Raw genomic sequence first — 144,179 nt, 5'->3', positions numbered from 1 at the left:
ATCATCTGATTCTGATAAGTATTTATGGAGATATGAATTTATTTTGATTATGGAATTATTATCAAGTCGACCAGCAACTTGAGTAGGCTCAGAAGCCCAATAGACATGCCTATTCATCATCTACGTTTCAGTATAAATATAAGAGGACTTGAATTCATTTGTACACACTCTTTATGTGATCTCCTCTCCATGTCTTGGGTTTTTGGTGAAGGAGAGACACAAAAGAGTAAGTCGGGCTAAGTGTATGATGCCCTAGCCGCAATACAAACTTGCCCTAGCCACAGGTCATAAATATTCTTGTACACAGATCATGGAGACCTTATACATTGTACATATATGCTACTCATAGTGAATGATATATGTTGTTCATAGTGGATACGATGTGGATGTTATACGTTGGTTTCACGCAGTCATAACAAATATGTTTATGCATTCATGGGAGATATTCACACAGTCAATGTTCACGCTGTCATCGGAGATATTCACGTAGTCAATGGTCACATTGTACATGTTGACACTAATACGCAGATCAATGAGTCTCATATATGCTATACATGATGACACTAATACACAGTTATGGAAACTCTTATGTACAGATCATGAAGATACATATCCGTAGCAAATGGTGGAGACCTTATACGCTATATACGCTGGTATGAGGGATGCTAATATGAAGTCATGAAGACTCATGACCTTGAAGACAGATACGATGTCAATGATGTCATCCTAACACAGTTGTAGAGATGCTTATACGCTGGTATATAGAAAAACTTATACGTTGGTATGAGGGACACTAATACGCAGTCATGGGAGATATATTCACACAATCATTGTCATGAGAAACATGTTCACACAGTTAGAAGAGACATGTTCATCCTCTAGTCATGGATTGACATATAGCCACTACCATAATAATAGTGATCACATATATCATCTGTGGCTCAATATTATGACCTGTTCAGGTACAATGACTTGATGGGAAGTAATGTTGATAGCATTTAATGGTATAATCTAGAATGGAATTGTGTCAACATATTCATTGACATGGAATGGCATAGCATGGCATAAAAGGCACACTATGTATAATGGCATAGGGCAGCATGATGTATGGACAGCATGATGTAGATCATGAGCAGCATGATGTATGGGCAGCATAGTGAGTAGATCATGAGCAGCATGATGTATGGGCAGCATAGTGAGTAGATCATGGGCAGCATGATGTATGGGCAGCATAGTGATGAAAGCATGAGCAGCATGATGATGCATGATGCAGCATGATGGTACTACACGGTAAGGTGCAGCAAATGGATGAGATGCAGCACTATGATAGGTGAAGAAGTCAGCTTAGAGAATCAGTTGAAGCAATATGTCTTCAACTGAGCTCTGCAGATATCAAAAGTCAAAGTGTTGAATTTTATTGTAAATGTACTATCTATCCCACTTTTTTGGTTGAACTTTGAAGAACATAAAAGAAGAATTGATCAAGGGTTTCCCCACATTGTGGGGTTTGTCCCTGGTTAGTGCCACATCTTGTGTCCTCTTGTATTGGCTTGTCTTTCGCAATTTATATTTAAGTTCTATCTGCAGTTCACTTTAATGTTGATCTGATTGCTAATCTAGAAAAGATATTGGAAAATTAAAATAAGTTGCTCTAGCATAGAACATACCTAAAATTAACAAGCTTTGATCTTCTATATATTTTGAGATTGGATTCGCCAGGGTAATATCACAACCTTCAGAAAACTCTGGTTTCCTGTTACCCTTAGGAATCAAAATGAAGAGACTCAAAGAAAATTCAGGAAAAGGATATTTTCAGCTCCCGACAGACGCACCAAAATGTTATCACTAGGCTAGAGAGGCTAGGTTGTGTCAACCTCCAACCAAGTGTAACTATTTCAAACCAACTTTTGACTGGAAGTTCGCCCTTCCAGTTTGAGAGGGCTCTCTCAATATATTTAAAAAATAGACTATGATAAGCTCAAAAATTCAGATGGCTAACTCTATTTTTTCATGTGATTTTGCAAGTGAAGGAAAATGTGATGATTGCCACCATTGGCATGGAGTCAAATTACAAAAATGGAAAACACGAGAGTTTAATGGAAGCTAAGGCATCTCTGGCTTTAAAATTAATATCAAATGAACATTCACAGTCATACATAGTATGTGAATGAAATTGGAGCACTTAACAAGAATTCCAAGTAATCAAAATACTATGAATATTGATAATAAAACAAAAAAACATAGTAAGAGCACATGAAGCCATACATGAATCTCATATACAAAAACAAAGCTGCTGCATTATTTATATTAATTGGATCAAAGGGTTACATAGGGTCAACTTCTCACATTATCGATCAACGTTCTTTAGAGTCAAGGAACTACAAATATATAGAGTAAGACCATGATCACGCCATTAATTACAAAAATATGCCACTTGGGCTAGATTCAATCAAACAGTTATGAGACCTTATCCTACTTGACACCTATTGAGAAAACCTAGGGATTTTTGTTTTACACAATTTGAATACAAGTAGGACTCTTCCACCATAAATGAACTCAACCGAATTCTTTTTGATGGAGCTTATTGAACCAAACTAATTTTCTGAATGTGCTAGAGTTGATGTGTCTCATGCCACGTAGATGTGTTGTCCAAGTTGACTTTGCTGAGTTGGACCTCCACCAAGTCGAATTTCAAAATTTATGGCTAGGAAAATTTATGTAAAATAGGTCTAAATGACAAGTGTGTTCTCTCCAAACCATAATATTTGTGTAAAAAATTAGAGAGGTTTTTATAGATGAGCCTGTGATGAAAAAAAACCTCTTTCATATTTCCAAATTTCCTTTTCATTTGGTCATATAGTGAACCCGAAGTTGACTACTAAAACAGTCATTTCCATAATTTTCGTAGCAAGTTTTGGTAAAAAAACTCAAAAACCACCCCTATGTTGTCATTTTGATGCCTTTGTTGATTTTGAGGTGTTTAGTAATATTTTCTTATTAAAATCATGCTATCAAAACTCTCTCAACTGAAATATTTGTTGGATTTTCTTTCCATGGAAAGCTACACAGTTTCGTAGCAACTTTCAAAAAACACTCTTATGCTACCTCTTTTCTCTCTCTGCTAGTCTTGAGGTCTTCTTTTATGTTTACAAGCTAAACATAGGCATTTAAAACTATCTTTGCTGAGATTTATACCAGCCTTAACCTCCATGGAAAGCTACAACAGTTTCATAGCAAATTCTCAGCTTCATTATGGGAAGTTGCTACGAAAGTTCCTAAATTCTGAGTTCTTATAATTTTCATGATTCTTAAATCCTTCTTATGAATCCTAATATCTTTTTGGCTACATATATGGATTATTTGAATGGTTTAGGTATATTGAAGACAAAAATTGAGAATTTTACCATATCATGGAGTAGCATCCTCCCGAACTATAGGTGTGAAAAAAGGAAGGTCAACTTCTGAGTGTAATAACTTTTGCATACGGACTCTAATTGACGATATTATTGTTGGGTTGGAAATACATCTGTGTGTAGAATAGCATGAAAAGATGTTACACCTAGGCGGTAAATTTTTACCCCCAAAAAATGTCATTTGATGCCTCAAAATGCTCCCAGAAGGTTTCAGACCCCGTTTCGCCAAACTGGGTCACGCCAGTAAAAACGGTCGAGTGAGATGATTCCTCCACTTTTTCCACTCCAAATGCATCAAGATGGATGACGAAAAATATAATGATCCAATTCGTATCAGTCAGGCACAACCACTACTTTGTGATTATCAGTCAGCAGCCCCCTGAGTTTTTTAGCTGGCTATCATTAGAGCTTCTCTTCTCCCTAAATTCTCTCAACCCTCAAGGATAAGAGAAACTCGAGGGTAGCACTATCCTTTACCTCTCCTCTTGAGAATATTATGGTTAAAAATGTGTTTTCAACCACACTCTCCTGATTTTTACCACTCAGGAGCCTCATAGCCTCCCTATATTTTCATATGTTCCCTTCCTATGCCTTTGTGTATGAGTCATGGATGATTTTCCACATACCTTTCGGCTTATTCTTCTATCTTCTGCAAGAGCCTCTCAGCCTCCCTTCTTCTTTTCTTTCCACATGAGCCTTTTAGCCTCCTCTTTTTCTTTGTGTGCATCCATTCCCCCCTTAGTGCATGAGAGTGTTTGCATAGTCAGAATACCCCCTCCCTTCATTCTCCATTCTAACTGAATGAAGGAGTCATCTTCCTACATGATCTATATGGTCTAACTTCCTTAGGTAGTGTGGCCCATATTCTTCATTAATTTTTTTATCCCTTTCTTGCTTGTATTCATCCCCAAAAGATACATGGTCCTATACTTCATTTTTCTAGTTGAATTTAATAACACAGTTAGCTCCATTAATAGAACTCAATCGTCCCATGACTGGTATCTAAAACAATTACATCCTCAAGCAAAGGAATCTCTATCCCTCTCTTAAGCATTTTTAATTTTTATAATTACATAATTACAAGGGAATTATTTACAATTCTTACAAGGAGAATTAACCCACAGGGGTGTCACAATCCCCACCCCCTTAGAGGAACAATGTCCTTGATATTCTCATTCCAAAACACGAAGAAAATATGCTTAACCCAAGCATAAAATATTTGGAGCTTTATATTTACATCTTGATTACAATTAAAACTCACTTATACAATTGCTTTTCCAGCAACTATATATATATATATATATATATATATATATATATATATATATATATATAGATATATATATATATATATATATATATATATATATATATATATATATATTAACTCAGTCCTATTTGAACTGCTCTTTGCAGCTTTCTTGGTGCCTTTATTATGCACTCTGACATTTTCAAGCTATTATAATCCTATTTTCAATCATCTTTGCTCATCCCGACTAGGAAATTCCCATGCTTTCTTGTAACATGGCATACAATATCTCATGGGATTCATCATGAAAATTTCAAAATATATATATATATATATATATATATATATATATATATATATAGATATACCTCTTGCCTTGTCCCTTGACTGGTTTCTCATCAATTTACACACACATTTTTAACAAATCACATTTATCTGGTGTTCTCAATAGCTCCCTGTTGTTACACCTCATGACTACAAATCAATACAAAGGTTCATGCAGAGCACAGAAAGTCTCAATTCATCCTTGGAGAGAGATACATAATTAATAGTGAGGAGTTTTTATCAGTTACATTAATCCTGTAGGAATAAGAGTGCATTATCCAGCAAATTTTCAGTGGTACTACCACCTATGTTCTTAGCCCAACCCTATGGAACTACCATCAGGTGTTATCAACCCACAAGTCTTGGGTGCCTCGACCTCCCAGAAGTTGTCAACCAGCATAGTTTCAAGTGGCTTTATCAGCTTGTAAGGCACATCCATTACTCAGTGATTATCAGCCAACAAACCTTTTGGGTTTCTCATCTAAGCTATCATCTAATCTTACTCTGTGATTATCAGCCAGCAAGCCTCATGGGTTTCTCAGTTGTGCTATCATTAGAGCTCCTTTAAGATTATTAGCCAATAATCCTTTTGAGTTTCTTAGTTATATTATCATTAGAGTTATGCTCTGTGATTATCAGCAAACAAGACTCATGGGATTATCAGTTATGTTATCATCATAATTTCTCTACTCCACAAAAATCTTGTTTGGCATCAGCAAAATTCTTAGTGGAATCCATGCCCAATCCTGCGATCAAGGATTTTGATTATTAGTTAATATACATTCTACCATAACCATGTTAAAAGCATGACATAACATGAGCATATAAAATCATATTCTTAAGAAATTTGAAAACATTGGACGACCACAGCTTCCCTGCCCCATCGATTTCTCTTCCAACCAGGAATCTCATTGGACATCTTATCACATCATCCCATATAGTCATTTACATTTGCATCGATTAAAATTATACAATCATTCTTCCACAAGAATGATTCCTGACAAAACCCTATCAAACGCATGGCATCTACACACACACATATATCAACATGATCATGTAATTAGGGTCAAGGTTGATAGAACCTCCTTTGAGCCATTTTCATCGTTGTTATCTCGTTTCCCATTATCCCTGTGGACCAAAATAGCCTTCTGAACAATCATATTTTTGTCCACTTGAGGACATATCATACAATAACACATGTTAGATAAAACTAGAGTTTTAGAGAACTCCTTGTATTATTGTTTTTATTGACACAACAGTTTCTCATCCTGAACATAATTTATTTTATGTGTATTTTCATATTTAGGAGTGATGCCCTAACATACACCAGTTATGGTCTTTCCCAACCCCTCACCTGAACCAAACCTTTCTCAATTCATGCTCTTTAATTATTCACAGGGCCTTGTTGATGGTGCTAGACCTGCCAACATTTAGGGGATCACCCCGATGTGAAGTACCAACTAGACCTCACACTGTTTGGTGTGGGAGTCCCATCTGGTATGATGGTCTGGTTTCCATTGTCTTAAGGATTTGCCTCAACTCTTTCTTGTCAACATAGGAGAGTGGTCTGCTTTGCCTTCGAGAAGTGAGGTTCGTGTGCCTCATGAATTCTAGTGTACTTGTGTCAATGGTTCTTTCACTGTAGGGGAGAGGGTGAGAGTGAGTCCCAAGTTGGTTGAGATGCAGTCCCAACTTGGCTAGGAACACACAACACAACAGGACGTGCACAGCTTCTGGAGGAACAGTCCACTCAGATGCGGCACTCACAACACACAAGGTAAGATAACACATACAGCACTCAACGGATGAGTCTGAATGAGTGCAACAGTTGTTACAGCAAGTTTTATGTGAAAGGTCTATCTGGTTTCTGGGAGAGTAGTCTACAAGGGCGAGACAATGTTAACAGCATATACAATGCATTTCCATTAATAGATTATGTATTACAACAAGTGAAATAGTTCAGATTATGTATTACAACATGCATCACAATTGTTAAACATTAGTCATACAACAATTACAATACATGTGTGAAAACATGTTGGCCTATTAGCAGGCTTCTAAATTAAGTGAAAGTTCCAAGACACATCGTTACACCATACATCACTAACCCCAAGTGTGGTGCGTTGGAGCCACTACTTACTCCTCAAAGAAAAGATTATAGACTCTCTTGGCTATGTGGGAGGAGTTGAGGTGAAAATTCCTTTGCATGTACAAATGAGGGGGTATTTATAGCCAAGGGTGAAATTGACCCTTGTGGTTGTTCGACTACCCTCATGACTATTTGACTTCCATGACTTTTCAACTTTAGATGACTCTTTGTACAACAAGTTGGTCTCTTGGACTTCCATGTTACATTACATTGATTGATAACATAGCCCATAGTAGATATGTGGGCGACATGACTCGACATGACAATGTTGGTACATTCGTGTTGCTGCTGGAGTGCATGTCAAGCTATAGTGTTGTTGGTTGATGGATGTCTTCATGGTGTATCATAGCTTCACCTCATCATGGAAAAGTGTGTGGAGTCTTTGATGGTCTTTGGTTCGCTTGATGATGTTTATGCACGTTTCTCCTTGCTTGCATGTTGGAAGGCTTGACAGACTCATCTGTTTGCGAAAGGTGCATGTTCGTCCGTTCGTCCATTCCTGAGCACATCTTGCATGTTTTCTCATGCATTCGTCCGCGAACATATCTTTTCATGATCATCCGTTCACGAGCACATCTCTTCGCATGCATCATTCATCCGTTCATTGGTGAACTTATCCTTCTACATGTGCTCCCTTCGTTCATCCCATTTGTCGTCTTTCCATGTTTGTTGGTGTACATGTACATCCATTCACTCATGACGAGACAACATCAAATCCAAAACCTCTTAGTCTACCATAACACATGATCATTTCAGATGCAGGTGATCGGGAGAGGCAGCAAGGTTGTGAAGCGGGATGATGGCTTCGGGTACTGCTGATGAAAATTGCACAAGAGTCACTGAGTAATGAATGTGGGAAATCCAAGTCAACAGTGACTATCTGTGAGGTCTGACTTGGCTAGAAGGAAAAATTGTGCAAATTTTGGGAGGGACAGTTTATGTTACAGGAAGGCAATGTAGCAAGGATCTGTGTAGTTTCCTGAAAAAGCAGGCAGCAGGGGCTGAAAGGCCAAATTTGCGCAATTTTCTAGAGGAACAGGTCAAGCTGCAAGGAGGGTCAGCGGGCAAAGATTGCGCGGTTTTTGAGAGGAACTGCCCAGCAGCTTGGAAGCCAAAACTGTAAAATTCCCATAGGGAACTAGTAGTTCACCATTGGGGTCACTGGCAGCCAAAACTACGCAATTCTCAAAGGGAACTGGCAGTTTGATGCTAGGAGTTGTTGGCCGAGGAAACTACACTAAGGTTGTAATTTTAGCCTACTAATCATCTCTACGCATTTTCTGAGTTGAGCGGGTTGTTGGGCAGCAGAAGGCCTGCTCATGAAAACTGCACAATTTCTTGGATGAGCAATCGGTCGACTATTCGGATGACTGACTAGGAAAACTGCACAATTTTCTGAGGGAGATAGGGATGGGCACTTGGTGTTTGTCTGCCATGTCTGTGCAATTTCTTCAGTCAGTTGAGCGAGTAAGGTCAGTAGCCTCTGTGCAATTTTTTAGGGGAGTCAATCTCGAGGTGACTGTTGGGTCCGATTGTCCGGGTGGTCAGCATGGAAGTTGATTGAATTGCTTGCGGGAAGAGAAATTTGAAAAGAATTTCTTATTGCTTTTGTGTTGTTCTGGGTGGCAATCGATCAAGTCGATGACGAGGTGATGGTCTGGTTGTCAGAGGGGAGTCTGGTAGTCAGAACTTCAGCAAACATGACTAAGTGTGTGAATGATCGAAAGATGCATAGGTGATCATGCAAACACACACTCACATGACTCGATGACGAAACAACTCGAACCATCCAGACACACATGCTCAACATAATTGACCGGCGGTATAAGTGACAAATGTGACACTTGTGATTGACAGTTCATTGATCGAGGCGACGCTTGCATGACAGTGAATGTGACTCCGTGTGTGATTTTGATAGATGCCTTCATAGCGAACACAACAAGCACATATGAAGCGAAGACTTTGAGCATAACTAGAACATGGTCGCAAGAATGACTTAGACACTAGCATGTAGAAACTTGAATGAAATGAACAAGCAAGGCAGGTGCAAGGACTCATACGATCTCATGGAGTGAACCTAAGTGTGTGCAGTGATCAAGAGAAACTCTAAAGGGAGGCTCCGAAATTGATTGCAGGCAAAAATTTTGGAGGGTGGTTGTAGCCGATACAACACTTGGTGACACACTGGTAGAAGTCCAACTTCTCTGTTCCAGTTCATTGCTAGCACAGGGCCTTCGTATTTCGAGGAGTATTGAATCGTCGTGCGGGTTACTTTAGCTTCCCCACTTATCCTATGGACATACATGTTTCATTTTTTGCCAACTCAGTCAAACACAATCAAAAGTTTAGCTTGATCTCAATGTTTCAAATTTGAGAAGGGTAGTTTAGCTTGCAAGTTGAAGATTTTCAGAGTATAAGTTTACATCTCTAGTTTTGCTCCACTACTAGTAGGCTTGGACAATACCTTAGCGGACTCATGCAGGAACACACACATTGCTCCACTACCAACGAGCCTGGTCAGTACCCCGATGGAGTTGCATGCTTCTCTTCTTTCGCCTTTGTAATTTTTTCAAGAGGACTGTGGATAGGAACTTATTTATTTTTGGGGTAGAAGAGGGATCCCGACTTATTGAGAGTAGAAGAGGTTTTTCCTTCATAGAGGCATGTAACACCTCTGACATAGGTTTGGTCATTTAGATTTTTCCCCTTCTCTGTTTCTACTATTTGGATGAGCTTGAACACACAGAGCAGAAGGTTGAGTTAGGCATGGGGCTTCCTAGTGTGGACACAAGTTCATGGTTGGGCCAAAACTTCCCTTGCAAATGGTTCCTATTTTCCATCAAGAATTCATCAGCCGAAGGTTACAATCGAGCACAGAGAAGACTGGACAAGTGTTGTAGTGTCACAAGTTTCTTCAAATTTCATCGACATACTCTATTCAGAAGCCAGAACATAGTAGTTGGCAGCACTTATTTCCATAAACAAAAATAGTAATATATCAAACAAAGAAAACGAACGTGACCAAAAATAGTAAGCATAATCAAACAAAGTAAAAACAAAGATAATAAGAAAAGCAAACAAGATGAAAACAACAAACAAATAGCAGACTATGTACATGGAACGGGTGCGGCCCAGCCTATTGAAGGTAATGCTTGAGATATTAGCCATTGACAAGAAGATTTTCAATCCTCCCATCAAGTGATTACAAGTGATATGTGTGTGGGCCAAGCTTCTCGTATATCAGTGCAAGTCCACTGGGCTCCGCTACTAGAACCTGGTGGCATTCCAAAAGATCTTCAAGTGAAGACAACACCATTGTTTCAGCTACTGTGTGCAACATAGGCACGGATGATGGCACAAGGTAGTTGTTTTTATTCCGGGAACATTTGAAGTGTCTGAAATCAATGCATAAGCAGATTTTCCCAGATTTCTCACATGCAGAATTTAAATTAGAAAACCAAGTATGATAATGAACTTTGTAAGTAATCCAACCATCCAAAATTTTAGTCATTTTTTTGTATAAGGAGTGAAAAAAACATGTGTGTGTTCCCTAGTCTTTGCTGCAATAGCTTATCTTCTCCTTTACCTGGAATCCTGTGTTCGATTGCTCGCATGTAGTGTGTACGCAGGTCATCATCTCCCCGTGCAGACCCATTCCAGTGTTGTTTGGTCAAGCAGTCAAAGTTTTTTCATTGTTGCGGTGTGTAGATTGTACAAAGATTAGCTATCTTCGAATCATGATAGGTTCCCAAGTTGTCATGTTTGTTCGTAACGGTGTTCCTTTGCATGTTCAACACGAGTGCTTCATACTCAGCAGTGTTATTTGTGCACACGAACTTCAAGCAGCTTGAAATCATGCACTGTCTTTTGTTTTGGACAACTAAGCTACACTAGGTCCTTGAGTCGTTACATGTCTCTGATTCTTCAAAATCCATGGCCCGCAGCTTATATATATACGGACCATTTTTCTTGCTAGTAATTATGCTACCACTGTTGTTGCTACTATCAGTAGAATAAAATGTACAAGTTTCATTACCATCAGTTGGACAAGGAAGGGGTCCCAACTACGTGTCTGATGAGGTTGGAGTTGGTCGTGCAGGATAACGCTCCAATGTTGTTTCCAAGAGGCAATTGTCAAACATGAGTTTTGTGAACACCAACGGTTCATTCTCGCCATTAAGGGGAGTGACATTGTGTTTCATATACCTCTCAGATAACACCCAAATTTGGTTGAATTTTCCCTTGTACGGAAGCCACATGTGAGACCAGTTAGTAGAAAAATATCCATTTAGCTTGTTGGACCAATCTCTATTGAGTAGCAGACCATATGCTTCTGGTATGTACACAACAACTATGTTGATGCATTGGTGGAATCGAATGTCACGTGATAGTCAAATGATTACATCTCATAGTTCACCAATGGTTGGTACCGATGTTTGATCAAGTTGGATGATTTGCAATGATGTCCCACTCCATTGTGCATTGATCTTCTTAGCGATGAGAGCGTCATGACATTGGTTGCCGCACCCAAATCAACCAAACAATTTTGAACATTGCAATTGAAAACTTCAAATGAAAGTAGGAATGGAGAGCGACCTGAGTTTGCTTCTTCCATCCGGAGTGTATTGAGCACCGTGGAAAGTGATCTGGGAGGTGTGCTTGCTCCCTTGCTGGTAGAGGCTGCGTTGTCTGTTGCGGTCTGTCCCAATGCACGCAACAGGATATCTCGCTGACTCTGGATCTTGGCCAACACGAAAAAAATTGATGTTCACCCAAGTTTTCTTATGTCATCAACAATGTTGTAATCTAGAGGTGGTAGACTCACCAAGGTGTCTGGAGTAAAACGAGTTTTTGTGTTGTCCGGCGAAGTGTTTTGCAGCTTGCTGCTCATGGATATGCTTTTGTCCATTGTTGTCTTCCTAGACTTGCTTTGTGTTTTCTGCTTTGGGGTGGTCAGTGTATCGGTCTTCCTTATCAGTAGTATGATCTTTTCTTGCATCTCCCCAAGTGTGGGGGGAGCCCCTTTAGTCCTACTATTGTAATGGTCAGTTTGCTTCTCGGTGTTCATATTTGATATCATTTGTGAGAAATAATATGCGTTCACCACATGCCCAAATCTTGATGTCTCATCAGGTGCAACCTCTTCGTCATTATCGGTGTCTTCTAGTTGCTCATGCATATTGCTTCCCGCATCAAGTGTACGACTGTATAAATAATTCGTAACTCGCTTCCAGCCCGAACAAGAGTTCTAGGGAGGATGTTCTTTGTGGAAAGAACAGAATTTCAGATCTGCAAACTATTTGAGCTGGAACATAGGCTTCTACGCAGTTTTTGAAATGAACTGGATGGTGCTTGATGAGTTGTTTTCTTGCCTCTTCCTAGGCGGGTGACTGCTTGCAAATGTGTTTATTTTATGTTGTTTGAGTTTGTACATTTCAGTGGTCAAGCTCTTGACAAGACGAGTGAGGGTCTCAATATCGATTGCTTCCTTGTCTCTACCCTTGCTCACCGTTGCTTGGGACTTCCTGCTCACATCCTTGGAGTCCTTCGTTGATTCATCATCCTTGATTACTCCAATTGCATGCAAGTCTTTCTCAAATGTGATAACCTCTTCGCAACTTTCCAAGAGTGTTGGTTTCATAGCTCCCTTGACGAACTGCAAATGCTATTTGGCAGTGCGTACGTGTAATAGTCGACAATGATGGAGTCATGAGGTTTAGTGGTTGCTGCAAACTTGTTCAAAATACGTGTAAACCTCTGATTGAAGTCTTTCACTTTCTCTTTTCCCTCCATCTTGAGGCTTCCCAATTCTTTGAGTAGCATGGCTGGGGTCTTGTCATCAGCAAACTTATCAAGGAACATATATTTGAAAGCACCCCAATTATGTATCAAGTTGGGTGGAACGTTGTGATACCATGCGCCTGTGTGGTTATCCAAGGTACATGGGAATAGTATACATGCTACATCATCATAAAGTACCTCAAGGGTCTACAGCTGTAGGTAGAAGTTGTCTAAGTGGTCTTCTGCATTCACCATGCTATCAAGGTTGAACTTGATGTTCATTCTCTCCGCTCGCTTTGGCATCTTGTGTAGAACAGCCGGGAGAGCCAACGGTCCCTTAGTCATCCATTCAAGATTTGGGTCAGCCATCTCTTCTTCTTCATCATCCTCTTCCACTCTCTCAGAGTCTGATCGTTCTAGCTTGAAGTCTGTTGGTTCATCTCTGCCTCCACCTCCTTCGCTCCCTTCCCCTCTACCTCCTATACCGAATTTCGATCACAAGAGTGTCTTGTTCGCCTTACCAAAAGATTGGAGGTTCCTCTCTGTCTTCAATAGATTCTTCTAGACCTTAAAGTCTGGCATGGACTTCTTCTTCCACAGACGATACAACAACTCTTGTGGGAGTGGCTTTTGGCTTCCTAGATGCGCGTAGAAGATGATGTCTATCTAGGATCAGTCTGACTGCTTTCGTGAACTAGAAAGTGGTGTGATCGACAAAGAGAAGTTAATGATGTGGAATCTCGTGTTCAATATTGGGAGGTGAGGAGTAACCAACTGCAGAGTCACGTGTAGGTTAGAGGGAGTGGGAATTACTGCCTTGACTAGATGGTTGATGAATGAGTGTGAGGGGAATTTCAGCCATATACAACTGGCTACCCTCCTTCTAGTGCCATAAATTTTGATGGTGTTGGACCCTCCAACATTTAGGGGATCACCCTGGTATGAAGTCCCAGCTAGACCTCACATCGTTTGGTGTCGGAGTCCCATCTGATATGATGGCCCAATTGCCATTGTCTTAAGGATTTAACTCAACTCTTGCTTGTTAGCACAGGAGAGTGGTATGATTTGCCTTCGAGAAGTGAGGTTCTTGTGCCTGGTGAATGCTAGTATACTTGTGTCAATGGTTCTTTCATTGTAAGGGGAGAGGGTGAGAGTGATTCCTAAGTTGGTTGAGATGCAATCCCAACTCAGCTAGGAACACACAACACAACAAGACGTGCACAGCTTCCGGAGGATAAGTCCACACAGATGCGGCACTCACAACATACAATGTAAGATAACATGTACAACACTCAACGGATGAGTATGAATGAGTGCAATGGTTGTTACAGCAAGTTTTATGCGAAAGGTTTGTTTGGTGTCCAAGAGAGTATTCTACACAGGCGAGATAGGATTAACAGCATATACAACACATTTTCATTAATAGATTATGTATTACAACAAGTGAAATAATTCAGATGTATAACACGAGTTAAAGCAACATGCATCACAAGTGTTAAAGATTAGTCTTACAACAATTACAATACATGTGTGAAAACGTGTTGGCCTGTTAGCAGGCTTCTGAATTAAGTGAAAGTTCCAAGACACATTGTTACACCATACATCACTAACCCCGAGTGCAGGGCGTTGGAGCCACTACTTACTCCTCAAAGAAAATATTACAGACTCTCTTGGCTATGTGGGAGGAGCTGAGGTGAAAATTCCTTTGCATGTACAAATGAGGGGGTATTTATAGCCAAGGGTGAAACTGACCCTTGTGGTTGTTCGACTACCCTCATGACTATTTGACTTCCATGACTTTTCAACTTTAGATGACTCTTTGTACAACATGTTGGTCTCTTGGACTTCCATGTTACATTACATTGATTGATAACATAGCCCATAGTAGATATGTGGGCGACATGACTCGACATGACAATGTTAGTACATTCGTGTTGCTGCTAGAGTGCATGTCAAGCTATAGTGTTGTTGGGTGATGGATGTCTTCATAGTGTATCATAACGTCACCTCAACATGGAAAAGTATGAGGAGTCTTCGATGGTCTTTGGTTCACTTGATGATGCTTATGCACATTTCTACTTGCTTGCATATTGGAAGGCTTGACAGGCTCATCTGTTCGCGAAAGGTGCATGTTCCTCCGTTCGTGAGCACATCTTGCAAGTTTGCTCGTCCGTCCATCCACGAACATATCTTCGCATGATCATCCGCTCGTGAGCACATCTCTTCACATGCATCATTCATTCATCCGTTGTGAACCTGTCCTTCTACATGTGCTCCCTTCGTTCATCCCATTCGTTGTCTTGCCATGTTTGTTGGTGTACCTATACCTGCAGTAACTCATGATGAGATGACATCAAATTCAAAACCTCTAGTCTACCATGACACATGATCATTTCGGATGCAGGTGACTAGGAAAGGAAGCAAGGTTGTGAAGCGGGATTATGGCTCCGGGAACTGCTAATGAAAACTGTGCAAGAGTCACTGAGTGATGAAGATGGGAAATCCAAGTCGACAGCGACTTTTTGCGAGGTATAGCTCAGCTAGAAGGAAAAATTTGCAAAATTTACAAAATTTAGGAGGGACGGTCCGGGCTGCAGGAAGGCTCTGCGCAGTTTATGAAACGAGTGGGCAGCAGGGGTTGGAAGGCCAAATTTGCGCAATTTTCTAGAGGAACAGGTCGAGCTGCAAGGAGGGTCAGAAAACAAAGATTGTGTAGTTTTTTAGAGGAACTGCCCGGGAACCTGGCAGCCAAAACTGTGCAATTCCAAGATGGAACTGGCAGTTGGCTATTAGGGTCACCACTAGCCAAAACTACGCAATTCCCAAAGGGAACTGGAAGTTCGCTGCTAGGGTCACTGGCAGCCAAAAATGTGCAATTCCCAAAGGAAACTGGCAATTGGCTGCTAGGAGTTGTTGGTAGAGGAAACTACATTGTGGCTTTGAGTTCGGCCTACTAATCATCTCTGCGCATTTTCTAAGTTGAGCGAGCTGTTGGGCACCAGAAGGCCTGCTCATGAAAACTGCACAATTTCTTGGATAAGCAGTCGGTCGGCTGTCAAGATGAATGACTAGGAAAACAGTGTAATTTTATGAGGGAGACAGGGACAGGCACTTGGTGTCTGCCCAGCCTGTCTGCGCAATTTCCTCAGTCAGTTGAGCAGGTAAGGTTAGTGGCCTCTGTGAAATTTGTGAGGGTAGTCAATCCCGAGGTGTCTACCGAGTCCAACTCTCCGGGTGGTCAGCATGGAAGTTGATTGAATTACTTGCGGGTAGCGCAACTTGAAAAGAATTGATTTGTGCTTCTGTGTTGTTCTAGGTGGCAACCGTTCGAGTCGATGGCAGGGTGATGGTCCGGCTATCACAAGGGATTTTGGTCATCAGAACTTCAGCAAACATGACTAAGTGTGTGAACGACCAAAAGATGCATAGGTGATCATGCAAAACCCACTCATATGATTCAACGACGAAATGACTTGAACCATCTAGACACACATGCTCAACGTGACTGACCAGCAGTACAAGTGATAAGCGTGACACTCATGATTGACCATTCATTCATCAAGACAATGCTTGCGTGACAGTGAATGTGACTCCGTGTGTGATTGCAACAGATGCTTTCATAGCAAACACAACAAGCACATACGAAACAAATACTTTGAGCATAACCATAACATGGTCGCAAGCATGACTTAGACACCAGCATGCAGAAACTAGAATGAAATGAACAAGAAAGGTGGATGCAAGGACTCACATGAGCTCACGGAGTGAACCCAAGTGTGTGCAGTCATCAAGAGAAACTCTCAAGGGAGGCTTCGAAATTGAGTGCAAGCCAAAATTTTGGAGGGTGGTTGTAGCCGCTACAACAAGCCTCTTTCAAGTCGTTCTTCTATTGGTCGTGCTCAGCTCTCTTACTAGAGCTCTGTGACCTTCCTTCCATGCCCACTAATGTTCCAAAGGCTCCCAAAGCATGAATAAAAAAAGGCAAAACCCAATGGAAATAAAAAAGGGTAATTGCAAAAATAAAGGAACTCGTGATAATTGTCATAAAGTCACACAACAAAAATAGAATGGCCATGCGCAATCCAATAGTAAAAAGGGATATTAAAACATAAGTCAATAGAGGGAACAAATATAAAATATTTAACATAACGACTCAATTCCCATGAGTTTGGTGTCCCTCAATTCTTCATGATTAAGGTTCAACCCGAGCCCTTTCCATGATTTCATCCAGTCTCTTCTACTACAACCAGACTCCACAACAATTAACTCAACCATTGCACAATTTATTTATAATTAATTATATTACTTCAACAACAACAAAATGGACATATAATGATTATCTAATCATCCATATTAAGCCTTGATGCCAAGTGGCCAGCGTTCCTATTTTCCACATTTGCGTAGGTCCTAGGCACGTTTTTAGCTATGTCCTCCACTAGTGTGCTTCTTGCACAATATGCAATCACGATTGATTTCTCTATATCTCGAGGCAGTCTCTATGCAAATGGTTATCCCTAGATTTCTAGCATACTATGGGCTTCTTCTAGGACCCATCCTCTTATTTATCCTAAGCACGTTGGCCTTCATAAGTTGTGTTTATCTTCTGTTGGATTTCACCTCTACTAGTGGTTGAACATCTTGCCTTCTCCCTAGGATATTCTCCAGAACATCCCTACCTTTTTCCTCTAATTTTAAAACTTCCTTTTGTCTTCAAATTGGCCTTAAGCTATGGCCTGCATTTAAATTTCTCATAGCAGTGTTTCAACTTTTTGATTACCTCTTCAAGGGTCCATGGCTTGTCAAATTTGATTCAATCTTTAAATGCTAATTCCAACCCACTAATGTATCGTTGTTATATTTTCCTTTTTATCCATGATGTAGGGAACATATCTTAACAGCTCTAGGAATTTAGTGGTATACTCTTCATCTAACATTGATCCCACCTTGAGCTCATAAAATTCCTTAGCCTTGTTGTCAAAGTATCTCTCAAATAGATACTTGTCCCTGAAATATCCCTCAAATTCCTTCCAAAACATCTCTTCTTCTTGTATGCCTTTCACATTTTTTAGAGCTTCCCACAAGATATCAGCCTTGACCTTTAGGTTGAAAGTAGCTATCTTTGCTTTCATGTTCTCTGAATAATCATGAACTCTAAAGAACTTCCTTATTCCCAGTAGCCACACTTCTACATCCTCTAATTTTTTCATCTCACTATAAAAGGTAGGAGGCTTAGCTTTCTTAAATTTATCTGGTACATATTGTTTTTCCCTCCTTCAATCATGATGATGATGATGATGATAATTCCTTTTGGTAATGCCTTCAAGTTGTTGTTCATGGGTGTTGGTGCTCTTCTATGGAGTGTCCAGTGAAGTACCTCCTTTCACCATATCTTCACTTTCCCAATTGTGCCTCTTCCTGGACCTCCTACTATCTTCCTTATTTGTTCTTTCTCCTTTCTCTAAGGGACTCTTCATGTCCCTAAGACTAGCTCCCAGCTCATGTTGTCTTTTCCTTTGTAATGTAGGTTTTAAACCTGTACAGAAATTACCTGCATACGAATTCTAAAACACAGAAAATATAAAATGCGAGAGCATAACACATAAAACACATATACACAGAGATTTCCCCTGGATCCCAAAACCGGGACTACCAACTCGATTTTTCATTATGTTCCTTTCAATGTTATAATACATATTTATACATGTTGAAGCATCCAATACCATAGACCGAAAACCATCGCGTCCAATACCATGGACAGAAAACCATCGCGTCCAAAAAACATGTGCGAAAATCATGCACAAAACCATAGGTGGGTCTGCCCAACCTAACATAGGGTCCAAAACCAAAGTTTTCTGGGGCGCTACCCTGAACCCCATAAAGTGAGGTTACAGATACACCTCAAACCCCCTGTGACACCCCCCCCCCACACACACACAATCGGCGCAACGAAGGGGGGCTCTGTCCCCCCTCTAATCCCATGGTTAACTACTTGGGCTAGTTGTGGAAAGAATATAACACAATCCAACATTCTCCAACTCATTGTTTTCTTTCCACAGGGGCCACAAGAGAGCTTAGTCATTTTTCCAGTCGTGAAACACCCATTGTCTCTCTACACCAAGAGAACTTCTCAGAGCTCACAAATTTTGTCAATGCATCTGTAGTATTCTTCAAAGTGTCCACCTTTACCAGCAACACCTTTTTGTCTTCTATCATATCCCTCACAAAGTGATACTAAACATCAATATTCTTTGTCTTTGAATGATATGCGGGGTTCTTTGCCAAGAAAATTGCATTTTGGCTATCACAGTCTATCCTTATAGCTCCCTGTACTAACCCCATACTTGAACACAATCTCTACAACCAATTTGCCTCCTTGCTTGCATGAATGGCTACCATGTATTCTGCCTCTGTAGTTGATAGTACCACTACAGATTGTTTCTTATTCATCCAACTGACTGCACCTCCAAATAGGTTAAACACATACCCACTTGTAGATCTTCTTTGATCCAAATATCTAGCCCAGTCTGCATCAACAAAGCCACGAATATCCAAAATTCTTTCCAATCCTGATCTTCCTTGGTAGCACAAACCATAATCACTAGTGCCACGCAAATACCTGAAAACCCTCTTCACTGTTGTCCAGTGTTCCTTCCCTAGTTTTGACATAAACTTGCTCAATACTCCCACTGCATGTGCAATGTTTGGTCTAGTACAGACCATTGCATACATCAAGATACCGACTGCACTTGCATATGGAACATGGGACATGTCCTCTTCCTCTTCTTTTGTCTTGGGACACTGTTCAGCAGATAACCTCACACCTACAGGAATAGGAACCTTCATCGGTTTACTATCCTGCATATTAAACCTCTACAATATTGTCTGGACATAATTCCTTTGGTTTAACCAAAGTTTCCTCTTTCCCTGATCTCTTTTGATTTACATGCCCAAAATATAGTTTGCAGCACCAAGATCTTTCATGTCGAATTTGGAGGAAAATTGGGTCTTCAAATCCTGGATAATTTATTTTCCATTTCCAACCAGCAACATATCATCCACATACAAGACTAGATAAATAACACAGTCACCAATTAATTTAAAATACACACAGCGATCTACTTTGCTTCTGGTGAAGCCAAGTTCCTGTATAAATGTATCAAATTTCTCATACCACATCCTTGGTGACTGTTTTAACCCATACAGAGACTTCTTTAACTTGCATACCAGTTCTTTCTTACCCTTCACCGCAAAGCCTTCAGGTTGCTTCATGTATATTTCCTCTTCCAGATCCCCATGAAGAAATGTTGTCTTCACATCCATCTGTTCTACCTCAAAATCAAAAGCAGTAGCAACGGATAAAAGTAATCTAATCAAAGTTACCTTGGCAACATGAGAAAAAATATCACCAAAATCAATTCCCGACACTTGGGAATAACCTTTTGCTACCAACCGAGCTTTGTATTTCTCCACCTTTCCTTCTGCATTTGTCTTCTTCTTGAACACCCATTTGCTGCCAATGGATTTCCTTCCAGCCTACAACTCCACCAGATCCCAAGCCTCATTTCTGTGCAAAGATGGCATTTCATCAACCATGGCCTCTTTCCAGAGTTTGCCATCCTCTGAATATACTGATTCATTCACAGTTCTGGGATCATCGTCAGTAATAGATAAAGAAAAATTTGAACAGAAAGCAGATGGAATATACCTTTCTGGCTGCCTTCTTTCTCAAACTGATCTTCTCAGACCCAGAGTTTGTGGCTCTTCATCTTTTGATTCCTCCTCTACTGTAGAGTTTGATTCTTCCTCCTTAAGCTCAAACTCTATCTTCTCAGGTTCCTTTGGTTGGACTTCATTTTTAATAACATCTTTTACCTCTCTGAACACCACATATTGGTTGTACACAACCTTCCGTGTGACTAGGTTCCAAAGCTTATAAGCCTTTAAACCATCCTCATACCCAATAAAGATGCACTTTTTAGATTTACTATCCAACTTGGTTCATTTCTCCTTTGGAAAATGTACATATGCATCACATCCAAATACCCTCAGATGTGAAAGAGAGGGTTTCTTACCAATCCATACCTCTTGTGGAGTCTTATCCTCCAACGCTAATGAAGGTGATCTATTCACCAGGTAACATGCAGTATCCACCACCTCTGCCTAGAATTCTTGTCCTAACCCGGCACCACTAAGCATGCTTCTTTCCATTTCCATCATCGTCTTATTCATTCTTTCTGCAAGTCCATTTTGCTAAGGTGTATATGGAGTAGTCTTATGTCGTGCTATACCACACTTCTTACGAAATTCTTCAAATTCCTTGCTGCAAAACTCTCCACCATTATTTGTCCTCAACACCTTTATCTTCTTCTCTGTCTGATTTTCCACGAGAGCCTCCATCCTTTAAACCTGTCAAAGGCTTCAAATTTCTTCTTAAGGAAATATATCCATGTATTCCTTGAGAAGTAATCTATAAATTATACATAGTACACAGACTTACCCAGTGATGGAACCTTCATAGGTCCAAACACATCACTATGCACAAGTTCTAATATATGTTTCGCAAACTCACCTGATTCTGCTTCCCATATACACAATTTTCACAGAAATCAAAAACTAGAGAACTATTACTCATACCTTCTACCATACCTTTACCATGAAGTATTCGAAGGCCCTTCTCTCCAATATTTCCAAGCCTTTGATGCCACAACATGGTCTTCTCTCCAGAGACCACTAGATTTTCTGCTCCACTTTCAGGAACCACACTGTTGCACCCATCAATAACAGTGCTACCTTGCATCTTGTACAGAGTTCCAATTCAAACTCCCCGCATCAATACCAGTGCTCCCTGAACCATTTTGCAGGTATCCTTCTCGAACACTATTTTTACACCTGCATCATCTAGCTTTCTTACAGAAATCAAATTTCTAGCCAATGCAGGAATATGCAGCACACCTGGAAGTGTTCTAACCCTTCCACCTTGCAACTTCAACTTTAATTTTCCGCGACCAAGGATTCTAGCCTTCCTATCATTCCCTAAGAAGACATCACCACCATCGTATTTCTCATACTCACAGAACCACTCTCTATGGGAAGTGAAGTGAAAGGATGCACCTGAGTCAATCAACCATGCCTCATGATCTACATGTGTACTTGAAGAAGCCAAGTACACATCCCTACCTTCATCTGAGGTGGTTTTCGCCTTTGGAGAAGGAGCATCATCAGATCCCTTTCCTTTATCAGGAGCTTTAGCTTTACAGTCCCTTTTGTAGTGCCCTTCCTTTCCGCATTTCCAGTACACCACCTTTACAGGTTTTCCTGGAGATTTAGATGTCCCTCTAGATTTAGATCTCCCACTTGATGACTTATTTTTGTTTCTGTTCTAGGACCGTCCTCGTACAGACAAGGAATCACTATTCTGGCTCTCCATATTTTCCTGTCTCCTCTGCTCCATCAACAAGGATGAGACTATTTCTTCAAACTGCAAGGCAGTTTCATTGCTACCTATTGTGATAACCAGACTATCCCACGAATTTGGTAGAGAACACAGCAAACTGATGCACTTATCTTCATCTGAAATTTTAATATCAACAGATGCTAACTGACTTACCATAGTATTAAATGTGTTCAGATGCTCTGTCACCCAGTCTCCATCTTTCATCCTCAGGTTATATAGCTTTTTCCGCAGGAACAGTTTATTCACTAGAGACTTAGATTGGCACAAAGTCCCTAACTTGTCCCACAAAGCCTTCGTCGTAGCTTCCCTTAATACATTCAGCAATACTGAATTTGAGACACACAATCGTATTGTGCTCTTTTCCTTCGGATCCAACTTCTTCCATTCTTCATCGCACACTCCCGTTGGTTTAGTACCCGGATCTACCATGATCCACTGATCTTTATCCACCAACAAATCCTCAATCTTGAGTTTCCACAACTCAAAACTCTGACCATTAAATTTCTCAATCTTTATCTTTCCACTGCTTGCCATCTTCTTTCACCACCTGAATCAATCTCGCAGATCTCCCACTGAATAGGGTCTACCATAGGCCCAAGCATAACCCCTTAGCAACAAAGGCGTCCCCTTAAAGCCAAAACTGCTCCGATACCAAATGTAGGTTTTAACTCCGTACAGAAATTACCTGCATACGAATTCTAAAACACAGAAAATAAACAATGCGATATCATAACACATACACACAAAGATTTCCCCTGGATCCCAAAATCGGGACTACCAGCTTGATTTTTCATTATGTTCCTTTCAATGTTATAATACATATTTATACATGCATAAGCATCCAATACCATGGACCGAAAACCATCACGTCCAATACCATGGACCGAAAACTATTGTGTCCAAAAAACATATGCGAGAATCATGCACAAAACCATAGGTGGGTCCGCCCAACCTAACATAGGGTCCAAAACCAAAATTTTCTGGGGCGCTACCCTAGACCCCATAAAGTGAGGTTACGGGTACACCTCAAACCCCCTGTGACCCCCCCCCCCCCCACTACACAATCAGCACAACAAAGGGGGGCTCTGCCCCCCCTCTAATCCCCCGATTAACTACGTGGGCTAGTCATGGAAAGAATATAACACAACCCAACATGTAAGTCAGAAAGACTTTGCAATAATATTGCATTCACTTCTGCTTTCCTCTCTTGTGCTTTGACATGTATTTCATTTTCCTAAAACTCTTCTCATTGTCAGCCTTACATCTCACTCTTTCAACCCTTAGAATCCTCAAGGTAGCCATCCAGTCAAGGTAGTCTGCCCTTCCTCGTTGATCAATTGACCTTTCCTCTTCATTTATTATTTCTTCTTCATATCCATGTTGTGATTGGTTTGAGCTATATTGAACCATTCATGTCTTGATCTCTTCAGCCCTTAGTGTCTTTTATTTGTTTTCACACACACACATCACTATTACATTTCAACAAATCTCAAATCATAATAAGCATGATCACCTTGGCTTTTTATTGGAAGTCTGATAGTAAAAGACTAGTTGAGCAGTACATTGTAAGTTAGCACATCATTAACAATAAAATCATATCAATCATTAGTACCATGCTACATAATTAAATCACAAGGTAAGCATATCAACCATACATTCAATCAATCCATCACAGACCAACTTTTAGCACCTAAACAATTTTTTTATCCATTTTCAAAAATTCAATATGAAGCCCCTTTGATTTGTCAACTCTGTAACAGATCACCAAATTATTTCCAAGGGCTTGGAAGGAACCTTGTCATTATTTTAGCTATGGTATAGCCCATCCAGTATAAGTGTTGAACCTGGAATCTCTAATACCACTTTATAACATGCCCCTTACTAATCCCATCACCAAATAGGGTTAGCTGGAGATAGTTACTTCAATGACTTGACTCCCATAGTCACATTATGGAAATGGGATCTAAATTTTTCGCTTGCTTTTACCCTTTAAAAACTCAAAACGAGCAATACCATTGCATTAGTCTCATCAAGATGACTTCGCGGGTATAAAATCTGGTCCCAATCCAATTCTCGAATCACAAGATATGGTTGATTGAATTCATGGACAATTAAATAGCACCACGCACATGAAGCCCATGTGGTCCCCACATAGTGCCCTCATGGTTGTCCACGTCATAAATCACTAGTTAGTTTTAGACTCGCTCATACCTTCTCATCAGACTATAATGCTCAATGGAGGACTTAACATTTCACATACACATATATAAATCCCTTTAATGTGTGTGAGTGTAGGCAACCCTTGCCACCTAACTCAGGGACTGTAATCTCGGCATTCCTCCATAACCTTTGTCCACAACCATTGGGATGGCGATGACCAAGTCAACGTGGTAGATAGTGGACGTAGACGATAGGGTGCTTTGTTACGATTTCAACAAACATTGGCGTAACGTGCATTATCATTGTCGCAACTCATTAAGAGACAAAGGTGGGAACTTTCTTGTTTCCTGAAGTATGTCCCTTGGAAGTTGTGAAGGGGGTGTAGTAAAGATAGGCAGCAGGGTGACTCAGTGTCGGGGAATGTGGCAGGTGGGCCAAGTTGAGTATGCAAAAAATTAGACACCAAGTGGAAATCGAGTCCACGCATACTTATGTAATCCCATAAGGGAATCCTCAGAAGAAATAAGGAGTGTGTCTTAAGGAGAAACCAAGGGTGACAAGGCTCCAGGCTCACATGGAAGTGAAACTCAAAATCCCAATAGAAAACCATTGAGAGCATCCATACAACTACTGAGTTGTCTCGATGCTTGATGGAATAGCTAGGACGAGGTGATGTGCCTTGTAGAACCATAGTCATGAGCCTTGGTAGCTTACAAGTGGAGTTACGGTATTGTGGTGTTGAAATTAAATGCCAATATTATGTGCCACAATCAAAAGGCACCAATGAAGGAAAAAATTGATTGTGGGGAGAAGGTGAAGGAATAACACGTGACCCATCTAGATAATAGGTATAAAGGACTTCCTTCACTGCGCTCTTATATGAGTTCATTTCCCATCCCACAGTCATGATTGGATGTCGTATGAAAGGGATTTAATGGATTTAATGCCACAATTGGGTGAAGGAAGCACATACATACAATCCAGGTTTATATATATATATATATATATATATATATATAGATATATATATCACCCCTTCCAATTCGAGAACCAATAGTTGTTGAAGCAACTGATCTTGTTGGCTTAAACTGATTCTTAATGGCTTGAACAAGGCTAACTTTGACCCACTTCATTTTATTGATTCATAACCCTTTAGGTTGACCTAGAACCATCTCACTAAGTATCTCCTCTAATTCCAAGGCCATAGAATCATTCTTCTACATTTGTTGATCATATATATCATTAGAATATGCATTAGATACTCTCCCATAGTATAGCGCGCTTTCTGGTTGCAGCCGACACTCTTGTCATAACTTGTATTTTGATTGTCACAATGTTGCATTCTAGATGCCGCACATAGAAATAAGTGTCGCTTTGATGTAATTTCAAGGTATGCATATGTATTTTGAGTCTATGTATCCTTCTGGTGTGTGTTGGTGTTTTCCAACTCTAAGATCACTATTTCGGGATATATATGTGTGTGTGTGTGTGTGTGTGGGTGTGTGTGCATGTGTATGTGTGTGTGTGTAATCTCATATACACGTAAACATTATCCTTCTTGAGCTTGAAATCATAGAATAAACCTTAGAAGCCAATCATGTAGACAATACAATAATTAGGATAGGGAATTTACCATTTCAAATCACTGAGATATATTAGATTAATTACAAACCCATAGCAACTCAGAGGTCTGTGGGCATCTTAAGTTGATAATAATGGCAGAAATCAAACCCGTCTCCACTCATATATCTACAGGTCTCTTGAGTTGATATTAACATGTAATAAACTTATGAAAGGAAAAAGGAGACCATACAATGCACAAGACTCCTAATATGCCACAAGCAGATAGGAAATCACATTCTCAACTCGATCTACAAGCATACACCACACTATTGAGCATTAGACTAACAACATTACAAGCTTATAGCCAACATAGAGAACACATTTAGACAATTAATTACAAAATTGTAAGGTCACCTAACTAAGGTTGGGGCTGCAACTCTCCACCCAACCATAGACAAGCTACAGCCACTATCATTTGTAGTTGTCACCCCTGAGCCAAAGTCCAAAGCTTGAGGTGGAGTGCTTTGAAAATATTTTTAACCAATCAAAACAGTTGAAACGGGATGTCACAAGGTCGCACTACCTTTATTTACCAGTTATTAAAATATTTCACATCAGGAAAGGAACACATTATTTCATGTAGAGGCACTTGTAGATCAACATCTTAACTTCTCCAAGGATTTAGACATAGAGAGTCTCAATTCAAAAATCAAGAGAGATATATAGTTAATAACATGGAGGGTTTATCATCTATGTTACCTTTGAAGGAATAAGAGTGCACTTTCCAACAATTTAGTGGAATCTTCCACCTAGGTTCCCAGCTAAATCCCATGGAACTACCATCATGTGTGTTGGAAACCAGGACAATACTGAGAGGGGGGGTGAATCAGTATTGTAGAAATTTTACCAATTTAAGATTTATTTTCACTTTGTGTAAGAACAATAAGACAGTAAAGATAACTTTCAACAATAAGTATGACAAGAAACAATTTCAACAATCAAGGGAACACATAAATAACAAAAAACTTCTTCAAAAATGTTTCTCCATTTTATTCATAAGGCAAGCTACAACTTGCAAAAACAATGTTGTGGCTACAACCAGCAGGAAGCTACAACTCCCTAATTTCTCCAGCTACAATTGAATGAAGCTACAACCCAAACTATTCTCCATCACCCATTGAAAGGAGCAACAACTCCTAATCAGCAAGCTACAACTTGTGTTAGACACTCATTGTTCTATCTTTCATCCATTTTCACACTAGGATCAATGAATGTCCTCTCTACTTAAAAAAAAATAAATTGCCTCAATCACGAAAACCTTCAGCAATCTATGATCACTAAGAAACACCAGCAACAATCCAACTCAATCACACCATATCTAATCTCTCACACACTTCCAAAAATTGTTTTCTCAAGCCTACTTATATAGAATTTTTTCTTCATATTTTTGCCTTCTTTGCTTTTCTTGTATCGTTGCATGTAATATTATTTTTTACCTTGTCCCTATTTATTTCAATCCTATGACTTTTTTCACCAAGTTATCAACCTTCAACAACCCTTTTCTACAGATTGAACTAAGTTTATCTCCATATTTTAGCAAATCTTCCTTTTTAACAGGTTTTAGCAGGGCTTTGTTATTTTTAATTACAGTTAACTTTGGCTTAACTGCCAAATCAGCTACCAAACTTATAATTCCACCACTTTTGGCCTTTAGTACCTTTTCTCGACTCCTTTACTTGTTTTTCCTTCCATAAGACTAGGTCTCTGCAACCATTGGCTTGACGTTTAGGCAGTAAGCCCTTTTGAGCCCTTTGCGGGCCAAATCTCTTTTGTTAATGGCTTTGTGTCGTTGGTCCCGCCTCTACACGAGGTGACCAAGCACTTGGCACTTATTCACTCCAAGAGCCTTCGTGGATCTTTATAACCTTCGCACCCCTGGTCCTTACCTATTGCATAGGTCCTGGTGCGGGTGCTTAGCCCATAACCCCAAACATCTCAGAACTTTGTTTGTATTCCCCTTTATTCACTTATCGGGGTCATACCTTCAGGTCGACATGGCATGTGGGGACTTGTAACAACCCTGGTGAAAAATCCATGTGATAAAAGTTAATAAAGGCAAAATAATAACCACAGTTGATGGGACACTTATTCCAAGTTGAATGTTGGGAAAGACATCCTAGTGTGGGTGTTCATTTGGTTTATAATGGAAAAGACAATGACTAAGGTTTTGGAAACGAAAAATGGCATTTTTGGCACGTTTATTTATGAAAATAATGGAAATTAGGCAAAAAGGAAGGTGAAAGGTCACAAGTTGCATGTGAGGAGGAAAATGAAGGAAAATAATGGGAAATGAAGAAAATAGAGGCCTAATTGATAAAAGGCTTTTTAGGGTCAATTGGTACATTTTTTTGTCAGTTTAGTTTTGGAGCTCTCTCATTATTCTCTCCCTCTCTCTCATACTCTTGGACACTTAGAGTTTTTTGGAGCACTTTGGCATTGGATCAAGAAAAGCAAAGAAGGCAAGAGGAAGGAAGGAGCAAGCAAGGAAGAGCAGGAGAAAGAAGCTACAGTAGTATTCTTTGTAGGTATCAATTTGCATGTGTGTTTTCCTTGTTATATTTGGCATGCATGGTATTGCATGTGGTTATTTTGTTGTTATGGCATGGGTTTTTTCAGGCGTGATAGCATTTTTAGCCTAGCCTTGCCATTTCTAGATAGCCATGGTGTGATGGGGTTCTTATGTTTTGGTTGAGCTGGATTTCCAAATGGATTCGAAGTTGAGTGAGGTGGATCTCCGAATGATAGAACACATGGCCTAGTACATTAGAGAACTTTTGAGGTCTAAAATGGGCCTCCTAAGAAAAAGGTACAAGCAAAATAAAGTTTATAAAAACCAATAGCATTCAAAATGATGATGTCAACCATGGGGGATGATTCACATTTTTTGGGGTAAAAATGTAAAAATATTAAAAAATAATAAAATAATAAAACTACTTTCAACTTGTATTTTTAACTTATCTCCCTAAGGTTTTACTCAAATTTTGATCGGGAGTACTCATTGGATGCAAAATTTAATTCCTCATCCAAGGAGTACCCATGTTGCATACTTTCGAAGGACCTTGCTACATGAAAAAATGAGAAAAAACATGAAAAACATGATTGCAATCACATTTTTTCATATATTTCGCATTTTTCATGTAGCAGGGTCCATCAAAAGTATGCAACATGGGTACTCCTTGGATGAGGAATCAAATTTTTCATCTAACGAGTGTTCCCGCTCAAAATTTGAGTAGACCCATAGGGAGATAAGTTTAAAATACGAGTTGAAAAATATTTTTTTTTCTTTTTTCCCTCTAAAATTTGATGATGTAATCTAATCTTATTTTATTAATTCCACTATTATTTTATAATTTCCTTAGGAGGCCCATTTTATACCTCAAAATTCCCCTAATGAACCCCTAAACTAGGTTGTGGGTTGTGGTAAAGCCAAATTTTGTGTTGCCTCGGTGGGTCTATGAATCCTTGCTAGTGAATGGTGGTATATACAGTAAATCCAAGAGGTGGTTGCCCTTGATTAGGCCTAGGAATCCTTGTCGATGAATGGCGGGATATATGTAAAGCCTAGAGGGTGGTGTCTCGGTTTAGAGCCTAGTGATCCCTAGATCGGACTGTGGATTGCAGTAAAGCCTAAGAGACTAGGAGATAGGAAAATTCCTCATGGTGTAGGTGGAGAAATCTGGTGGCATCCATGCTTGTTTTGGCCTAGTGATCTGGTGGATATCATGGTAAATCTTGTTATCACATGTTTATTGTTTTGGCCTAGTGATCTAGTGGAGATCATGTTAAAGCCTATTATCACATATTTATTGTGTTTTCCTAGTGATCCGGGATGGATTATGGTAAAGCCTAGTTTCTACTGACAAGGGTGAGGTGGTTTAGACTCAGCATGCCTTGGTTGGTTCTTTTGGTTTGAGTCCCACATTCATGCTTGGAATATTACACGAAGGTGAATTACTTAAGAGATATTTGTCTCATCCATTATATGGTCGGGTGGAACGTGGTAGTCCCATCCCGGGTTGGATTTTGCATTAATTAATAAGAGGTTCTTTCCTTGATATCTTATGTATAAATGTACTGGTTTATATGTGGATTTTATGGTTGATGTATCCTTGAAATTTCTATTGTTATTATGCTAGTTATAAGCATGTACTATGACAATGATGTTGTATGGATCTCCTCATTTTTTGATTTGTAAATGAATGAATAATGTATCTATGACCTAATAGATGATAATGAAGCTAATGATATAAGGGAACAATGCTTCTTAGAGATTCTCAGATAAGTTTGAGACCCCTATGCTTAAATTTGTTGTTTACACTTGTAGATTACATATTTGTAATATGTTTGACGAAATTTCGGTCATGGCTAGTAGGGTTCTAGTCAAGGGCTTGTTCAGTAATCACATTTTTATCATCATTCCCTTGTTATCTTTCTATTATGAAGGTATCATTTAATTTTGGGCACTGACATAGGCTTTGGACCTGAAAACATGGCTCAAATCCTAGGGACGCTGGCACAGCATTGAGAAAAATAGTCCCTAGACACTGGCATGCCATGCTATGGGAGTGTCCAAATCCCTCTGGACGTTGGCATGCCCATATGATGGGAGAGTCAGAGGTTTAATTAGTCTAAAAAATCAGTGGGACCTAGGGGTTGGTTGTCGAAAAGGTTGGAATGGTTCCTGGGATTCCTCATGCTGATGTGGAATGTCTTTATGTTGTGTTTCCATCGATTCCACTTCCTTAAGGTCACATACGAGGTTGAATCCCATTATAGTAGCCTCTCATCACATGTTTACCCTCGTTGGTCGGTTACTTAGGTAGATGTGGGAGGAGGGTGTTACAGGGTGGTATCAAAGCATGGCTCACCCCTTGGACTAGATGAGCGACATGTATTGGTGATGCATTCATGTCAGTTTAATGTGTCTTAATCATCCTTGTGGTCTATATGCTTCTTGCATATGCATGGTGTTAGTTATGATTGTAGTGGTGTTTCCATGTGGAAGAGGACGTTGTTATTGTTGTGAAGTGTGTCGTCATGAGTGAATGATTGGTTACATGTCATTTATGCTTGTGTATTGCCAAGTGTACATTATTATAGTTGTGGTTGTCATGCATGAGGTCATGGTATGTATAGCTAATATGGTCATGCATTGATGACTAGACTCTAGCTAGACTAATGGTTACATGGTTATATGCTTATGTGTTATATGTCTATATGTTGTTATGATTATGTTATACATGTACTATGTTGATTGGTTGATCTTGCAGATGATATATCCTCCCTGAATTTTTCTAAGGTATGTTGGTTTATTGTGATTTGGTTTAGTTGACATAGCATACCTTGCAAGAAAGAGATCAAAATGACTAGCAAGATGGTAAACTACAAAGACTTTCCCTATGAGTCAGATGAGCAGCGTGGTGTTGGGAACTCTTCTGATTTAGTAGACACATTGAGAAGCTTGAAGGAAGAAATAAAGAGTTGCAAGGCGGACAATGAAAAAAATCATGCAAGCACAAAAGAAACAAGCAGAGGTTAATGCAATACTTCTTCAAAGTTTGTCAGAATTGCAGCAACAGTGGCCACTTCGGATCAGCCATGGACAGGAGGGCAGAACTAATGGGGCATATGGCAGTAGGTATCATGGTGGTCACAGGTTATATAGAGATTAAATAGTGAGAGATGGCAGGTTGTTGGATACTCTGGATAGGAGAGGTGATGGATACAGGTATTATTCTAGTTATGGTTCTGATAGGAATTATGACTGTCATTAGTATCATCCTTATAGAAGGAATGATAGGGGATACTTACCATATGAGTTTAAGAAACCAGAAGATAGGGGATACTTACCATATGAGTTTAAGAAAATCCACCTACTTTTGACGGAGACTTGAAGAAACCAGAAGATGTAGAGGCTTAGATACTTGGGATGAACAAGTTATTTGAGTTGCATGAGTACACAGGCTAGAATTGCTATCTTCAACCTGAAAGGTAAAGCAAACATTTGGTGGGAAGATGTGAAGTGGGTCAGAGACACGAGGACAAATGAATTGAGTTGGCATGAGTTCAAGAGGATTTTCAGGAAGAAGTACATGCTAGAAAGGTAATATGACAATAAGGCCAAAGAATTCTATGAGCTAAAGATGGGATCAATGACAGATGAAGAGTGCACGACCAATTTTCTGGAGCTATTGAGGTATGTATCGTATCATAAAGATGAGAAGGCTAAATTTCAGCGATTTGTCAGTGGTTTTCCATTAGAATTTAGGGATCAGATTGAATACAATGAGTCTTGATCACTTGTAGAAGTTATTGGGAAATTGAAGCATCGTTATGAACAGTCAAAGCATAAGAATGAATCTCAGCAAGGATGGAAAGGGAAGGATATGGATAAAGGTAAGGTAAATGGCATACGAAAAGAACAAGGCCTCAAAATGCAGAAGAGAAAGAGAATCTGGCACCACAAAAGAAGTTTAATGCAGCTAGACAGGTACATGGATCACAACAGTAGCATAGAGGTGATGGTATTGGACAGTTGGAGTGTTGGACATGTAGTAAGGAACACCTTAAGGGAGATTGTCGTAGAAAAGGGTGTGTGCTATTTGCAGTGCATATTTATAGTGAAAAAGGTAAGGAAGATAAGGATGCATATGTTTTGAGTAGGTACTCAGTTCTACAACAATTTTAGGATGTATTTCCTAAGGACATTTTATAGTTTCCACCTCACAGGGAGGTAGAACTTTCTATTGAGTTAGTGCCAAGGGCAGCTCTAGCATCAAAATCACCCTACAGGATGAGCACACCTGAGTTGGTAGAGTTGAAGTTGCAGTTGAAGAAAAGGTTGGACAGGGATACATTAGACCAAGCGTATCACCTTGGGGTGTTCCGGTATTGTTTGTGAAGAAGAAGGATGGTACTCTCATATTATGCATTGACTATAGGCAGTTGAACAAAGTGACCATCAAGAATAGGTATTAGTTGTCGAGGATTGATGACTTGTTTGATCATTTGAAGGGAGCATCAGTGTTCTCGAAAATTGATTTGATACCTCAATACCACCATGCATGCATCAAAGAGGAGGACATTCACAAGACAACTTTCTGGACCAGGTATGGGAATATGATTTTGTTGTAGTTCCATTTGGTTTAACTAATTCTCCCGCTACATTTATGTGCTTTATGAATACTGTGTTGCATCCTTATTTGGACAAGTTTGTTATCGTGTTCATTGATGACATATTGGTATATTCTAAAATGAGGGAGAGCATGCCGAGCATTTAGCAGCAGCGTTGAGGTTGTTGAGAGAGCATCAGCTGTATCCTAAGATCAGGAAGTGCAATTTTTTCAAACTGAGGTACATTACTTGGGACATTTTCTTTCCAAGGATGGCATAGCAATGGATCTAGAAAAGATAAGAGCCATCATGGAGTGGGTAGCTCCCAGGAATGTAGATAAAGTGATATCTTTCATGGGGTTAGTAGGTTATTATAGGAGGTTCATCAGGAACTTCTCGCGGATTGCTTATCCTATCACATCATTGCATATGAAAGGTAAGAAGTTTCAATGGATAGAGGAGTGTGAGGCCAGTTTTGAGCAGCTCAAGCAGTTGTTAACACATGCACCAGTTTTTAAGATTGCAGATCCAAACAAAGAGTTTGTAGTATGTACAAATGCTTGCAAGAGAGGATTTGGTGGAGTCCTTATGCAATATGGACAGGTGGTATGTTATGAGTCACGGAAACTGAATGAGCATGAGCAGAACTACCTGACACATGATCTTGAGTTCGTAGCGATCATACATGCGTTGAAGATGTGGAGGCACTATCTTTTGGACAAGAGGTTTGTATTCATGAGTGATCATAGTGGTTTGCAGTATCTATTTGACCAATTGAATCTGAATAGTAGGCAAGCTCGGTGGTTGGCCACGATCAGTGAGTTCGATTTTGAGATCATGTATATCAAAGGTAAAGAGAACAGGGTGGCACATTGGGGGAATTTTGAGGTTTAAAATGGGCCTAGTAAGAAAAATGTACAACCAAAATAAACTTTATTAGAACCAACAAGATTCAAGATGATGATGTCAACCATGGTAGATGATTTGCCATTTTTGGAGTAAAAAAGTAAAAAATAATAAAACTTTCTTTTCAACTCGTATTTTCAACTTATCTCTCTAAGTTTTTACTCAAATTTTGAGTGGGAGTGCTCGTTGGATGCAAAATGTAATTCCTCATCAAAAGAGTACTTATGTTGCATACTTTCGATGGACCCTGCTACACGAAAAATGAAAAATACATGAAAAAACATGATTTCAATCATGTTTTTCATGCATTTCTCATTTTCCATGTAGTAGGGCCCATCGAAACTATGCAACATGGGTAATCCTTGGATGAGGAATCAAATTATGCATCCAACAAGTGTTGTCATTCAAAATTTGAGTAAACCCATAGAGAGATAAGTTGAAAATATGAGCTGAAGAAAAAAAGTTTTTCTCCCCTCTAAACTTTGATGATGTAATCTAATTGTATTTTATTATTTCCACTATTATTTTATAATTTCCTTAGGAGGCCCATTTTATACCTCAAAATTCCCCTAATGGATGCTCTTAGCAGGCGATACAGGTAAATCATATAGCAACTATGAGTTCCTATGGGACAGATCTATAGGATAGGATCTTGCAGGCAGGTCGGCAGGATGTCAGATATATGGAGATTATGCACAGGTTGCAGCAAAGTACAGGTACATGTACAGGTAGTGGTACAGGTATAGGTACATGTGCATAGGATATGGACTATTGTCTCATGGTAGATGGATTGGTTCGATTTAGGGACAAGATATATGTGCCAGACAATAGAGAGCTCAAGATGGTGATCTTGAGGGAGTTTCATGTGAAACCATATTCAAGTCACCCACGCTATCAAAAGAAATTGAAAGCAGTAAAAAAAATCATTATTTCCCGAATCTGAAGAGGGATGTAGCAGAGTTTGTGGCTAGGTGTTTTGATTGTCAACGGGTCAAGGCAGAGTGTAAGAATCCAAGTGGACTGCTACAGCCGATTGCAATTATAGAGTGGAAATGGGAGGTCATTTCCATGGAATTTATCACAGGATTGTTGAAGACAGTGAGGTAGCATGATTCCATCATGGTTGTTGTGGACAGGTTTGACAAAGGTTGCGCACTTCATTCCAGTGAAGTCTACATTATCAACTAGCGATGTAGCACAGATATTCATCAGAGACGTGGTTATATTGCATGGAGTTCCAAAGAAGATTGTGTTAGACAGGGATGCAAAGTTCACTTCCATGTTTTGGAAGGAGTTGTTTGTAGCTTTGGGCACAAGGTTGGCCTTCAATACAGCTTATCATCCGCAAACAGATGGATAGACTAAGAGGGTCAACCGGATATTGGAGGACATGTTGAGGATGTATGTGATGCATCAATAGTGGAAGTGGGAAGAGTATCTTCCATTAGTAGAGTTCGCTTACAACAATGGGTATTAGGAATCTTTGAAGATGAGTATGTTTGAGGCACTGTATGGGCACAGTTGCAATACTCCCATCAGTTGGAGTGATATGGTTAACAGGGTGTGGATTGGACTGGACATGTTAGCGGAAATGGAACAGGAAATGTAATTAACCAAGAATAATTTGAAAGAAACATAGGATAGGCAGAAGAGCTATGCATATCAGAATAGTTTGTTCAAGGAGTTCCATGTGGGGGAAAAAGTGTACTTACGCATCAAACTGAAGAAGAGCTCCTTAGGGATTGGATCATGTGCCAAGTTGGCACCGCGGTTTTGTGGACCTTTTAGGATCTTCGAGAGGATTGAGCGAGTAGCCTATCGACTTGCACTACCTCCGACATTGAAATTCCATGATGTTTTCCATGTGTCATTGCTTAAGAAGTATGTTAAAGATGTTGATCATGTGATTGACCGATCTGTATTGCAGGTGGATCTTGATGTTGAATTCCAACTAGAAACTCAGTGTATATTGCAGAAAAAGGTGCTCATGCTCTGGAATCGAGCAATCGAGCAGTTTAAAGTGCAATGGAAGCAGTTGGGGCACGATGAAGCTACATGGGAGATGGCGGATTAGATGCGGGCTATGTATCCTTCATCATTTTCCAATTGAGGAAAGGCAGTTTTGGTATAATGTTGGTATATGTTTTGGTACATATTTTGGTGATGTTTAGATATATGTACATGTGTATATGGATGTGATTCCACCATGAGATATGTTATAAAGCTCTAATAAGTGATATGGGTGTCATATCATTATAGTTGTTATGTTGGTATGTTGTCATGTTGGTTTACTTTTCAGCAGGATGGTCATTGTAAATATTACATCGAGCTATGTTATAAAGCTCCATGGGCAGTATGTTTTATTTTCAGTAGTTTTTCTAAGATATAGGTTTGATTGAACACCGAGGACGGTGTCCCCCAAGGGGGAGGGTTTTATAACAACCCAGGTGAAAATTCCATGTAATAAAAGTTAATAAAGGAAAAATAATAACCACGGTTGATGGGACACTTATTCCAAGCTGAATTTTGGGCAAGACATCCTAGTGTGGATGTTCATTTGGTTTATTATGGCTAAGTAAATTGGCAAAGGAAATGGCGAAGGCTTTGGAAAGGCAAAATGGCATTTTTGGCAAATGTATCTATGAAAATAATGGAAATTAGGAGAAAAGGGAGGTGAAAGGTCACAGGTTGCATGTGAGGAGGAAAATGAAGGAAAATAATGGAAAATGAAGAAAATATAGGTCTAATTGATAAAAAGTCTTCTGAGGATCAGTTCGTACATTTTTTTGTCAATTTAGTTTTGGATCTCTCTCATTATTATCTCTCTCTCTCTCTCATACTCTTAGAAACTTAGAGTTTTCTTGGAGCACTTTGGCATTGGATCAAGAAAGGCAAAGAAGGCAAGAGGAAGGAAGGAGCAAGAAAGAAAGAGCAGGATCAAGTAGCTACATCAGTAATCTTTGTAGGTATCAATTTGCATGTGTGTTTTCCTTGCTATATTGGCATGCATGGTATTGCATGTGGTTCTTTTTTGTTATGGCATAGGTTTTCCCAGGTGTGACAATGTTTTCAGCCTAGCCTTGTCATTTCCGGATAGCCATGGTGTGATAGGTTTCTCATGTTTTGGTTGAGCTGGATATCAGATGGATTAGAAGCTTAGTGAGGTGGATCTCCAAATGTTAGAACACATGGCCTAGTAACCCCTGAACCGAAATGTGGGTTGCAATAAATTCGTATTTTTTTTTGCCTCAGTGGGACCAGAAATTCTTTCCGGTGAATGGCGGGATATACAGTAAAGCCAAGAGGTGGTTTCCCTTTATTAGGGCTAGGAATCCTTGCCAGTGAATGGCGGGATGTACGGTAAATGCTAGAGGGTGGTGTCTTGGTTTAGGGCCTATTGATCCCTGGATTGAACTGTGGATTGTGACAAAGCCTGAGAGACTAGGAGACAAGAAAATTTCTCATGGTGTAGGTGGAGAAATTCGGTGGCGTCCATGCTTGTTTTGGCCTAGTGATCTGGTGTAGATCATGGTAAAGCATGTTATCACATGTTTATTATTTTGGCTTAGTGATCTAGCAAAGATCATGGTAAAGTCTTTTATCACATGTTATTGTGTTGGCCTAGTGACCTGGGATGGATTGTGGTAAAGCCTGGTTTCTATTGATGAGGGTGAGGTGGTTTAGCCTCGAGGTGCCCTAGTTGGTTCTTTCGGTTTGAGTCCCACATTCATGCTCGGAATATCACGGGGGTGAATGGATGAAGAGATATTTGGCTCAGCCATTCTATGGTCGGTTGAAACGTGGTAGTCCCATCCCGGGTTGGATTTTGCATTCATTAATAAGAGGTTCTTTACTTTATATCTTATGTATAAATGTATTGGTTTATGTGTAGATTTTATGGCTGATGTATCCTTGATATTTATGTTGTTATTATGTTGGTTATAAGCATGTACTATGATAGTGATGATGTATGCCTCTCCTAATGTTTTGATTTTTAAATGAATGAACAATGTATCTATGACCTAATAGATGATAATGCAACTAATAATATAAGGGAAAAATTCTTCTTAGCAATTCTCAGATAAGTATGAGACCCTTATGCTTAAATCTGTCGTTTACACTTGTAGATTACATATTTGTGATATGTTTGATGAAATGACTATCATGGCTAGTAGGGGTCCAGTCAAGGGCTTGTTCAAGTAATTGCAATTGTATCATCATTCGCTTTTTATCTTTCTATTATGAAGTGTCATTTAATTATGGGCACTGACCTCGACTCTGGGTGTGAAAAAGTGGTTCAAATCTCAAGGATGCTGACACAACACTGAACAAAATAGTCCTTGGACTTTGGCATGCCATACTGTGGGAGCGTCCAGAGCCCTCTAGACGTTGGCATGCCCATATCATGGGAGTGTCCTGGGGTTAATTGGTCTAAAATGTAGGGGTACCCAAGGGCTGGTTACCAGAAAGGTTGGAATGGTTCCTGGGAGTCCTCGTGTTGATGTGGAAGTTTTTTATGTTGTGTTTCCATTGATTACACTTCCTTGAGGTCACATAGGAGGTTGAATCCCATCATAGTAGCCTCTCATCACATGTTTACCCTGGTTGGTCGATTACTTGGGTAAATGTGAGAGGAGGTGTTACAGGACCGCCTGACACCCTTTATAATTGGTCGTCGCTCTGCCTCCATGTCATAGTGTTTGTTGTCTAGCACTTCCACTAAGATCTGGTAACATTCCCACTAGGGTAAGTCCTACGGGATGAGCTATCCTATGGAGTCCTCCTTTTAATTGGTTTTTGTTGTCGTGTTGTCATTTCCAATGTGTTTCATCTCCCATTACTCAGTTCTACCTCTTATGAACCTCTTTAAGTCTTTTGGGCTATAACCACTGAGATGATGTCACAATGATGTCACCTGCACCACATGTCAACATGTGATGAGTGACACGTGTCACCCAAATACGAGCCATTAAGGCTCCCGAAAATTCCAATAATGGCTACCACGTGTCATGCTCTTATTCATCGTGTTGAAGTCATATTTTGTTGTCGTCTAAGCCAATCACATGTTCCCACCTATCCTGTTGTTAGAGAGGAGAGAGAAATGTCCTCTGAGGCTTGTTTTGCAACATTTTTGTTCATTAAATTGTTTTTTTGGCTCACTGGTATTTTCCTTTGTATTTCCTAGATTTCCTTCGGGTCGATGCCTTACTGCACTATCACTTTTTTAAACCTTCGAGCTCGCCCTCCGCGAGCTATGTTGGCGGAGTGGACCTCTGCCTGTTTCGTATTGGACGTTGCTCACCGTTGTCATGTCTCGACTCTTTCCTCCCAATGCATCCCTTTGTGTGCCAAATGGATTACATCGAGGTAATGCCACAAAGATATCACAGTCGGGTGGTATCCACCCGCTCAATCACATCCTGACACTTTACATCTGCGCCATATATGGATCCTCTGGGGTGCTCCCGCCAGGGTACCATCGTCGAGATGGCATCATCTCGTTGCCAATGAAAACGCTTTTTGCTACGAATGTGTCTGCCACGTCTGCCCGATGCTCTCGCTTAAAGGCTCCGTTAGTCTTGGCGTTGTATTTTGGCAATGTTCCAAACTTTTCTACGTGCCAAGGGCTCACCCAACTACCTCTTAACTCTACTAGGTTGGACTTGGGATCACCAACTTTGATTGGCTCTATCTCATGATCCAGGAATCCATTTTCAAACTTCTGCATAACGTTGGAAAGCTCTTTCAGAGCCTTATCCATTTAGGTGGGTTCCATATGATCTTGAGATGATATGTTTCTTCAGAAATAGCTCTAAATCCACTGCACTAATTTTGATTATTTCCCTTCTTGTGTGCCTAGAACCTGCTCCCTAAGGTATTTCTTTGACACTTCTTGACATCAATGACAAATTATTTCCAATAAGGTGTTATCAACCCAATATCCCTGTGTGCCTCCACCTTTCAAAGGTTATCAACTAGCAAAGTCTCTTAATGGATTTATTAACCCTATAGGGAACAACCACTACTATGTGATTATCAGTCAGCAAGCCCCTTGAGTTTTTCAGCTTGCTATTATTAGATCTTCTCTTCTCCCTGAATTATCTCAGTCCTTGTATCTTCTATGCCCTCTCAATTCTTTAGTTTTACCACTCAGGAGCCTCATGTTCTCCTTATGTTTTCCTATGTTCCCTTCCTCTAACTTTTTGTATGAGTCATGGATGCTTTTCTGCAAACCTTTCGTTTTATTCTAGTCTTTTCCATAGGAGCCTCTCAGGCTTCCTTCTTATTGTTCTTCCACAAGAGCCTCTCGGCCTCCTCATTTTCTCTGTGTGCATCTACTCCATCCTCTATGCATGAGAGTGTTTGCATAGTCAGAATGCCCCCTCTCGTCGTTCCTCGTTCTAACTAAATGAAGGAATATTCTTCATGTGTGGTCTATACGGTCTAACTGCCTTGGGAAGCGTGGCCTATCTTCTTCATTAAATTTTTTGTCCCTTTCTTGTTTGTTGTCATTCCCAAAAGACACATGGACCTATTTTTCTAGTTGAATTTAATAACATAATCAACTCCATTAACACCACTCAGTCACCCATGACTGATATTTAAAACAACTGACTCCTTAAGAAATCTCCCTCCTCAAGCAATGGAATATGTGTACCTCTCAAGGATTTTTAAATTTATTTCACATAGAGGCACTGGTATATCTCACATAAAAACGTGTATGGGATAGATCTCATGTGAAAACGTAAACGTAACATAATCATGTATAGGGGTAGATCTAACGTAAAAACGTAAATGTAAATGTAAACATAAACTAAAACTAATGTTTATGGGGTAGATCTCACGAAAAAACGTAAATGTAAACATAAACATTTAACATGTAACGTTTAAGATTTAACATTTTTAATCTAATGTTGGTCATATTTAAAAATCAATATAAATTTTATTATGTATAAACACAATACAAATTTAAAATATGAAGAGGTTTAGGAACTCTCAAAAAAATGTATGGTAAATAAATAAAAATATGAATAAACTAGAGATATGATAAATAAATATAAATATAAATAAACTAGAGGTATGGTAAATAAATATAAATATAAATAAACTAGATGTATGGTAAATAAATAAAACCTCTTTTTATATTTACTCCATAAACCTCTTTATATTTACAAAAACTCAAAAAAGAGGTTTTATTTAGGTGAAGCCTATGGGCCAAATACCATGGGACAAATTATTATTAATACCATGGGCCAAATACCATATTTATAAAAGAAGTATGGTAAATAAATAAATATAAAAGAAGTATAAAGAGGTATGGTAAATAAATAAATATAAAAGAGGTATAAAGAGGTATGGTAAATAAATAAAAATATATCAAATAGGATTAGAAATCAACATCTAATTATATACCAAGCCTATGGGCCAAATACCATGGACCAAATTATTATTAATACCATGCAAAAAAATATTATTAACCCTAATATTAATATTAAAAGATTAATATTATTATTATTATTAAATCTAATATTCATATTAATATATTATAATATTAATATTATTAAATTTAATAACTTTGGATTAATAAAATATTAAATTTGTTATATTATAATATATATTAATATATCATGATATATATATTAACTCTAGATATATATGGGAGGGAAGATCAAAGACATAGTGTGATAAAGGCGGAGAGATAGGGAGGGTGACAAGGAAGAGATGGAGATAAACTAAAGGAAAGGGGAGAGGACAAATGAAGAGAGAGAGGGAGAGGAGTCAGAGACCTAGAGAAGGGTAAGAGAGAGAGAGGAAGAGGAGTCAAAGAGGTAGAGAAGGGTAAGAGAGGGAGACGGAAACATAAATATGGAGGTGGGATAGAGAGAAGGACGGAGGAAGCGAGGAGAGGAGGGAGATAGTGAGACGATTGGAGGGAAAAGAGAGAGAGAGAGAGAGAGAGGAGAGAGGGAGGAATAGAGAGATGGAGTTGGAGGAGGAGAGAGGGAGGGAAGAAGAAAGACATAGAGAGTGATAAGTGGAGAGAGAGAGGGAGTGACAAGGGAGAGATGGAGAGAGAGTGTGTATGTTTAGGGGTAAGATAAAGAGACAAAGAAGGATAGATGGATAAAAGGTGGGGGGGGAAGAAGGAGAGAGAAGGAGAAAGGGAGGGATATCGTAACACGGTTGTAGAGAGAGAGAGAGAGAGAGAGAGAGATGGGGTAAGAGAGGGGATTGGAGGGAAAAGAGAGAGTGGGGGGGGAGATAGAGGGAAGCAAGAGAGGAAGGGAGGACAAGAGAGAGGAAGAGAGTGATGGCAGAAGAGAGAGGAATTGAGGGGAGAGAGAGAGGGAGAGAGAGAGAGAGAGAGAGAGAGAGAGTGAGTGATGGGGGAAGAGAGAGGGAGGTAGGAGAGAAAGGGAGAGAGGACTTGAGAGGACTTAAGAGAGAGGAGGAGAGAGGGAGGGATATAGGGATGGAGTTGGAGGGGGAGAGAGGGAGGGAAGAAGAAAGACACAAAGAGTGAGAAGCGGAGAAAGAGAGGGAGTGACAAGGGAGAGATGGAGAGAGAGAGTGTATGTTTGGGGGTGATATAATGAGACAAAGAATGAGATATGGAGAGAAGGGGGGGAGAAGGAGAGAGAGAGGAATATAGTAACAGAGTAGGAGAGTGAATAGAGAGAGAGAGAGAGAGAGAGGAAGGAATAGATGAAGGATGTGAGAGAGTGGAGAGAGGTAGGGAAAGAGAGATTGATATGGAGTGGGGGAGATAGGGAGGTAAGAAGAAAGACATAGAGAGATAGAGGGAGTGATGATGGAGAGAGAGGGAGAGAGGACATCGAGAGGGAAGAGAGATAGAAGTGGGGGAGAGGGAGAGAAGGGGAAGAGAGAGAGAGAGAGGAGGAGGAGGAGGAGGAGGAGGAGGGAGTGATAGATAGATAGATTGGAGAAAGAGTGTGTATGTTTTGGAGGTGATATAGAGACACAGAGGAGATAGAGATATAGATGGAATGTGAAGAGAGGAAAGAAGAGAGATATGGAGATAAGGAGGGCAGGACAAAGACATTGATAGATATGGAGTGAGAAAGCGTGTGACTTTTGGGGGTGAGAAAGAGAGACAAAGAATGGGAGATGAAGGGAGATATATATATAAATGGAGGGGGGGAGGGAAGAAGATTTCTTTCACTAGATGCATTGATTTCATGTAGATGGTGATTTATAATCCTATTTGATTGCTTGCACTAGATGCATTGATTTTAGTGTAGATGTTAATTTCTAATGATATTTGATTACTTGCACTAGATGAATTGATTTCAAAGTAGTTGATTTCTAATCCTATTTGATTGCTCGCACTAAATGCATTGATTTCGGTGTAGATGGTGATTTCTAATCCTATTTGATTGTTTGCACTAGATGCATTAATTTCAATGTAGATGTTGATTTTTAATTATATTTTATTGCTTTCACTAGATGTAGATGATTTCTAATCCTATTTGATTTCTTGCACTAAATGTATTGATTTCAGTGTAGATGGTGATTTCTAATCCTATTTGATTGCTTTCACTAGATGCATTGATTTTAGTGTAGATGTTGGTTTCTAATCCTATTTTCTTACTTGCACTAGATGCATTGATTTGAGTGTAGATGTTGATTTCTAATCCTATTTGATTACTTGCATTAGATGCATTGATTTCAGTGTAGATTGTAGAAAATATGTATGTAGGTTAACCCGATAATGCAATATAAATCAAAGCATAATACTATAACCTACTTCTACTATCAATTTGCGGAAGCTTAAATATCGCACTGAACAATATAACTAGAAGAAGAAGAATCAATGTACAATACACATGAATATACTTTGGGGAAAGCCTCGGCGAAAAACCCCACTATCTGTATTATCATACAAGGTGGAAATACATAGGAATTATACAAAGCCTTATCTCTCACAACTAGCCAGCTCTCAATACAATCCTCACAAATGCTCACAGGCAATCTTGGCTTCTCTCCAGCCTTCCTCTCTACCCTCCAAGCTCCTATTTCCTTGTGTTGTTCCTTGTGGATGATTCTCCTTCAACCAAGTGGAACACTCTGATCTCTCACACTGTCAGAACTGCGCAATCCTCACCGAATGATGCCTTGACTGCATGCATGAGTTTTCTTTATAAGAAAACAAATGCAAATGATAGTACACTGTCCTTGTATTTAATCTCAACTGGGTCTTTCTCAGAATAGACATGCCTGAGTTTCTGATGAGGGAATCTTCAGTTAACTGGAGTACACTAGTTGAGTGCATGCATGTATCAACTGACTGTTAACTCTCTATTAGTTCCTCAAACAGTTTGGAACTAATTTAACTAGACTTAACTCAGTAACTTAAGTTAACTAATTACAACTCAAATATAACTCAATCTTATCTCCTTAATTTAAGGGATAACTCTTGCATGACTTCAGAAAGACTTCTAACTTGAACTTCTCTAACTAATTAATTCAAAATTAATTAATTAATTATTTCCAAATAGCTGTTAAGGCTAAATTCGATTTTAATTCACAATTTAATTCAAGGACAAATTAAATTGGAATATTCTTGTTGCCACATTTCAATATAGATGTTGTTTTCTAATCTTATTTGATTGTTTGCATTATATGCATTGATTTCAGTGTAGATGTTGATTTATGATTTGATGTAATTGGATGTATGATGGTACATTAATTTTAAAGTGATTGGATTAATAGAGTCCATTGATTTCAGTGCAAACAAAAAATTTATTGACAATGTACATTGATTTTTGTGTTACAGTAATTCAGTCTATTAATATTGGAGAGCAAGAGAGACGAGGTATGATGTTTACTACAACAAATCGAGATAAAGATTTAAATGGTTTATGATTTCGACTGTCCTTTTCATATAATCGATATGAAAAGATGACAAAAATAACAAGGGCAACAATAAGAATAGTACAAGAAAATAGTTTGCGATTGGTCACAATGAAGACTATTTGTAATTGACTATATTCTTATTATTCACATTTTCTATCATTAAACACTATTATATTGTCACTTTGCATTCAAAATATTTATTTCATCATTAAAGTTATTAACAATATTTATCATCTCAACAAACTGAGATAACTAAGCAAATTTAAAATTAAAATGACTAGATAAATCTCAAACATATTTAGCATATTTAAAATGATTATAATAATATTAGATGTATTTACATATTACTGACAAAATTAATTATATGTTCAATAGATTTTCCTTGACCGCACACAACTGAAACCAGCCTAGATCCATCGTAACTCTGGATCTATCAAGCGCTGAGAGGGATCAAATATCTCGAGGTGCAAACCTTTCCTCGAGTTTTGCACTCAAAAAAAGAGGTTTGCACCTCGAGATATTTGATCCCTCTCAGCGCTTGATAGATCTGGAGTTAAGATGGATCTAGGCTGGTAATTACATAATTACAAGGGAATTATTTACAATGCTTACAAGGGGAATTAACCCAAGGGGGTTTCACAATACCTTCATGTACCTTATGAATGGCATTTTCCATAATTATTTGGATAAGTTTGTTATTGTATTTTTGGATGGCATCCTGGTGTATCTGAAATCTAAGAAAGAGCATGAACAACTAATAAGAATGGTGTTCAAGTACTTAGAGAACATCAGGGGTATTCCAAATTGAGTAAGTGTTCACCTACACTGAAGATAAATTATCCAAATGAAGATTCCATTGTGTGCACCGATGCATGTAAGGAGGTGATTAGAGGAGTTCTTATGCAAAATTTGCATGTAAGGAAGTATGCTACTCATGATTTAGAGTTAGTAGTCATTAGACATGCTTTCAAAATGTGGAGGCATTACCTCGTGGGGAAAATATTTGAATTGAGAATTAACCACAATGGTTCAAAGCACTTGTTTGAACAACCAAATTTAAATACTAGACAAATCAGATAGCTATAATTTTTTACTCATTATGACTTTGAAATTAAACACATAAAAGGTAAGGAAAATAAAGTGGCTAATGCACTCAACAGAAGGGTTACAACCATAAGTGTATGCAAATCTAATTTAAAAATCAAATTTCTAATTCAGATCAACAATACATGGAAATAAAAGGAAATCTACATCTACATAATTTATAACCAAAGTGCATATTTATGAATTGAAAAAAGATGGAATCCTCTTGTATAAAGTTACGATTTAGGTGCCAATTTCCCGGCTAAAGAATAAAATGTTGAATGAGTTGCACAAGGTACCTTGTGTTGGATACCCAAAGTACCAAAAGGCAATTTTAGGAGTCAAGAAACAATATTTTTGGCCAAGTATGAAAAAGGAGGTTGTCGGTTATATGGCCAAGTGTTTAGAATGTCATAAAATTAAATTTGAACATAGGCATCCAATTAAATTTACATCCGATACCCATTCTTAAGTGGAAATGGGAATTGTTTCTATTGATTTTATTACAAATTTTTCCATGACTGTGAGGAAACATGAATCCATAATGGCAGTGGTTAATAAACTCATTATGGATGCCCACTTTATTCCAATAAAGTCAACACATAAGGCAACAAATGTTGTTAAAATTTATATGAAGGAAATTGTCAGGCTACATAGCGTGATCAAGACAATTATTTCAGACAGGGATCCCAAGCTTACATCAAACTCTAGACAGGTTTATTTAAAGGATTTGGAACTAATTTAAACTTTAACACAACATACCATCCAGAATCAAAAGGTCAAATAGAAAAAGTCAATTAGGTGATTTGGTACTTATTATTTAGGATGGTGAGTCAAAGATTACTTTTCAAGTTGGTATGCTCATGTGAATTTATATTTATATGTTTTGGGGCCAATGTGCACATGTGAATATGTTTTTATATGTTTTGGGGTCAATGTGCCTGTGTGCATATGTTTTTATATGTTTTGATGCTAGAGAGTCTAGTTTTGTAAATATGAAGTCTCATACACATTAGTAAAATACATTACTGCTACAGACTGGGTCAGAAGAAAAGAGTATGGGGGGCTAAGACTCCATATATGTTAAAAAGGGGGCTTTGTATGACTTAATAACTATTAAAAAGAAAAGGTGTCATGTAAAGGAAAATGAACTACATGCACATAAAAGGATTTTGGTTTATGGAACACACATTCTACAGGATCTGATTAGGAAAAAAAGGAATAGACACCTTGATGAGAAACAAGTGTTGACCTTATGACAAGTGGGACTAGTTTCCTAGTGTGAGGTCGTGGAGGGTACTTGGAGGCCCCTTAAGGCAACAAGAACTCCTAGAAGCCACAAGGCTCTGAGATATCCTTGGTTGGCCGAATTGGACACCCTAAAGGTACTGACACATCCCAAGGGATTGAAATTGCAGAGAAGGGGGTGCACTACTTGGGTGTGGGGTTGATGGGATGTGAGCTTCTTGGTTGGAAGTTGTTGGATTTTGGTGCCTTGGCCGTGTTCATAATTGGTACTAGACACGTACCTAGTTTTGGGTCAATCGGTTCCCTTTGGAGTCGAATCCCTAGCTCGAGGGTGACTTGTTATTGAGAGAATAGCAAGGTCTATGATTGGGAGGAATGTTCTACATCTAGTTGGCATCTTTAATCAGATAAGAATTAATTTATATGTTTATCTAAATTATGTTGTAATTAATTAGGTAACTTTTTCTATTGCATATGCATAGCAAAATAATGATATAGTTATGTACCTATATTTTTGTGCATTAGTGCATTGCATTGTAACACCCAATTAGCTATGCATGTCAATTTTACAAGGAACAAAATAAAAAGAAAACTTTGAGACAAATGAGTTAGAGGGATGGCTTGCGTACAATAAAATGACCAAACAAGTGGTTGTGGGGCTGTTGCATTACCTTAACAATTCATAATAGGTAGCAAAGGTGTGAGTCTTTTGGTAATATATATATATATATATATATATATATATATATATATATATATATATATATATGTTTTTTATTGGACAAGAAAATATTATGATATAAAGAAATATATATGCATCCAAATTCCTTAATTTGCTTTAAATTATTTGTTAATAACAAAATAGAATTGGAATTCCAAGTCTGAACTAGACTAGAAATTAAAATCTTATCAGTTGAAGGACATCTAGATATTATTTCTTAAGATTATATATTCCAAGGAACAAAGAAAAAGAAAAAAAGATGTCAAAACTGAACAACATGATGCTCATTTGAAAAAAAGTGTTAAAGAACGAATAAAAATGCGGTTAATATATTAGCATGTGGAGCTCAAATTTTTATATCTAAAATTTGACCTTTTACATCTATTAATAAATTGATGAATTAACTTATCATGCCATATTGATACATGTGTTTGTACCATTACTACTCTCAAGATTATAAATATTGGTTTTTTTGCTGCAAAGGAAAAGAAAGATACCAACCCTTGAAATCAGTGGCAATGTGAAGAGAAAAAGCATACCCCACCAAAAGATGTGAAAAAAAAATTATTATCTAAAAAAAATTAATATTTGTTTTCAAAAAGTAAACCATTAAATAATTAATTAAATAATTAAAAAATAAAATAAAATATTATCTTTTGAATAACTTATGTATACATCTCACAAGTAAGGAAGCTATTAATATTCAGAGAGAAATATCACTATCAATGTCCATAGAATGTTTGACTTTCATACACATCCATTATTGTTGATAAAAGAAGTGTTAGAAAAGTACAAATATATGGTACATTTTCAGTGGTATGTTTCGAGGATCCATGATAAGTATGAGAAGGTAAAAGTCACTGAAATGGTATATACATCTTGCATTGAGAGGTGTGGAATAAGGATGAGTGACAAATGCAAATAATGCAAATAACAATTTAAAAACATGTATTTTTTTTATTATTATTGTATATAAAACTCTGTCAAACTTGGCCAACTTATAATCAATGAATTTATAGGTAATTTGAAAACATGTATTTTTTTTATTATAAAACTCCGTCAAACTTGGCCAACTTATAATCAATAAATTTATAGGTAATTGTTGACATGATAATAGTTTCAATCACTAAACCACAGTCCAACTAAGTAAAAGCTTATATTTTATTAAACTTGTTAAAAAAATGATTTTCACCTCAACCTACAACATAACATAAATAATAAGCTCAACCTACCATATAAATCCCCAACCAAAAGAATGGTTTTGCTGATGTTAAAAGTGCTCAAGCAACATACATGAAATACTCCACAAGGATACTTCAATGTTAAAATATTTAAAGAGCGATACTTCACTGCTTTAGTTTCTTTATACACAATAAATGAGTTTCATATGTTTCTTTGCAATGACAAGTTAACAAAGCATATTTCTTGGCGTAAAACAAAATATCTAAGAAAATATCATGTTACACAGAAGGAAACATGCATTCAGATTTCTTAGATATTGATCAACATAGTAAAGTTCTAAATAACCAAAGGCTATATTTGAAATATCAAAGTAGAATGTGAATTCAAACCCTGAACCAAATCAAAGATTAAATTTCTTAAAATCGCGTTCTTTGGAACCAAAAGAAAGATGTCCAGACTGAATGACACAGGGCTAATGTGAAAAAAGCAAGCATGCTAGAGATCAGATAAATGTATGGTTGACCTGTGAATGTGGAGTCAAATTTTCTTATATCTCAAAATTGAGCTTTTATATTTCTTCATAAATGACAAATGAGTAGAGATAACTTATCATACATATTGATAGCTTAGCTACTTCTGTACCATTACCATTCTCAAGATTATAAATATCGTAGATTTTCTCTCCTAGCAAATAAAAGGAAGAGCCAAACACTTAAAATCGGTAGCAATGTGAAGAGAGAAAGCTTGACCTGGCCAAAAAGATTCGTTTTCAAAAGGAAAATAGCTATGATTTATTTTTAGAACCATTTAGAGTTAAAGAGTTGTGGTTGCATCGTACCAACAGGGAAGTCATGAATATTCAGAAGGGAATGTGATCACTGTCAATGCCCTTAGAGTGTTCGACTTCCATACAGGTGTATTAATTGCTATTAATAAAAGTAACGTTAGAAAATTATAAATCGATGGCCTGCTTTTCAGTGGTAAGTTTGGAGAATCATGAGTCAATTTCTATGTCCATAGAATGATTGACTTTCATACGTGCATATTAATTATTGTTAATAAAATAAGTGTAAGAAAATTACAAATCAGTGACCTACTTTTCAGTGGTATGTTTGGAAAATTCGTAGGTGTACCAGGAAACATTATCAGAATCTGTTTCAATATCGTCCCCTGGATGAAATCACAGTCCGGCACTAATGCTCCCATCAAAGATTTACACACTCGTCTTTGTTCTCCTCCCATACAATTCCGGGCTGGCTATTTTGATGGCGCGGCTCAGAATGGCTCTTGTGGATGTGGTGCCTGGTTTAGATTATGCAACAAAGCTCAATACAAACTCTCATGGAATGATGGACCAGGTACCAATTCCAGAGCAGAAACACTGGCACTATGGGGCCTGTTATGGTTCCTTATGGAATGATGGACCAGGTACCAATTCCAGAGCAGAAACACTGGCACTATGGGGCCTGTTATGGTTCGCTATAAGGAAACAGGTGAATAGCTTACATATTTATGGTGACTAAAAATCCCTCGTTGAGGACATAATGGGGCACACTAACTATGCTTCCCTACTCTTATGCGGCTGGATTGAGCGAATTAAATTGCTTATGCTCTCGCTCCCGAGTATCACTCATCAGCATATTTATCGTGAAACAAATATGGTGGCAGATGCCCACTATAAAGAAGGATTAAATAGTGTTGTTCGAGTTATGAAATACAGGTACATAGAAGATAATATTACTAGAGAAGAGGGGATGATTTCCCTTCCATGATTCTGGATGTTACAGTTTCTTTTTTCTGTTTCTCCATGGAGGTGGTAGGATTACTGTTAATGTATTTGCCCAGTGTTGATCATATGGATTTTATGGATTTTAGAGTCTTTTATGGAAAGCATTTTGATAAATACTTGCTACATGAAAATGGCTATGTATAAAAACATAAATATATGATTGTATGTACTAGACTTTTTATATCTAATATAAATCCAGTGGTTTTTTCCTCTGAAAAACAATGTTCGGAAAATTCGCGATGATTGATTTTCAAAGCACCAAGAAGATACATGTCCCACTTTGGACCCCTGGTATGGAGATATACTTGTGTAATCTTCAATCTTAAAGTTTGGCTCTCACCTATCTCGTGATGGATGTTGATGTATTATCAATGTCACATTGCATCGTTGAGGAGCCAGCATTTTTTCTAAAAGGAACATAGGAAAGCCATCCATAGTAACACCAACATGTGCAAAGCACATGCAAATACCCTGATGGTCATAACAGATCAGACCCTAAAGTAATCAAAATCTGCAGCCTATCCCCGGTACAGATCCCCTGTCTCAGGCCCAGTAACGCCCTTCCAATCACTGGAGATCATGGGCATCTCACTCAACTACCTATCACAGGTTTGGATCTGCTTCACTCACTAAAGCTCAGGCATCACACTCACTGGAACCCTCTGACAATTTGGATTACCCTAACCAAAAGTTATAAATCAAATTGTGCATGTTGTTGTTAGAAGGTGTACCTAAACCAATAATCATTCGCTTTAATACCAAATGTTATGAACTTCATACTTAAAATATCATGATAAACCCAAGATACATGTTGAGAAACCGAGTGAAGTAGGATTAGGCTTGACATCTCTATCTTGATAATTGCTTGTGAATGTTTATGTTTATATATATATATATATATATATATATATATCTGTCAAGGCGGTCCAATAGGTGGCTCTTGGAGGCCCAAGCCGACTTGTTCCCAAGGAGGGCTGATTTGACAATTTTGGTGGACTTTGACTCAATAAAATTCAAAATTCTTTTTCTTACAAATGTCCAAATGGGGCATGACTCAATAATTTCTTTTTGACTCTATGAGCATGAAGAACATGCTTTGACCAAAAATAAATATAATAATGAATATAATAAATATATTAATGATAGATTTGCATTACATTTGAAGACTGACACCTGAAATAGTACGTCAGGGTACTGCTTCAGCTAGGTAAGCTTTGCACCCCATATAATTCAAAGATTTGGTATATTCAAGAATCTCATACTTACAGAATTACCGGACATTTTGTCATTGGCAAAACAGTGGAAAATTTACAGAGGTATGTTTATCTGCCAAAGATGCAAGATCAGGTTTCTAAGTTCATACACAGCTCAAATGTGTACATCTTAAATTGAGAATGAGTTGTGGAATAAAGATGAGTGACAAAGGCAACAACTACATAAAAATATGTATTTTGTTTCAATAATGCTGCATATAAAACCCTGTCAAACTCAACTAACTTATAATCTAATGCTCCCTGCCCCCGGCATTCAACCCATGGACATTAACATGGTCCAAGGTTCTCAACCACCAAGTATAAGCATGTATTTTTCTTATGGGACAAATTCAGCGAAAAGAATTTTCACCTCAACTTGTATATCTATATCCCCAACCAAAAGAATAAGCTCTGCTCATCCAAAATGATGTTAAAGTGCTCCAATAACAGACATGAAATACTCCACGACAATTCTTAGATGTCAAGAGTGGTGCCATATTGCTTAAATTTTCTTCAACACAGAATGAGTTTCTTACCCCAATGTTTCTATGCATTATCAAGTTAATGCAAATTTCTTGCCTGCAGATGAAATATATAGTACTTGTGACGCTTTGGATGTAGAAAAAGGCAAATAGATAAGTCATGTCAACCAAAAATGAAATGCATAGAATATTAAATAAAAAGAAAGTGAAGAGCCTTGCCAGCACATAGTCATCATATACAAAGATTTTGGAACGAAAAAATCAGAGCAAGATACTCAGGTTAGAAATTCTCTACTTCCAAATCACAGAATGTTACACAAAATGAAAATGCCTTACATGTGGCATGATGCTTTCAATTTCAGCCACAAACCATTAAATGTAGACATTGTTATAAAATTATACAAGCTACATGTGTAAAACTCTCAAGATTCTCCATTGTTGCTACAAAGAGTCACCAGATCCATGAGAACACCATAGAGTGCTTCTAATGGTAAAGATCCCAAGAATTTTTTGTTTTCTTCTCCGATGCCACCATGATTATGTTTTACCAGTCCATCATCTGCCTTGGTATCATTGAAGATCAACCACCAATTCACACAATACTCCCTTGGATCAATACTGGCAACTAAAGCAAGGCTGTCACTATCATCCAATTGGAATGATAGACTTAGATAATCTCTCTTAACTTTCATGCCCACTGCCAACGCTTCTTCATGAAGCCAATATATAAGTTGACTTGCTACCTGAAAAACCTCAACAGATTACAAAGTTACAGAAAACAAAACAAGTTTGTGAGTAATTTCTGTTGGTACTTTTGAATAATAGTGATTATAAGCTAGGGACAGCTGAAGTGCAATGCATAAAATTAATCTCAGAAGCCAATATATGACAATCTAGAACATTATTTTAAAAGGTTTAAATTTTAAATAGAACAGAATTACTCATTTGTAGACTAACGATACTAATGTTGGGCTCACAATCAATAAGTGTCGTTGTATAAAAACTAAAAGCTTACAAAATACAAGCATACCAGTGCACATATAAAGCATGGAAGGTGAGTTGTTTTTATGCCAAATAGCAGTCTCAAGAAGGCTGCCGTAAAGAAGAGATCAAGCAGAAGAGAGTGCATACACTAAACTGCATTATTTACAACAGACATTACTGAGGTAACAGTGAACACTTATCACAATGTTTAGTCAACATGTTTTAATTTGCCTACTCTTCAAAGATGACATTGGAAAACTATTCAATGGGCTAAGACTCTCTCAATGGGATAGAAAATCTGGGATGGATTTGGATTCATCAGGATAAACATTAAATCTCTGGGCATAACCTTTGCATTCCAAGCCTCTACAATTGAGCTATGGCAACAAGTTGATAAAATGGTACAGAAGATCATCAGGTGTATCAACAAGCGGATGACCTGATGGCCCATTCCATAAATGTGTTAAGACTTTGACTACACGGTGGACTCTTTTGGCTGCTACTTATTGTCAATTGGCAAAAGGTCATGTGCTGCTTCTTATGGACAAAACCTGGAGAGAAAAAAAGATTTCCACAGAGTAGCTTAGGAGAATTGTTGTACCAAAAGAGACAAGGGAGGCTGGTTATCATTGATATCCACACCCAGCATCTGGCTCTCTATTCTATATGGATCACCAAAGAAATGGAAGGTAAGGTGGCATGGCACTGGAAGGTCCTATCATACAAATGTATCCAGTCAGAAGCACTATGGCTTCAGCTTCCAGGACATCTTCCTCCCACCAGCACCTTCTTGGTGGCTCGAAGCGTTTGGAAACTCTGGGAGCTCATTAAACTGCACTTGAGATGGTTAGATGATCAATTCAGGGGAGGAATCTCCTTCAATGATCACTCAATGTGGTGGAAGCAGTCTTCACAGAAAATGGAAGCCATTAATGGATATCCCCTGGTTTTCAGTAGCTCCCCTCTTTGAAAGAGGAAATAGGTCAGTGAAGGATATTTACTCCTAATGATGGAGATATTGGATCCTGTGGAATAAGATAAAGACCAATTTTGACTTGTGCAGTGCTGACAAAATGTTGTGGAGACTCAAGTGCATGTACGTGTACATGTGAACATGACTCTGTGTGCGTGTGTACATGTCCATGTGTGTGAGTGCGTGTGCATGCATATGTGTTTGAAGTGTCGAGTAACGAAGAGCCAGAAGAAGGAAGACTAAGTGTCGGGGAACAAAGTGCAGAAAGGAGGAAGGACTTGACTTGTGCTTGGAGGACATTCTAGTCAAGGGTCTAGGCTTTGGCATTGATCAATAAGACGCTTCAATAAGAGAAACTTACTAAAGGATTTTCCTCTCAAGAGAAGAGAGGTTTTGACCCTGGAAAAGAGCCAACATCTTGTGTTCTTGTTCTTATGGTTTTGATACCAGTTTGATGAAGTACACACACATGCATTAATAGGAAGAAGAATAAGATTAAGCTAACAAGAAAAAGTAAAAAGACTTTAAAAATTGTTATCAAGTCAAGAAAATCACACTACACCTAATTTCCCTTGATTCTTCAACACATCTTACTTAACATTGAGGATTCTTAATGATGTACCAGTGGACCCAACATGCCCCTAGGCTGGCCTTGACACAACTTAATGGGCATGCCTTGATCCAGAGTGCAGATGAGGATAATTATTCCCAAAGGATGATTGAGGTCTTGTTGTAACTGATGGAGCCCCAACTTTGGGGGAGTGTACATTGTACACCACGTTGTCTACATGGCACCCATAGAGATGACGCAAGGCACCTAGAGTTGGCTTTTCGGCACATGGAGATGCCTTGAGGCTTGATTTGAGGACCCTTCCTCAAATTGAGGTTGATCATGATGCTTGGAGACTCATCTAGCCCTTCCATTGCACCTTTGGAGCATTTTGAGCCCTAAAAGGGCATGACATCATGCTTATTGAGGGCTTACAGCTCACACATGTGGGCATTTATTGGCATATTTTATTTGTTGAGCTAGTGGGTTGGATTGTAACCCATTTTACTTTGTGTGTCTACTCAAAATTAAACTTGTTTTAGGGACTTTTAGTGGATTATTAGAGGTGATAGACCTCCTATAAAAAGAGGATCACCTCTTTTCATTTATCATCATCACACTTGTGGATTTGGCCTCTTGAAGAGCTCGACTTAGCCTATTGTACTTCGTTGCTTGAGGAGATGTGATCTTATGTGGATTTTTGCTATTGGAGACTAGTTTTGTGTTGGAGACATCTTTTTGGGATTGAAAGAAGGCATGTTCTTGGATAATTTGTGAGTGTTTACTGCATATCTTTTATGGTTTTACATGTAATGAAATATTGCTAGGGTTTCTATTTGTTCCTTGTCTAAATGCATTTTTTTATTGGAAATTCTTGGTAAATTATTGCATGTTTAATCTATTGTCCTTGAACTCCCTAGAAAACCTCCTTGTGAGCATTTTTCTAATTAATTTCTCTCGTGAGAAAAAGATAGCTAAGCTTAAAAAGTCAAAACTAGGGCTTTTCCCCCTTTCTCCATGCAAAAATTTGATATCTCTATGGCTTAAGTTCCTAAGACTCTATCACCCAAGTAGGGAAAAGGCACTAAGACTCTATCACCCAAGTAGGGCAAAGGCACTAGGGCCCTTTGATGGTCAAACTCTTGAAAAAAATTATCTTTTTCCTTTCCTCTACTTTTTTAGCCCTTTAACGCAAGCCGCTAGGGCTACAACAAGGGTTGAATTCAACTAAGGCTTGAGCTACTAAAATGTTGCAGATAATTTGGCATCTTTTCACCTTGTTTGACCTGACCAACTCAAAATTTAACATCTTCCTTGGTGAAAATTGCTCCATTGGGGCCGATGTCATCAACCCTAAGTAATTTAGGGTTTCATAAAACCATAGTTCTACAAAAAGGATTCAACTTAAGGCTTCTTGAAGGTTTACCACTCCATATTGTTGATTATACCCTTAAAGTAAACCCTTTATTATACTTCTATGCCTAGATGCTCTCTTTTTTAATCCTTTCCTGAAACCCGAGGTCTCAAGTATTCTTTTCAAGGCCTATTTGATGGTATGTTGTTCCTTAGCATAAACAAGTGTGCCCAAATCCAAGTAAGGAGTACCTTGACTAAGCCTTTCTCTTACATCATTTTGAACCTATTGACATAGAATACCTTTTAGGTGATATATACTAGGAAGCCTCCCATGTGGTGAAATTCCACTAAATAGCAGGGGCTGGAGTGCTAAGGTGACAATAGCAACCACCTCATTGTTATATAATATATATTAGTCTAGTTTTTACCTTGTGAGGCATCTCACAAGGCCTGAGGCAACATTTATGGTACCATTATAGGGGAGGATTTGAGTCAACCTCCTCATTATCTAAAGAACAAGTTTCACTAAATTTTGAAGAGAATAATATTCAAATGACAACATCGATTCTCTTTTGGTGCACCTAAATCCTATCCTCATATCTCCCCTAATAGTTCATCTAATGATACCATAGCTCCAAGAAAGAAAATAACTACTTGTAAGACAACTACTGAGGCCACCACATCTCCGTTAGTTCAAAAGACTCTTGTGGTGAGAAGTTTACTCATGGATGCATCTATCTATAGCACCATGAACAAACCCTAGCTCATTGTTGCATTCAAACCATTGAATGTGAGAAAGTTCCTTGATGATCCCAATCCATTGCCTAAAAAATTTGAGGAATGGCTACCCAAATTCGATGCTACTAATGCAATCACTGCTGAAAAACATATGCATAAATTCTATCGGGTTGTAAGTGTTAGGTTAGTTCAAGATGAGAATGTGATTACGATGTTATTGCCTTAACCTTAGAAGGAAATGCTAGGGATTGGTACCTTAGTTTGCCCCAAGGCATTCCTATAGACTAGGATACCTTTCACCAAGCTTTTACAAAAGATGGGCCATGGTCAAGATAAGCAATATGCTTCTTGACAAGTTCCAAGAGGCCAAGAAAACTATTAATTTTAGGTGAGCATGTTCTTTGCTTAGAACAGTTACTTCAGAGTTCAACATTAGCCCATTGACTAGTCCATTTATTTCCATTAGCAATCACATGAATCTTAATCACCTTGATAGTAACTGAAGAAAGAACATAAATAAAACATGCAGAAGACAAGTCAAGACAAGAGAACACATGAAATTGGCTCAAGCCAAGGAAAAACCCCAAGATGGGGAAAACCCTTGATCAAATCTTCTTATTATCAATTATCAAATGATCAGCAGAGAGAGAGAGATAGAGTACAATGATTCGAAGTTAAAACTGACTTGCCAATTTGAAGATCTAACATCACAGCCCTTTGACGAATAGAGGGTCTATTCAAAATTGCAATCCTGGCATTAGTTGGTGACATACTACTGAAGTGGGTTGGTCTAGTTAGGGCTGCTTTTAGATCACAGTAGATGCTTCTAACTGCACCAAAGCTCATTCTCTTAGCTGCGGCTTTGCTTGATATGGAAGGTGTTGCCCTTCGCTGGCCCTTAGGGTTGGTCTGAACCTAGATTAGGCATTTCGGCCTCCTGTTTTAGGCTATTGCAGCCCTACCTGAGACAACAGATCATAAGTGCGGCTTTACTAGGAGAGAGTTTCTTCCTTGAGTTGACCACAACATAGCCCAAAAATAGTTACTCAGACTCGGCCTCAATTTTTGCTCTTGAATTTGATTTTGCAATGACAAATGACCCATACAAACTGTCCAAAATTTCCTTTAAGATCTGCGATTGTCTCTTAGAAGAATCTCGGCCCTGTTGCAGAAGAAAAATCCATAACAAAACAACCCTTGGCCCCCTATAACTCGACTACCTCATACATACATGGAAGCCCCTTTGATGTCTGTAATGAGGAAGGAGGACACCTCTCTATATACAAATTTGTGTGGGTAAAGAGACATGATGATTGGGCTTTATGGAGTTGAGGCCGACTTGCTCAATTTGCATATGAGTAGATATAAATTCAAAAACACATTTCTACTTATCCAATTTTGATGATCTTTAGGTCAATTTTGGTCCTCTCGAAAAGAGGAATTCAATGAAATAATCATCTCCATCAAATGAGCTGTCCAAAGTGGAATTTGGCCCTAGTTTCCACTTTTAACATGTTGATTTCGGGTAGCATCGGATGTGCTCTAACCATGAAAATTGGTGGAGAGACTAAAGCACATGAGATCTCCAAGACCCATAAATCGTTTTGGAAAATTCCATCCAGATGAAGAGTTATTAAAATACTTAATATTCTTAATGAGTTCCTAAGTCTAAACCTAGGAAAATAAAAAATATTAATGGGTATTAATAAAGATAAGGATGAGAAGGTTCTAAGAGACAAAGATCAAGTCAATTTTAATCTTAGCCGTTGATTAGGGACTTAATCTCGGTCATTGATTCATCAACAAGAAAAGTATAAGAGAAGGCTTAGGGTCAGTTGGAGATACACTAAGGGAGACCGGTTAGTTCGATTTCTGGAGCAGGGCTTGCTGAGAAATTCGAATTAGAAGACTGGATTGCAGCAAGAGGTAGCGGGTAAATAACAGAGAGGCAGAGACAATGCCGAAGGATGATCACAGAGTTCAGGAAGGCAGCCGCAAAGCCAAAGGGAGCCACACAAAGGCAATTGGATTGCGCAGTCACTCTGAGAAATTCGAACTAGAAGACTGGATTGCAGCAAGAGGTAGCGGGTACGTAACAGAGAGGCAAAGACAATGCTAGAGGACGATCCAAGAGTTCAGGAAGGCAGACGCAGAGCCAAAGGGAGCCACGCAGAGGCAACTAGACTACGCAGTCACTGGAGGGCCTGCGTAGGTGATGCAGAGAGCTCAAGTGCTGACGCAGAGATGTTGAGGCTGACGCAAAGGGTAGTTGGACAGACGTTGAGCCTGGGAGAGGCGCCAGAGGACTTATCTCTATTGGGTGAGCCAATTTGGCACCCTAGTTGTACTCGAGAAAAGCTTATTAATAAAATTCCTCCTCTGCTGCACCAGTTTTCCCGCATTGGGTTTTTCCAGGGACAATTGTCCAAAATTATCTGTGTTAATGTGTTTGATACTTATGCATGTATTTGTTTCTATATTCTGGTGTCATTTCTGCGGTAGAATTTATTTTAATATTTACTGAAGGGATTTTGTAAATAAATTATTGGAAAATAAGTAGGTAAAATAAATCAGTTGCTATAGTAATAGAATTTTCACATGGTATCAGAGCGAGGAATCAGAGACAGGAAGGGAAAATCAATTATGGGTCGAGATCATGATGCAAAGGCATCTACATCAGGAGACTCGTGCAAATTTTCAGAAAATTGCACAAGAGATAATAATTTCGAGTTCTCTATGTTGGCTTCCAGATTGGAAGAAGAAGTTGCTTGTGTGACAAGCTCTGCATCATCAGAGATATAGTATATAGACAGTGGAGCCTCCTGGCATATGACAGGAATCTGGGAATGTTTCTCAAGTTATCAGGAGGAAAGGATGAATTTTCAGATCACCATGGAGAATAAGGCAAAGTGCACTCCAGTAGGGAAGGGTACCATAGTTTTTCAAACAGAAACAGCAGAGCGATTCCCTGCTACCAATGTGATCCATGTGTCAAGACTAGGGATGAACTTACTTTCCGTATCGCAACTTCAACACAAGGTCTATGATGTTTTCTTCATAAAGGAGAAAGTATACGTCAAACACCCCAGTTGGAAAAAGAAAGTGCAGATTGGAATTAGAAGTAACAGGTTGTACAAGTTACAGCTAGAATCACCAATGGCATTGATAGGTAGTAATGGAGACAAGGATTCGAATGAACTATGGCACAGAAGAATGGGACATTTGCACCATGGGGCTCTGAGAATTCTCAGGAAAATTGTGATAGGAGTTCTAGATCTTAGTACAGAACAAGATGGTGTATGCAGAGGATGTGCTCTGGGCAAGTATGCCCCAAAGCAGCATTTCCTAGAAGTAAAAACAGGGCCAAGAGTGTGCTAGGATTGATACACTCAGAAATCTATGGACCAATGTCCACTAAAGCTCTTAGTGGTGCCAAATACTTCGTCACCTTCATTGATGACCACTCCAAGAAAACTTGGATTTATTTTTTGAAAACCAAGGATGAGGTTTTCTGTCCATTCAAAGAGTTCAAGGCTCTGGTGGAGAATCTGATAGGGAAGAAAATAAAAGTTTTGCGCTCAGACAATGGTGGAGAATATGTCGATAAGGACTTCATTGATTGTTGCGATAGGGAGGGCATCAGAAGAGAGTGGACAGCTCCTTACAATCCGGAGCAGAATGGAGTAGCAAAAAGGAAGAACAGGACTATTGTGGAAGCAGTTAGGGCCATGATGTATGATCAAGTTATGCCAAAACATTTGTGGGCAGAAGCATGCAACATGACATTCTATGTCCAAAATAGAACTCCTCATAGGGCATTGGGCAAGATTACTCCAGAGAAAGTCTTCACCAGGAAAACACCTGAAGTCAATCATTTCAAGATATTTGGGAGTTTAGCATATTGTCGTATACCCGAGGAGAAAAGGAAGAAGTTAGATCACTGCAGAGAAAGGATATCTAGTGGGATATAGCGAGAACGCTAAGGCATATAAAATCTATCTTCCAGGGAGCACGAAGGTAGTAGTTCGACGAGATGTGAAGTTCATGGAAGATAGGGCCTTCAGAAAAACTCGAGAAATGCCTTCCAAAGAGCAGTCAAAAGATGAGCCATTGGTCAAACCACTTCAACCAGTGGAAGCCAAGAATTTCCTCAAAACAGGAAGAATCACAGGAAGAGGAGAAGCTAACAAATGCACCTTCTACCATAGGAAGAACGAGCCGAGAACTTCGACAGATTTTGCGGGATGCAAAAGATTTCATCGGTGCACCGAGAAACAATAAAAGGGAGCGAAAACAACCAGATAGATATCAGGCATTAGTAGCTCGGGATGGGGAGCCTGCCAGTTTTCAGAAGGTCACTCAACATCAAGTTTGGATGGATGCGATGGTAGAGGAATACAACTCTATAATGGTGAACGATGTATGGGAAGTAGTGCCTAGGCCTCAAGACAGATCAGTGGTAGGTTCGAGATGGATCTACAAGATTAAATACGTTGCAGACGATAGTGTGGAAAAATACAAAGCCAGGTTTGTGGCTAAGGGGTATGCTCAAAAGGAAGGAATTGACTACGAAGAGACCTTCACCCCAGTAGCCAAGTATACATCTATTAGAACCATGATATCTCTTGCAACACAGATGGGATGGGAGATTCATCAGATGGATGTCAAAATGGCATTCTTGAACGAGGTAATAGAAGAAGAAGTATACATTGAACAGCCAAAAGGCTTTGAGACACATGAGAAGAAGTCTCATGTATACAGATTGAGGAAAGCCTTGTATGGGCTCAAACAGACACCTAGAGCAACTGACTGCAGTCTTTAATTCATTCATGAAATAAAGGTGGATCTCAGGGGATACAACATAATACTGTCAATCCAACAATTTTCAGTAGTGGACTTTAGAACATAGATAATAGAGTCACAGAGCTATCTCAACAAGCAACGAAATGAGGTTCATTCACAGATCGACTCAGAGTCTTTAGGAGATTATTAAGAGCACCAGGGATCCCACAAGATAAATGTATACAAACCAGCAACTTTTGAGTCCAGGAAATAGTGCGACATGGTTAAGGGTCTTCCATCTTGACTTTTGAAGTCAACGTCCTCTTATATTGATAAACATGAGGGTCAACATCTGTTAATGTTCAGTTTAGGTATGTTCTATGCTTAGAGCAATTTATTTCAATTTTCACAGTTAGCTCAATATCTTTTCCAGATTAGCAATCACATCAGCATAATAGTAAATTGCAGATAGAAAATAAACATAAATCGCAGAAGACAAGCCAAGACAAGAGGACAAACCCCAATGTGGGAAAACCCTTGATCAATTCTTCTTATATGTTCTTCAATAGTTCAGCAAAGAGAGAGAGAGATAGCACATATACAACAGAAGTCAACACTTTGACTTATCTAAATAAGAGCATATATCATCTCTAAGAAGATGATACATGAGGTAGCTGAACTCAATTGAAGACATGTTGCTTCAACTGATTCTCCAAGGTGACTCCATCACCATCTTGCACCTCATCATCATGTTGCACCCATCATCACTATGTTGCATCTCATCATGCTTCATTAATCATGATTGTACCTATCACTGTACTACTACATTATGTTGAGCTCTTCATTGCACTATGTTGCACCCATATGCATGCTGCAATACCTCATCATCCTGCTGTTGCAATACCTCATCATCCTGATGTTGCAATACCTCGTCATCTTGATGCTATATGCATTCTCACTGTTGTTATATGCCCATCATTACCATGCTATCCTATTGTTGCTCTAATGTCCAACAACATTGATCTACACCATGATGCACCATCATATGATGCACTGTACATCATGCTATGCATTGCTGCTCATATGTGCACTAAGCATCCTGCTATGTTGCTCCAAGTCTGTATAGGATTAGGAATAACTGTTTGACCGAACACACTATACAATCGTTAATCCAATATTGTTGTCCTATTGTTCCTGATTAGGGCATGTGCACGTTGCAACAATCCTTATCAACCCATACAAACAACCTCCAAATAATTGCGGCCTAGTCAAGGTAAAGTGTTGCCTCCATATGTTGTTGTTCTGGGCATATGGCAACCTCTCAAGCCTACACGCAGCCCTGTTTTGGAGTGGCTAGGCCTGCAGCCTACCACGGATCTCTGTGGCACCCTAACAACCCTCCAAAACAATCATACCTTGCCTCTTTCTGCCCTCACAAACATGCGTGCTCCCTTCTTCAAACTCGGCTTGGTTGTAGCATAGAACAACCCTCCACGCAGTCACCAAGAGACTCCAACAGCCCTAAGACACCCGCGATGTCCCTACCTTCTTTGCTGGTTAGGGCATCCTTTAGACAACGAGTTAGGGAGCCTCTTTACTGCAGTTAGGGTATCTCTTTTCCAGTGTCTAAGGACTATCTCAAACAGTGTATAGATTAGGGCATCTAGGGTATGATAAGACTGTGTTTAGGGACGGTTGTTAGGCCTCCTTCACCATGCTAGATCTCCCTTTGAACTGCGGCCAAACCTTCACAAGACCTACGGCTAGGGCATCCTTCTTTTACTACGAATAGGGTCTCCTTCTAGACCTGCGTTTAGGGCTTCCTCCTCTTAGACTTCTCTTCCACTAAAACCCAAAACAAGTGGATAGAAATCAAGAGTGAAGTGTGTGCACAAATGACTATCAAGTCACCTCCTTTTATACTAAAACGTTGAGAACACATGGGGGTTATTTGGTTGCTGGCCGACCTTGACGAATTGTCCCATAACACAAATAAATTCATATCTCCATGAATACTTATCAGAATCAGATGATCTTTACATCAATCCTACACCTCTTGATGAGAGGGATCCAAGAAAAATATCAATTGCCACAAATAAGATGACCCACGTGGATTTTGGCCCTAGTTGTCAATTTTAACACTCCCTCTCAACTAGGGAGAACTCCATCTACTGATCCATTTGTCAGACTATACAATCTCTGCCATCAGTGCCTTGCACGACTCTGCTCTGCTGAACCATGAAGAAGAAGAATTGATCGAGAATGTCTCATACGATTCTCTACTGACCCAAAGTCAGTCCCATATGAAGAGAGAGCGTCATACCACTCTTACTGATCCCAGATCAATTCCAAAAGAGAGTGAGTTATGTCACTCTTACTAACCCAAAGTCAGTTTCATTGATCCCAAATCAATATCACAATAGAGTGGCTCAAACCACTCATACTGATCCCAAATCAGTTCCATGAGAGAGTGAGCTATATCACTCTTACTGACCCGAAGTTAGTTCCAATTGATCCCAGATCAATGCCAGTCATCCTAGCATAGGGAGTACGGTAGATACACAATGTGTCCATTGGGCTACTATGGTCCCTAACCCCATTTCCCTACTCATTGGCCAAATGAGAGATACTTCCCATGAGTCTTAGACTGCATGGGTAGGATGCGTCAACAGGGGAACCACTCATCCTGCCCACAAGTCACCATGGGGTATCACAGGGGAAAGCTAAACCATTCACCCTAGGGCCTATACACAGCGCACCACTAGGGGATGGTGAGTAGCCCTGTGGTCTTTTGTTGCTCCAAGAAGTACCCCAAGGCCCCCACAGCTCCCAGAGCTTAATGCATGTGTTAGTGTCAGTCTTGTTAGCCTGTCACATGGATCAAATGTGCTTTTACTATGCTTGTCAAGACTATCAAAATCAAATTTTTTATGTCACTAGGTTTACAACAAAATTTGATCACTGTTTGGTCGGTCTAGAAATGAGGTCAATCTTTTGGAAATTCACTCATGCTGGTCAACTATCACATTTTTATGGAGGTGTCATAATAAAAACATGTCAGTCATCAACATCATTCCATTTAGTTTCAGGTCATCCATTAGGTCGCTAGGGTTTCCAAGGTCCATCATTTTCATGAATAAATCCAGTAGTGAATAGAGCATGACAAGAGGCTCTTGTGTATTGATTTGTTATTTATCACACATTTATCATGTTCTCATGGTCAAAAAGTTCCAGAAGAAGAAGTTCCAGCACTCAGGAAAGTGAAAAGGCAGCTCAAGTTTCAATTGTAAAGGTAACTTTGTTTTCAAAAGTGAAAAATCAGTTTTCAAAGGTTTGTGGGTCCCATTTCTTTTTTAAAAAAAAGATATAATTTTGCCTATATAAACTCAAAAGCGCCCTAACTTGGTTCATTTACCTCCCTATTCACTCTTGAGAATCGAGCTCTCCCATCCAAGAGAGAGAAAAAGTCTATTTCTTAGGCAAATTTGAAAAAAAAACTTGAGACGTTGCGCACAGGACAGAGTGTCTAGAAAATTTTCTGCAATTGGAAGGAGAATTTCAGAATTCTCACATTGATGATGCATCCAATTTGAATGATCCGGGTATCCACTCAACTGAAATTGAGGTATTACAACTCAAGGACAATAACATTCCAAGAGGCTTGGTGCCTTTGGAAGAGTTATTTGATCGTGACGATGTCGCCAAGAAGCCCACCATGGTGCCTACTAAAAAAGAAGTTGAAGATGTAAACATTGGCACAGATGATAATCTGAAAATGGTCAAGTTATCAAAGTCCTTATCTCCTTAAACAAAAAGTAAGTACATGTCTTTAATGAAAAAATTTGTTGATATATTTGCTTGGGACTATTCAGATCTGAAGGTTTATGACAAAAGTATCATTCATTAATCCCGATCAAAAGCCATTTCGCCATAAATTAAGGAGGATCAATCCCAAGTTGCTGCCATCAATTGAGAAAGAGGTCAATAGGCTTTATAAGTCTAGAATCATAGTCCCTATTCGATTTTCTAAATGGATGTCTAATCTAGTGCCTGTAAGAAAGAAGACCAGGGAAATTCGTTTATGTATTTATTTCAAAAATCTGAACAAGGTGTCCTTGAAAGACAATTATCCCCTGCCCAAGATGGATCACATACTTCAAAGGGTATTTGGGTCCTCTAGGATGTCATTGCTAGATGGATACTCTGGATACAACCAAATTTTGGTACACAAGAATGATCAGCTCAAGACAACCTTCACAATGCCATGGGGTACATTCATGTATGCCAAGATGCCTTTTGGGTTGAAGAATGCAGGAGCTACTTTGCAGCGAGCTATGGACATAGCTTTTGCAAATGAAAAAGATGTATTTCTGGTTATCTATTTAGATGATCTTACAGTGTTTTCAAAGTCTGATGAAGACCATTTACATCATTTAAGAATTGTTTTTCAAAAATGCAAAAATTTTGGCATCTCACTCAACCCAAAGAAGAGCTTGTTCACCATGGAAGAAGGTAAGCTACTGGGACATATCATCTCTAAAGATGGCATCCGCATTGATCCTGCAAGAGTGGAGGTCATTCAAAAATTAGACTTCCCAAGGAACAAGAAAGAGATTCAATCTTTCAATGGGAAAATCAATTTTCTGAGAAGATTCATTCCTAATCTAGCTGAGCACTTGAAAGAAATGACAAACATGTTGAAGAAGGACATTGAGGTAAAGTGGTCTTTAGAGGCTAAGAAATCATTTCATGCAATGAAGTTTGCATTATCTACTACTATTTTGATTAGCCCACATTACACTTCAGATTTCATCATCTTTTCTTTTGCCTCTGAGCATATGTTAGCAGTTGTCCTAATGCAGAAGAAAGATCAGAAGAATGAATAGCCTATATCTTTTTTTAGACGCACTATAATAGATGCAGCATTGAGATACAATATCATTGAGAAGCAGGCTTTGGCTTTAGTGAAAGCCCTCAAGGATTTCCGAGTTTATATTCTGCATTCTCATACCATTGCTTATGTTCCTACTGCAGCAGTGAAGGAAATTCTTGTGCAGACGGATCCTAAAGGCATGAGAGGAAAGTGGATTGCAGCGATGCTGGAGTATGACTTGTAGATCAAACCTACAAAGCTCATCAAGGGACAAAGTCTAGCAAAACTCATGGCTTAATCAAATCTACATGCACTAGACATCAATTTGATTGTTGCACTCTCTGAAGAACAACAAGAAGACGATCCTTTCCTACAGGTGTCAGATATGTTTATGTCCTCACCTTGGTATTCCGACATTGTCTATGTCTTGCAGCACTTGAATCCTCCACCGGAAGTTCCCAAAGGGAAAGCTAGATCTTTAAAATTGAAGGCTTCAAAATATTGTATTCTAGATGGTGTTTTATATTGGAAAGATCCTGGTGGTGTGCTGCTGAATTGTTTGGTGGAAAATGAAGCCAAGGATGTCATGAAAGATTTCCATAAAGGAGACTGTGGCGGTCATCACTTTTGGAAAACTGCAGCGAATAAGATGTTAAAAGTTGGCTTCTATTGGCCCACCCTCTTTTCTGATGTATACAAAACAGTCATGAGCTGACATGAATGTCAGATTTTTCAAGGAAAGAGAAAGCTTTTGCCATTACCATTACAGCCTATTTCAATTTCAGCTCCTTTTCAGTAGTGGGGTCTTGATTTCATTGGCGAAATCCATCCTTCATCTTCAACACAACATAAATGGATATTGACAGCCACCGACTACTTCACAAAGTGGATTGAAGCAATCCCAACCAGGCAAGCTATTGATTCTGTCATCATTCAATTCATTGAATCTAATATTTTGTCTAGATTTGGCTGCCCACAGAAAATAATTACTAACAATGCTATTGTTTTCAAGTCAAAAAGAATGGTGGACTTATGTGCCAAATACCATATTGTGCTAGGACATTCTACTACTTATCATCCGCAAGGGAATGGTCTTGCTCAATCTTCCAATAAATCCTTGCTTAACATCATCAAGAAGGTTCTAGAGGTGAACAAGAAGAACTGGAATAAAAAGCTCATCAATGTCTTGTGGGCAGGCAGGGTCAGCACTAAAAAATCAATAGGTATGTCCCCCTTTTAGCTAGTGTATGGAATTGATACAGTGTTTCCTTCATCTCTTGTTGTCTCGGTCATGAAAATTCTGCAGGAATTGGATAGTGAGACTAATGACATGCAAAGAAGGATAAATCAGAGGATTCATTTACAACAAACAAGGGAAGAGGTTCTTCAAAACACATCCAAACTCCAGGAGAAGATTAAAAAGATTTATGATCGCAAGACCAAGGAAGACAATGTCAATCTAGGGGATGTGGTTCTTCGATGGGATGCTAGAAATGAAGAAAAGGGAAAACATGGCAAGTTTGAAAACTTATGGAAGGGACCTTACAAAATTTCTGCTTTCAGAGGGAAGAATGCTTTCTTATTGGAAGAAATGGATGGAGGAGATTATTCAGGAGGAGCGACCAATGGTATGCCTAAAAAGAGTCATGAAAATTCATCATCATTGTATATACCGGTGTGTATTTTATTTCCAGTAATTTAGGTGGTTGCCATAAGAGTTTGAAGCCCTAAGTGAAGGCCCTAAGTCTTCTTGGGTCAGCTACTGTTTTGGTTTTTATTTCACTTTTCAACCTTTGTCATGTCAGAAGGTTAGTCAATTTTAAGTCAAAAGTCTGTTTTTATGCATGTTGACTCCATTGCCCAATGGATAAGGCTACTTGGTCTACGGTGTTCTTGACACCTCCAAGGAGCATGTTGACTCCATTGCCCAATGGATAAGGCTACTTGGTCTACGGTGTTCTTGACACCTCCAAGGAGCTACCATCCCCAGTTGGAGCCAATGTTAGTGTCAGTCTTGTTAGCCTGTCACCTGGATCAAATGTGCTTTTACTATGCTTGTCAAGACTATCAAAATCAATTTTTTTATGTCACTAGGTTTACACAGCAAAATTTGGTCACTGTTTGGTCGGTCTAGAAATGAGGTCAGTCTTTTGGAAATTCACTCATGTTGATCAACTATCACATTTTTATGGAGGTGTCATAATTAAAACATGTCAATCATCAACATCATTCCATTTAGTTTCAGGTCATCCATTAGGTCGCTAGGGTTTCCAAGGTCCATCATTTTCATGAATAAATCCAGCAATGAATAGAGCATGACAAGAGGCTCTTGTGTATTGATTTGTGATTTATCACACATTCATCATGTTCTCATGGTCAAAAAGTTCCAGAAGAAGAAGTTCCAACACTCAGGAAAGTGAAAAGGCAGCTCAGGTTTCAGTTGTAAAGGTAACTCTATTTTCAAAAGTGAAAAATCAGTTTTCAAAGGTTTGTGGGTCCCATTTCTTTTAAAAAAAAAAGAAATAATTTTGCCTATATAAACTCAAAAGCCCCCAAACTTGGTTCATTTACCTCCTATTCACTCTTGAGAATCGAGCTCTCCCATCCAAAAGAGAGAAAAAGTCGGTTTCTTAGGAAAATTTGAAAAAAACCTTGAGGCGCTGCGCACACAAAGTCGGTGCTTCGCACAGAAAAACTACACTGCGCACGGGACAGAGTGTCCACAAAACGCCCAAATCTCTCCCAAATTCCATTTTTTGGCTTGCAAACTTAATTTCATTGATTTCTAAGCCAAGCAACTAGTAAGTACACCATCATTCTCCCTCATTTGCTTTTCAAAATCATCTCATGCCAATGATTATTCAAATTAGGGTTTGTAGTGAAATTTTTCATGGGAAATGATAGAGTGATAATGGCCATTTTTATTTTTTGGTTTCTGAACATGTCAAATGTTGCCCTACACCTGTATACATGTTTAATAAACCATTTAACGCATTCAATCAACCTCAAAGCAAAGTTTTACCTCTCCAAAAGTAAAACCCTAGCTCATTCTTAGAGGTTTTTGGGCATTTTTCATTACAAACTCTGTTTTTCCTCCTTGCAAGCAGATCACTCTTCCATTGTTTCTTCACTCATTTTCATTAGCTTCCAAAGTTCATATCGACCTCTTTCAAACCTCATTTATCATTTTGTCAAAATCCACCTTCACATCACTTCATTTTCATTCATACCTCACCTTTTTAATTGCCTGCTGTTAGGGTTTTTTTGTCATCATGGAGGCAAAATCTTCACCAGAGAGGAAAAGACATCATAAGGGAGGGAAAATCCTCAGATATGAGCCATCAAATTGTAATGAAATCAACTCCTATCCTTTCATCAAACAGTGCTTCGAAGATGTACATTGCTTGGAGTTTTGCAAAAGGGTGAGTGAGGTGGGTTTTCAGGAACAGTTAACAGATTGGGTGGCAACTCAGTTGAAGGGTGAAAGTGTTGTTATTTTTGGTGTTGAGTTCATTTTTCAGTGGCCTCCATATCACTTGCAACAGGGCTACCGAACAATGGTGAATATTGGTTCAAGGGAATGAACCTAGATCTTGAATATTACAAGCCCTTCTTAAAAACACCATACAGGGAAAAACATGATCACACTATGCCTTTCAGATACTTATTGGAGAAATATGCCCCTTTGATGAAGATTATCATGAAGTTCTTTACATGTGAAGGGAGATTCTCCAGGTTGTATGCTTATCATTTTCGCCTCCTAATGCACTTCACCTCTCAAAAGCCACTCAAGATGTGTAACTACCTATTCAAGAGCATTTCCAAAATGTTAGAGAAAATACAAATGAAGAACAAGAAGCACTACCCAAGCCTGTTTCATCATAGTCTAATTAAGACTATAGTCCTTCACCAGCTTGCAGAGAAAGGTATGACTTGGGAAACCTTTTTGGAAACCGCCCTGAAATGGCATGAAGCCAATATAGCAGCTCAAACCTCTAGCACACCAAAACAGTAAATGGAAGTGGGGTCCTCTAGCAAATCAGTTGAGAAAACTCAAGTACCTAAGCCTGAGGTGACTAAAGTGTACAAGAGAGGACAGAGGCTTGTGTTTTCTTCTCATGGTGAGAAAGGGGCCAAGCCTTCTTCATTAACAAAGCAGGAACCAGCAGCAAAAGATAAAGACACAGTTGAGCATGAGTTTGAGCTAGTTGATTCAGAGGCAGAGGATCAGACTTCAAGCATGCAACAGACAATCAGAGATAAAGACTATCAAATCAAGGAGCTTACAGTCAATATGGAAAGAGCTAAATATGTCATTTCATTCCTTGAACAAGAGAATAGTCAGCTCAAAGCAAAAGAATTGATCATGGAAAAAGAACAAGCCAAGTTATTGCAGCAGGTTGGCAAAGGCAAAGAAATCATAGAATCAAGCGAGCCTGAAGGATCAAAAGGGAAAGGAAAGAGGAAAAGGCCAAGAACAAAGGGCCTGAAGAAGGCATTGCAAGAAGAGGAAAAACACATCCTATTGAATGAAGACATAGACCTAGAAGACAGAATTGCTCTTGAGATCAATCAAGACAAGGAATATTGGCTCAACAGAATGAATCAACACTTGGAGAAGCTACTTGAGAAGGCAAACAGAGATAATCAGTTGCTGAGACATACGGCGCACCACTACCAGGCTCAAAACATGATTGCCAATGTCAAGGTAAAACAGCGTGAAAACAAGCTCAAGGAAGCGAAAAAAGACCAAAAGGATGAGGGAAACTTGGAGATGCTTGTTGAAGCATCTATGAAGGTTTAAAAAACATATTTTTATAGCTTCCAGCCAATTTTGAGCAAATTCTGAGCACTTTTTGTTTTTTGAGAATTTTTGAGCTAAATTCAGAAAATCAGCAACTCCAGAAACGCGCTTTTTCCTCAAGCATCTATTTCAGGAAAGGTCTACATTTTTGGAAAGCTCTTGCCATCCTCTAAAAAACCATTTGCTCAGATTTTGCAGAGGTGGCTCAGTTTTGCAGAAAAGTGCAAAAAAGTGGCAAAAAACTAGCATTTTGGACCCTTTTTGACAAGCGTTGCGCACTTGGAGTGACCTTCCCATGGTCCAAATTCAAAAATTCAAATTGTTCTGGAAACTGGACTTGAAGGGCTAGTTGACTGTTCTCTCAATTTTGCATTTTGACCCCTGGAAGGCACCTCAAAATCAACGCTGCACTTGTGTTTTAATTTGTAAATTTCACTGTGTAAAATTTCTAGTTTCTAGTTTGACTCAGTCAAAATCAAGATTCTCTATGCAATGGCACTAGTTTCGAGGCTAGGTGATGTGGGCATGAATAAATGTACATCATAGGTTGTTTTTTATGTTTATTATCCCTCATAAAGGAAGCAAACTCCTAAACAAACTCTCCATGAAGTGTTTGAATTTCACCTTCTCACTCTCACCTGTTGGTTGAAAGAATCTTGGAGTCAGTTCCTCCACCAAGGAATTCGACTCCTGAAGGTGGGCAAGTGGTCTAAGAGAGTCTATATGTATCATTTCTCTTCAGGAGAAGAAGGTTGAACTTTTTGTGAAGTAGGCTTGCATGTAATCATCTTGTCAACTAATACAGAGACAGGTTGCAGTGATTTTCAAGGAACTCTAGCCCAGTGAGTTCATGGTGCTTGTTCTTCATTCTATTTGTTTTCTAATGATTTAAACATCTTTATCTACATGATCTCTTTTCTTTCTATGGATGCCTTTAGTGAAATATATAGAATTATTGTTTCTCAAGCTCTGTTATCTGGTTTTCATAGTTATGTTTATGTCTTCCTAAGCTAATGAAATCATGTTTACTTATGCTCATTAATTTCTTCTACACTTTCTCTTTTATACTACACTGACAATATTCTAAATACCCCATGGCTTCTGATATCTAGCTCCTTCTCATATTTGCTCGTGCACTCCTACAGCCTAGACCTATTTGTGGCTCCAAACCCTAAGTTCAGCAAACCCTAAAACCCAAATTTTCACAAACAAACAAACAAATACATATATCTAGCCTAAAACTCATTTTCTTTAAAGTCATATCACTGATAAGAGACTTAGAGAGATCCCTTTTGGAGTATTTTAATAAAGTTTCTAATGACTTCTTATCCTTCTTTAGTATCTTAATTTGTGTTTTTAAGTCGAGAAACTTCTTCATTTTTGTCAATAGTGATTTTGTCAATTTCATTTTGCATATTTTGTAATACTTTTTTACCTTCTTGAGAAATTACTTTTGAAATATCGGATATATCTTCTGGCGTTACTGAATTAGGTTTCAGTGTAACATCTTGGAGCGTTATTTTCTTCTTCTTGTAAGAAAATGTTAAAAACTTTTTCTTAGTATTTAGAATAAAGGAACCTAGAGTTTTCATCCATGGTGATCCCAAAACAATGTCACTATCGTTAAAAGATAGGGTTTGCACGGTGAATTGTGAGGTAAAAGCATAATCTCCAATATTTAGGTGTAAATTGCTTATATCGTATTGTTTGCCAAAAAAATTTGTTTCAACTATATTTGATTCAGGAATCACCAATTTATTAGCACATTTAGGACTAACATAATTACTTCTTTCAGTAGGACTGATAGAGATTATGATGTCTCTTCCTACGAGTGATCCTTTGATGTTAAATAGTGTGCGAACACATGTACTACGGATTTCAGGAAACCTTTCATTACTAGTCTCCATTTTTTCCTTGATGTTTTTACGTAAACAATATGTCAACTGGAGCTATTTTTATTATAAAATATCACTTATTTCTCCTATATATATTTTTCAAATATTCTCCTCTTCTTCTTTTTTTGGTTCGCTCTTTTAATAAAAAAAATATATAATAATTATTTATATATATTATAATATTATAATTATATAAAATTTATATATACTTTTTTGAGACCCACTTTTCCTTTTATATGTAACTATATAAGGCTTATATAGTATCCTTTTTTATAATTATAATAATATTTTTTTCTCGGAAAATTTGGATGAGACGTGACTCTTGGTACGTCGTACGGTCACAATCTTTAGATTTGAACGATTAAAATTATTTAGATCACACTTTTTTTCTCCAACGTTATCAAAATATCTTTTACTTTTAAAATACCATGGGCTATTACCATGGGTTGTTTTTAAAACCTCCTGTAAAAAGTAATATTTACCTTTCACGTAAGAGCTTTTGTATTCTTGTTTCTTTAACTTTTAAAATACCATGGGCTATTACCATGGGTTGTTTTTAAAACCTCCGTTAAAATGTTCTCCACGTAAAAAGTAAAACGTATTCCTTTTGTTTTTTGTTTTTCTTTTTTTTTCCTTTAACTTTTTAAAATACCATGGGTTGTTTTTAAAACCACGGGCTTCTCCACGTAAAAAGCTTTAAATATACTTGGTATGAGATTTTGTATCCGTTTTGTTTTTTGTTTTTTTTACTTTTTATTTTCTTCTTCTTTTTTAAATTTATTTACTTATATTTTTTTTGGTTAATTTTTTTTTTTAATGGCCAAAGGCCTAAAAAATGGAGAATCTCCCAATATATAGCGAAACGCTTCAATTATGACAGCAACAAGGTTGATGATAGGTTGATAGCCAAAGGCCTGGTGATCAGCCAAACGTGGCTCTGATACCAAATGAAGCGAACAAAGTTCCTTCTTAAAATTAATTACTCCAAAAGTCTTGGAATATGAAGATATCCATTTAGGATATAAATATTATATTAAATAAAATGAATAAGAATGATAATGATAATGATTTACAATGAGAACAAGAGGCTTGCTTATATATCACGCAAGCGTCTCTTTGTGAAAAGTCATGTCCTATTAGACATGCCTCTTCAACCTAATTATTAGCTTAACTTAACTATTATTTATGATTATTATCTTTTACATTATATTTATATTATTTATATATTTTATTCGTTACAACATCCTACAACTTGATACAAATTGCCAACCCTGAACCCATAAGTAAAAGCATCTTTGAAAAATTTATTTTCAAACACTTACCTTTCCATCGATGAATGTAACCCTAAAACCTTTGATTTCCATTGCCAAAATGGACACCAAGTTCTTCTTCCGATCAAGTAAATAAAAGAGATTCTTGTAAATGAATCGAGTTACCCTCATTCAATTGAGGCATAACATTCCCTACACCCTTTCCGGGATAGGTGGCATTGACTCCAAGTATAATCCCACGATTGTTTCCATCTTTACCAAATTAGAGAGCTATCCGATGAAGTGCATTGATGCACTACAATCAATCAATAAGCCAGATTCCCAAAGAGTCTGGAGGAGAGGGCTAATATAAGATAATACTTCTTTATCTTACCAAAAACAACATTTGATTCTTCATACCTGGGGTTCCTTGCTTTCTCTGAAGAGTCAGTCATTTCCTTGATGACCTGCATTACCTGTCATTCCTTTGATCATTGAAGATGTCCCCGAAATGATTGTTATCATCATCAAGTGATGTGTCCCTACCATTCTGACACTCCTTCGAACTTATTGCAATCAAGGCATCTGTCTTTCCTTCCACCCTTAGATCTGGACTTCCCATTGAAGTGATCTTAAGGTAGGTCATCAAAGCTTCCACTACGCCATTCTGATAATATTCTCTGCTTCGACTTCACCCTTGGTGAATTTGAAGAGGGATGAGGAATCCATTGAGCCTTTTTTTCCTTTCCCAACTGTCTTTGGTGATTGCTCTTTCACTCTTGCTTGGGCTTTGTCTTCACCTCAGTTTTGATACCATGTTAATTTTAGGTATGTTCTATGCTTAGAGCAATTTATTTCAATTTTCACAGTTAGCTCAATATATTTTCCAGATTAGCAATCACATCAGCATAATAGTAAATTGCAGATAGAACATAAACATAAATCGCAGAAGACAAACCAAGACAAGAGGACACAAGATGTGGTGCTGGCCAGGGACAAACCCCAATGTGGGGAAGCCCTTAATCAACTCTTCTTATATGTTCTTCAATAGTTCAGCAGAGAGAGAGAGAGTACATATACAACAGAAGTCAACACTTTGACTTATCTAAATAAAAGCATAGATCATCTCTAAGAAGACGATACATGAGGTAGCTGAACTCAGTTGAAGACATGTTGCTTCAACTGATTCTCCAAGGTGACTCCATCACCATGCTGCACTTATCATTGTGTTGCACCATGCTGCACCCATCATCACTATGTTGCATCTCATCATGCTTCATTAATCATGACTGTACCTATCACTGTATTGCTGCACTATGTTGAGCTCTTCATTGCACCATGTTGCACCCATATGCATGCTGCAATACCTCATCATTCTGCTGCTGCAATACCTCATCATCCTGTTGTTGTATGCATTCTCACTGCTGCTATATGCCCGTCATTACCATGCTGTCCTATTGCTGCTCCAATGTCCAGCAACACTTATCTACACCATGTTGCACCATCATATGTTGCACGGTAGATCATGCTATGCATTGTTACTCCTATGTGCACTATGCATCTTGCTATGTTGCTCCACGTTTGTATAGGATTAGGGATCACTCTTTGAAACTTTGACCCAACACACTACACAATCGATGCTGCAACACTGTTGTACAGTTGTTCCTGGTTAGGGCATGTGCACGCTGCAACAATCCTTATCAACCCACACAAACAGCGTCCAAATAACTGCGGCCTAGTCAAGGTAAAGTACTACCTCCATATGTTGTTGTTCTGGGCATATGGCAGCCTCTCAAGCCTACACGAAGCCCTATTTTGGAGTGGCTAGGCCTGCGGCCTACCACAGATCTCTGCGGCACCCTAACAGCCCTCCAAAACAGTCATACCTTACCTCTTTCTGCCCTCACAGACCTGTGTGCTCCCTTCTTCAAACTCGGCTTGGCTGTAGCATAGAACAACCCTCCACGCAGTCACCAAGAGGCTCCAACAGCCCTAAGACACCCACGTTGTCCCTACCTTCTTTGCTGGTTAGGGCATCCTTTAGACAACAAGTTAGGGAGCCTCCTTACTGCAGTTAGGGAATCTCTTTTCCAGCATCTAGCTGTCTCAAACAGCGTATAGATTAGGGCATCTAGGGTATGATAAGGCTGCGTTTAGGGACAGTTGTTAGGCCTCCTTCACCGTGCTAGATCTCCCTTTGAACTGCGGCCAAACCTTCACAAGACCTGTGGCTAGGGCATCCTTCTTTTACTACGAATAGGGTCTCCTTCTAGACCTGCGTTTAGGGCTTCCTCCTCTTAGACTTCTCTTCCACTAAAACCCAAAACAAGTGGAGAGAAATCAAGAGTGAAGTGTGTGCACAAATGACTATCAAGTCACCTCCTTTTATACTAAAACGTTGAGCACACATGGGGGTTATTTGGTTGCTGGCCGACCTTGACAAATTGTCCCATAACACAAATAAATTCATATCTCCATGAATACTTATCAGAATTGGATGATCTTTAGATCAATCCTACACCTCTCGATGAGAGGGATCTAAGAAAAATATTAGCTGCCACAAATAAGATGACCCACATGGAGTTTGACCCTAGTTGCCAATTTTAACAGTTAAGCAGAGATCAGCAATTAATATATACCTCAATCAACATATCTCATTCATTTGCCAACATATAAACATCGAGAAGTCTGCTCCCTGTCTCTTTACTATCTTAATCATGTAGCTTACATGCAGCCTCAAAGGTGACAGAGATTGAGTCATCATATACCCAACTGTCATAACTTGCCTTTCTCAAAAATTATTGGGCAAGAAAAGGCATCAGGGATTTTATAGCTCCCTTTGAAGCCTTGCTTTAGGTAATCTTCTAGCCTTGAATCATAAGCTTCAGGTCAGAGAGGAAGTATTGCAAAACAATTGCTACCAGCGCATCAAATTACCCAATCCATAATTTCACATTCAGGCATCCATATCTTTCTTCAAGACACCTCTGTTTTCTTGCTCATCAGGGTTGATTACAAGGAACTGCTTCAAAGTGCTATGCCAGACTTCCAAAGGTAAAAGGTGCCAACATGAGCTTCCATTGCTTCAACTGCTAGATAAGGATATAAATGGTTGCTACTAATATTTTCAGCAAGGGTTCATCAGCTGTTAGTCATCTTCACACTGTCTTCTTTGAAGAGAACTTTTTTATCAGGCTTTGACCTTTGATTAGAGCTCCAGACTTTAATCTATAGAAAGCTCAGAGTAGAGCTGAAAACTTTACAGGGAAAACACAGAAATCCAATCCAGTGGTGCTTATTGCATTATACTTCCCAAAGGAAACACCAACAAATACATCTTCTATCTTGGTTACAACACTTCAAGAAATCCAGACTAATTGGAAACGAGACTGTTGAAGATGAGACAAAGTTCAGAACAATTACTACTTTAGGATCGGTGGATGCTACTAGGATTATCATTATGCCATTGAGATCTAAGACACTGCAAAAGTCAATGACATTTCTCAACACTGATAACATAGAGCACCCTTTACACTTCCTCATTGGTTGACAGGCGCCTTGTGGTTATGCATCTGATCTTTTCAGCACTGGGTCGCGCCAATGAAGAGTATGGCTTAACTCATTAAGGCAGCATTTCTGTAGCATATATGCCTGTAACACATCTTTTCACACAACACCATCGATCTGTGAGGACTAATGACTTTGAAGAATAGCATTCGGTATGCACCAGACTTAGATCTGTCTTGAGTATGCTAAAAAAAAGTGTATGCACAACCATGATTCCTAACGGAATTTCATAAGTGCCTTGCAGATTGACCTCAAATGGGCAAGATTATTCATGCTGGACTTAAACCACCTCCAGACTACAGTCTTTGACTAGATTATAGATTTTGTTGTAGATTCATGTACAGATACATGGTAATCCTCCTTTCGCTGTGACAATCCATCCGATCTCAGGTTATACCTTTAACGCTATAACCCATATCCAAAAAGCAAGGAGATGAGCCTTAACTGTGATCCATCGTCCTAGGTCTCCTTTCTCCTTAGGAGACTCAGCTCCTTTTTCTTTTTGAAGAGAAGCTCGGAAGATCAACAAAGAGATACACATGTCAAGTTTCACCATACTACTCATGGTCATGACTTGTTCACAACTTTGATTGTCAATAATTTGCCAAAATATCATAACTGCCTTGAACTGCAAGGATGTCATTCCAAAACTTCTGCTGACTGTATGTATGAATATATGATGATGCCAATATTGATCTGACTACAAATATGATGTCATACCAATTTTGCATAAGTGCTAATATAGGTACCCTACCCTCATTTTTACTGAATATTAATTACGGTGGACTGATATTTCTTTTTGAGACTTCAACTTTCACATGAGTGAAATTTTAAAGCAGGTCTAGGACCTGTTCAAGAGTCAAGAACTTGAATTCCTTCAGGATGTCCACTTTTTACTTGGATTGCGATGCTTAGTATTCTCCTTATGCTGCTAAGACACCTGTAGTTTTTCTCTTTGCAAACTTGGCCCACAAACTCGGACTTCTAGCAAACACAAGAAATGTTTCTCAAGCAGATTTAAGTTTCTTTCAATAGATGAGGACTAGATTTTCTCTCAAGGCGTCACAACTATGTTGCATGAAACTTCTAGGAACCTGGTGGTTCGGGAGGTACCCGCACCCGCACCCGAAACTTCGAAACTCAGCCGAAACTCGACCAAAACTCGACCATCATGTAATCATCTATGAGACTTAAAAGTTAATATAGACTTGGTTTTCCTTCTAAATTGTCATCTATGGGTCTTATTCCTTTTTTTCTTGCAAGATAATGTGTTATTCCCTTATTTATATGTTTCTTTTTATATATATAAAGTTTAAACATATATGACGTTTCAGTCAGCATTTCTGCCAACATTTCCATTTTTGGGAGGTGACGTTTCTAAAGGTACCCATTTTGGAAACTTCGAAACTTTTCGGCGGTTCGTGCAACTCAGTGTCACAACTTGTGTGATAGAGACGCTACTACAAGCCTTCTCACAGATATACATAGTCCTGAGTATGTTCCCTTGAATGGGGCTTCTTTAATCAGTGAAGTAGAACTTTCACACTGTGCCTATATGCACAGAGATCCCTTTATATTTCCAAGTCGGCTTCTAGGTTATTGATATGGCTCGGATCTCTTATATACACACAGAACTTTGTAAATTCATACCACAAGGATAATGCCTTCTAGGTTCGTTCTTTGTTCTTCAAATAGACTCTTCGCTGGTTCACAAAACACATAAAGATTTCTGAAGATGATCTTGGATTCTTCGACACTTAAGACTCAGATTTCTTATGTGCAAAGATCATACTTTGGTGATAACTCCCTTTATAAGGACTATGTCTGGTCCACAACCTGTGATTCTAAACTTGGCCAGAAGAAAAGAGAATTGGACGTCCAAAATAAGCACAGAACTGTTGATACAAACTTCTGGACCAGGATTTCGGCCTAGACATAGAGATCATGCCCAGTATTTGATTTAAGGCCTCAAGGAGCTCGGTCCTGACAATGCTTCTGATTTTTTTTTTGAAGAGATGAAGCCTTGAATGGAGACTTGTCAACAAGTTTATTAGTGATTTTTTTCTTCTCTTGCTTAGGCTTGTCCTCACCTGAGCTCTAATCCCATGTTAATTTTAGGTGAGCATGTTCTTTGCTTAGAACAGTTACTTCAGAGTTCAACATTAGCCCATTTAGTAGTCCATTTATTTCCATGGTTGGCCAATAAGGGAGTTCTTGGTGTCAAACATGCAATGAATTTCACACCTTGGAGTGTCCTTATAATCAAGTGGAAGGGGAGGAAAACCTTAAGCATCTTAATATTGTTAATGTCAATGCTCCTTTCAATATCTTGCTTGGAGAGTCCTTTTTCCAACAATATGAAAAAGACACCGAAGAAGGCACTAGTGATTGAGATGAGCCAATCATGGATGTTGAGGAAGGAGGAAGATTTAAGGGATTACACTATTCTAGAAAAGTAATGACCAAAACCAAGTAAGCTCTAATACTAAAACTGCCCATCAAAAAAGTACTAGGCCATCCCCACCCCCTAAGAAAATCCCAAAACTCGCTACACAAAATCCTACTATGCCTTTGGATGTTGATTTATGGAGTGTGCTAGCTAAGATGAATGTGCAAGTGCCTGTTTTGGAGCTAGCTAAACTTGAACCCCAAAGAGGGCAAGTCAAGAAAGCATTCAACCTTGAAAAGGAGCCTAAAGACACTCTAGTGATTCTCCAAAATATGTATAATGATAGAAGAAATGGAGGGCACGCACCTTTCTTGTTGTCCCTGGTGATAAACAATCTTATTTTGCATAATTGTATGCTTCACTCTGGTGCATCAACCAATGTAATGCCATTAAGAGTCATGAATCAACTAGAAATGGAAATCACTAGGCCATATAATAATGTGTGTAGGTTTGACTCAAAGTCTATACCAGTCTATGGTCATATGAAGGATGTTAAGGTGTCCTTGGCTACTAACAAAGATATTTTGGTGTTGATGGATATTGTAGTCATAGATGTGCCAGATGCTTGGGGGATGTTTTTATCTAGGAAATTGTGTGTTTCCATCGGAGGACATCTACAAATGGATTTATCATATGCTACTATACCTACCATAGATGGAGCACCATTCATCCTTTATAGAGAGCCACACATGCCTGAGCATGTGGAAGATATGGAACCTTTTCCATTCCCTCAACCTGTTGGAAAATCCAAAGGTAACATACCTCTAAAAGACCTGCATATCAAACAAAAGCACTTAGAGCTAAAGGGCCATGAAAAACTCAAACAGGTTGAATCATCAGGAAATGTCTACCAAGTTAAGAACACACATGTAAACAAAACAAAAGGCCAACATTCCAAAAAAAGAAGAAATGGGTTCAAACACAAGGTAAATTTTTCAAGTGAGTGACCTGGTCCTTGTCGATAACAATCCTATTCCATTTGGGGTCCATGGCAAAGTAGGAGCTAGATGCTTTTACATTGCTAAGCTTGGTGATGAACTCCTACCTTCCCCAATAACAAGCAACCGCCTTACTTTGTTCAATGGAACCTTATGTATTTTAGATAAGTAGTTGTGTTGCATATTGTGTGAGCATCCTACTTGTTACATTTATCATGTTGTTGTGTTACATCCAAGATTAGATTGCATTTAGTTAGCTCTCTCTTTTCAATATGGATTTTATCTATCATATAAACACAAGGGTGACAATCAACACCCCGTACACATGCTAGCAAACAAGTTGATTTGGGTGTGCAAGTAACAAATCTGTGAGCCTAGAGATTGTTGGGGTTCTCATGAACTCTATGGTGAGCATATGGATCATCCACTCTATGGTGAGCACATGTCCCCAACTTGGAGCAAGATGTTACCCACCAAAATGGATAACCCTATAGGAGAAAACTTATTCTCCTATCTTGGATAGCCAGCCAACCAGCAGCCCTTCACATTGCTCATTAATGATGATATGCCACATTCCTCACCTATCTGCACCAGTCATGCACCTCTCACCACTTGGCATTCTTTTGAATGAAGGTGGGCTACCACCTAACAGGTACTTCAATCATTTTGCAATTGAGTGCTTTCACTTAATATTTTGGGCATTTTAACATGGATAAAGGGGTGATCTAGATGATTGACCGATCTTGATTGTAAACTTGTTCTCTCACCTTACCAAGGGGATTAGTCTTTGGCCCTAGTCCAATGATAAACCAATGTTATATTATTAATCTTGGTAAATTATTGCATGTTTAATTTATTATCCTTGAACTCCCTAGAAAACCTCCTAGTGAGCATTTTTCTAGTTAATTTTTCCCCTCATAAAAAGATAGCTAGGGTTAGAAAGTGAAAACTAGGGTTTTCCCCCTTGCTCCATGCAAAAAATTGATATCTCCATGGCTTAAGTTCCTAAGACTCCATCACCCAAGTAGTAAAAAGGCACTGGGGTCCCCTTTTATGATCAAACTCTTGAAATTTTTTATCTTTTTCCTCTCTACTTTTTCGGCCCTTCAAGGCAAGCCGCTAAGGCTTAAGCAAGGCCCAAGGGTAGAATTCAACTAGGGCTTCAGCTACTAAAACGTTGGAGCTAATTTGGCATCTTTTCACTATGCTTGACCTTACCAACTCAAAATCTAGGATCTTCCTTGGTGTAAATTATGTTAAATTCAAGGGAGGCCCCATCCTTCAACTACGATGTCAAGATGGGCCACAATGGGATTCCATCCATTTTCCCTGTATCGATTGTTCAAAACACTCTAATTCAAAAATGGCCAAATGGGCATTCAAAAACTTGTCTAATAGGGGGACCCGTCCTTCAAGGCCTTAGCTAGGCCCCAACTCCTTTACCTTTCCCAATGCTCTCTTACTACTCAACCTACCTTGTGTTGAAGCTAATATCTACCTGAATCTCAATAGTGTGCAAAGTGAAGAGGTGTTCCCCTCAAGAGGCACTTTTTGCTCATGGTACACAGCGCAGTGGTCTAATGATCCATCATCACCGTCCACATTTGCACCTAAATATGTGGATACATATGGGCCCATGTTAGGGAGCCATTGTGCCAAAGGAAAACTATGTAATGTTGTGCATTTGTGACAATACTCTCATTTTTTGTTTGTCAAAGATGATGTCAAATATCAATTCTAATCCATTGTCGTGGTCTGTGATACTCCACAACCTAGGGGAGTCTCCTAAAAGGGATTACTTTTGGATGATACTCAATGGGAGTAATTGGTGAAAAAGTTTATAAGCCTCATCCTAGGAAGATTGGTGACAAAGCTTATAAGCCTCATCCCAAGAAGATTGGGCATATTTGCAATACCAAAAGATATTCTTCGAAGTTTCATTTTCATCGAAAAGAGGACAAATACATTGAGGCCTCCCTTGAGACAATTTTATCATGTTTAAGAAATGTTGGTTATAATATATATCCTCTAGGAAATAGATAACCTTTCCTTGGCAACTGTTGGACTAAGTTTGGGTTAAGTCCTTAGTCTGTGACAACAATAGGATTACTCCATGAATACAAGAAGGAAATCATCACGATAACAACCACACCTACTGTAAATAGCATCGTTGTTATAGTTCTAAGTTTCTAACAAATTGTCGCTAATTTGCAATATTATTTATACATATCTAGATATGTAATTCGTGAGATTCTAATGCCAAAATGGCATAATATTGTTAAAAAAAATTCATAACAGCATCATGAGATGGTAAAGTAAAAAAGGACAAAGCATCCCATCAACAATTTGGCATATTGGACATGTATTAAACCCCTTTGATGATAGAGAGAAACCAACTCCTGCAATTCAAAACCCATTACCTCACAAGGGCTCTACACCCATCAATGTTTGAACGTTGAAGTTGTGTTGTTTGCATAGCAACACCTTGTCCCAATCACTAAGAGATGTTAGAATTTCCCAAACCCAACACCTGGTATTCAATTCCCAGCAATTATTAACTATCCTATCTTTAGCTTTCTCTGCTTTAACTCAACTATAAGTCATAAATTTAGCTTGCCTTACATGCGCAACATATCAACATGTGTGCAACTCACTTGCACACTCTGCATGTCGAATGTAAACTCCTAATGAGGCAAATCAAGGTCTTTCTAGTCAAGACACAAGACTAGAAGTACCTTCTGAGCTACAAGGCTCAACAATCCCTTTTAGTGAGGGAGGTAATTTTGGAAGAACCTCCTCCACCTAAATATGTCTCCAAGCCCATCTCACTATCCATAGTTGCTCCCTCTAACACTGAAGTTTGTCCTGCTACCTGATTTGAAACGTGAGCTAAGAACCTGTCACATCCAACCATGCTCCTAGGATCCTACTCCTGAGCATCCATCAATGTCATGTCATACCAGTTGAGGCTCTTAGAATTACCTGAATAATCACTCTTCCTCGCCACCTTCTCCCTCTTAGCAACTAACACTGATCCCGTATCCAAGATCCCCTTCGATATACCCACCGATTGTCCCAGCAACTTCTATGACTACCCTTGTTTGATGCCAAGCACTGCGGCTACATCCAAGGTTGCTCCCTCTGAATATAGAAGCACTTGTCCATCTCAGAACAAAACTATATATCCAGTATCCTCCAAGGATGATACTACGAGCACATGTACCATCAACCCTAGAAAAAACAGCATCCCTGTCACCTCCAAAAATCCTCTTGACTCTAGTTGGAATCTGACACATCCAACCCCCATTCATTGCATGTATGGTGCTAGCTCCACTAAACACACTGCAATCTGAGCTTGCCTATGAAATACTGCAGAACACAGACCTCATCCCCGTCATGTGAATTGACGCTCTGCTATCCATTAGCCATAACCCATTGTGCTCACACACAACAATACTACTGTCAAAAACACAGGAAACTAGAGAAAATTCCTTCTCAAATTTTTCCCTAAAGTCAACAATCTCAGTTGATGTTGATACAGCCATCTGATCCTCCTCCTTCTTCTTCTTCTTGTGTGGACACTGGCTCACATAGTGACCAGTCTTGTGACACGCAAAGCACTTCACTTTGCTCATGTCCTTCATGAAAGTAGATCCCCCACTTCCCTTTACTTTACCTTTGCCCTTTCCAGCAAGAGCAAAATTCTCCTCATCATCCTTACCATCATGTTGGCCTGCAGTTTTGGAACGTCTCCTTGTCTCCTCCTGTACAAAGTCATCCCACAATCTATCCCAACTAGGCAGATTCTCTCGTGCGACGATCCCATCAACAAAGGCATCCCACTTCGGAGGAAAGCCACTCAAGGCTGATCTGACCAACTCTTCACTATCAATAGTTTCCCCCACTGCTACCAAATCATCTCTAATCTGAGTGATCCTGGTTAGGTATGATGCAACTATGTCAGTTTCAAACATCTTGGTGTTTCTCAATTTCTCCTTCAACACCATCTTCCTATTTTGGTTTGTACTCTAGTACATCTTGGTTAAGGATGCCCACATCTCATAGGCATACTTTTTCCTTGTCACATGAGGTATAACATGGTCTCTAATGGAGTCCAAGATTATTCTCTTGGCCTTCACATTTATCTCATTAAACGCAGCCAACTGAGTAGGATTTGTGAGAATTTGGTTGGCCTTCTCCACGATATCCCACAACTCCTACTCCTCAAATAGCAGAACAATCTACTCCTTACACAAGCTAAAATTTCCTGCCTCGTCCAACCTGTCCTTGTAGCGTAGCCCAATATCCATCTTTGTTAAATTAACCAATCAATTAATTTTTTCACCTTTTACCTGCTACCCAAGCCAACTGCCGATTGCCCGGAACTGTTGCTCATTGCCCGGACACTACTGCCCGCTACCCGAAACTATTGCTCGCTACCTGAACACACTGCCCACTTCCCGAGGCTGCCCGGAGCCTTCTTACTCGCTTGTCAAAAATCTTTGGTGTTGCCCGGACACTTCGAAGTATAGAAGCGAACAAAAAAAAATCACTGGATGACTGGAAAATACTCTACGGCTAGCCCAACTCGCTATAGAACCCTTGCTAATGACTACCTGCACAATACGCGACATCAACCACCTCTACCTGCAACTGACACCCTCGATCTGCCATTGACTGCCCTGGCCCAATTTTCCTGCACAGCCTTATTGCTTGTGAAACCCGGCCCCCAGACACCTGCTTCTATGCAAAGTTGCTTGCTTTTCGCAACTCGTCAACCCTCCCCTTTGTGCTTGGTTTCGTTTTCAAGTGACGCGGACTTTCCGAACCCAATGCGCGAACCTCTACACACCTCTCTTCTGGTCTAACTGTTTCGTCTGGCCTTGACCCTGCTCCTCAGCAGTCGCACAAGCTCTTTCACAGCCTATCGACCCTCCGCCTACAAGCCCTGACTCTACCAGTGGCTAGTTTGACTAACGATTTGCCTCTTGCGCTATTGCCCATGTGCGTCCTGTGTGGTCAGCATGGCCTGGTTGCTCCGGTGGCTAAGCAGCTGCCCTTGTCTGTTGTAGTGGCTAGCTAGTCTACCGGTTGACCAATCACAGTCCCTTGACTTTTTTTACTTTTTTTTTAAATCGACCCTTTGCTTTTCAAATCCTTTACTTTCTTTTAATCGTATATTTATTGACTCAAAAAAAAAACTTTGAGAAACAAATTCTATCGGCCCTAAAAAAATTCATGTCCATATAATCCGAGCCAACCTCGCTCCGGTCATCCAATAAAACCCCTAGCCTATAATTTCGAGATCGATTTAAAGTTTCGACTTTGATACCATGTTAGAATTTCTTGAACACAACACCTGATATTCAGTTCCTAGCAATTCTTAAATGAACAAATACACAGCTAAGTTCCTAATCAAAATATTTAGCAGAAGCAAAAATTACTCGATCTAAATCACATACACATAAACAGATTTCTGTCTAATCACCAATTCTTCATTAATAAATTAATCACGAAACTTACTTGGGCTCTTGTACCAGGGATAATGGCCCAGATGAGAAAATACAATACTGATCACCAACGTCGTTGCACTTTCTTGAACCCAGCACACGCTCGCTGAGAATCCTCTCTCAATCTTGTGCTAACGTTATGTGTTTTAGCATCTCACATTAGGCTCAATTTATAACTTTCCTAGGCTAAGATTGACAACCAAAATTAGCTTGTCAAGTTAACTGAAGATAAGTGGCATTACTTTAGTAAACTATCCTATATTTAGCTTTCTCTACTTCAACCTCAAGTATAAGTCATAAATTTAGCTTGCCTTACATGCGCAACATATCAACATGCATAAAACTCACTTGCACACTCTGCATGTCGAATGCGAGCTCCTAACGAGGCAAATCAAGGTCATTCTAGTCAAGACACAAGACTAGAATCCGAGCTACAAGGATCAACAAGAGACCGCCCCGTGAATCTTTTCAGCATAAATATAAGATATCTTCGGTCAAAGTGTTCTCCTAATTTGGTGCTATGTTTATATATGTTGAAAGCAGTGATTGAATCAAAAAAATTATCTAGGAATGTGTTATTTCCTATATTCTCTTGAGTACATCTAGCACGTGACTAATGCAACCCCCTTTTTACATTGAGTGAGTGCCAACCTGGGTTAGGAATATATTGGTTGCAATTGAGGGTCTAAATTTGAACCAACAGTACGTGATCAACTTACCTGAACATGATGAAGGTACACAAGTTCAAATCACTAACCATTATTGAATAGTTTCACAAATAAACAAAGGAAGGGTAAAAAAAAGTTATCCCATGTCATGAAGGACAGAACTTCTGTTCACTAAAAAAACACTCAAGATTTGGATTGTAACACTAGCCACACAACTCTGATCTAACAACCTAACGCACAATATATGAAACTGTTACCTGCTGCAACAGCATTGAGGAAAGGTCTGACAACCCACAGTTATATTCACTTGTTGAACACACTCCAGTAGGGCTCCCCTTGAAAAGACAACCAACATTTGGTGTCCCTTCGGCTTCAATTGTAAGGGATTCATCATGTACGACTATTTTACAATGGAACTGTGATCTTATTTTTCTTCTTCCAGTGCTCCATTCCGAAACTTTAGCTTGTCTTCCATGTGTGACTGTCTGGGGAATGTCAAGATAAAGGTACCAAGCAGATATGCAAACCTGCCAGGTTGGATGAGAAAATAAATGAAGATATGGAACTCGCACCTGCAGGTACAAGTATAGCAAAATAATAAGAACAATCATAGCCCATATATTTTAAAAATCACCTCCTACAATAGTAGACATTCTATATTTGTTCCACAATAAAATTTTATGCCTTTTTCTATTCTTGCATTATTCATTTATAGAAATTATTGGCCAGGGAAAGTTCCACAAACCAGATTTTCCAACTCGGATATAACTTTGCTGCAGTAGATCCTATGGCTCACTGTCATACAGAAGTGCTTCAAGGGGCCCAGTGTAACACCTTCTCGTCCTTCAGCTAGTCCAGCCCCCATCGCAGCTTCCTTTGTTTTAATGCTTCCGTCACCTTTAAGTGAACCATGAAATCTAACATGACTAGACCCTTGATTATCTATTCCTAAAAATACATTTTGATGAAAAATCTGTTCCATGTACACTTCTAAACTGAGTGGATTTGGAAGTCTTTGCTTTGAAAAAGGAAGCTTAGAAACATATGCCGCATCTTTCTTTCTCATATTTCCATTTGGTTCCTCACCAGCTGCACCATCCATGTGCCGCTTTAAATCCCTGTTTATCATCTCAATATCTGCATCGATAGTATGATCATTATCCTTCAGATCCCCTTGGGCAGAAGATGAAGGCAAAAGGCAAACATTGAGAGCCACCTCTGGACCTAAACTCAGCTGGAGGAAATTCTCACGGATGCTAGTGACATTAACACCAGGAAATGGATGCAATGCTTCTCGAATTACCAATTCAAATACCTACAATATTAGGCAAAAATTATGACACATAAATTTTCCAATGCATGTTTTGTAAGAAAAATATGGATGCTCACTGATAGAGATGATAACTCTCATACACAACATATCAGGTGCAAAAACTTAGTATTTTTCCTTAAGAGACAAAAACCTGCTCATCAGATATTGCACGCTGGATCTCTCTAAGAACTGAATGAGCCCCCTTAGCACCTTCATCAACACCTTCACCAATGCCCTTGGCCAATCCTTTGTCAGGATCCTGCTTTGCAACCACTGCTTCCTGTTGCGACTCTTTATTAGGTAGAATAGTGGAAGATTTCTCCTTAACATTCTCCCACAACGTGTGATCTGATTGAACACAATGAAATCCAACATGAAGTGCATGAGTTGATCGCCCTGGGAGGTGCACAGCCAGCATGCCAGATTGGTCTTGATCAATATGCACAGTGGACAATGAAGACATTTGGAGTCCTAGCATGAAATCAACTGAAGAGTGATCAGACAAATCAATCGTGAAGCCAGCATTCCCCCCTGGCCCAGCAGAAATAATCCTTTGCCGTTTTACTTTCCAATTACGTTGCAGCCTACCAGATACACAAAACAGAAGGGTCAGATGTAAAGAACTTCAATGGCAATGAAATGTTAAAAATAATAAATTACCAGATAGAAATCACATATGAGCAAACATAATACATGGTGATTTCATGCCTCTGAGAGACAACAGGCATGTCAGCAATTAAATACAAACCCTAAGAGTATGTAATGACCTCATTAATGCACCATAAAATCTTGCCTCCCTAGCAACTTGCTCTTCTAAAGCCTTGGCAGTTTGTTTCAAATATTTGCCAACATGCTGCACATACAATTCACAGTACAACTTTAGGCAATGATTACTGTAATCAGTCCAAAAAGCATTCAATGCCCAAACAACTGATATTCTCATTTAGACATATTTTCAAGAATCTCAAACCAGCAAGAATGAAGCAAAGTACTCTAGTGTATTATTTAGATAGGAAAAAAGTTGTATCGGCCCAAACCTCATCTTCCGAGTGCAGTAAAAATTTGGTCATCAAGCAAGCAGTCTTAAGCAAAAATCAAAGATTTCCTAGAAAGGAAAAAAAGAAAAGAGCAATGAAATGAAAATTACCCAAAAGGACTGTAACTTGGTTGATGCAGAGATAGATAAGTCCGACAGAACTTCATTTGGTAACTGTTTGGGCCTTGTCATTCCTGCAACAGTCACTGCATCATTTGCCTCAACCTGTAATAACAAAAGACACAATGAAATAATGAAGAAAGATTCTGAAATCTGCTCAAAGTTATGAGATTTGACAACCTGTTTTTAAAAGGAAAATCATCATGCCTACACAGTCATGATGATGTATTAACATCAAGAAGATTGAAGCTAGGCTCACAGGACACTGGAACAGGTATTTATGAGACCTGTGTACAGATTTACAAATGGACATATCCATCTAAGATATCTGTAGTGATCCAGAGTACTAACAAGTTAGAGGTGATAGGAAAGCAGGTGAGGTAGAGATTACAGCAAGCAAAGCAATGTACGTTTCAATGCCATCCAAGACATGCCATCAGAATATATGTCTTCCAATAGTAAGTTTGCATTTGCTAGCTTCTTGAGTGCCCCATTACTATAATATATTACATTGTGTATCTTCACAATATCTTCCCCTTCCCTACACATCCAGCCCATTAAACATTGCTTAAATTTTAAATGAAGTTAAATTCATTGGTTAGATGTTCACTTTTTACTTAATATAAGCATTTTGTTTACGAACTCTAAAGAGAGATCCATTTGGTGTAAGTTGATAACTGCTTGAATTAGAACATACGCTGCCAAAAACATAATTGTTTGCTGGTGTTTAGCAAGTTTCAAAGTTGATCCCCAAGAAGTTCAAAGGTTGACTAAATCTATGGCAGTTGGATTCACATAGAGGAAAATTCGACGAAATTGTCTAAGTATACATGTGTGCAGAAATGATTGTTGCTTTATGAGCATGATTTGCACAGAAGTACACAATGCGGGTCCCAGATGGCAGAAAACAGCCTTGAACAGTTTCAGTGGGACGACCAAGGTTGGGTGTGGGACACACTAAAAGCCAAGCCACACAGTCCAGCATTGTAACCCCATTGTGAATTATTAATTCTGGGCATGCTAACACTTTGTCCCTATTGTTGCTCAAATTGTACAAGCAGGATGCGACAACGATCACGTCGGGGGCTGTCACTCTGATCCCTAACCTCTCCGTTCTAGTTATCTCCCAACAACGGGCTATGGGGGGTAGTCCCTATGAAATGTGAAGATGAAAGACTCGTTGGGGACCAACAAATCCAGAAGACACGACTGAATGGCCTAGCAACTTGGTTGATTTAACAAGTTTGGTGATATGATTAGATTATCTTGGAAGACCAGTGCCTTAAATGGAGTCAAATTACTTGCTTAAAATGAATTATTTACCAAGCCACCAGATGAACATTCGTTGCTCGAAGATGCTTCACTATCCTATATGAAATGCAATACCTAAAATCTAGGTGAAATGCAGGATCGTGATTAATTTTAAGTTAGATGTCTAACTAGATGAATCTTTTCACTTAGTTATTTTGAAACTAGTCTCTACAGTAGTTTGTGGAGAGAAGCCCAATGAAAGATAGCAATGGCTATATTTATTATTAACAATACCTCCCTTGGAAATCTAACCACCCGATGCCTCTAGCACTACAGAGACTGTGGCTTTGATGACTGCAAGGTCACCGTGTTAGCCACTAAAGAGGGTCTAGACTTCGCAAGCTAGGTGAGAAAAGTGGTCCTAAAAGTTTTCCAACCAAACTTATGCTTGGAGGTAAGTTAATTAATGCAAGACTAAACCTGGAATGTAAATGCAAGATGAGAGATTACTTTTAGAGAGATTGTTAAATGTCTTAACCGCTTAGAGACAAATTACAACGATATTCAATTTAAAACAATTAAGTACTTAATCAATGTGTAATGACAATCTTTTTTAAAAGAAAAGTGCTCAATGAAACAAGATAGAAGGTGCCAAGAATATCAATAGACAATTGCTAATGAAATTCAATGCTTCTCTCAACAATGCTAGAATGCCAATTAGATAATGACAATTAACAATAGAGTGTCAATGTGTCAACTAAATACACAAGAGAGAGAGAGCTTAAACATAATTAGCAATTCTTTAGATTACCTCAAGATTACTCATTTCACAATTATGATTATTAATTAGGTGCTTTATGAGTGTCTTGATTAGCAAGAATATAAACTTTAGATATAAAGCTCACTTGCAAGACACAATATTAGTATGCTTATTTCAAGAATCAAAATAGATCCACAAGAAACCCAATAGCCACTTATCCAATTATCCACTTCTTTAGCCATGACAATTAGATATATTTCAATGTCACAATGATGTTAAGAGAAATTAGCCAATAGTCACCAATTCAATTAACATTTTAGAGCACTTATGTTTGTTAATGAGGATGCAAACAATGCTATACTTGAGTGCAAGAATGCAAATGCAATGGAATGCAAGAGATTGCAGCCAAGAGATAATGATTGCAGCAGTAAGGAAAACACCTAATTTCATTAGAAAACACTTGCTTAAGATGCACAAGGATGCAAGGAACCAGTGCCAAATGAAATTAGACGACTGTCATCAACTTTTGATACCACTGTAATGTCTATATCAGACCTTATGCAGTATATATCAGACCTCTAATTATTATAACAGTCTTCCATAAGTAACAAGATATGCCAAGAAATGCAAGCCTAAACAATGCCAATGATTTACCAATGATGAAATATGCTTGCAAGATGATTTTTATGCCACTGTTATATGATTTTATCACTGTTGTAGGTGATTTTATATCACTGTAACAAACATATCAGATCTGGAAATAACCCAACAGTCCTCCAAAATTCACTTATATGCAAAAGATTTTACCATAAAATAAGAGTTTAATGCCTTCAGTGAGTTATTAATGAATTTAGGCTTAATTTAAATGTGTTTAGGCTCTGAATACACTGTTGTCATAAAATGCTTCAGAATTCAAGATGAGAATGAGTGATTAGAGAGCAAACTGTTGATTTCTAGTAGCATCAGATGTGCTCTAAGTCTCAAATTTTGTAGGGATGCTTGGGCACATATATTCCAAAGAACCCATAAATCATTTTGGTAAATTCCACCCGGAGAGTTTTATTATATTTTTAATGGGACCCTAAGTTTAAACTTAGGAAATTAAAATAATTAAAGGGTATTAATATAAATTGTGGGTGAAACTTCTAAAAGAAGGTGGAGATCAAGTCAATATGATCCTAGCCATTGATTAGAATCTAATCTGGGCCGTTGATTGATCAACGAGAAGATTATAAGAGAAGGCTTGATGGGCACTTGGAAAACACACACAGAGAGTTCAGAAGATCAAATTTCTGAAGTAGAGCAGTTGTCGGTGAGAAATTCGAAGTGAGCTTTTGCAATGAGGGATCAGAGATAGTATCCGAAGGGAAATCTTTCCCAGTCGAAGAATACTTAGTAGAGAAGGCAGAGGGAGATCCAGCAATGGCAGTGCAAAGCCAGAGGGGCTGACGCAGAGCTACGCAGGCCCACGCAGAGACAATATAGGCTGATGTAGAGGTAGCACAGAAGCCGAGAAGAAGTCCGAAAATTTGTTGGAGGGTTCGATTTTAGAAGCTAGAGCCAGGGTGTGAGACCGAGAGGCAGAAATTGAAGTTCCTAGGCGTGAGACCGGGAGGCAGCAAATCGATAAGCTAGAGGAGTGACGTTGTCCCTAGAGGGTTTGATGTTGGGCTAACGCAGACACTGCACAGAAGCAGTGCAAAGGCAACCAGAGGCAGTCAGGGGCAGTGATTTAGGGGTTGGATCAGCCATGATTTCCAATGATAGTGTGAGGTAATCTCACAGATCTCTCTGTCAGTGATATTCTCTGTACTTGAATTTCCAGGAAGGCATCCAGAAGTTGTATTCAGAAATTACTATTGCATAATATTAAAACCCTCAGAGTTGTTGCACCGATTTTCCCGCATTGGGCTTTTCCGGGGACATTTGTCCAAAAACAACTATGTCACTTGTGTTGTATCTCTTTCTTGTTCAGTCTCTTGTTTCGGGATATTATTTTAAATAATGAATGTTGTAGTTGTATTTACTTCGATATTTACCGTAGAACACAGTAAATAACTTGTATGGTTTAACAAGTAGGAGAAGTAACATCAGTTTGTTGCAGTAGGGATTCCCGGCTTAGGAATTTTCACACAAACCAAGAGACCTAATGGCCTTGTTGATGGCTAGATTGGTTTCCAGTGAAGGTGACCGCTTGTAAACACAAATTTGAACTCCAAAATCACTTGAAACACCTGCAAAACAAACTATTAGTCTGGTTTCCAATGTAAACCCTTACCATAGGCCTGCAATCGCAAGAAATTGTCAAATTTTGATGCCAAAAATTCCCAACAAGGCTTGCGGCCAAGGCTAAATGGCCTCTAAGGCCTGCACAAAATCAATTTTCTCATCCCAGCCTGCCACGACAAGAACACAACCACGGAACTCCTCAGCGGCCACAGAGGCATAATAGAGCTCCTCAGCTGAGTTGAAAACCCCAACAGCAAGAGGTGAAGAGAGATTCATGGAGTCATGCTCCACCTCCTTCAATTCCACAATCTTCTAGCAAATGCTCTCAACACTCCAGCCATACTAGTCAAAATGTTCCCAAGGATAAAATGGCTAAGAATTCAATGGTGGGACAATCTGAAAATCAAGAATCCAAGCAGACTCTACTTAATGCTCCTATCAGGGATGTACCTTCAATTGAAATTGGCATGAAAAAGGACCTTAATAATGTCAAACAAGTGAAAACTTGGCCTTCTGTTCTCATAGATGCTCAAGGTGTCCTTCGAATGGTTATGGCAAACATTATATCAACAATTAAGGAAGGTCATTTCCAAGTTACTAAAAACCCTTCTATAGAGCAAGAAAGATGGTTACAGAAGTACTACATAATTCCTAATGCACCAAAATCATTTTATGTGAATAATATTTTAGTGCTATAGCTAAAATATTAGAGGGTGAAAAAATTATTAATCCCCTCATGTGTAGATTAATTAATTTTTATGGCAAAAATAAATTAAAATCATAAGCCAAAAATTTAATTAATTAAAGTCAAAATTAAATCATTGAGAAATTATATTCTCCAAATGGAAAAATTCGTGGGTTTTAAAGAAATTAATTTTTGGAAGTCCCCCACCAAGGGAATATTGGAAATTTCAAGAAAAATTGGACCCTTGGGCCTTGGTGGTTAAGTCAAAGTCAAAATTTTGAGGAAATTAACTCAAAATAATTAATTTTGAGCTAATAAACAATGGTTTTATTGAGAAATTCGAAAATTCCTCAAAAATAAAGATTTTCGATAGTGGAAATTAAAAGATGATCAAACATTTATCAACGGTCGAGATTATTTTGACAGGGATCAAGCCAACTAACCGTTTGGAGAATTTATCTATAAATTAGAACTTATTTGCTTCTCAAATCATCCGATCTTTGGATCATGTACTGGCTCTCGAAGCTCTCTTGTAATTTTTCTAGAATAATAATAATGCAAAAGTCTTTGGGGTTTTCATTGATGGTGATGTTTCTCTCCTACTTCTTATGGTAATACTGCTCCTAATGCTCTACTAAATAATATTTTAGAAGTTGTTGATCATTAGCCTTTGTGAAATAACTTATTGCACAAGTATCTTGCATTGATTATTGCATCTAAAGTAGCATTTTAATTTAATTGAATTAGCAGATATCTCTAATTCTTGAGGATTATATTGCTATTTTATGCCTCTATTGATCTAACAGTTTGATCTTGAGTATGCAGAGATCTTTTTATATTCGAAAACTTGAACGTGAAGGGAAGTCCTCGGTTGGACTAGCTAACTCCCAAGCCATAAAATCCGGAGAGCCTTCCTGATTGGATCCCAAGACTTATCTAACGAAGACTTTCTCGCAGGGTTTCTTGGCTAGTGCCTCATTTAAACTCATTTATATCTTAAAATTCTTTATATATGGTGTTTCAATTGATAGATTTGCTAATTAGAGCTTGTTATTTGTAGATTTATAAATGTTGTAAATAGTTCGTAAATGTTTTCTAACTTTGGCATATAGATCTAACCCTTGCACATATTTTTATTTATTTTGTATATATATTTTTTGTTTTCTCCAGCAAATCTGAAGAAGAGGATAGGGGTTTGGTTTGGATCTCTTTCAAGATCAAAGCAAAGTCAACATCATTTGAAGCCAGACTTTCATCTTGCATAAACGGCTTGGGTTTTAAATTTAATTAGCCTATCTCTTCAGGCTAAAAGGAATTTTGACTTTCACTTACAATTAAATTAAATATTTTTTTAAGGGTTTCTCTAGGGTGTATGGCAGACTAAAAAAACAATTTTTTTTGCGACTGTCTTTTATTTTAAATTAGATTCAATACTCTAGGGGCTTTTTCCTAAAGCTGCAAGCCTGGGAGAAACTTGTCCTTTTTTTCTTCAGCGAAATCCCTTGAGGGCTTGACGAAATTAATTTTTTTTCCTAAGCAATTCAATTTTCACTCAAGGCTTTGAATTTCCAGATCTAACTTTCTGAAGCACGCTGTATAATTTTAGGAGTCGTTCTCATTCTAAAATTCAAATCAAGTCACAGAATTAAGAGAAGTCTCATTTTTTGGGGCATAAATCCTTGAAGGGTTCGTATAGATTAATTTCCCTTTTTTTTCCAAGAAGATTTTCAAATCAAATTTTTCAGCAGCCCTGGAAATTCGAGGGTTCAATTTCGGAAGCTCTATAACTTGAAAATTTTAATTTTTTGGAGGTTTCTATCTCTCAACAGCAAGCCCTAAAGGAGTTTCCTCATTTTGTAAAAAATCCTTCATAGCTTGAGCATCAAAATTTTCTTGAATTATCTTGAAAGAGCAAAATTTTAATAAGATTCGATAATCTGAAAATTTAATTTTGGAAGGCTCTCCTCTGTTGGCAGCAAACATTGGAGGATTTCTTCTATCAAACCCTTGTATAAATTTTCTTTCCTTGAAGCATATCTTTTCTTCTGGTGCGAGCAGCTTGAACGTCCAGCAGATAGCAAAGATTTTCTGAAGTCAATCTCTGAGGGAACCATCATCGAAGGCTTTGAAACCATAAATTGACGCTCTTGAAGGAAGTTGTCCATAGTTCGAACCATTTCCAACTCAGCCGTAAGCACAGTTTTATGAGAAAAATAGCGTTTGATTTTGGTTTCTTAACAGTGAATTTCACTTATGAAGGAGAAATCGATACCTTCGGAAGCTTCATGAATTAAATTTTAAGTTTATTTTCTTGGGTTTTGAGTAATTAAAGGGATATCGTTTTTGGCAAAGCAAATTTCATTTTGAGAACAATTTTTCTCACTTTAATTAATCATTACATATTTCCTCCGTAAGTGTTAATTTAAGGAAGGTTCTTTAAATTTTATTCACAAGTCCCTCTTCAAAAAATTTAAAACCCTTGCCTAATTTATTTTCCCCTTCAGCAATTGTTGTAGTGGCTACAACCACCCTCCAAAAATTTTCCTTATCTTTGTTTTGGAGCCTCCCTACCAACCTTTCACAGCAGCATGTCTTCCTCCATCAAGTACACAAGCTTCAGTATTTTTTTGCAAAATGACAGCCTGTCCATCAGAGCTTGTTGCATTCCCCTCACAGGTTGTTCCTCCGGACTTGGTCCAGCGACAGGCTGAGCAGCTCCCTCAAGAAACTACGCAATTCTGGAGGGCAACCAATAGTGATGGCTTGTTTAATAGTGATGAAGATGAATTTGAACAAGATATTAAACTACTCATGGCTTATGAAAATGGTGATTTTATGGATGTCTTAGAAGAAGAAGATTTTCTTGAAACAATCACTCAACTTAAAATATGTTTGGAAGAAAATAATATGGTCATAAAAACTTTGACACATCAACTCACTAAAAGGGAAAAGCACAATGAAAAATTAGAATGTGAAGTAGTGGATTTAAGAAAAGAACTTGAGAAGACAAAGTCTTGAACCTTAGATTTGCTAAAGGATCAAAAACCTAAGATGAAATCATCAAGGTTCAGCGTTCTCCTCTTATAAAGACTGGTCTTGGATACACTGGAGAAACATCCCAACCAGAAAAGTCTTCAGCCATCACCAAAAGCTATCTTGATGCAACAGAAACCAGTGAACAATGCTTCAATCCTCAGCAAAAGCCTATAGATACTCCCCAGGTAAATCATGCTCATTTTACTCCAAGGGTGAACATCAATAGAAGCACCAACCAAAAGGTGAACAATACCAAAAGATTATAATCACAAAAAATTCTTCTTTAATGGACAATGTTTTTCATGCCATAGCTTTGGTCATAAGGCTATTCAATGTGTTGCTTACAAAACTATCATGATTAGAGAAGCATGAAAACAAAGGAGCATGACAGCAATCAAGAAAATCTCTTATAATAATTTTTCTCCTCTTGAAAATGAAATTGAATGTTCATTTTGCAATAACTTTGGCCATGAAGAATCTGAATGCAGAAGCAAATTTCGGCCAACAATTCAAAAGGAGCAAACGTCATCAAATTCCAAGTTATGGAAAAGGAAGGAATTTCAGTCAGAAAGATGTGGCATAGCTCTGTTTGCAGCAGGACAAAAAAATCAGTGGTACATTGCTGGCAGATGCTCTAAACACATGACAAGTGATAAAGATAAACTCCCTTTATAAATGCTTTAGAAAAGGAAAAGAATGTCTCTTTTGGAAATGACGCACCAGCTGTCATTAAGGGTAAAGGTTCTATTTACTTAAAAGAAAAGGTTAAAGCTGGAAATGTTAAAGCATAACTTGCTGAATGTTAGTCAAATGTGTGATCAAGGAAATGAAGTTGTGTTTTGATCAAAAGAATGTGTGGTTCATGAGCTTGACACAGGAAAAACCATAATCAAAGGTACAAGAACTCAAAGCAATCTATATATACTAAAAGGAGGTCAAGAACAATATTATCTAAGCAAAATAGAAAAGAATTGGTCATGGCATAGAAGATTCTCAAATAAGAAAATCATGCAGGCTCAAGGTTGTTCGAGATCTTCCAGATATCATCATCCCAGAAAATACCTTCTGCAAACGATGTCAATTCGATAAGCAAACCAGAGTTCAATTCAATGCCAAAGAAGGATCAGTAAGTAAGCCTCTTGAACTCATTCATACTGATTTGTGTGGACCAACAAGGAACAAGTCACCTTGTGGAGAAGAATACCACATTTTATTCATTGATGATTTTTCTAGAATGTGCTGGATTGGGTTACTAAAACATAAAGATGAAGCATTTGAAAAGTTTAAGGTCTTCAAAGCCTTAGTTGAAAATGAATTAGATCTAAAAATCAAATATCTCAGATCTGATCAGGGAGGAGAATTCATATCAAATAAATTTTTTGAATTTTGTGAACATGGAATAAAGAGATAGTTCTTTGTTGCCATAACTCCTCAACAAAATGGCGTGGTGGAAAGAATGAATAGAACAGTTCAACAAATGGCTCGAGCTATGCTTGATGAGTCTGGAACTCCTGACACCTTCTGGGGTGAAGCTGCACATACTGCAGTAAATATTCTCAACAAAGCTCATGTACGTGTAAATAGTGATCAAACTCCACATGAACTTTGGTATGGTAAGCCTCCTACTGTAAAACACTTCAGAGTTTTTGGAAGCAAATGTTTCATCAAAAAGACTGATGAAAAACTTGGTAAGTTTGAACCCAAAGCAGACAAAGGAATATTTCTTGGTTATTCATCTAGAAGTAAAGGATACAAATGTTATAATAAGAGACTTCGAAAAATTGTTGAATGCATTGATGTTGTAATCGATGAAGCACGAAGAAATCCGAAATTGGTGACATCAGCAAAGGAAGATGATAATGAGGAAGAGGGTGAATGCTTTCTCGTATCAAATCGAAATGATATTGAGGAAGAAACCAATGAAGCATCAGAAGAAGATACATCTGACAGGGAAAAGGCTCCATCCAGGTATGTTCAAAAGAATCATCCAGAATCTCAAATTCTAGGAGAAAAAGAGTCTGAAGTACAGACAAGAAGAACTCTTGTAGGAGCTTCTAGTTATCTAGCATTAGTATCCTCTATAGAGCCACAAAATGTAAATGAAGCTAGCAAAGATGAATGTTGGGTTAAGGCCATGGATGAAGAACTTGACCAAATTGAAAAGAATGATAATTGGGAATTAGTTCCTAGACCGCATGATAAAAATGTTATAGTAACAAAATGGATATTAAGAATAATTTGAATGAAAATGGAGAGGTAATTAGGAATAAAGCAAGGCTTGTTTGTAAAGGGTATGCTCAACAAGAAGGTATAGACTTTGAAAAAACTTTTGCAGCTGTTGCTAGACTTGAAGCCATAAGAATGTTTCTTGCTCTTTCAAGTTTTCGAAAATTCAGAGTTTATCAAATGGATCTAAAATTTGCATTTCTTAATGGAAATTTAGAAGAAGAAGTGTATGTTGAACAACCAGAAGGATTCATTCTAGGAAATGATGCAAAACTTGTGTGCAAACTCAAAAAGGCTTTATATGGACTGAAACAAGCTCCGAGGGCATGGTATCATTGTCTTGAAAAATATCTTCAACAACAAGCTTTTACAAAAGGATCTGCAGACAGCAACTTATATACAAAAATTGAGAATGATAAACTGCTAATTATTGTTGTTTATGTTGAGGATATCATCTTTGGCAGTAATGAAGAATATATGAGTCAAAACTTTGCTTTTGTCATGCAGCAAGAATTTGAAATGTCTTTTCTTGGAGAACTAACTTATTTTCTTGGTCTACAAGTGCAACAAACAAAAGATGGCATCTTTCTTTCACAAACTAAATATCTTAAGCAAATTCTAAAGAAGTATGGAATGGAAGATTCCAAACCAGTATGTACTCCAATAGTAACAAGATGTAGTCTCAGTTCTAATGATGAATCTCCTACAATGAATCAACCAGAGTACAAATCTATAATTGGAAGTCTACTTTATATAACAGGTACCAGAACATATATCATGCATGCAGTAGGAACTGTTGGAAGATTCCAAGCCAATTCAAAGGAATCACATCTTCAAGCTGTAAAAATGTTAAGTTATGGTATGTTCTATGCTTATAACAGTTTACTTCTTTTTCTTATTATATTCCACCGATTAGCAATCTCATGTACATAAAGTAAAGTGCAGATAGAACATTAAACGATCGACAGAAAACAAGCCAAGACAAGAGACACAAGATGTGGTGGCTAGCCAGGGACAAACCCCACAATCTGTGGGGAAACCCTTTGATCAAATCTTCTTTTATCTTCAATAATTCAGCGGAGAGAAATAGTACAATAAATCTGATTCATATCAGCAGTAGCAAACCCTAGATCAATAGTATCAGCATTAGCGGCTTCATTATCAAACTAGGGCAGACCATATCTCACAAACCGACAGTCGGATTGACTTCATTCCACCACCAAAAGTTTCGGCTTCCAGAGGAGGTTCAGATGAACCTACAGCGCAGTTCAGATGAGGAGATCTTCTAGGCCACGCAAGTCAATCTTTACTTCTGCAGTTTCAGCGGTTTCCGGCTTCAAACTAGGGCAGTCGATATCTTGCAAACCGTTCGTCGGATTGACTTCATTCCACCACCAAAAGTTGCGGCTTTCAAAGGAGGTTCAGATAAACCTACAGCGCAGTTCCAAAGAGGAGATCTTCTAGGCCACGCAAGTCAATCTTTACTTCTGCAGTTGCAGCTTCAATTTCAGCAGTTTCCGGCTTCAAAATAGGTGAGAGAGAGAGACCCATTTCAGCGCAGTAGAGAAGAGACTCATATCTGCGCAGTAGAGAGAGAGATGTGATGAGATGAGTGAGTCCAAATGAGGAAAAGTCCTCTTATATTTATACACAACGTTGGTGGGTGAATAGATGCGACTGTTGGGCTTCTGAGCCTACATGAGTTGTAGGTCGGCTTGATAAAAATTCCATAATCAAAATAAATTCATATCTCCATGAATACTTATCGGAATTGGATGATCTTTATATCAATCCTACACCTCTCGATGAGAGGAATCTAATAAAAATATTATTAGCCATGAATAAGATGACCCACATGAAGTTTTGCCCTGGTTGCCAATTTTAACACTCCCTCTCAACCATGGAGAACTTCATCTGCAATCTGTCTATCGGTCGTTACTATTCATCCATCAAATGCACTGCCTTGTACAGCCTGACCCTTACCCTGCTCTGCTCTATTTTGCCTGTTCTGCTTTGTCTTGTTTTGCCCTGCACTGATCTGTACTGTTTTGTTCTATTCTGCTCTGCTCTTGCATTGTTATGTTCTATTCTGCTTTTGTCCGAATTATGAAGAAGAAGAAATGATCGAGGATGTATCATACTGACTCAAAGTCAATCTCAGAGTATGTACCACTGGTCCCAGACCAGTCTCAACCAACCCAAAGTCAGCGTCATAGTGAGTACAACTCCAATGGTCCCAGACCAATATCATCCTCCACTGACTCAAAGTCAGTCTCAGAGTATGTACCACTGATCTCAGACCAGTCTCAACCGACCCGAAGTCAGCGTCATAGTATGGTACAACTCCCACCACTGGTCCCAGACCAGTATCATTGATCCCAGATCAATGGAGGTCATCCTAGCGTAGGGAGTACGGTAGTTACAACGATGCGTCCATCGGTACTACTATGGTCCCTAACTTCATTTCCCTGCTCATTGATCAGATGAGAGGTACTTCCCATGAGTCCCAGACTGCATGGGTAGGATGCCTCGACAGGAGAACTAATCAATCCTGTCCTCACAGGAGAACACATCAATCCTGCTACAATCGCCATGGAGAACACATCAATCCAGGCCTCACAGGAAAACACATCAATCCTGCTACAATCGCCATGGAGAACACATTAATCCAGGCTGCCATGGAGAACACATCAATCCAGGCCTCACAGGAGAACTAATCATCCTGCTACATAGGAGAGCGAGTCATCCTGTTCCACAAGAGAGCAAATCATCTCGTCCCACAAGAGAGCGAATCATCTTGTTCCAGTGCGCACCACCAGGGGAAGGTGAGTCACCCTGTGGTCGTATGTTGCTCCAATAATAACCGCAAGCCCTCAGAGCTCCCAGAGCTCAATGTATGCAACATGCAGTACCCTTGTACAAGGGTTTCTTGCCGACACCAAGTCGTTTGGGAAAATCACAGATTAGATCTTTCCTCGGGGCTTTGACAAGGTGTATCAACCTGTACATCATCTTAATGTGATGGAGCTTCCTTTCTCATCGACTTACCATATCCCAGATGATGTCTATCTGCTGGAGCAATTGACGAATACAGGATTCCTCAATAATCGAATCCCACCTCTGGTTGTTACAGAGAATCACAGTGGTATCCAATGTAAATCCAAACAGCTCACTGAAGAGCTTTCGCAACCAGACTGCCTCACACGAGGTTATGCTAGCAACAATATATCCTGCTTCGGCGGTGCTCAAAGCCACTGACTTCTGCTTCCTGCTCATCCAGGATATCGAAGCAGATCCCAAGGTGAAACAGTACCCGAAAGTGCTCTTACGGTCCACCACACTACCTGCCCAATCAACATCAGTATATCCAAGTAGTCTCACATCTCCGGCAGTGTATCTTAATCCATGAGAGATTGTGTCCTGAAGACATCTCAGAAGATTCTTGGCATCAATTCAGTGAGGCTCAACCAAATATGAGCTCACAATGCTAACTGCAAAACATATGTTCGGATGGAGGTTCACCAAGAACATCAATGCGAATGAGTTTTTTGAAACTCAGAGGCATTTCCCAAGTCTGGTCCGACATCACTACCATATAACTTCTAAAAGTTAAGATCCTCGAGGTAGTCACAGGCTTGCAGTCCATCATACCGAATCTTTCCAATATCTTTACCACATATTTTCCTTGAGATAGGAAAATTTCCCTTGGCTTTTGCCACACTTCAAGTCCTAGGAAGTAGTGCATCAGTCCTAGGTCTTTCATTTCAAATTCAGAGGCCAGCTCCCTCTTACATTTGTGAATGAGAGGGTTTGCACCTGTTAGAAAGAGGTCATCCACATACAACACCAGTATGAGAGGCTTGTCATCTTCAACCTTAAAGTAAAGGTTAGTATCGGCTTCACTCCTAGTGAATCCTAGCTTCATCAAGTAGCTATCGATCCTCTCATACCATGCTCGGGGTGCTTGCTTCAGCCCATAGAGAGCCTTCTTCAACCTGCATACATGAGATTTTCAATCATAAATCTCAAATCCTTCAGGTTGCTCCACATAGACCTCTTCTTTGATAGAACCATGCAAGAACGCGGTCTTAACATCCATCTGATGTAGGTTCCATCCTTGAGAAGCCACAAGGGCTATGATCAAGCGGATGGTCGTATATCTGGCAACAGGTGCAAATATCATAGTCTATACCTCCCTTCTGGGATAAACCACGAGCAACAAAATGAACCTTATACTTTTCCATACTTCCATTTGCTGCATGTTTTATCTTGTAAAGCCATTTTGAAGTAACAATTGTCTTGTCCAAGGTCTGGGAACTACTTCCCAGACATCATTCTCCATAATAGACTCATATTCTATGGTCATAGCATCCTTCCATAGTTAATGCTTGATAACATCTGAGAATGATGAAGGTTCATTTTGTATGATCGTGCTCATGATGGTCAGGTATCCCTGATACCTGTTAAGTTTCTTACTTTGATGGAAGGTTCCTCAGGGTGCAGCATGTCCTTTAGCATCATCAAGTATCCCCCTAAGCCATGAAGGCCTCTTCCTAGAAGAGGAAGGCTCATGTGGATGAGGATCAATCGGATCCATGGGTTCTTCTACATCAGGCATTGATTCATCATCCTTTTCTTTCGGTTCCCTGGTGTCGGCTTCTTAAGAGCTACTCAAAGGTAGCAGATTGTCCACCTTGCTGAGAGCCATATCTTTGTCAAAGGTGACATCATGACTAATCACGACTTCCCTTTGACCGGTGGTGAACATTTCTTCAGGAGTTTAGGAACCCAATGCTTGATGAGGGCATCGATTTTGTACATATACGGCGGTGATTGTAGTTTTAGCCCATAGAAACTTTGGAAGTCTTTAATCATGTAGCATGGCCCGGACAGCTTCCACAATCGTGTGGTTCTTCCTTCCCACCACACCATTCTACTCAGGAATATGTGGTGTAGTAGTCTCCCTCTTAATGCCAACCTTAGGTATGCCTGAGTGAACCAACTGTAATATATCAGAGGTCTTGCTTTGGCTTGAGGGGAATGGTCCCCTTTTGAGATTTCCTTTGGCACATCCCGGACATACACCTTCTTTCTCTACTTGGAATTCGGACATCCCTGTTACCATCTGTCTTACATCGGGTAGAGCTTTGTAATGAAGGTGGGTAAACCTCCGATGCCAAAGTTCGGACTGAAGAGATGTGTCATAAGACATGACACCTAGTAGACTTCCATCGACCTGATATAATGAATCAAAACTAAACCCAAGTGTAAAGGCATATTTAACATTATTTTTCCATATACGTACCTTGCCATCGCTGAAGGTTACCTTGTAGCCTTTGTCTTCCATTGCCAAGATGGACACTAGGTTCCTTTTTGAGGTTAGGTGCATTTAATACATCCTAGAATTTCTATCCTTCTTGAATGCTTGTCCTCTTCCTTGATTCCCAGCTCTCCTCTTATCTTTGCTATTGAATTTGTCATTCCTTTGATTTGCCATCACAGGGATTTTGATCATCATCCCGGTGTGAGTCCTTTCTTCTCTTTGCATGAGAAGAAAAGGCAACAGGAGGACCTTTAGGCATGGGCATTTCTTGCACTTCTTCCCTTCTTTCTTCTTGAATGCATCTAGCCATTAATTCCTCGAAACCAGGAATTACATTATAGTTCAAAAGAATAGTCCTGAACATATACCATTCAAATGGCAATCCTCCAAGAGTTGTGAGTGTCATTTCTCTGTCAGTAATAGTTTCCCCAATAGATAGGAGATCGTTCTTGATCTCGGTGATTCTTAAGAAGTATGCTTACATACTTTCATCTTTACCCTTCTTGATTTCCCTCAGCTTATTTCTAAGAAACAAAACTTGATTTGCATCATTAACTTTAAATAAACTCACCAGTCTATCGTAGATTTCCTTGGAGGTGTCCAGTTCAGAGATGTAGGCCACCAAGTGCTTGTCGATAGAGTCCCGGATGATCTTCTATTGTTTTGACTTCTCCATTTTTTCATTTGTTCCAGACAGCAGCAGATGCATTTGATGGAGGCTCAACAATATTTCCTCTCAAATGATCCAACTCTCCTTGATTCTCAAGGGTTAGATCGATAGACATCTTCCATCCGTGATAGTCAGCTTTCTCACGGAGCTTGTCTTCGGCAGGAAAGAGTGTTGAGGACCCCATAGTTCTTTTAGGATAGCCTTGCCAATATTCTCTTCGATGATTGCTCTTGCTCTTGCTCGGGCTTTGTCTTCACCTCAGCTCTGATACCATGTTAAGTTATGGTATGTTCTATGCTTATAACAGTGTACTTTTTTTTCTTATTATATTCCACCGATTAGCAATCTCATGTACATAAAGTAAAGTGCATATAGAACATTAAATGATCGACAGAAAACAAGCCAAGACAAGAGACACAAGATGTGGCGGCTAGCCAGGGACAAACCCCACAATGTGTGGGGAAACCCTTTGATCAAATCTTCTTTTATCTTCAATAATTCAGCAGAGAGAAATAGTACAATAAATCTGATTCATATCAGCAGTAGCAAACCCTAGATCAGTAGCATCAGCATTAGCGGCTTCATTATCAAACTAGGGCAGACCATATCTCACAAACCGACAGTCGGATTGACTTCATTCCACCACCAAAAGTTTCGGCTTCCAAAGGAGGTTCAGATGAACCTACAGCGCAGTTCAGATGAGGAGATCTTCTAGGCCACGCAAGTCAATCTTTACTTCTGCAGTTGCAGCTTCAGTTTCAGCAGTTTCTGGCTTCAAACTAGGGCAGTCGATATCTTGCAAACCGTTCGTCGGATTGACTTCATTCCACCACCAAAAGTTGCGGCTTTCAAACGAGGTTCAAATAAACCTACAGCGCAGTTCCAGAGAGGAGATCTTCTAGGCCACGCAAGTCAATCTTTACTTCTGCAGTTGCAGCTTCAATTCCAGCAGTTTCCGGCTTCAAACTAGGTGAGAGAGAGAGACCGAGTTCAGCGCAGTAGAGAAGAGACTCATATCTGCGCAGTAGAGAGAGAGAGATGTGATGAGATGAGTGAGTCCAAATGAGGAAAAGTCCTCTTATATTTATACACAACGTTGGTGGGTGAATAGATGCGACTGTTGGGCTTCTGAGCCTACATGAGTTGTAGGTCGGCTTGATAAAAATTCCATAATCAAAATAAATTCATATCTCCATGAATACTTATCGGAATTGGATGATCTTTATATCAATCCTACACCTCTCGACGAGAGGAATCTAATAAAAATATTATTAGCCATGAATAAGATGACCCACATGAAGTTTTGCCCTGGTTGCCAATTTTAACAAAAAAGAATATTCAAATACCTCCAAGGAACTCAAGACTTTGGTCTATGGTATCCTAAAGATACAGATCTCAATCTCCACGCATATACATATGTGGATTGGGTTGGAAATGTTGATGACCGAAAAAGCACTAGTGGAGGTGCATTCTATATGGGATCACGATTAGTATCTTGGTTCAGCAAGAAACAAAGTTTGATTGCCTTATCTACAGCTGAAGTAGAATATGTGGTTGTTGCATCTTGTTGCACACAACTACTCTGGATGATGCAAACATTACAAGATATTCAAATCACATGTTCTCCACCCATCTCCATTCTATGTGATAATACAAGTGCTATTAGTATTTTGAAAAATCCAGTCATGCACTCCAAGACCAAGCACATACCCATTAAGTACCACTTTCTACGAGAACAAGTACTTGAACAAAAGGTTAAGTTGGAGTATGTTCCCTCCAAAATACAGATTGTTGATATATTCACCAAACCTCTTCCCAGAGAAGCATTTGAATATCTCAGACAAAAGTTGGGAGTTATTTCTGCCTCAACCTATTGTTAAAACCAGTTTTCAGAGGAATGTTTCCTATACACGGATTTTAGGAAGCAGAGTCATGTATATACGCGAGTTTCTGTGTCTACAATAGCATATGTGTTTTTCTAATAGAAAAACAGTGGGTTAGACTCAAAAATCGGTTTCTGACATGAGTGTTCAGTCTAATATGAATGGTTACAATCTGCTGATGTGCTTTTCTCATTGTGGTTTATTTGATTGATGAAGATGCCTTGATGAATGAATTGTTGACAATGCACTGGTAGCACAGATTCAGGGGGAGCATTAGCCTTCAAAACATTACGCATTGTTGGCATCATGGTTGTTGAATTCAGTTATGGTCTCAGTTATTCATATCATGTGTTGTAAATGTCATGTAAAGACCTATGGTGTAATAATATCTCTTTCTATCATAGTTTATCATGAATGAGTCCTTTTGGACATATGATGTAATTTGTACCCCCACTATGCATAGGAAGGAAGATGTAATAATTGCAATTTTCTCTCATGTATGAACATTTGGTATATCCCCACTTGGTTGGGCAATTGATGTATGTATGATTCATTGGTGATGGGAAAGTCATATTCACATAGTTGAGTTAAAGGGTCATGTTATTCTTTTGAAAAATATTTCAGCAGACTATGCATGTGCTCAGGGGGAGCATGGACAGTATAGTGCATCTCAGCGTGTACTAAGGGGGAGAATATCTTGGTCTGCCCTTTGCCCTTGATGTCAAAGGGGGAGAGTATCTTGGTGTTGCTTGATATATCCAACAGGTTCTACAGCTTGAAGTGATCAACACCAACATGGTTTCCATCAAGTCCAAAGGTGGAGATTGTTGGCATTATAGTACATGCATTGTCATTGATGACAACCCACTCACGGGTCAGTTCAGAATTGATAAAGGGCAACTCACATTGTAACAGATCTATCCGGAGGTAACAGAGTAATGGCACAGAAGAACGGGATGATGGGACAAAGGATTTCAGATCAAAATCAAGCAATTGAAGAAAAAGAATGTTTTAAGTTGCATTAAGCGGTAGACACTAGTTCACCTAGTACAAGTAGTGTATACAAGTGGGTTCACAGAACGAAAGGAGTGTATACGTATGCACGCACTTTCACAAAAATAAAAGCGTGTATGGGATGGAAAATTAAGATTAATGAATACCAAGGGTCCATACCATGGTATTAGCCCACAATATTGAGCGGAGTAACAGTTATTTGATCTCATCTAAGAATACCACAGGTTCTAAGTGTTGTTTTGGTCTGAGGTATTGAAAAAGGCTCTAAGTATATAAGGAGGAGAAGATCAAAGGGCTAAGTGTGCAAATGAAAGGGTTTTTCATGAATACTTCTCTCTGAAGTATATTTTATGTTGCAAGGGCTATGGTTCTGATATAGATCTAAAATATCTTGTGCACCTTTACATACAATGTTGGATTAGTATCATAAGACCTGAAATGACTTATCATTGTATGATCTGCCAATGGATGGGCTAGATCTGAATGCTAATGCATGTTTTATTCTTTATATGTTATGATCTGGGTATATCTGAAGTCTGGAATAGCTGCGAAGTTATAAGTTATTATTTGCAGATCTATACGCTGGTTCGCCTTGGTGAAGGCGCGTATACACGTTGGTTCGGCACTTCCAAGTAGCGTATGCAGAAGAAAAGCTTGTTGTTTAGAGATGACTGATCTATCTGATCAGTGTTGTTGTTTTACTGTTGTTTGTCAATGATGTCTTCATTAGATCTGAAAGTAAAATTGATTGTATAAGGAGATTGAGTCTGGTTGATTGATTGATTGAGTGAGAAGGGTGATCTTTGCTGCTATCTGTTTAGAACTCTGTAATATGACAATAGATCTTCAGAATGTCACTGGTTGGTACAGTTTTTGGTTTAGAGGTTTTATGATTCAGTATCTTTAGAGGTATACGCAGGTTGGGTTAAATGAAGTAGCATATACATGCAGGTTGGCTTCACTAAAGTAGCGTATACATTCTGACATATGAATTTTGAGGTTGCAGTTGGTTCTGGTTGTTGATGTAGTGTTCTGGGTTCAACTCTGTGTTCTGGTGACAGTGATCTGATTGTTCAGATTGACTGATTGTTGATAGATGCAGTTGTATTTGATGGTTGTATTGCAGTGGTGATTGATTTTGAGCTTCAATGTTACTGATGGGTCCAGTATGAAAATTTGATGAAATGTGGCCTACATATTGTGTTGATGTGTACCAAGAGTATCCAATCTGAAAATTTACGAAACGTGGTCCCTGGAGGAAGAGTGAAGGTAGTAGCCTTCTATAGGTTGGCACCTACGTATTGGTAAACATATCAGCTAGTACAAGAGCTAGGGGGTTGTAGCTCCTTTCCAGTAGAAGCTAGAAAACGAGTAAAGGTTGTAGCCTTCAACAGGTAGATGCCTATGTATTGGAAATAGTTTGCACCGGTACAAAACTTGTAAACATGTTTTATAATAAGAAGATTGAAGACTGAGATGACATCAGCGGTGGTTTTTTCCCACATTAGGTTTCCACTTGAAAAATCCTGGTGTTCATGTGTGTTGCTTATGTGTGTTGATTTATTCTGTTCTTACTGCATCTGTTTACTACTTAGTGAAATGCATCACATTCTTATTTAAGACAATGAATTAACTATTTATCAAAGTTTATTATCTATATGCTAGTTTCATTCTTTATAGGCACAGACATACACTGGTTAGTTTCAGTAAAATAGCGTATACATCTTGAAAAGGAAAATCATTATTGTGAAAGTTTAAATATTGATTCACCCTCCCCCCAGTATTTTTCCCAACATCAATGTCAAACAAAGAGTATACCACTAAATTCATGGAGTTGTTAAGATATGTTCCCTACATCAAGGATGAAAAGGCAAAGACTCAGTGATACATCAATGGGCTGCCATTAGCATTTAGAGATCGAATCGAATTCGATGAGCCATAGACCCTTGAAGAGGCAATCAGAAAGTTGAAACACTGCTATGAGCATTCTACACGTGGGTCGGAGCTTAAGGCTGATTTGAAGGCAAAAGGAAGTTTCGAAATTAGAGGAAAAGGGTAGGAAAGATCTGGACGATTGCCTAGGGAGAAGGCAAGAAGTTCCACCACCAGTAGAGGTGAAACCCAACAGAAGATCAACACAACTTATGAAGGTCAACGTGCTCAGGCCAAAGAAAAGGAAGGGTCTCGGAAGAAGCCCATAGTATGCTAGAAATGCACCATTTGCGTAGAGACTGCCCCCAGGTACAAAGAAATCGATCGGGATTACATACTGTGCAAGAAGCACAGCCAGTGGAGGACATAGCTCAAAACATGCCTAGGACCTACGCAGTTGTGGAAAATAGGCACACTAGCCACCTAGCATCAAGGGTCGAGATGGTTGATTAGATATGGATTATATATCCATTTTACTGTTATTGAAGCAATATAATTAATTGTAATCAAATTGTGCAGTGGTTTGAGTTAATTGTTGTGGTTGGTTGTAGTAGAAGAGACTAAATGAAATCATGGAAAGGGATCGAGTTGAGCCTTACTCATGAAGCATTGAGGGATGCCAAGGGAGAAGGCAAGAAGTTCCACCACCAGTAGAGGTGAAACCCAACAGAAGATCAACACAACTTATGAAGGTCAACGTGCTCAGGCCAAAGAAAAGGAAGGGTCTCGGAAGAAGCCCATAGTATGCTAGAAATGCACCATTTGCGTAGAGACTGCCCCCAAATACAAAGAAATCGATCGGGATTACATATTGTGCAAGAAGCACAGCCAGTGGAGGACATAGCTCGAAACATGCCTAGGACCTACGCAGTTGTGGAAAATAGGCACACTATCCACCTAGCATCAAGGGTCGAGATGGTTGATTAGATATGGATTATATATCCATTTTACTGTTATTGAAGCAATATAATTAATTGTAATCAAATTGTGCAGTGGTTTGAGTTAATTGTTGTGGTTGGTTGTAGTAGAAGAGACTAAATGAAATCATGGAAAGGGATCGAGTTGAGCCTTACTCATGAAGCATTGAGGGATGCCAGAACTCATGGGAATTGAGTCATTATATTGTTAAATATTTTATGTTTGTTCCTTTGATTGACTTATGTTTGAATTTCTCTTTTTATTATTGGATTGTGCATGACCATACTATTTTTGTTGTGTGATTGTATCACTGTTGTAATGAGTTCCTTTCTTTTTGCGGTTACCTTTTTCTTTTCCTTTGGATTTTGCCTTTCGTTCTTCATGCTTTGGGGGCCTTTGGAACATTGGAGGGTGTGGCAGGGAGGCCACAGAGCTCTGGTAAGAGAACTAAGCAAGACCAACAGAAACACGACCTAAAAGAGGCCCTGCAAATAATTAAAGAGCATGAACTGAGAAAGGTTGGGTTTGGGAGAGGGGGTGGGAAAGACCATCATCAGTGTATGTTGGGGCATTGCTCCTAAATATGATGGCAAGCAGAAAAGAAATTATGTACAGGCTGAAAATTTGTTGTGTGAATAATGTTGAGAAACCAATGCATGTAGTTATTAGGGTTTTGATTCCTATTCTTGATAATCACTTGCAATATGTATTCGCTTCTTTACTTCTTTATTGTGTTATCTTCCATCAAGCAATTATCAAATCAAAAATATATGAAGATCACTGTAACAAGAGACACAAGATGTAAGGACTCAGCCAAGGCAAAACCCATCTCTTAGGGAAAACCCAGACAAACTCTTCTTCTCTAATAGAACCAAGTCAAAGTGATACAATCCAAGACCTTTTGACCAAGACAAAGACCTCCTCTAATCACCAATTCAGCCCTCCTTCCTGTTGAAATATGTAACTAGGTTCGGTCTTCATAATGACATATGTAATCATGATTTTGGGTAAAGAGAAAAATAAAGTTATTATTGTTGTTCTTGAAGTATGGGTTTCATGCTCAAGAGAAACTTATTTTATGGGTCAAGCTTCCATTGAGAGCTTCTAGGGCTTGTCATTGAGTACCTACAAGTCAAGAAAGTTATTGTCATGTATGAAAGACCCTTCTTAGGCATGTTACATATTATTTGTGTCAAAGTTGAGTCAAAAGATCCTCCAAGACCTTGTCAAACAAGAAATATCAAGTCAGCCTTCTAAAAAGATCAAGTCGGCCTACAACGTGACAAGTCAGCCAAGTAAAGGGGTTATTCAACCTGCCAGAAAGACTATATATGTCTATATATGTGTGTGTGTGTGTGTGTTTGTGTGTGTGAGCTCGACTTCATTTGGTGAAGCATCAATCATAGAGAAAGAAGTTCGATATCAACAAGAAGAAGGTTTCCTACTAAAGCGAAGAAGGGAACAATTAGAAGAGAAGAAGATCGAAGTATGATTGGGGCTGTTTTTGGGTTTCCTATCCTCACATGTGCAAAACTAGGGCATCATTGTTGCTGAAACAGGGACCGAACTGAAGTCATCTAAGGAGGCCAACATTTGTCCTTGAAGGAGTCTCCATTGCAAGTCAAGATCTATAAAAGAAGACTCTATCCCAAGCGAAGGAGAAAAACCTTTCAATTCTGTCCTCATCAGCCCACACGTGCAAGATTGCAGCAAGTTGCAATGAAGCCGAAAATTACAGGGGGTCAAGATTACAGACTTGCAAGTCCGAAATTTTGTAGAAGGAAGTTGCAGCAAGCAAGTTGACTTGGGTTGACTTTGTTTATCAAGGAAGAGTGTTGACTCAGTCTTGGAGGGTTTTGTCAAGGATCACAGGTCTTGGAATTTGTCAATTGAAGTTCTATAAGAAGAGAAGAATTCTTGTGGGTTTTCCTCTCAAGTGGAGAGGTTTTGGCCCTAGTTGATCACTTATATCTTGTGTCCTCGTCTCATTTTTCTTTATTGTTTGGTAATTGTTTGATGATAAGAACATAATAATAACAGGTGAAAGAAGAAATTAATCAAGTTAAAGTTTAAATACATCACAAGCTATTATCATATTAAGAGAAATCATCTCATTTGTTGCCCCCTTAGATTTCTCAACACTTCCAATTAAATAAACACAGCCAAAGTCAAGAAGAGTCAACACCTTTTGAATCTGCTCCAACTAGAATTTTAGCCCCTGAAACTTAGAAATTTGGACCTACAGTAACTGTAGGAATTTCGGCCCCTACAACTTACCCAAAAACCCTAGAAAAACTTACATGTGTGAGAGAGAGATGCCCAAATCATGTCTTTTTCACTTCTCCTTGACTTTGTCTTCCTTCATCTAGACTTCGCTCTTCTTCTTGTCTTCTTTCCACTGCAGATTAAACTTGATGTGAATTGATGCCAAGGAAGTTGAATTCTCCTTCTATATATATTGCTTCCACAAGGTCGAATAGCCCCACACAGGGTCGACAAGGTGAGGACGTGTAAAATGACTATTTTGACTCAAAATTATTTTTCTTTACATGATACAAATGCCCAAGGGTCAAATACATATGATAATGACTCTTATGACACAAGAAAACCCTAGAAGCCTTCAATGGAGGCTTTGACCTAAAGAACAAATGAAAAGAGCATGAAACACATGCTTAAAAACAATTTTCTTTTTCCTCTTTTTCAGTTTTACAATAAATACATAATGACGAAGTACAATAGCAATTATGAAGGCCGACCATAGTTACAATTTCAACAGATAACAACAGCAATACAGGGAGTTCTCTAAAACTTTGGTTTTATCCGACATGCGTTAATGTATGATATGTCCTTGACTAAGTGTACAGCAGTATGACAGTCAAGAAGGTTGCTTTGGTCCATGGGGATAATGGACAGCAAGAAAATAGCCATGAAAATGGCTCAAAGGAGGTTCTCTCGACCCTAACCTTAATTACATATGCAAATGTGAATTTATGATCACATTGATATGTGTGTGTGTGTGTGTAAATGCCATTATATCTGACAGGGCCTTGTCAAGAATCATTCATGTGGAAGAATTATTGTATAAATTTAATTGGTGCAAATGTAAATGGTTATATGGGATTACATGATAAGTTGTCCAATTAGATTCCTAGTTGGAAGAGGAATCGATGGGGCAGGGAAGCCCTAGTTGACCAATGAATTTTAATGTCATAAAAATATGATTACATGTGCTCATGTTGTGTCATGCAAATGACAAGGAAATGTTGATGGTTATGGCAGCATGTATATTAACTAATAATCAAAATCCTTGATTGCAAGATTGGGCATGTACTCCACTAAGCGTTGTGTTGATGCCAAATGAGAGTTCGGTGGAATAGAGAAACTTTGATGATAGCATAGCTAATAAACCCATGAGGCTTGTTGGTTAATAATCGAGGAGCATAACTTTGATGATAGCATAGTTGAGAAACCCAAAAGGCTTGTTGGCTGATAATCACAGAGGAGCTCTGACGATAGCACAACTAAGAAACCCATGACGCTTGCTGGCTGATAATCTAGAGTAAGCTTAGATGATAGCTTAGCTGAGTAACCCAAAAGGCTTGCTGGTTAATAATCACTGAGTAGTGGTTGTGCCTTACAGGCTGATAAATACATTGGAGACTATGTTGGTTAACAACCTCTGAGAGGTTGAGACACCCATGACTAGTGGGCTAATAACACCTGATGGTAGTTTCACGAGGTTGGGCTGAGAACATGAGTGGTAGTTCCACTGAAAAGTTGTTGGAGAATGCACTCTTATTGCTTCAGCAGCAATGCAGCGGATAAAACCTCCTCACTGTTGGAAACACTGAGAGGGGGGTGAATCAGTATTATTTACAATTAGTTAACTTTTAACTTCACAGAGAGGGGGGTGAATCAGTATTTCTTACAATTAGTTAACTTTTAACTTCACAGAGCATTAGTTTTCATTATCATAAGATAAAATTAAATATTCATTACATGAGCAATAATCAACACCATTCAACAATGCACAAGCATCAAGACAGTAGACAACAGATTTTTAGGTGGAAACCCTTCCAGGAGAAAAACCACCAAAATTTTCTTAATATTTTGTCTTCAATGAAATGTACATCAATATTTTTAGCTCCAACTGAGCCAGGTTCCAACATGTAGGACGCTCCAACATCCTGTTTTCCAGTTGCAACTGGAAGGATGCTCCTACGCCCTAGTTTACAGGATCCAACCTAAAGGATGTTCCAACACCCCATTTACCAACTACAACCAGAAGGACGCTCCAACACCCTATGCAAGCTCCAACCTACTCTAGCACCACCCTGTCACCATGAAGTATTTTCAGGTTCCAACCTAAAGGAGACTCCACTCTCCTGCCTTGCCTTGCCACCCTGATCATCCGGTGGACCACGTTTCACAATTTTCACACTGAATCCACCTGAGTTCATATACAATACAAAATACAAAACTCTCTATAAATACAAACTCTGCTTGAACAATCAAATCTTCTACCGTGCATCAAACCCAGCTTCACAAGCCTTCTACTTCATCAACTAGCTGATGACAATATTACAATATTGTTTTCTCGTCTCTGATAAAAGACTCTATCACTTGTCCTGCTCAAACCCTGGCACATATATCGTTGTTCAACATAAAACTTCAAAACCTGGTCCAACAGCTCATCAACAATACCTTACCCTCATAACCAAATCCATATAGCAACTGCACCTGTCTCAAGTTTCAACAAGACTAGCTTTGCTCATCACATCAACAAATCTCAGACACATTAGACTGTATGTAAACTATGGCAGCTCTGATCTATTTGTGCCCAAGGTTCAAACTCTGTCAAGTCCACTGGTAACATTAGTTCTCATAATAATGTCATTCTCGCATACTTACTATAACTGCATTACTCTGAACTCTTCTGCTAGCTGGACAATTCAAATTCTGAATTAATAACTATGCTCAATATCTGCTCAATAGTAATAGGATAATAGCATCAAACTCTAGAATATAATTCCGACTCAACATTTAAACCCTAGCATCAAAACATGTCAGCACAACACATCAGGTATGTATGTCATTTAATCAGCCCTGCAATGTGTTTCCAACAGGTGTCAAACCCTAGCAGCTGATGTGCAGACCCTTTCAATCCTTTGCCATATAACTCATTCTCAGTAGCACATTCTCACTTACAAGCTTATAAGATACTTGTGGGAGCATATACATTACCATCAACGTCTACAGCATTGCACCTCAACAAAATATCAAACTGGCAGCAGACATAACCATCACCGATAAAGAATCAACACAGTTACTAGCAACTCCAACTGACAGTACCCTGCATATGATAGTTAAATTAGCAACACTTTGGTTCTGGTCCCAAATCTTTGTCATAGCTGCAACATTCTGATATTCCTTATTAGGTTACATTATACAACATGCTATTCTCATAGCTTTTCATTGCACTGATGCACAGGTTCAATATTAAGTTCTGCCATAGCATTTAAAATATCAAGGATATGCGTTGTTCAATGCACAATGTTTAATTTAAGTTCACTCAGATCCCTGCATAATTATTCTTCAACGTCCTGGCACTCTTAATTCAGCTTGATCTACGGATCCTAATGTATACCGTGATTTCTTTGTTCTCTGTCTCAATTGCTTCAACAAATGGAAGGAAAAAAAGTGGTTAGTTCAAGATGGATCTTTCATATCAAGCATATTACAGATGGCAATATTGAGAAGCATAATGCTAGGTTCGTGGCAAGTAAATTTTCCCAAAAAAAGAGAGGATTGTGAGGAGACATTTGCTTTAGTCGCCAAGTACACTTCTATCAAGATTGTTATATCTATTGCTTCAAAGATGGGGTGGAGGATAAATCAAATGGATGTGAAGACAGATTTTCTCAATAGAGTTATTGAGGAGGTGTACATTGAGCAGTCACAGGGTTTTGAGGTGCATGGGAGAAACTCTCATGTATACAGGTTGAAGAAGGAACAACATGGACTCAAGTAGGCACTGAGAGTGTGATACTCGAGAATTGATAGGTATCTTCTAGGTATGGGTTTCGCCAAGAGTGAGGTAGATCCCAACTTGTATTACACAATTATTGGAGATGATCTAATCATCTTGGTGTTGCATGTTGATGATCTATTTTTCACAGGGTGAGAGAAGCTCATTGAGATATGTATGTTGATGATCTATTTCTCACAGGGTGAGAGAAGCTCCTAGAGATGTGTAAGCAAGACCTTGCAAGTTGCAACAAAATTCAAGATGAAGGGCATCAACATGATGCACTACTTTTTGGGTTTGGAGGAGATAGGTGAAATTTTCCTATGACAAGGTAAATATTGTAAAATTTCCATGAAACTCTGCAACTACTTAGATGAATAACTAAAACAAGGTAACTGAAAACTAAAACCTAGTTTATTTTCACCAAGATATAGAGTTTCTTAACTATAAGCAGCAGCATAAACACCAGAGATAAAAACACAATCACACAAATTGACACACTCTAGGGAACCCTTATCTTTGTTGTGGTATTTTATTGATTGTTCTTGAGCAATTGGATCTATTACAAAGCAATTTGTCTCTAAAAAAAAAATTTGCTTCTTCTCACTAATCTCAGCTGATATAATTGATCTCAGCTTGCCTTGATCACTGCTTGATCTCAACCCTCTAGCACACAGTTGTTCCCCTGTTGCCTCCTTGACTTGCCCTACCTCTTGCTTGATCCTACTCCTCCTTCCTTGCGCACTGGAGCCCCTATTTCCTTACGCACTTCACCTATTTCCTTGCGCACAAGGAGCTCCTATTTCCTAGCGCACAAGTCATTATTTCCTAGTGCATTTGTGGCTCCTATTCTCTCGCACAAATCTCCACAAGTCTCCTATTTCTTAACGCACTTGTGGCTCCTATTTCTTAGGACGCAAGCTTCCTCAAATCTAAACATAATCAATCTCCTACATCCTTGCGCACTTGTGATCTCCTATTTCTTAGGACACAAGCTCACTGCGCTCTCCACAATCAAGGATGATCTCACAAACTCGTGAACCGTCTTGTCTCATAATCCTTGTATGAAAAACTTATGATTTCTTTTGCCTTCATCCTCCTCTTTATAGAAACTTGAGTTTTGATTGACGAGTTAATTGAGAGTCCAACTGACTCTGTCTCCAATCAATACTTGGAGTATTAACTTATTCTCCCTCCAATATTGAAGACTAACTCCCTCTAACTGAACTTGTAAGTTGTAATTGCCACCTCGTTCTGTAGTCAAACTGATGAAAACTCCACTTAATTGAGGCTCCAACTCTACGCATGCCATCTTGATAATTATTCCAATAAACTAGAAATAAACTCACCCTAATTGAAATATAACACTTGAGCTCACACTCATACTGAGAGAGACCTTTACTCACTACATTTTCAACAAATATGCAGTTGATATCTTGAGAAGATTTGGGATGGTGGATTGCAAACCTATGTCTACACTTATGATCACCAATCTGAGGAAGCTAAATGCTTCAAAGTCAAAGTTGGTGGATCCCACTTTGTATAGGCAACCAATAGGTTCCTTGATGTATATGGTCAACACTAGGCCAGATATATGCTTTCTTGTAAATACCTTGGGCAAGTTTATGGTGGAGTCAAGGAAGTTGCATTGGGTGGCAGCAAAGCATGTGCTTTGGTACTTGCAAGATACAATGGAATATGGGTTGAGATATGTTAGAAGTGGTGGAGTGCGGTTGCAGGGCTATATCGACTCAAATTGGAATGGGAGTGCAGTGGACAGGAAAAGCATCCCAGGGTGCTACTTCAATCTGGGATCAACAAAAATTTTATGGTTTAATAGGAAGCAGAGTTCAATGGAACTTAGTACAGCGGAGGTCGAGTACATGGCAACAAGTTTGGCGAGTTGTGAGATCATTTGGCTTCGCAAGATGCTCACAAGGTTATTTGGTCTAAAGTTGGATAATCAAAGTTGCATCAAACTCTCAGAGAGTCAAGTGTTTCATGACAAGTCCAAGCATATGGAGATCAAATAACACTTCATAAAAGACAGGGTCCAGAGGGGAGTTGTGAAACTTCAATATTCTACACAAATGAGAAGGCTGCAAATATTCTCACCAAGCCCCTTGTTAAGGGGAAGTTATTCTTCTATAGAGATAAGATGGGGGTGGTGCAAAATTCCTTCCACACCAGGAGGGAGTGTTGATGATGATAGCTTGAACAAGTGCTTCTGCATAGGCTAGGTGTCAAGCATGCAAAAGATGTCCAAAAGCCTCTTTAGGTACTTGCTCATGTTGAGTGACTTTTATGATCTCTTTCCTAAGTCTAACTTAGGAAAAGCACATTGATTAATTTATTAATTAATGTTGGCTATTGGGCTAAGGTTTTCTAATGAAAAGTAAATTTATTTTCTTAAGTGAGTTAAATCTAATCTCTACCATTGATTTCAAGTGAGGCTTAGGATCTAATCCTAGCCATTCATCACTTAGGAGATCTAGGGTTTGAGACCTAACTGAATGAGAAATTGTAAAATAATCCAAAGGGAGAGGTGGAAGACACATTGACTTCATTGGGAAAGAGAATTCCTCAAGAGGAATGAGAGACTCAAGACTGAAGGGAGAAGAGAAGTGTGCAGCTGTAAGTTCGAGTGAGCACAAATTTTGCAGGTGGGGCACACAAGTGAAGGGCAAAGATTTTCTTGGGGTTAAGGCTGAGAGGTTCGAGGCCGAGTTCAAGCAGTTGTGCTGCAAGTGTGAGGAGTCTGAGAGGATTGATGCCACGTGAATGGAGGGTCCAAGCAACTTCAAAAGCACCAACGTTGTGAAAGACAGCCAGCTAAAGTGCGGGACGAATTTCTAAGGGTCAATTTTGTCAGGTTTCATTAGCTGTATTTTCTGTGTATTCTCTAAGGATCATTTTCCCTGTTAAGGAAGCCCTTAATTAACCTGAGTAATAAAAAGTTTAAGAGAACTTGAGGGTGAAAAATTTACTGTGTTTGTAACTAATTTTATATTTAAATTTCTACTGCAAAGTATTTAAGCTAAAATACCAACATATTTTTATTCAGCAATTTTCAAAAAAAATAATTTACTGGGTAAATATATTTTCTGGTCATAAAATAAATTGCTAGGAATTTAAATCAGATATGGTATTGAAAAAATTAACATTACAAAGCTAGTATGTAAGTGGTGGTGTTGCATTTCTATGGTGCTGTATAAATGTCTTACTTTCTAGACAAAATGGAAACATGAATGCTTTTTGGAATACAAGTACAAAATCTGAATTTCAACTAAAGAATAACTCGCTTATAAAGTACAGTTGTTCTTCTACAAATTGGATTCAAAATAAAACAGGATAAATTTATAAAATTTCCAAAACAAAATTACAGCCTGCATTTCTTTTTCTCAAACCTTAGCCTTATGTTCCTATTTTCCGTAGGTTTAGTTGTAGGTTGCAATGCATCCACTGTGTAAAGACTTACAATGAGTCAAAGAACAAACTACAAATACAAAGTATAGAGTTCAAGCATGCCATTTCTTTAGGTTCCTATTAAAAGATTTCTTTATTACCAATCCAAATTTCTAAGTTGCAAGTACAACAAGTCGACTCTACGAGAGAGGAAAAAATGGAGAAACACAAAAACTGTTAAAGTTGTATTATTCTTACATGGTCAATTAGATCCATCACAATTGCCAGCTCTTGCTGAGCTTGATGTAAATTCTCCACAAGGCTTTGCCATGGCCATGCAGGTGTTGACTGGGTTTCATTAGAAGTCTTTGACTTCTTTGCATCTTTCTCTATAGAGATTCCAAAATCTATGCGCCGAAGTAACGCCAGAGGCTTCTCTTCCTGACTGATTTCACTGTCAAACAAGAAAACAGAAAAATGAAGATGAGAATATCTGTAGAAACTTTTTAATGCTATTACTGTCAGGGATTGGCGAGGGGGGAAGGGGGAGGGGATTGGGTTGTTATTAAGAAATGCATTTACAGATCAAAATACAAGATTTCAGCAAGCAAAGAACAGTAGGCAAAAACATATCAATCATAGTAGTCATTTCATTGTGACTTAAGTACAAGGAATATTGAAAATAGTAGTGAGAAATTGATTCCTTGATTTGTGCCTTAATTCAAGGAGTCAAATTCAAGTTTCCTCTTCATCATACACAATTTCCTAAAAATTAAGAGATTCCCTATAAATTAGGATGAGTTCATATAATTTAGGAATCAGTCCCTAAAAATTAGGACGAATTAGGATGAAGTTAACTGATGTGTTGAAATTGAAGGTTGAGTTCTTGATTTTCTAGTGTCAATTGATTGAGGAAAAACACACGTGATTGAGTTTCAAGTAGTTGACTTGAAATAGGAAGAGTTGCATGAACAGTTAACTCACGTTAACTCAATCAATCACAAAATCATTCCTTAATTAGAAATTCAGTAATTTTAGCCATCCGAATTGCTATAAAGAAGGAATGAAGGTACAATTGTATACATTCTTGTATGCACTAGTTTTGTGTGTAAGTTTGTAAGTGAACGTGACAAGAAGGAGGCTTGTGCGAGTTGGTAGAAGGCAGTTTTCCCTTGGCTCTAATTCAGGAGCTAAAGGAGCAGCTCATGCACAAGGAATTAGGGACTTGGTTCCTTGGGTTGGCACTAGGAATTCGGAGCAGAGGAGGAACAAGGGAAGACGGTGGCGTGATCAGCATTCTTGCTAGGGTTTCATGCTTAGGATAAGCAGGGAGAAAGGTGTATTCTCCAAGTGAAACAATTGTATTTGTAAGAGATCAATTGCTTAGTTTCTATCAATAAACAAGCAGAGGGTTTTCCCAGTTGGGTTCCCTATAAAAAGAAAATTGTGTCTTGAATTGTATTTATTTCTGTTCCTATTCCACTGCAAAATTAGTAGAGAAATTATGTGTTTGTACGAAAAGAAACAAACTTTCAGATTGTTTATATTAGCAGATCAAAATTTCGTGGATTTTCTACATGGTATCAGAGGTCCTAGAACAGATTTAAGATCAAATCACATGATGTGCCAGACAAATGAATTGTTAGGGACATGTGGGTAGCTCTCTCCACGCTATATCAGAGTACTTCCGAGCAACGGAAGATGTTGCTAGAAGAAAATCTCAAATGCATCAGGATGCAGAAGGGAGAAGGGATAGATCCCTTCCTCACCAAGATTCAAGAGGTCTAAAATCAGCTTGCAGTTGTTGGGGCGGCGCCTCAACCATAAGAACTAGTATGGTTGGCACTAAACAGTGTCTCGGAGGATTGGCGAATCTTTGTCCAAACTCCAAAGTATATTGGGCAGAGACACGCTACCTAGATGGGACAGGATGTGGGGCGATTTGCAATAGGAGGAAATGAGGCAAGCTTTGCTTAAGAGCTCCTTCAACGCCTTCACACGGCTACAACAGGCTACAAACCTTATTCAAGTCATCAAGCAAACTCGCGAGATCTACTCAAACAATAACTCTGGCTCTGATACCATTTAACTCAATGGCAACAGTAGCAGCGGATTGAAGGGTGTGAAGGAGGAGGAGAATGCGGCCTTAGCATCAAGGGTCCCAATCAAGGGCAGGGGGAAAAGAAGAAGAAGAAATACCTGTCAAAGGTCAAGTGCTTCAGGTGTGGCGAGTTTGGCCACTACAGTACTCAGTGTCCTCTCAGGAAGAAGGAGAAGCAAAAGAAGCGGGCAACGTTCGCGGAAATAGACAAGCTTTCCTCTAGGATAGAGGAAGAGTTTGTTATGTTCGCAGATATACCTCCAGGAGTGAGGTGGGGTGATTTGGTGTTGTAGCCCTGGGCATTGTGCTTGAGGATTCCACCCCATGGATCATTACCAGGCTATGGGGCCCCACAGTATTCAATGGCAGGATGGATCAGTGGCAGTTGATGCAGTCAATACCAGAGTAACAGTTGCAGACTAGTAGCAGTCAAATGTTGAGGAGCACAGAGCAGTATTGATAGTAGATCGGGTCGTTTAGTGCAAAGTTGGCAGCAACGCAAGTATGACAATGCAGATGTTAGTAGCAGTCAGAGATTCAGTAGACAGATGCATCATACTGAACACAGTTGATTCAGTATTTCGGATGCTTCTCAGTTGCAACAACAACGGATGAGAGAGAGTTGCACTGCAGATGCAGAGTTGGCAACAGTACAGTAGTGTCAGCAGCAACACGGATGTAGCATCAGAGTTGCGCAATAGTTGGTGGGCAGCAGCACCCAAACATCAGCAGCGTGACAGAGGATGATACAATGTAGCATCAAAGTTGCGCAATTGTTGGTGGGCAGCAGCACCCAAACATCAGCAGCGTGACAGAGGATGATACAAATAAAAAGTGTTGTGGTAGGGTGTACAACACTAGAACATAGTCCTTGCTAAGAGGGAGTGTTAGTTTTTGTAGCATTGGATGTGTTCTAGTCATGAAACTTGGTGGAGACAGTAGAATACATGAGATCTCCAAAACCTAGAATCGTTTATGGAAATTCCACCTAGGGATAACTTAATTAGATTATCAACTTATTTTTTAATGTTTCCTAAGTCTAAACTTAGGAGAACTGGTTAATTAATCAGAATTAGTTAAATCAAGGTAAGAATAGTCTAGAAACTCACACGGATCGACTTCAAGATGATCTTAGCCCTTGATTAAGATTTAATCCTTGTCGTTGATGCTCCAACAGAAGATTATAAGAAGAATTCGATGGGCACTTGGAGAAGACACTAGAGACACTTGAGTTTCATTTCCTTGGCAGATCAATTTCCAGAGAGCAGCAGCTGTTGCCGGAGAGCCAAAGATTGAAGCAAAGACAGTGAGTGGCAGGGACAGTGAGGTTGGAGAAAGATTTCCAGATCCAGCGAGTGCATTTGCATATATGCCGAGATTTCTCCAAGAGGTTGCGCAGAGCCTCAAGAAGGCAATTCGTTTTGTTGGGAAAGAAGACGCTTTCAGTTCCAAAGATCAGGCAGAGGATCCAGAGTGTCAGAGAGGCGTTTTCCCAGTCAGCAACAAGCACGACGGCTAGACTAACAATCAATTCGATCAGCAGTTGCAGCAGGTAGCATCAGATTGACACAAAGCCTGCGCAAGCACAATTGGATGGCTTGCTTTTCAAAGGCAGTCCAACGCCAAAATTGTCCGGAGTTAGGGTAAATTCCCTCTAGATATTTTTGTCAGTATTTTCTCTGCAGGATAGCCAGATTTCGGCATCCAGATTATTGTACTCAAAATTTCGTTGCTGTATAATAATAAAACCCTCATTTGTTGGACCAATTTTCCCAAGTTGGGTTTTTCCGGGGACATTTGTCCAAAAATAACAGTGTCAAATTTTTGTGTGCATGTGCTAGATTTTCTCAGATTCCAGCGCTATTTTTCTTCAGCAGTTTATTTGTGAAAATCACAGTGTGAATTATTTGGTATTTGTCGTAGGAAACAGCAAATAAATTGTTAATAAATTAACAATTAGAAAAATAATTTCCAATTGCAGTGATAGATGAAATTTTCACATTTGGCACTACGGGTTGAATTCTCTGGAGAAGTAGTGCTTTATTTTGGAGGTCCTGAGCATACTAGTTGGAAGACTGAATTTCAATTCGTCTAGAGGAGGATTTACATACCTATCCTGGGTCATGAGCATTTGAGAGGAGGACAGGGCCAAATTCACCTTAATTTTAGCAGGCCGAGACCTTTTTCTTATGGCAATCGGGTTCACTGATAACCTGTGTGGCAGTTCTGTGGCTATTTAGAGGCTGAGCATGCTTGCAAATAGGAGGAGCAGGGTATAAATTAAGACCACAGCCTGTGGAGGCCGTGATTTCCAGTAGTAACAGCAGCATATATATTGATGCAAAGTCCAATTTGTTGTCATGCCAAGGTTTCTCTGATAAAGAAGGCCAAGGGCGCACTAGTTTTGACCATTGGTAAAGGACTGGGTACTAATTCAGCATAGTTGGGGTTGAATGCATTGCACCATCAACAAAATAAATTCTGGTTCACCTACAGCTTAATTCCAGAGGTACCAAGATTGTCTCCAGATGTAGCAGCAAACTCTGGGGCAGCAACCAATAATAGCAGCAACCATTCTCTTCCTCTTTGACAATCCAAGCATATATATTACATGGGCCTTCTACAGTGAAATCATCATCACTTGCTATAGCCAGAATAACCTCACAGGGGCCGAGTGCACAATTCTTTAGGTAGAGGCTGAAGAAACATAAGCCCTACTATTCCTAGCCCCTACTAAGTGTAACTGCCTCCTACTCTTGGTGGGGGCTATGGATGGTAGGGGGTATGTTACAGCCGAGCTGGTACCCATTGTAGGCCGAATTGTTAAGGAAGGTGCAGTTTATTTATTGCCAGACAGATTTTCTTGGTCAGCAATTTCTCTTGGTGCAGTATCCATTTTTGAACAGCCATACTTCTCAGTGCAACCCTACAGCCATCAGGGTGCCATCTTACCAGGTTCCAGAAATTAATCATTGCTTGTAAAATTTCAGACCTCCATTTAATAATATTACTGGCTTGATTGCTGTTCATGATTGGAAACCAATTTGTGAGGATTCTATCTTACTATGTATGCCAAGTATTTGTAAGAAGGCTCCTGTCACATTTATTTATTTGGTATGCATATAAGGTGATTGATTATAAACTGTTCGACAAATTGTGTCAATGAGATTAAGGGGCAGTATTGAGGATGTTTGGCATATTTCGAAATTTGTTCTTGGCTGCATGTATGCTAAGTGTTTGACATAATGCCTCAATGAGCAGTTTGGTTATTTGAAGGGCAGATTGGCTTAATCTGGAAAAATATATTGGCCGCTGGGGCAAAGTTAGGGACGCTGTTTGGCATATGTGGGAATTGCTTATCAGCTGATTGGTATAATCCTAGTAAGGGACATTACACAGGCCTGTATAATGATTTGGTAGTCAGTCTCTAATAGTTGTGCTTCCCTTCCTTTTAGAAAATTTGCCCAATGATTAAGTAGTAAACTACTGCAACAACAGATAATGCTGTCCATATAAATTGCATCATAATCACAAGGGTAGTGTCACTTAGAATAATGCTAGCTATTGTTTGATAATGATATGACATGAGACAAAAGGGACCACATAAAACAACAATATAGAATGCTGTGAATAGAAAGATATGAACGCATTGAAGTTTCTTGATTTACTACGACAAAATCTAAAATGTAATTTGTTTCCTGGGATTAGTGGCCCTGGTTTGCGTTCAGTGTTACAAGGAGAGTTAGCTGGCCACCCATCACATTGGAGAGTATGTTGTAATCTGGGGGATGTTACTCACCATTGATAGAGTCTTTGCATAGCATTGTAGCCATATACGTAAGGTACTTGTCTTGCTATAGCCACAGCACTAACAAAGCCTACAGTCTCTAACTAACGCGACTCAGAATAAATATAGTTTACTGTGGCTTTGGTGACAGGTTGTTGCCACAAGGGATGTCTATGGTGAACCATTGGCACATTTCCAAGATAGAACTAGATAACAACCAGCGATGCTGCTACAACTCTGCCTTTGAAAGCTCAAAGAAACACCAGGCATAGAATTTTTCTTCAAATATATCGGTACAAGGAAGTACTATTTTTCTCATTGAAATCATGCTACAAATAATCAAAACCTAGGGGCACAGCCCAAATAATTTGCCTGATGAAGAAAGGAAATAATTTTCTTAAGAGTGAACCCATAGAGTCTGAGTTAGATGCAATAACTGCACCAAGAGAAGCTAGGTGCTCTTCAGCCTGGGGCAAGGAGATCTCCATGTCCATAAGTGCATACATCAATGTGTGATGCAAATATAATCAAATGGCAAACAAAAATTGACATCCAACACCTAATGTGAAGAAAAGGAAACCTCCATCTTAACCCAAGGTCTTGTACACAGTGAGAGGTTTGCAACTGAGTTCTTTCTATCCCCTTAATGTTTAATAGATCCGAGACTAAAATGGATCTATGTTAATCTCCCTTCATTTTAGGTTATTTTATGATCTCATAATAATTTGATTCGGTTGAGTTCATATGCCTAGACTTTAAAAGAGATTATTTCTGGAATCCCCTTGTTGAAGGAGCTATATGCATGCCTCTCCAGTACATTTGACAGATCCTTGTGGCGATTCACTAGCATTTATATAATTTCTTTCTTTCTGCTCAAGGGCCGTATATACTTGATTGATTGAGTTGCTTTAAAAATCCTTTGAACAAGCACCTAAGTAAAGCAAGCATAGAGTTTCTAGCGTAAGAGAGAAGAAGAGGAGAAAATGTTCCCACAAGTTAGCTAGATTCACAACCAAAACTCAGGGATCTATCTGGGGCAAAACCAAAGATGATTGTCAACCTATTAACTTTAAAAACGTAAAAGCCTTGCTCCTTTGCCTTTTTTTTCATATATGAGATGTCTTGCATTTTTTTTCATAGATGAAATGCCTTCTCAATATAGTACCGCAACACTTATCAACTGGTGAACCCAATTTCCAAAACATGCTGCACACCCATATCAAACCCCGGTATGGTTCACATATCTTGGGTACATTTTATTCCTTTTTTTTTAATAAATAGAACCCGTGAGTATATGCTACTAGGCTTCATGTGCCTGAAACCTAAGCATGTCCAATTAGCTACATATTCTTAGATAATTGGTTACTAACATTCACAAATAGGCTGCTTGTGCCTGAAACCTAAGCATGCCCAATTAGCTACATATTCTTAGATATTTGGTTATTAACATTAAAAAAAACAGAAAAATTTAGCGTGTAATTATTGTGAGGGGACTAGTGTCACAGTTTTCGGGCTTATAATTGGTAACATCATAGAGCAAATAGGGTTAATGAGTATGGCCTGTACTCACTGGGCAAAATGCTCGGCACCATTTTCGTCGATTGCATCCAAGCGCTTTATTGGAAGCTTGTCGACGGTTACTTTGACATTTTCTGCCATGATGAGTCGGCCCTTCAATCCTGTAGTCCCTTTAGAGATTTACTGCGGCACAACATCGAAGGATAAAAGCTCAGATTTCGCTCCAACCTGGACATAGTATCATTGCAATGAAAAATATGGGCTTCAAACATAAAAGTAATGCATAGACATTGAATGTCCTTCTAATTTCATATTTAGATTCTGTAGACCATACCAGGTTAAAATAGAACGTAGTAGATACCAGTCAGGAGATCAAAAAAAACACCGGAGTTATCTTGAGCTGAAATTCACTGGTTCGAAGAAACCATGCTGTCCTTCTTAGAGAAGAGGGCTAAACATGTTTAGCCGCTCTTCTCGAGCTTCGCAGGGAAGTGAAGCCTTTCCCGCAGAGGCAGCTACGAGAAGCAGTGATGTTACCTTCGCAAATTTACAACAAAACCATGTACTTATTATTATTATTTTATTAAGAAGTTTCTGCAGACGTCCATTAACCACCAGTTCATACCACGCCCTCTCGGAACTAGCCAACACACTTAAATGGCAATCGCGATGACCATTATTTTTTTCAAAAGTCAAACGCATGTCTTATTTCAAAAGTCAAAGTTTCAGAGTTCTATTTTTTTTTTTTTAATTATTTTGGATGATCACAATTTCAAAAAAAGAGTTTTATGGGCAAAATTTTCTTAAAATTTTGAACATTTTACATAATTTTAACTATTTTAGAGCTGTAAGTTTTTATAATCTATAATGTTGATATTAATTTTTCGGATTAATCATATTGTTAAGATTTGGTCATATTTCGAATTACATTAGTCGGTTTGAAACGTGGACCAAATCCTAATGATGTGATTCATCTAAAAAATTGATATCAATAATTTTAACTAATTTAAATCAAATATGTGTTTATAAATAGTAAAATAGCGTTATTGTTATACTTGCATTAGTTATGATATTACGATTTCAGTTTTATTTTAATTGCGTATTAATTTGTTTTGACTAAAAATTTGTGTCATTTATTCTAGTTTAATGTTGGAAATTCAATTTTTGTTATTTTTTATTATTATTTAAATTTATTTATATGTAAAATGATTGATTGAAGTCTTATTATGAGTTGTTTAGTAATTTTTATTTTTATTAGTTACTTTGTTTTGTTTTTATTTTTATTTAACTTTTTTATTTTGATTTTTTTTATTTTTTCTATTATTTCCATTTTCATAGGTTATAGTTTTTTCTCTATATTTTCAATTTAAGATAACTGATTATTATTTAAGCAAAGCCTTTGGATAGAAATCACATAAGAGAAATATATATATATATATATATATATATATATATATATATATATTGAAGTGTTTTTTTCTATTATTGTTTAAATTTATTTATTTGCAAGGTGATTGGTTGAGGCCTTAGGTTGCTTTTATTTCTATTAGTTACTAATTTTTTGTTTTTAATTTTATTTTTTTATTTAAATTTTTTTATTTTTTATTTTTTTATTATTTCCATTTTCATAAATTATAATTTTTTTTTTCCATATTTTCAATTTAAGATGACTTATTATTATATTAAAAATATATTTTAATAAATTTATTTATTAAATGTTATATATATTAGTAAAAAATAAAACACACACGGTCTGCTTGAGAAAGGAAGGGTTTGGCTCTGCAACCTGCGAGATCCGCATTTTGCGCGTTCCGAAGCCTACGAGCGTGCCCGCTTTCTGCGCGTCCTGATCCCTACGTGCGCATCCGCCGAGGGCTTTGCTTCAAGTTGCGGCCGGTTGGGCTGGACCTTCTGGCTCTTCATGGAGGAGCTAGATCCCCTTCAAGGGTCTTCCTCCCCTCCTCCGCCTTACGCCGTTGAGGCCTTCAGAACCTTGTTGGCCTCTCTGCCCAAGAAGAAATGCGTGGAAGCTGCAAAATTTGTGAAAAAACTAGAAGATATCCCTGTGATTGCCCTTTCGCCTTAAGGTTTGATTCAGGTAGCCTTGTCTCTAGCAGATCGTGCTCTGGTCGGTCAATTTACAGGACTTTGGCCTTCCCCAAAATCAACTGAGAACTGGGTCGCTAGGAACTGGGCACCTTTGATAAAAAACAAGGTAACCTCTTACTTCCTCGAAAGAGGATATTTCTTATTTGAATTTTCTGCAAAAGAGGACAAAGATCTCATTTTCAGGAATGGACCTTACTTCATGGGCCCCCAAGGTCTGTATTTAAATAAATGGACGCCAAACTTCGATCCAATGGTGGATGTGCCTACAGCGGTCCCGGTGTGGGTAAGACTCCCCAATCTTCCCGTTCATTGCTGAAACTGGGACTCTCTGAAACATATAGGAAACACTCTTGGGAAATTTATAGACAGGGCCAACAGCAAAGATCAGTATGACTGTGCCAAAATCTGTGTGGAGGTAGATCTGGAGGTCAGACTACCAGAAGCCATCAAAATAGTTGTAGGTCCCTGGACTCATGTACAGAAACTGGATTATGAGCAGCTGTCGTTCAAATGCCGGAAGTGCCACGTCTACGGACACTTCGCCAGAGACTGCCCGACCAAAGGGGTGGAAGAAAAAGGGAAGGAAGAAGGATGGAATCAGGCAAAGCGTTCCAAAACTTCTCACAAGAAGAATGCAAATGAAAATGCGAAAGCCCCCCAAGCGGGTCCTGCTCAAAAACCATCCATGGAAAGCCAAGGGAACAAATTCGAGATCCTTGGATCTGAAATCATGACCACGCAGGAGACAGAAATCCCAAAGGAAATCTCTCCATCTAAAGCCTCCCCCTCCAAAAGTGTACCAGAGAGATCCAAAGGGAGGATATCAGAAGAAGAGGAGGAAACCCAAGAGTCCGAGGAATCGGAGGAAGAAGAGGAAATAGGTGAATCACAGTCTTCTCCTAGAATGTCTACAAGAGGATGCATGTCAGCAAAGGAAAAAAGAGAACAAGAAACTTATAAGGACAAGCTTCAGGGCAGCCAACCAACGCTAGAGAAACTCTTAGCAAAAACCCCGAAGATGAAGATCCAAACCTAGAGCTCCAAGGGAGCTCATCACAGCAAAAGCACATGATGAAGATAGTCTCCTGGAACTGTAGGGGAATGGGCACTAAAGCCAAGGAAGAAGCAATGAATAGTTTAATAAGACTGGAAGCCCCAGACATCCTTCTCATCCAGGAGATTAAATTGGAGGACTCAGCTTTCCTCCTAGCAAGCAAAAAATTTGGAAGAAAGACGGAGTGCAAGCAACCTCTACCTGTGGAGCATCGGGAGGACTTAGGTTGCTCTGGAATCCTAATAAGTTCTCATTAATCTCTGAGTCCCTGAACACTCATTGGATCTTTTTAAAAATGCAACATTTAGAATCTAAGGAAATTATTTGCCTGTTCAATGTATATGCTCCTAACAATGCAGGTGAGAAAAAATTATGTTGGGACTCCATCAAAAACTTGGCAGATCTAGAGAACCTGGAGAATATAATCATAGCCGGAGATCTCAACCTCACCCTCCTCTCGTCAGAAAAAAGAGGAGGCAGTATCGTCAGGGATCCGGCAAGAGAATTAGCGGAAGACCTCATGCAATATTGGGATCTAATAGACATTAAGCCGACTACTGGTAAGTTCACTTGGTCAAATAAGAGAGTTGGTCCGGGTTACATAGCGGCAATACTTGATAGACTTTTGGTTCAAATCTCCTTCCTACTTCTTGGATTAGAAGCTAGAATGTGCATTCTTCACAGCAGTGTATCAGATCACAAGCCCATTAGCATAGAGCTACTGACCCCCAAGGATATGGGGCCTATCCCTTTCAGATTCAACTCTCTATGGACCAAAGAGGCAGACTTCATGGAAAGGTCAGAGACTGCTGGAAAGATCCAGTCAAGGGCTCCGCCTTTTTTGTTTGGGAGGAAAAACTCAGAAGGGTTAAAGCCATGTTGAAAAATTGGGCTAAGACCCTGCCCAACCCTGCTGCGGAAAGGAAAAAAATACAAAGCGTTCTAGAAAGTCAACATCTCCATCTAGAAACAGCTGAAATCACCAAAGATGAGTTAGAAAAGAAGGCCAAACTTCAGCAAAGTTTCCATAAAGCCTGTCTAGCAGAAGAAGAATATTGGAGGCTCAAGTCCAGGAGTCTTTGGCTCAAATCTGGCGACAGAAACTCCTCCTTTTTCCATAAACAAGCCCAAGCCAGGAAAGGCCGCAATTCCATCACTGAAATAAAAGAAGAGAACTGCACGCTGAAGAACTTTGTCAGCATAAAAAAGGCAGCCTCAGAGCACTTTGAGAAGTTGTATAGGGAAGATATAGGAGCTGGTCAAAACGATATTCTGTTGGACGTTGTCCCTGGCCTTATCACCTCCAGAATGAACCAGGCACTTGAAGGAATAATCACTCAAAAGGATGTCAGGGAGGCCCTCTTCGCAATGGATCCCGATAAAGCTTGGGGACCGGACGGTTTTACGCCTAGATTTCTCTAGACCTGCTGGCATATTATTGAGAAGGAGTTCTTCAAAATGATTCAGAAGTCCCAGGACTGTCAAAAGATTGGAGGATGTACAAATTCAGCCTTTCTCGCCCTCATTCCCAAAGAAAAAGGAGCAAACTCTTTCAACAGATTTCGCTGAATCTCCTTATGCAAGATTGGGTACAAAGTGATAACCAAAGTGATAGCTAACAGGTTGAAAAGAATTCTCCCCAAAATTATCCTGGATAACCAGGGTGGATTTATTCATGGCAGGCAGCTTGTGGACAATTTCGTTCTGGTTCAAGAGGCGATCCATTCCAGCCTACACCGAAAGGAAAAAGGTATGGTTATTAAATTAGATCTAGCAAATGCTTTTGATCGTGTTAGACATAGTTTTTTGTTTGATGTGTTGCAAAAACTAGGGTTCGGTCAAAATTTCATCAAGTGGATTAGAGCCTGTATTTCGAAACCTTGGATTGCCCCCCTAGTGAATGGGAGGGCTGCTGAGTTTTTCAAAGCCTCTAGAGGGCTGAGGCAGGGGTGTCCCCTTTCACCCCTCCTATTCGTGCTACAGGCTTCTGTCCTCAGCTTTTATCTAGAAAAAAAGCAGCAAGATCAAGACATCGTTGGCCTGTGCATTGCAAGAGGGGTAAAAAGCATCAATCACGCCATCTTCGTTGATGATACCTTACTGTTGGCGGTTGCATCTCCTCATTCAGCAATTAAATTCAAAGAAGTTATGGAAGACTACTACAAGGTCTCAGGCAGCGTTTTAAACAATGGCAAATGCCATATCTACTGTTGGAATATTCCTGCTTCAACTGCAAGCTCCATTGCCAGATGCCTAGGCTTTGCAGCCTCAACATCTTGGTCCTCATTTAAATATCTTGGACTGCCCATCTTCCACAAGAGGGCCTTGAGCAAAGATTAGTATCCCCAGTTAGACAAATTCAAAGCAAAAATGCAGGCCTGGGGATCCTCTTGGCTCACCATTGCCGGAAAATCAATGCTTATTAAAGCAGTGCTTAGCAGCCTTCCGTTATTCAAATTCTCTGTTCTCTTGGCACCTGTGGGAATCACCAAAAATATGGAGGAGCTAATCAGAAAGTTTTTCTGGAAAGGAGGCAAACAAAACGAGAAGAAGATTTCCCTAGTCAATTGGGAAATAGTCACCAAACCAACTCAGGAGGGAGGACTGAACTTCAAACACCTCAATGCTCAAAACTTAGCCATGGGAGCCAAATTGATTTGGAAAATCATAGCTCCAAATCCAGGTTGGGTACAAGTTGCACTGTGGAGGAAATACTTCAAAGGACTGAAACTTAGATGCCTGGATCAACCCAAAAATCAACTCAGAACCCCTTTCAACATGATCAACAACAGAATTGGCTCGCTAATAAGAAATCATTCATTCTGGATACCAAGAAATGGAAAACGTATCAATTTGTGGAATGACAGTATTCTGAATAGACCCCCGCTGGCAGAATTGAGAGACATGACAGAGTTGAAACGTTGGATGTGAGAGGCTAGCATCAACACGCTGTGGGACCTCTCGATCTAGAATGGTGACGTTTGGACGGGTTGGAAACAGCTCCCAGTTCCACCCGCCTTACAATCAGATCTGGCAACGTTCACCAAGAAGATGCACGGGCTGGCTCCAATTCATGCTCGCAGGCAGGACATGAGAGGTTGGGGCTCAAATCTGGCAGGTTACATGGTAGCTCTGGGCTACGTTAAATGGCTAGAGCGACCTCACGTGCCTCCCAACCCTGCCCCCTGGGTAGGCATTTGGAATCTCCCTTCAATCCCAAAAGTCGACCACTTCTGCTGGCTTCTCTGCCATCAAAAAATTCTAACTGAAGACAGGCTTCAGAAAAGGGGCATCTCTGGGCCTTCAAGATGCACACTTTGCAAGGAAAACTTGGAATCCGCCTTCCACCTCATGATCGAGTGCAAGTTCACAGTTTCCATATGGCAGGAGCTTCTTGGTTTCTGGAAGTATAAGTTCATCTTCCCCTCCTCAGTTTCGGATCTGTTTGCAGGCTGGATGGCCAGATATCCAGGCCCATATCCAAAAAATAAAACAATCAGGGCAGCGTGGAGTGCTCTGCCTAAATTCATCAGCTGGCAAGTCTGGCTAGAAAGGAATAGAAGGATATTCCGAAATAAGGAGCAGGACTTTAGAATAGTTGCCAACTCAGTGAAAAGTCAGCTAGTTGAGTGGCTGGAAGACAAAGGAGATGATTCAAATCTAAGTCAGTAGGACATTGATCTAGGAACTGCCCTCAATTTCAAATATCAAAAAGCGAATAGCTCTCCTCCAACTCTCAAAGAATGGAAAATCAGGAAAAACGAAGAATATTTTCAATCTTGGTTGTCCAAACAAATACTTCCCTCTCTCTTCTTTGATGGGGCAGCCAAAGGGAATCTAGGAACTGCTGGAGCTAGAGGGCTCATCATAAACCCAGATGAAACTTCTTCGCACAGATTTGCTTGGGGATTAGGCCATTCCTCAAGCATACAAGCTGAAGCGATGGCCCTTTTTCAAGGAATCAAACTCCTCAAAGAGTTAGGCCTCAAGGAGGCAAATGTCTTTGGGGATTCCCAGGTTATCATCAAAGAAATGGCGACCAATTCTAATCCAGCGGACCTGCACCTAGCAAGGATAATTACAAGGATTAAAGGCATGGCAAAGTCCTTGAATCTGAAATACTCTCATGTTTTGAGAACAAATAACAAAGAAGCAGACATTGAGGCAAACAAGGCAGTCCAATTAGTTGTCGACACTATTCTTAGAGATAAGGAAACCCTTTGGGATCCAATCCCCTAAAGAGCCATGTTTTACTGCATACTATTGAAACAGTTTGTTTGTATTTTTCAGCTCGGGAAATCAGCAGCAGAAGTACACTATATTAAATGTAAAAAGAGGAGCGTGATAAGAGTAGGCATTATGTTCTTCTTGCTGAAAAGCCATGCAGAAATTTGCACCTCTTTTTGTAACCGAATTTGTGGCTTTTAGCCAATCAGTTAATGAAATCCCATAACCGGTTTTTGTAAAAAAAACACACACACACACACGTGTATATTAAAGTGTATATATGTTAAACAATATTAGTTAATCATATTTCATAATTTTTTTGTGATGGCATTCAACAATGTATTTTATTAATTGTTTTATTTTTTTTATTAATTTTTTGTTTTTATATGTTTTTAGTTTAATTAAGCTATATTGAAACTAAGCCTCAGGGACTAGCTACTACGTAGCCCTTGTTTACATTATGTGTTTTTCCTGATCATTAAAAAAGATAGTTTAAGGGGTGTTATTTACCTTATGTTCTTTCTCAATCATAAATAAATAAATAAAGTAGTTTAAGGAGGTGTTTTGATAATAAGAAAAATTTTGAAAATCTAGATTACAGTTGTCAAACTTCTAGATTTTATGTGTCCCTAGTATTTTTTAGGTGCCAAATCTATTTCCACTGTCAAAAAAAGATTCAAAAACTCACATGATACAGTTTCTTAAAAAAAGAGTCAAATTTCAATTAAAATTCACCATTATTAAACAATACTTAAAAAAAATGTGAAATAAATTAATTTAGTATTTACTCAATTGCTATTATATGTATTTTGTAATTAATATAATATATGTATTTTTTGGTGAAATATTAAATTATAATTGAAATAAATTTACTTATGAAATTGCCACAATGCTTTAGATTGATGGTGAATGGTGTTTTATCCATGCAAAAAAGTTACATGTTCAAATTCTATGTGGGTGTTTATCCCTCCTCACACATATATATGAAATTAAGGTTATATATTATTGATTGACATAAATTCATTTTAACTCTTAAATTACTAAATACTAAGAGGATTGAATTTTTCAAAACGTAAACGTTTTTTTTAATACAAAAAAATACACCTTCAAAAATTTATTTCCTCTTAACGTTTGATAGATGTAGAATTAAGGCCCACAGGGCATAGAATAGACATTAACAAGGTGTTATGTTAAGGCACTCCATGGTGAAAAGATCGTCAGCCATGCTAAGGGTTGGTGTGGCTCGGGCCGAGTGCGGTCCTCGGGTAATTTTGACAGCGTAGATGCCCTTGGATCGCAATCTCTCAAGCCACAAGTTAGTCGTGTCAGTCATCTCGGGATTCATATTACCTAACAAACAAACAAAAAATAGATGTGGAATTAAGATAGATCTATGCTAATTCTTAATAATATTATTTAAATAAATTTCACATCTTTGTACATAAAAAAATAATAATAATAATAGTAAATAAATAATAATAATAATAATAAAATAAATAAATAAAAATTCATATTTTTATTTTATTAAAACCATAGTTTTATAAATAGAGAAATATGTATATATAAAACTTCACATTTTTCTTTTAAATGTTTTATCATTTTTTAATTTATTATGTAATATGATATTTATAACATTGATTATAGATAAATAGATAGAACTTATGGAATAAGTTATGGTTGAGGCGAAGAAATGAGCTTTGCAGTTCCTCGTTCTCAGCGGCTAAGTTGTCCCTATGTAACGACACTCCACTTACCCCATTGGGGTGGTTACTGCTCTTGTGTTGTTAAAAAAAAATGTCTTTTGTCATTTGTCCCTTCAAGGGTTTGGATTATTTAACTATGGTTACCACTCTTCTTTTATACCTGAGTATTATAACTCGACTACATGTATGTATAGATAACCAGAGTATTCATCGCCTCAATATATATTTTTTAACATTATTTGGAGCCACATCATTCCAAATTATTTATGTTTATGTTACATCTTATTGGTGTTCACAATATGTCTTAGACTTATTGTATGCTAGGTCGCCACAAGTAATGGACCCCACGTCGTAATTATATCCCTAGCACCTATAATGATTTGCCACATTGCTCTGCTCAGGTAGTCCCCATCATTGCCCAGGCCCGCCACGATTACACCTCGTGCGGAATTTGCATCAAACAATGGACCACAATACACGTCCTCCTCATCAAAACATTCTAATGAGTCAACATGCACAAATATTAAGAAGGGTAGGGGTGGCGCACAAAGCGGTTTATCAAACTACTCATCTCCAAATCTACGGTTGGGATCAATTCTGAAACCCTTCATCACCTTTTCTGAAACCACTACAAGGGGTCTCGGAGAAGGCGGTATTGGGTTTTTCAAAACCATTTACTAGTTGTTGACAGGTGCATAGTGAAAAGATCGGGCCCATCCCTCCAATCTCTTCCCCGGTACTGGCCTACCACGTCAACCTGGTGCTTCTCCTCCATTGTTCTCCTTTGCACCTATGAGATGGAACCTCAAGGACACGCTATCTTGGTGACTCCTCTCAGCTGCTCTTTTTTAACCTTCAGGGAAGGAGCCTCTAGGACATGTCATCTTGGTGATTCCCCTTACCTGCTCCTTTTTTACGCCTCTAAGATGGGACCTCCGGGATACATCATCCCAGTCCTTACCCAATCACAATAAGGTGTAATCCAAGGCAACCAATCCTAGGCTTCCACAGCGAGGTCTTTTATTATCATATCATTGGGTAAGGTTTATCTGACTAATTTTATAAGACAACACCTCTTCTTGACTTCTCTGCAACATTGCCTTCAACAAAAACACGTCATGTCCTGCTTATGGAGATTATGCCAAAACTCAAGTGATTTACTTGGTCTTAGATCCAATGGTTTTTTCCTTGAAGTCTTGCTCCCCTTCTACATACTTCACCACTCAAACGAGGCTTTGATTATGGCTCAGTCTCGTTGGCTCTGCAAGCTTCTAGACTTGCGCTAGCGACCATTCATGGCCAGCATAATCTATTAAACACTTATGGTGTTATCCCTCCTAAGGTTAAGCTATAGCCACTCCTCCCAAGTCCACAGGTTTTATGAGGCACCATGAAGGCCATGATGAAATCAACCCTCCTCAAAGGAACAGGTAATTCCACTTTCGAGTCTGAATATAGGCATGAGTCTTATGGGTAAGTTCATCATGGATAAGTTTTGGCATTCAAGTATTCCTCGTTTAAGGATAGGGAATTCCAGGCATGATTGCATTGGCGACCTTTCGGCTGCCCCCAGCTAAGAACTTGTGGACCCTTGAAGGGCCTCCAACTTTCTTACCACACAGCAGGGGGCACTCTGTGGTTTATAGCAACCCTACGAGTAACATTGTGGCACTTATTAAGGATTTCAAGGGCATTTGGATATTAGCATGGATGCACAAACCATCCCTCCTAGATGAGATATTGTCACCTCGAACACCATGGTTGCTACCATCCATTCATACAAGAAGCTGCCACAACATCACATTGCAGAGATGATACACAAGAGATGGCTTCTAGCATAAGAAGGTTTAGTATTAACGCAACTAACGTGTAAATGCATCTTGCAAAAAATACAAGAATATAAATCAAGTCAATCCCTCTTATGAGACCATGCTCTCCTCAGGAATGCATGTAGATCCTCTGGATCAAATCTTGGTCATATGACCCTATCAACACAAGTTGTCCACCATGTCACCATCAAACTGCAAAAAAAAAAAAAGTTCTTATATTAAGTATTGTCATGGTTTAAATCAAATTCTTATGAACCATTCCAATGCCTTTAAACATTGCACATTATGTTATATAAAAAACATAGTCATGTATTTCTCATAGTATACCATTTCAAACTAGAAATGCAACATAGTTCATGTTGTTGTTGCGATAAATACCCTCCAAAATTTTGCCTATACTTGAATTTTGGAACCTATTGTGGATCTTGTGATTGGTCGTACCATATTAACTTATTGGCCAATTGATGCTCTGTTAAGTCTTTGAGCTCCTTTCTTCGATTATAAGTCTCGAAGTCACATGCTCAGTCCATAATGAACTCATGAGCGCATTCCTTCATGCAAGCTTGAACATGCCTAGCACAATCCACCAAGACAGTGTTTATGCAATTTTAAATTCATGTCGATAGTCAGTGCACATTGGCATTTACGATTTCTCACTTATGGTCGCGTTTTACTTGTATTTTAGTGAGTTTTTCAAATTGACGCTTTTGCGCACCTTCGCTTTTGCGAATGTCATTTTCATGTTTCTGACTATCGCTTTTCCTTGATTTCACTTTAATTAGTGCCATTTCATGTTATATTTTCTCTGGCATGTGTCACTTTCATCGTTGTTTTACATATCACAAGTGTCATTCACACTTCATATAGAAAAAGTGTCATCTTTTGGCATGGGAAGTTGTCACTTATCGTGTAAAGTGGATTTTTGGTTTGTTTCACCGGGTAATATTTGTGTTAATGAGTTGTTCTTATCATGTAAACATGCATCGCACTCATTTCCAAAGTTTCGAGCACTGTCTCACAAGTGTCGTCACAAAGCGTATCTTTAGTGTCGCACTTGGAGTGAGTCATCGTAATGTCGTCGCATTGAGTAAAGTATGTTGTTCGCGTGTTTTGGGTATACTATGTTGTGTCATCAAGTAATATAAGTGTGTGATCATGCTCAAGTCTTGTTCATGTTAAAATTCATCTCATTGATCCCATACTTAGTCAAAACCAGGAAAACTCAACGACCGGGACACTCAACCTCATCCAACCCTCCTAAATTGCGCATTTCACAGTCTCAGTCCTCAAGAAACAACCTTTCCTCTTAACACTGCACAAAGCACAATATTTTCCTCCCAGAACTGCGTACTATGCAATCTCAAATGCTCTAGCCCAGCCCCGAGCTCGTGAACTGCACAATCTTTATCTCCAGCCCAGCCTGAACTGCACGTTATGCAGTCTCAATCCTCAAGCCTTAACCTTGAGTTCATGAACTAGATGATTGCGCAATCACCTAGCCTCCTATCCTTCCACAATCGTAAAATGTGCAAACTCAGTGCTCAAGCTGAGCCCTTGAACCCCTCGACTGCGCAATCTCCCAGCTTGTTCTCCTACCAGAACTACACATTGGGCAATTCCAAGCCTCAAGCCTCAATGTAGAAATTTTGAATAATTTAACACATATTCAACAGAGATTATCCTGATCATGTACTATTGCGGAATACATACACAATACATAAGCTCCTCTATGTTGATCATCAATATAGCAGCATCAATAACAATAAAACATCAAGAGCATTCACACATTAGCACAGTATGTAACCCGAGGAAAGCATCTCGCTAAAAACCCCACACTATCTGTATATTAATGATTGAGACCATGTAACATTACAAAGTACAATGCTTATCACAAGCAATTCAGTACCAGCTCCACCTGTTACACACAATACAGCTAAGATCTGATCTCCAAATCTATTCCACTGCTTGCCTACCTCCACTGCTCAATACCTGCTCAAGAATGAATGAGAATGGTCTACCAAACTCGTATTTCACCTCCAAAGAATCACTCACAATGTGTAAGACGTGAGCAGAAGCTACACATTGGGCAAATACATGAGCAAACTCATTGGCATACTCAATCCCTTGATTGTGCAAGATCTGATGCACAACTATAGTCACAACTGATAGCAATCTAATTCTCTAACACCTGTCCCTGCTGAACTGAACATGCACTGACATGCAACTGAGTTAACCGATGTATTCTATAGTTGTATTATGAGTTAATAATTAGTTTAACAACTCATCATTAGTCTATCTGCAGTTAGACTAACTACAACTAGTTTAACCAAGTCAAACTGAACACAACTCCATCAACTCCACCAAACTCAACTGATTGAGTTATAACTGAAGTCATGCATGCAACAACTCAACTGACTCATAAGAAAAGCGTACTTCCTTCTGACAGCTACATGGGCCACATCTGTAGCTCAAACTGAAGTGCTCCAAGAGAATAAGATCAAGTTTATAGTCCAAATATTATTATGAGACAATAATATTTGACTTTTCTATTTTTGACAGCCAGTCTAAAAATAGACTTTGATCACCCACACTTTGGTCACCCACACTTTGGTCATCCACACTGTGATCAAAAATAGAACTTGCGCCATAATTTGCCTGCGGGCCCACTTAGTGAAGGCGACTATTTTCACTAAGCTCCATCATCTTGTTGCAATCTCAACACTCCCTCTCGACAAGATATGGATTATCAGCAACCCCTATCCTGCCTCAGTGGTACTCGAATTTGCTCCTGGTGAGAGCCTTTGTCAGAATATCAAATCCTGATCCTCCGTTGGAATGTATGAAAGCAACATGATCCTCCGCTGCACACAATCTCTGATATGATGGTACCTGATGTCAATATGCTTAGATCTATCATGAAATACAGGATTGGCCGAGAGTTTAATGCAACTCTGGTTATCAAAGTAAATCACAGTAGGATCCAAATGAGAACCGAACAAACCAACCAGGATCTTCCTCATCCATATAGCCTCGCATGCAGCCAAACTTGCTTCCATATACTCGGCCTCCGCTGAACTGAGTGCCACGGATCTTTGCTTCTTGCTGTACCAAGAAACTGCTGTCGATCCAATACTGAAGACCCCTCCTGATGTGCTCTTTCTGTCCGTTGGGCTCCCTGCCCAATCTGCATCCGTGAAGCCACATAGCTTCACCTCATCCTCCTGTCTGTACCACAAACCATATCCCAATGTGCCTCTCAAGTAGCGCAATACATGCTTGCCCGCCTTCCAGAAGAGTTTGGTAGGCTTAACCATAGCTTGTGCAAGATGGTTAACTGCATAGCATATATCAGGTTGTGTATTGACCAAATACATCAGCGACCCCACCAACTGTCGATAAACAGTGGCATCCACTTCTTCTCCCGAAGTGGCATCCTCCTTCCTCCAACCTCCAGGAAGAGGAGTATCAACAGGCTTGCAGCCATGCATGTTGAACTTCTCCAGTATCTCCCGAGCATACTTGCCTTGAGAAACAAACATTCCACCACTGCGCTGCCATATTTCCAATCCTAGGAAATAGTGAAGGAGGCCCAAGTCCTTCATCTCAAACTCTGTAGCAAGATCCTTCTTGCATGACAGTATCAACAGCTCATCACCCGTTAGAATCAAATCATCAACATACAGTACAATGATAAGAAACTTACCCTCCACCACAATTTGGTATAGGTTAGGATCCGCCTCGCTCTTGGAGAATCCAAGTCCTGTGAAATAGTTGTCTATCCGTGTGTACCAAGCACGTGGTGCTTGCTTCAACCCATACAGCGCTCTCTTGAGCCTGCACACATGCGACTCGCTGCTGAAGACCTCAAAGCCTTCGGG

The 144,179-nt window shown here is 38.9% G+C and overlaps 1 protein-coding gene across 4 annotated transcripts; it reads right to left on the bottom strand.

Annotated features, from left to right (window-relative positions):
* Positions 1–52,971: 52,971 nt before the first annotated feature.
* Positions 52,972–129,983, bottom strand: LOC149227470 (RNA polymerase II transcription mediator). Of its 4 annotated transcripts, none has more exons than XM_089377799.1 (9): positions 129,714–129,983; positions 129,432–129,607; positions 122,232–122,427; positions 90,605–90,718; positions 90,225–90,310; positions 89,609–90,041; positions 88,891–89,460; positions 88,403–88,717; positions 52,972–53,551 (listed from the first exon to the last, which is right to left on the bottom strand). In XM_089377799.1, exons 2-9 carry the CDS (start codon positions 129,518–129,520, stop codon positions 53,231–53,233), a joined length of 2,124 nt encoding a protein of 707 aa, XP_089233925.1. In that variant the 5' UTR covers positions 129,521–129,607; positions 129,714–129,983; the 3' UTR covers positions 52,972–53,230. The 4 variants fall into 4 exon arrangements, with proteins under 4 accessions (XP_089233925.1, XP_089233926.1, XP_089233927.1 ...); XM_089377800.1 differs by having other exon boundaries at positions 129,432–129,562; positions 129,741–129,983; XM_089377801.1 differs by having other exon boundaries at positions 129,432–129,562; positions 129,765–129,983.
* Between the last annotated feature and the right edge of the window lie 14,196 nt (positions 129,984–144,179).

The sequence above is a fragment of the Pinus tabuliformis genome, chromosome J (assembly GCF_031772625.1).
Source record: "Pinus tabuliformis cultivar Carrire ecotype Pingquan chromosome J, CPIR1, whole genome shotgun sequence".
NCBI lineage: Eukaryota > Viridiplantae > Streptophyta > Pinopsida > Pinales > Pinaceae > Pinus > Pinus tabuliformis.
This window is presented reverse-complemented; position numbering and strand designations above follow the sequence as displayed.

What these genes read in the sequence shown, in the direction of transcription:
- LOC149227470 (XM_089377799.1), bottom strand. Translation starts at nt 129,520, where the DNA reads ATGGCAGAAAATGTCAAAGTAACCGTCGACAAGCTTCCAATAAAGCGC. An exon ending in TTTTATGGTGCATTAATGAG is followed by an intron (nt 90,042 to 90,224) that starts GTCATTACATAC and finishes TGTATCTGGTAG; the next exon opens with GCTGCAACGTAATTGGAAAG. An exon ending in CCTCAATGCTGTTGCAGCAG is followed by an intron (nt 53,552 to 88,402) that starts GTAACAGTTTCA and finishes GAGGTTTTTCAG; the next exon opens with GTAGCAAGTCAACTTATATA.